Source organism: Hypanus sabinus, chromosome 31, assembly GCF_030144855.1.
Source record: "Hypanus sabinus isolate sHypSab1 chromosome 31, sHypSab1.hap1, whole genome shotgun sequence".
Classification (NCBI taxonomy): Eukaryota; Metazoa; Chordata; class Chondrichthyes; order Myliobatiformes; family Dasyatidae; genus Hypanus; species Hypanus sabinus.
The window spans coordinates 28,326,484-28,448,379 of NC_082736.1; the positions used below are offsets into that span (position 1 = coordinate 28,326,484).

Genomic DNA, 121,896 nt, shown 5'->3' on the forward strand with positions numbered 1-121,896 from the left:
AGGGGTAGGAGGACGGGTGGAGGAGGAGAGGGAGGGGAGAGGATGGGGAGGAGGAGGTGGGAGGATGGGGAGAGATATGCTTAGAAGCCATGCCACCCAGAAATCCTCCAATTTAACCAGTATGCCTTTTGACTGTTTCCTCCCACAGTCCAAAGACGTACAAACGGCTTAGGAACATGCCATGTTGGTGCTGGGAGCGTGGTGACATTTGTGGGATGCCCCACTACAGTCCTTGGCCCATGTTGGTCATTGACATATTTCACTGTATGCTCTGTATGACGTTCACTATGGCAGAGAATAGGACAAGGCAGTTACACCCCCTTTTTCTTTTGGGAACAGCAGCTCCTTCAGACTGACCTTATAAAGCGTCCAGTTAATAATCCAATTAAACAAAAAAAAAAAGACCTTTGTACTGCTTGTCGTCCAAGGTACAGGTCATCAACACTGGCTGCTCTGGTTGAGACAGACCTGCTCATTCCTTGCAGTTGACGTGATGCAGAGGCCAGTTAGATGTGGCTTTATAAGGCATTGGTCAGGCCCTATTTGGAGCAGTTTTGGGCCCCTTCCTGATGAAAGGATGTGCTGGTTTTAGAGAGCAGCCAGAGTACACCCCCCGCCCCTCCATATACATGGAGAGGTAGTGGAAAGTGTGGAAAACCTAAAGTTCCTTGGAGTTATGTTGTCAAAAGAACTGACACGGACCACCAACACCTCGCTGCTTGTAAAAAAGGCACAACAAAGACTCTTCTTCCTCAGAAAGCTGAAACAGGCAAAACTCTCACAAAAGCTGTTGCTTAACTTCTACAGAAGCACAGTTGAAACCATCCTGACCAACAGCGCCACCGTGTGCACAGCCGCTGAGCGACGAGACCCGCATCGCGTGGTGAAGGCGGCCCAGCCAATTGTCAGGATGGAGCTCCCAGGACTGGACAGAGCCATCAATTCCATTATCTAAATCACTGACTATGTGAAAAGTAGCGGTCCCAATACTGACCCCTGAGGAACACCACTAGTCACCGGCAGCCAACCAGAAAAGGCCCTTTTTATTTCCACTTGCTACCTCCTGCCTGTCAGCCATTCCTCTAACCGTGCCAGTATCTTTCCCGTAATGCCACAGGATTTTATCTTGTTAAGCAGCCTCATGTGTCAAGCACCTTTTGAAAACACAATCAAGTGACTCCAATGCCTCTCCTTTGTCCACCTTGCTTGTTCCATCCTCAAAGAACTCTAACAGATTTTTCAAGCCAGATTTTCCTTCACGAAAGTCATGGGGACTTCGGCTTATTTTATCATTAGTTTCCAAGAACCCCAAGCCCTCCTCCTTATTAATGGACTCCAATGTTTTCACAACCACTGGGGTTAACTGGCCTGTAATTTCCTGTCTTTTGCCTTCATCCCTTTTTAAAAGTGTCATTTGCAAATTATCCAGTACTCTGGTACCCTGCCAGAGTCAAATGATTTTTGAAGATCATAACCAATGCATCTGCTATCTCTTCAGCAACCTCTTTCAGCTCCCTAGGACGCAGTCCATCTGGTCCAGGTGACTTATCCACCTTCAGGTTGCCTAGCAGATCTCCTTTGTAATAGCAATGGCACTCACTCTTGTTCCATGATACTCACAGACCTCTGGCACACTGCTAGTGCCTTCCATAGTGAAGAGATTGATGCAAAGTACTTATTAAGTTCATCCACCATTTCTTTGTCCCCCATTACTCCCTCACCAGCATCATTTTCCAGTCAGTGGTTCAATATCAATTCTCACCTTTTTACTCTTTATATAACTAAAAAAAACTTTAGTATCTTGCTTTATATTATTGTCTAGTTTGCCCTCATATTTCATCTTTTGCTTTCTTATGGCTTTTCCTGTTGCCTTTTGTTGGATTTTAAGAACTTCCCACTCACTTTTACTACATTATATGCTCTTTCCTTGGCTTTTATGCAGTCGTTAACTTCCCCTGTCAGCCATGGTTGCCTACCACTGCCAGTTGCGAACTTCTTCCTCTGTGGGACATATCTATCATGGTTCTTGTGAACTATTCCCAGAAACTTCAGCTATCTTCTCTGCTCTGCCATCATCCCTGCCAGAACTGCCCCCCCCACCCACAATCCACTAGGGCAAGCTCCTCTGTCATGCCTCAGCAATTCCCTCACTGATGTATCTGACTTACGCTTCTCCCTCTTAAATTTCAGTATGAATTCTACCATACTATGATCGCCGACCTTAAGTTGCCTAATGTGTGTGACCTCCGTCTGTCGTGGTCGACCATGGGTACTGCACCCCTGGTAGTCACCGGGAGTGGCTTCTTCAGGGCGCAAGCCAGGGCAGAGTTGATATGGAGATCCGTCTGTTGCCCATGCAGTGGGACACCCCTGTCCATGCTGATGACAGGTCCAGGCCGGACATAAGAACTATGCCACACATGAAGGCCAGGAGTTGGACTTGGTTGTCAGAGGCTGTTTGAGACGCACGCCATGAAGAGAATTTGTTCAGCAGTGGGAGCTCGTCTCCACTACCACCCTTCGGCTGTGACTGGCTTTGCAGCCACTACCTAATAAAAAAATCTGATTACACAACACCCAATCTAAGATGACCTTTCCCCAAGCAATCTCAAGCACAAACTGCTCTAAAAAGCCATCTCATAAGTATTCAATGAATTCCCTCTCTTGCGATCCAACACCAGCCTGATTTTCCCAATCCCCTTGCATATTGAAACCCTCCACCCTTTCCATGCCCCATGCCTTTCCATCACCCATGCCCTTTCCAGCTCCCTTTGTGATCTCACCCCACATTGTGGCTACTATTTGGAGGACTATGTATGATTCCTATAATGGTTCTTTTACCCTTCTAGTTAGAAACATGGAAAACCTACAGCACAATACAGGTCCTTCAGCACACAGTGCTGTGCCAAACATGTACTTACTTTAGAAATTACCTAGGGTTACCCATAGCCCTCTATTTTTCTAAGCTCCATGTACATATCCAGGAGTCTTTTAAATGACCTTACTGTATCCTCCTCCACCACCAGTGCCAACAGCCCATTCCATGCACTCACCACTCTGCACACCTGACATCTCCTCTGTACCTACTTCCAAGCACCTTAAAACTGTGCCCTCGTGTGTTAGCCATTTCAGCCGTGAGAAAAAGCCTCTGACTATTCACACGATCAATGCCTCTCATCATCTTGTACACCTCTATCAGGTCACCTCCCATCCTCCGTCACTCAACCTGTTCTCATAAGGCAGGCTCCCCAATCCTAGCAACATCCTTGTAAATCTCCTCTGCACCCTTTCTATGGTTTCCACATCCTTCCTGTAGGGAGGTGACCAGAATTGAGCACAGTACTCCAACTGGGGTCTGACCTGGGTTCCTATATAGATATAACATTACCTCTCAGTTCTTAAACTCAATCCCATGGTTGATGAAGGCCAAATCACCTTCTTAACCAAAGTCAACCTGCGCAGCAGCTTTTAGTGTCCTATGGACTCGGACCCCAATATCCCTCTGATCTCCATTCTGCCGAGTCTTACCATTAATACTTCATTCTGCCATCATATTTGACCTTCCAAAATGAACCACTTCACAATTATCTAGGTTGAACTCCACCTGCCACTTCTCAGCCCAATTTTGCATTCTATCAATGTCCCGCTGTAACCTCTGACAGCCCTCCACACTATCCACAACACCCCCACCCTTTGTGTCATCAGCAAATTTACTAACCCATCCCTCCACTTCTTCATCCAGGTCATTTATAAAATTCACGAAGGGAAGGGGGTCCCAGAACAGATCCCTGAGGCACACCACTAGTCACCAACCTCCATGCAGAATATGATCCGTCTACAACCACTCTTTGCCTTCTGTGAGCAAGCGAATTATGGACCCCCTTGGATCCCATGCCCCTTTACTTTCTCAATAAGCCTTGCATGTGGTACCTTATCAAATGCCTTGCAGAATCCATATACACTACATCTACTGTTCCACCTTCAACGTGTTTAGTCACATCCTCAAAAAAGTTCAAATCAGGCTCATAAGACACAACCTGCCTTTGACAAAGCTATGCTGACTATTCCTAGTCATATTATGCCTCTTTCTAAAGATGTAATTCCATCCCTTATCAACAGAGCCACACCACCGCCTACGCCTTCCAGCCTGCCCTTTTGATTCAAAGTATATCCTTTGATATTAAGGTCCCAACTATGACCTTCTTTCAGCCACGACTCATTGGTGCCCACATCATATCCGACCAATCTCTAATTGCACCATAAATTCATCCACTTTATTCCAAAAGCTACATGCATTTAAATACAGCACCTTCAACCCTGTGTTCCCCAGCCTTTTTGATTTTGCCTCTGTGGTACAATTGAACTCTTTGCACCCAATCATGGATCAGCCCCAATGAAATGGCACAGCAGACTCGATGGGTGAAATGGCCTTATTTTTGCTCCTATATCTTATGGTCTTCCCATAACCGCTGGGTTTCCTCAGTGTGCCTCAGTTTCCTACCGCATTCCTAAAGGTGTACAGATTAGTAGATTAATAAGTCACATGGATGTAACTGGGCAGTGTTGTCTCATGGGGGAAGGGCCTGTACAGCATCTCTAGGAATAAAACGGCAGGACAACTCGGAGGTTGACCCATGGGTTAAGTCTGTAATCCAAGAGCATTTGGGCTGTCTCATCGTTACAGTAATATTTGGTCTTGGGGAGAGGGGCAGGGAATATCTAGTGACATGCGCACACACACATACACGGCTGGAGGAACTCATTAGGCCAGGCAGCATCTATGGACAGGAATAAGCAGTCAATGTTTTGGGCCGAGATCCTTCATCTGCAGAATCTCTTGCTTGTGAAGATCCTGTGATCTGGGCTGCAAAGCTGAAGTATATCAGTGGGTGAATAGCTTAGCTAAACTTGCAGTCTTGCAATGATGGCTAGGCCATTGAGAAGTACAGATCAGAAACTGGCTCTTTGGGCCGCCTAGTCCTACTCCCATCAAACTGCACCGGGACCATAGCCTTCCATATCCCTACTCTCTGTGTACCCATCCAAACTTCTCTTAAAAACATTGAGATCCATGAACTTGTGCTGGCAGCTCAATTCCACACTCTCACGACTCTCTGAGTGAAGAAAAGCTTCCCGTCATGTTCCCCTTAAAACTTCTCACTTTTCACCCTTAACCCATCACCTCTGGCTGCAGTCCAACCCAACCTCAGTGGAAAAAGCCTGCTTGCATTTACCGATGTACCTCTTCAGATAAACACCGACTTAACAAAGTGGAGAGGAACACGTAAAAGCCGGGGAGCATGGGAACTCAATCCATGATTATTAGTTTGAGGTGTAATAACTCCTCCGACCACAGGAGGCGATTGGCGGCAGGTAAGAAAAAACAAGTCATAAAAAGTTCCTTCATTACTAACTACTACTGAAGCTACTTGTATAGCCTTGAGCTATTAGTAGCCTTCACCAGTGATCATCAAGAAGATTCAAAATTAGAATATATTTGGAAAGCAAAGCACCCGGAGGAAACCCAGCAGTCATGGGAGAACGAACAAATTCTTTAAAAACAGTAGTAGGAATTGAACCTGGGTCGCTGGCGCAGTAGTAGCATTAGGCTATCCGCTACACTACTGTTTCATCCAGATAAAACTTGTATTTGAGATTGAGACTATAAAACCGTAAGAGCAGGATTAGGCCATTTGGCCCATCGAGCCTGCTCCGCCATTTCATCTATTTTCCCTCTCAGCCCCAATCTCCTGCCTTCTCCCCGTATCCCTTCATACCCTGACCAGTCAACCTCTGCCATAAATATACCCACAGCCATCTGCTGAGTCAACTTAACAGTTAAAAAAAAACAGGTAGCAGAATGGAGGTGCCACCTGAATCAATTAGGCTCATTTATGTTGAATCTCAGATAAAATTAAGGCAGAGTGGTGTGTTTGCAGTCCGTGCAAGGATTCACTGGACATTGAACCAGGTGTTCAACCAGACCGTGTTCTTCTCGCACCTCAGCTTCGTTCAACAGCGCTCCTCAAAAGGAAGTCAATGGATCAGGTAACAAAAGGCAAAATGGAGGCAGGGTGCGTGATCCCACAGTGGCTGCGGGCAGGTGCTATGACTCAGATGTCTGAAGCAATGAAGACGCAGCTCATCCCGTACAATTCAAAAGGATCAAACATGAACAGCAACACAGAGTCAGAAACTGAACGTGAAATTCCTGGTGTTTATTGTTAAGCTTTTAATACAAGGAAATGCATAACTAAAAAAAGTTTTTTTTTAAACTACTGACAGATGTGCAATATACTTCTAGCTAGCACAGGTAACGTTACCAAAATGGTAAGAAAATACACGCAGCACAAGACCAGACCACAGAAAGATTGGTCTCTGTCAAAATGGAGAAAGTGAGTTCAGATCAGGAACCAAAAGTACAGTTTGACTTTTTTTTAATAAAAAATATTGGGGTATTGCATCACACCAAACAGCTTTTGCTTTACATCCGGGCGATGAACACATCCCTTACAACCCGAAGATTTGCATGTGTATTTGGAAAACCCGACTCTCTTGTCAAGGGATAATTACCACTCCTGCAAGAAATAAAGAAGCACACATGGACATCAGTGTTTTTTTTTAAATTTTCACATAAAAAAGGCACAGGTTTCACCTTGTGTCAGCAGCCCGATTTGACTGCCCTTGAAAACTGGCAGCCATTTCACCCTGTCCTACGTAAGCCATGTGAGAAACAGACTTGAAGATATCCAGTAATTAATGCACAATAAATAAAAAATTGTCCTTGGCAACACAGAGAGGGAAAAAAAAATCAAAACAGTTAAGCTCCTTGGTAATTTTGGCAAAAGCATTTTCTGGTTGAGGTTACAGTAGTACAAATCAACTATAGATCAATAACCAAGAAGGCTACGGGGCACCACTGAACAATATTCTCCACCCCACCTCTCCTGAAGACTTTGACTTCACCATTACGTTCTACAACTGCTTCCAATTGACATCTTCTGCCCCCCTCCCCCCAATTCATGGAAGAAATGTGCGTCAGAAGGTGTTTCAACAACTATGGGAGATCATAACCCGACTGTCATGCCAAGTCACCAGAAACGTCCAATATTTCAAAGGAAGAATGACGCAGTGGTTAGAAGCAGTTATGTCAACTGTTCGACACTCCCGCTATCCCTCCACAGCCCAAAGAGTGCCAAGGTCTGTATTAGCAACCCCGAGATACTGAACAAAAATGGGGGGGATGAAAATAAAAATACGGATGGGACAAGGTTGGTTTGGGAGAAGGGGGCTGACCAGGAGGTGAGGAAACCTCCCAGTCCCTTGAGCATTAGACACTGAATAAGCCAAGTCTGCAATGTCAGACACACATCTGCAGTTGGAAAGTGGGTGGTGCCTCACCTTTGGATCAGAACATAGAGTACTGCATTCGGTCCACGTAGGCATTCCCCGCTGTGCTTGGCACGTCATACGGAGATCTAGTGGACATGGCTGCCGAAGTGACTTGAGAGTACTCAAACCCATATGCAGTGCTCGAGGAGGCCATGGGCATCCGACGCAGAGGGCTCCTATCCCTGCTGTAATAGGAAGGGCGAGGAGGCGGCACAGCGTGCCTCCCATAGGGGTCTAACCCGCCAGGGACGCAATCGCTCATTGGGGTGCCTATGGGTGGAAGCTGAGTTGACCGGCGATCATAGTAGGGATCTCCCATTGGCGCACAGGGCTGTGCCAAATAACTCTCGTAGTGCTCGGCCATCCCATACCGCTCGTCGTACACCGGGCGCTCTCCGTACGCTGACATGGGCCGCACTGGGTAAGGTTGGGGATAGTTGCAAGGGAATCCGCCTTCGAAACCACCGCGATCTTTGGGGCATTCTTTAGACCAGTGGCCCTCTTTACCGCACCGAAAACAGCCGTTTTTGTCGCCCATCCCTGGCTGTGTCCGGAGCCGACTTCTCGACAGCTGGACATGGATCCGTCTGCCTTTAAAAACAAGACGGAAGAGTTTGCTCAATAACATCTTGCTGTGGTTATGTTGAAACCATATGCAAAGCCGGGCAGGACCAAATTAATTATAACTACTACCAAAGACAGTTACGGTGTCTTTAGGGAGTCAAATGATCACCTTTGCTCAGTTGGGGGAAGTGGGACTGTGAAGGATGAAAACGGAACACTACTTGCTTGATTGAACTGACTGAAGATTTCATTGACAGCTCTGAAATATTAGTAACTCAGCACAATGTGAAACACTGTAAAAAGACAAACAGGGAAATAGCTTTTTTTTGATACAGTTAACTCATTTCTACCTCCAATGAATTTAATCATAGCTACACTCCCTATATTCAGAGATGTTAATCAGGCAGAACATGCCCGATTAAAGCTACAGCAGTGGATAAAACTTTCAGATGACTGAGTGTTTACTTGAGATGTAGTATTCAAAGAATCCTCCCTTTCTCCTCAGTTCCACGAAGAACTGAGGACCACATTTCAACAATGGCAACGTATACTGGCCTGGCCGAAGAGGAGAGGCAAAGCTGACAGATCCTTAAGGAAATTACAAGAGTGACCTTCCTTCATTTTCCCCTCCTCCCCCCTCCCCCAATCCTATCACTGAGTTTTAAGACACTCATTCCTTGCTATTCTCGACTAACCTAGAGAAGGACGGAAAAGAAAATTTACTAGAAACACAAGAGCCAGTGTAAACAGATTTACTGATACAACATTCAACTCCCCCACACTACTTGACCTCACCCCCCCCCCCCCCAACAAACTCTGCTTATCAACACAATAACTTGCAAACAAGGACCATGCTGGCCTTCAGTATTCCTGCGGAGAATCCTCCAACAAATTATAAAGAGTCAAGACGTCAAGGCTTTTTGTTGAAAGCTGCTGCAAATCGGCCACTGCACATTGCTGACCGTGACGTCCACTTCAAAGAAACAAATATCAGAAGTGGCGGAACCCACGAGATATTAGCACAGGGGAGCACGATCAACCTGAGTCAAGATTCAAATCTCCATAAACCGATAATCTGAGGACAGAACATTTTATTCCCCCAGGACCTTCACAGTAAGATTGAGCTACCCAACAAGTCAATGGATTTTCAGGACAGAGAACATGGCTTAGACATAATAACCAGGTGTTGAAAAGGCAGTAAGACAGGAGCTGGGGCTTGGCAAAGGAAATAAAACATTTCCTCATTACATTCTTAGAAGCCACACCAAAAAAAACGGTGGCAGCTGTCAAATTCTTATATGATTGAAGATCTGCTAGCCAAAAAAAAGTCTCAAAGGATGGAAAAGCCACCAAATTGTTAGTAACTGGCTTCTTCCAAATTTTGTGGCACATTTTCAGTATGTAATTTCAAAACTGGTTAAGCAATTCACAAAGATTACCTACCAACTGCACAAAGTAGGCAAAATACATAAGTTAGAATTTTAAAACTGGCCAAAATGACATTGTATTGAACACTGCGAAGAGGTTTTCAGTCTCCTTCAGGCTCCATTGCAAGACCAGTCTTCCCCATGTTTTAGTAACAGTAAAACACTGAGTCGAATGAGGTGCCAGTGTTGAAGGGACACTGAGATGAAGAACAATCACACAGCAAACACAGTTGCAAGTGTTATTCTTTTTTGCTATCTGCATCTTCATCTTACAACTTTGCTGCTCTTGTTCTAACTCACAAGGTAAAACGATAAGGAAATGGAACTTGAAAAGTTACAAAGTGATAGGCGAAAAAAAAACTGAAACAGTATTGATGTGACTGAAAATAGAATTCTGTTCTTAACCAAAAGAATCAAAACAAGTGTCATTCAGGAAATACTATACGTGTGATAGCAGCGGAGGGAAGTGGAATGAGACACAAAGTTGACTAGACCTAAAATTTTCTTCCTTTTCGCCCTGCTCCCCTACACATTTTGCTCATTAATTCCTCAAGATTGCCACCCCTTTCTGGGAGCAGTTTATTTCAGCTTATTTATTTACTGGGATACAGTGCAGGATTAGCCCTGCTGGCCCTTCGAGCACGCTGCCCCACAATCCCCCAATTTCACCCTACCCTAATCACGGGACAATTTACAATGAGCAACTAACCTACCAACCCGTAGGTCTTTGGAATGCGGAAGGAAACCAGAGCACCCGGAGGAAACCCATGTGGTCACGGGGAGAACTTACGCACTTTACAGGAAGCGGCAGGAATTGAACCCGGGTTGCCGGCCGACCCCAGTGTTCCCTAGACACCAGTCATCCAACGTTCATCATGCCAAGGTATCACGTTTTTGGCCTAGTCTAGTTATGAGCGGTGGAGGGGATATTTGACTGGATCACAAGGGAGCCATATCCTCTTTACCTTGGATACCCTTGAATAGCCGTAATGTTCAAGGACCCGGGACCATCTTCCAACCCTAAGATAATCATTATGACTTCTGGTGTGGAAAGACTTGTTTTTTTTGGGGGGGGGGGGGGGAGAGAAGAGGGAGTCAATCTTCCTGATCTGTCCCTTCATCCCTCTGTCCTGGCCCAAAAGTACTGACTGTTTATTCCCCTCCACAGATGCTGCCCGACTTGATGAGTTCATCCAGCATTTTGCATGTGGTCCTGATCTGTTGATGCTTTTCAATCCTTACTCAAACCTCCAAAAACATGAAGAAGCAAGTGCACGAATGAAGAACTCTTTGTAATTAAGCACGTGTGTCAGCATGGATTGAAAACATGTTATCACAAAGGTGACGGGGGAGTTGGAATAAACTGATTCAGGTCAGAAAGACTTAACTAGTGGAACGTACCAAGGATCGGTTCATGTAGCGACGAGGATATTGTGGCTGTTTCTACAACATGATATAGTGAACATTCGGCAAATGGTGTTGAGTGTAGCAAAGCACAGGGTCAAACACCTCTGTCAATGATTCAAAAGGCAGTTTATTATGCAAATGGAAGACACTGCAAATAAAGGACATTGAGATCTAGGTGTTCTTTGTGTACAAATCACAAAAAGTTAGCAAACAGGGACAGCAAGTTCTTAAGGCAGATGATATATAGAAAGGGGTTGCTTTTGTAACAATTATTCAAGGCCACCCCTGGAAGAGTGCAACCTTTATCTCAGAGAGCATTGGATGCAGTCCAATGGAGATCCACCACACTAGTCCCCGAGATGGGATTTTTGAGCCATCAAGACGGGCTAATCAGGTTGGATCCACATTCCTTCTGGAGCTTCGAAGAATGAAAAGTGATCTCATTGAAATAAGTGAAATGCCATGAGGATTGATGTTGAGATCTTGCGAAGGGCTGAACCTGGACTGGGGGCAGTGGGGTGGGTGGTTAAAATAGAGTTGCAGGGTTATGGGAACTAGAATGCAAGAACATTTAGTGGAGAGATTACGGAGACAGATGTAGTTAAGACCTCATACAAAGTAAGGAATCAAAAGCATGGTGTGACTAATGTCCTGAGCTGCATATATTTCAGTGTAAGAAATATTGTAGGAAAGACAGATGAGCTCAGGAAGTAAGAGTAAGGGAAAGGCCATTTGGATCAGAGTTGAAGAAAAACTTTTTCACCCAGAGAGTTGTGGATCTGTGGAATGCTCTGTCACAGAAGGCAGTGGAGGCCAATTCTCTGGATGCTTTCAAGAGAGGGTTAGATAGAGCTCTTAAAGATAGGAGAGTCAAGGGATATGGGGAGAAGGCAGGAACAGGATACTGATTGTGGATGATCAGCCATGATCACAGGGAATGGCGGTGCTAGCTCAAAGGGCCGAATGGCCTACTCCTGCCCCTATTGCTTATTGAGGGGCATGACTGGCAGCTCACTATTCCAGGGTTCCGTTGTTTTAGACATGGCAATGTGGGAGGGATGGCATTACTAGTTAAGGAAAATGTCATTTACAGTGCTCAGTCAGAATAGACTGGAGAACTCGTCTGGCAAGGCCTTATGAGTGGAACTAAGGAATAAGAAAAGAATGACCACGTTAATGAGGCTACATTGTAGACCATCCAACAGTCTGAGGAACTCAGAGGAACAAATTTGCAGAGAGATCAGAGACTGCTACAAGAAACACGAAGTTGTTATAACGGGAGATTTTAAACTTTCCACATATTGACTAGGACTTCCATACTCAAAATGGGGCAGAGTTTGTCTAAAGTGTTCAGGGAAGTTTCCTTAATCAGTACATAGAAGTCCCAACAAGAGGATGTGTGATACTTGATCTCCTGTTAGGGAACGAGACAGGGCAGTTGACAGAAGGGGAACACTTTGCATCGAGTGATCATAATGCCATCAACTCCAAAGCAAATATGGACAAAGGTAGGTCTGGTCCACAGAGTGAGATTCTAAACTGGAGAAAGCCCAACTTGAATGGTATCAGAAATGATCTGGCAAGCATGGATTGGGACAGGCTGCTTGCAGGCAAAGGTATACTTCGTAATTGAGAGGCATTCAAAAGTGAAATTTTGAGAGTACAAAGCTTATATATGCCTGTTAGAATAAAAGGCAAAGATAACAGGCTTAGAGAACCTTGGTTTTCAAGAGATATTGAGGGCCCTTTTTTTTCCAGAAGGAAAATGGAGGTGTATAGCAGTTATAGTCAGGTAGGAACAGAACACTTAAGAAAACAGAAGGATTTAAATAGTGTCTATCAGAGAAGGTGAGGGAGAATCCCAAGGTATTCTACAGATATCTTAAGAGCAAAAAATATTTCAAGGGACAAAATTGCTCCTCCGGAATCAGAATGGTAATCCATGTGTGCAGCCGAACAAGGGATGGGGGAGGTCAACATGGTTTTGTGTGTGGTAGAGTTTTATAGGGTTTTGAGGAACTTACAGGGATGTTGATGAAGGGAAGGCAGTGCAAGGCATCTCACAAACTCCTGCATGGGAGGTTGGTCAAGCAGTTTCAGTCGCTCGCATTCAAGATGAGCTAGCAAACTGGATTAGACACTGACTTTGTGGGAGAAGCCAGAGAGTGGAGGTAGATGGTTGCCTCCCAGACTGGAGGCCTGCAACTAGTGGAGTGCTGCAGGATCAGTGCTGGGTATATCGTGGCTTGTCATCTATAAAAATTACATGGATGATAACGTGGTTAACTGGATCAGTAAATACGTGGATGACACCAAGATTGGGGGTGTAGTGGACAGAAAAGAAGACTGTCAGAGCTCGTAGTGGGATCTAGACCAGCTGAAAAAAAAAGTGGGCAGAAAAATGACAGATGGAACTTAAGGCAGACACATGCGAGGTGTTACACTTGGTAGAACTTACACAGTTCTACCAAGTAGTAACCAACTGTTCTACCAAGTTCTACCAGTAGGGCACTGTGGTAGACCAAAAGGATCATAATTCTTTGAAAGTGACAGCACAGGCAGATTGGTTCATAAAGAAAGCTTTTGCTACCTTGGCCTTCCTAAATCAAAATACCAGGTACAGGAGATGGGATGTTTAAGTTGTACAAGATGTTGATAAGGCCTAACCTGGGGTATCATGTGCAGTTTTGGTCACCTGCCTACAGCAAAGATGTAAATAAGGTTGAAAGAGTACAGGGAAAACTTACAAGAATGTTGCTGGGACTGGAAGAGCTGTGGTATAAGGAAAGAATGAATCGGTTAGGTCTTTATTCCTTAGTATGTAAAAGACAGAGGAATACAAAATCATGAGGAGTAAAGTTAGGGTAAATTCAAGCAAGTTTTTTCCAATGAGGTTGGGTGGGACGACAACCAGAGGTCATGGGTTAAGGGTGAAAGGTGTAAAGTTTAAGGGGAAACATGTGGGGAAACTCCTTCACTCAGACTTTTTTTTCTATGACTATTTTCACTAATCTACAACAAGGGAACATAGTTACAAGGGGCCAATTGTATATAAAACTTAGGACATCTTCTTGCAGATGGCAATGGAATTTTATTTTTGGAATTCTGGGGAATTAAGGGAACAGAAAAGGAATTGAGGGTTGGGAATAGATCAGTCATGCATACTGGAGCAAGCACAAGGGACCAGATGGCATTTGTGTATGAAGAGAAATCTCTTAAAGTTGCACAGAGTACAGAGATGGTAGGGCAATGCTCCCAGTGTAGGTTAAATGGTTCAATACAGACTAGATAGGCCAAAGGGTCTATTTCTGTGCTGTACTTTTCTATGACTATCTACAGAAGTTCTATTCTGCACCTTTTTGTCATGTTGCCCTGTGAATAAAGCCATATCTACTGTCCTGTATTCTCCGGGGAAGAGGTGGGGGGGGGGGGGTAAAAAGAGGCAAACTACCTAACAAAAGTAGGCTGGGGAAATCAGATGGAAAGTTGGATGCTCCATAGCTGGGAGCACTGGACTGTGAAGTCAGCTCTTTTAAGTGTACAGATGTTGCAGTCATAAATGAAAACAGCAGTCCCATTCTGCACCCAACAGAACATAGAATAATACAGAACAGTACAGGCTCTTCGGCACACAATGCTGTGCCGTCCCTTAAACCCTGCCTCCCATATAACTCTCCACCTTAAATTCCTCCATATACCTGTCTAGTAGTCTCTTAAATTTCACTAATGTATCTGCCTCCACCACTGACTCAGGCAGTGCATTCCACGCACCAACCACTTTCTGAGTGAAAAACCCTCTACTATCCCCCTTGAACTTCCCTCCCCTTACCTTAAAGCCATGTCCTCTTGTATTGAGCAGTGGTGCCCTGGGGAAGAGGCGCTGGCTGTCCACTCTGTCTATTCCTCTTAATATCTTGTATACCTCTATCACGTCTCCTCTCATCCTCCTTCTCTCCAGAGAGTAAAACCCTAGCTCCCTTAATCTCTGATCATAATGCATACTCTCTAAACCAGGCAGCATCCTGGTAAATCTCCTCTGTACCCTTTCCAATGCTTCCACGTCCTTCCTATAGTGAGGCGACCAGAACTGGACACAGCACTCCAAGCGTGGCCTAACCAGAGTTTTATACAGCTGCATCATTACCCCACGATCCAACTCTCATGGAGGACAGAAAACGGGATACAACCAAGGACATTATCAAAACAAGACGTGGCAAGCGGTCCATGAACTTGTGTAAAAGAAACGACAGTAAGGCAATCTCAACACTTACATTGTTATTAATGCACAATGACATGAACCCTTGTTACCAAAAAAAAACTGCTGAGGTTGCCATATTGAACTCTCCCATAAAGACTCTCCCTAGCCCAGTTATCTCCACATACTACAAACGTTCACGGTCCTGGCTACTGGCCAGCAATTTGAATGTCACCTACCTTGTTTTCCTGTGCCAAGATGCAGCATCTCGCCCAAGCAGGCACTTTTCACTTGTAGTCTAGATGACGGGTGTCAAGGGATTTTGACTGCATAGGGCCACACAAAGCTGTTCACGCTACGTGGGCACAGAGCTGGTCTCTTCTGTCACAAGCCACCAGAGATTAGACACTGGGAATTCTAAATGGTATTTTTTCCTCCCTCCACCCAGCTTTCCCAATAGAGAAGAAACTGAAATTAAAAGTCAATTCTATAATCAACGTACATTTATTTAAACACTAGTTAATTCACATCTAGGACAAAAGGTTTAGGAACCTCACATTCCACAGAATAAGTCATGAATTCTCTTCACGTCTCCTGAAGGCCAGGAATTAATTCCAGATCTGCCAGTTACTACTATGGACAAGTGGTCAGTCCTCCCCTGTGAGCGTGACATGGGAGTTTGACTAATCTATTAAAATTTGGGATTAAAAAATTTCCCAAATTTACTGATAGTCATGAAATCAGGACCACCTAAGCCCAACTAAACTAGGTGAGTCCAGATTAGGAATTTGGACCAAGATGATGCTGTTCGGTCACTTGGGTTATCTTCCTAGAGTACTCCAACAGCACAGGGCAAACACACATCCACTGCTGAGAAGGACAGAGGTGTCAGGTTAAGCAAACACCACCATGGGAGGCTGCCTCCTCCAGACACTCATGGCCCCAGATGAAAAATATAACTGTTGCTTCTTCACAGCCACCTGCACCCAATCCCTAAAAAAACACCTTCACCAAATGGGCCTCAGTAGCACAAAGCCAACAATTCACACCACCCTGTTATGGACAACTAGGCGTGGGATGACTAGGGCTAATCTTGCTTTCGTTTCTATGAAAGAACGTTAGAAGTGTTCAATATTACACTGGCCAGTGGTTCATCGGATGTGCAACAGTGAACTATTTGCTTGGAAAACTCCAAGATGTTCCTTTCTTCGCCTCCTCAAAAGACAATTCTAATTCTTTAAAGGAAAATTAGGAGGGAATGGCTGACGATGCTTTTTTTTCCCTTCAACCATAATGTACAGGGAGAGCTACAGGCGTTAAGTGGAATCTTGCAGATAAAGTCAGCACGGCACCCCTAATCCCCCCCCCCCAAGCTCTTTCACCTTTAAACTCAGTGCCATCAAACCCTCGGATAGCTTCCATGGCATCCTCCTCCCTCTCCATGTGCACAAAGGCGTAGTCCTTGACAATGTCACACTCAATGACAGGTCCATACTCCTCAAACCTGGCCCGGAGCTCCTGGTTAGTGCATTCGCTACTGATATTGCTGATGTGCAGCTTGGTCGAGGTCTTCACTTTGCTCTTGCTGGCCTCGACATTGATGGGAAGCCCATGGAGCTTGTGATGGTGCAGGTTCTTGATCGCCTCATCTGCCGCCTCTTTGTCCTCCATGTGCACAAAGCCATAATTCTAATTGAAAGAAAATAACAGATTTTACTTTTTCAGCTGCTCTGGCCCAGCAACCCTGAAAGAAGACAGGTGACTAAATTCCCCGCCACAGCCTCTGACCAGAGATTACGCTCAAATGCCAATATCCACTTGCTTCATTTTAGGTTTGTTTCTCAGAACTGCAAATTTCAACCCCACTATTAAAAGACCACAAGATACAGGAGCACAATTAGGCCATTTGGGCCATCAAGTCTGCTCTGCCATTTCATCATGGCTGATCTATTTTCCCTCTCAGCCCCAAACCCCTGCCCTCTCCCCATATCCCTTCATGAACCAATCAAGAATCTCTCAATCACTGCCTTAGATATACCCAACGACTAGGCCTGCATAGCTGCCTGTGGCCACGAGCTCCACAGGTTCACCACTCTCTGGCTAAAGAAATCCCTCCCCATCACTATTCTAAAAGGATGCCCCTCTATTCTGAGTCCTCTAGTCTCCTGTCATAGGAAACATCCTCTCCACATCCATTCAATAGGTTTCAATGAGGTCACCCCTCATTCTTCTGAATTCTAGTGAATACAGGCCCAAAGCCATCAAAAGCTCTTCATCTGACAAACCGTTCAATCCTTATTTTCGTGAGCCTCCTTTGAACCCTCTCCAGTGTCAGCACATCCTTCCTTAGAGAGGGGGCCCAAGACTGCTCACAATACTCCAAGTGAGGCATCACCAGTTCTTTATAAAGTCCCAACGTTACATCCTTGCTTTTATATTCTAGTCCATAAGATACAGGCGCAGAAGGCAGCCATTTGGCCCATCGAGTCTGCACCGCAACTTAATCATGGTCTGATCCAATTCTTCCAGTCATCCACACTCCTCTGCTTTCACCCCATACCCTTTGATGCCCTGGCTAATCAAAAACCTATCTCTGCCTTAACTGCACCCAATGACTTGGCTTCCACAGCCACTCGTGGCAACATATTCCACAGATTTACCACCCTCTGACTAAAGTAATTTCTCCGCATCTCTGCTCTAAAAGGACGTCCCTTCAATCCTGAAGTCGTGCCCTCTCGTCCTAGACTCCCCTACCATGAGAAGTAATTTAACCACATCTAAACTGTTCAAGCCTTTTAATATTAGGAATGTTTCTATGAGATACCCCTCATTCTCCTGAACTCCAGGGAATACAGCCCAAGAGCCAGACATTCTTCATACGGTAACCCTTTCATTCCTGGAATCATTCTTGTGAATCTTCTCTGAACCCTCTCCAAAGTCAGTATATTCTTTCTAAAATAAGGAACCCAAAACTGCACACAATAGAGCCTTCAACATCACATCCCTGCTCTTATATTCCATACCTCTAGAAATGAATGCCAACATTGCATTTGCCTTTTTCACCACTGACTCAACTGGGAGGTTAATCTCTGTGGCAAATTAAACACAATGTTGAAAAGTGTATGGTCATGCATTCCTCTAAACTATCTCAGTCTCTCTACAGGCTGTTTCTTCAACACTAACCGCTCCTTCACCTATCTTTGTATCATCGGCACAGTTAGCCACAAATCCATTAATCCCACAGTCCGAATCATTGACATACATCGTAAAAAGCAGCGGTCCCAACACCGACCCCTGTGGAGCTCCACTGGTAACCAGCAGCCAGCCAGAATAGGATCCCTTTAATCCCACACTCTTTTCTACCGATCAGCCAATGCTCCACCCATGCTACTAACTTCCCTGTAACTCCATGGGTTCTTATATTGTTGAGCAGCCTCATGTGCAGCACCCTGTCAAAGGCCAATCAAAGATTATGTGGTCCAAGTACACCACATCTACTGCATTACCTTTGCGTACCCTGCTTTTAGTTTCCTCAAAGAATTGCAGTAGGTTTGTCAGGCAGGATTTTCCTTTCAGGAAACCATGCTGGCTTTGGCCTATCTTGTCATGTTCCTCAAGGTATTCCGTAATCTCATGCCGAACAATCGATCAATTCCAACAGCTTCCCAACCACTGATGTCAGGCTAACCGGTCTATACTTTCCTTTCTGCTGCCTCCCACCCTTCTTAAATAGCAGAGTAACATTTACGATTTTCCAGTTATCTGGTACAATGCCAGAATCTATCACTGTTAATGCCTCTGCAATCTCTCCAGCTACTTCCTTCAGAACCCAAGGGTGCATTCCATCAGGTCCAGGAAATTTATCCACCCTCAGACCATTAAGCTTCCTGAGCACCTTCTCAGTTGTAATTTTCACTGCACAAACTTCACTTCCCTGACACACTTTAAGGTCCGGTAGACTGCAGACATCTTCCACTGTGAAGACTGATGTAAAATACATATTCAGTTCTGAAAATAACAGATAGTCACCCTCTTTAATCTGGATGTTATAAAGTCAAATAGAATGTTGACAAAGTAAACTAAACACTCACATTGACCTGCAAACGATAAAGATTATAGAGCTATAATAATGAAAATATGAGGGAAACAGACTATTTCCAGTAGAGATGAGGGATCAGAAATGAAGGGGCATAGACAAAATATTTAAAATAAGCTTTTAAAGCAGTTACTAAAATGTGGAATTAACGTTCCTATACAGTTTAAAGGCTCTGCAGTTTGAAGTTTAATATTCTGTGTGTTATTCTCTCAGTTTCTGCTGTTTGTGTAACTTGTTTTTTTTGGCACATTGGGTGTTTAATGTTTTTCTTTGAATGGGTCCGTAGTTTTGTTTTGTGGCTATCTGTGGGAAGATGCATCTCAGGGTTGTAAACTGCATATCTACTTCGCTAATAAATGTAGTTGGATATGAATTAGTGATCAACACTCAAACGATTTTGCTGGCTACCTTAAGTACAAAAAAGGCATTAATAAGATATGGGTTCATCAAGGCTGGTGTAGGGACACCAGTGCCTTTGAATGGAAAATCCTTTAAAAGGTAGTGGATTTGGCCCAGTCCATCACAGGCAAAGCCCTCCCAATCATTGAGCACATCTACACGGAACACTGTTGTAGGAAAGCAGCATCCATCATCAGATGGATCCATCATGCTCCTTTCTCACTGCTGCCATCAGGGAGAAGGTACAGGAGCCTCAGGACTCGCACCACTGGGTTCAAGACCAGTTACTACACCTCAACCATCAGGCTCTTCAACAAAAGAGGATAACTACATTCATCTATTATGTTCGCAAAACCAATGATCTCACTTTAAAGACCTGTTACCTTGTTATTATCTGCTCTCTTATTGCTATTCATATATCTTCGATGCTCTTGCAACGATCCTGTTTACAGTTACTACTCTACAGATTGGCTGAGTATGCCCGCAGGAAAATGAATCTCAGGGCTGTATGTGGTGACATGTGCACAATCAGAATTACTTGCTCAAGACAAATATCAACCAGTTGTGCGAAGTTCCTGTACAGCAATGTCTTTCCATGGACATTACAAACTCACAATTTAAGACAGCAGAGAGCACGCCTCTAGAACATACCATTAGAAGCCAGGATATCAGAAAACATCTTAGCTTCCAGCTAAGTGCTCAAGCCGATTACAGGCTCCAGATGATTAACAGCCAAGTTAACTGCAGCAACCACCACCAAGCATCTGGGTTTATGGACTCAATTTAGGTTGAAATGCTGTTGCTTGCTTTATCGCTTGCAGGACTTGTGTTTTCTTTTCCCCTTTTTTGCACACTGGGCGTTTTTTTTAAAAAAATGGGTTCTTTCAGGTTGCTTGCTTTGTGGCTGCCTGTAAAAGCAGACAAATCTCAAGGCTGGTGCTCTTGTTGACATCGCGATTTAAATTTGAGGCGATCTGTATGATTTTTTTGTGTGTGGGGGTGACGGGTTTGAACAACTTCCACGGTCTTCTTTGTTTCACGTCTATCTGGAGAGGGCAAACCTCAGGAGTTGTACACTGCATGCATACTTTGACAGAACAATTACACATCTTTGAGATGAAACTCAAAAGACAAGATCCTGACTAGTGAGTGAACTTCAAAAACTAGAAAATACAACACACAATCTTCCTTTTAAGCCGATACATCTCAATGCCATCCACTGCAGATTTTTTCAAAGGGATTCTCCTCCAATATGCTGCATTTTAATTCAGAAGATACAGGGGAGTAGTACTTTTCCTCAGGGCCATTCCCTGTATGCAGTCCAAACCCAAACACATTGAAATAGACAACTTCCCGCGCCTACACTTTTTTTACATCTACATTTCAAATATTTATTTATCTTCCTCTAAGAGAGTAACGGTACAGGGAAACCTTCTCAATAGATCTAGTGGGTCCATCATCTGATTGTGATGTCCATTGGACCACTGGAGCGGCCGGGGGAAGGATTTTAATGTAACACTTCCACCATCACAGCGGGCCCTCCACAATTTTGTTCCCCTTGACGTTACTTCAGATGTGATTTTTTTAAAAAAGCCTCCCGGTTTTCTGCCTGAAACCCACCAGCCGGGAATAAAACATTAATATTTTGCAAACTGGCTTTATTTATTTCCTCCCCTTGTCACCACCTCACCTTGATGATGTCGCACTCGGTCAATTTACCGTACTTTTCGAACAGCTCCTTGATCTCTTCTTTCGTCGCTATACGAGGCAGGTTCCCGATGAAGATTTTTACCATTTTTTTAAAACAAAAAGAATAAACAACGTGAGAATGCCGATGGTTTAATTTTAAGACAGCTTTTACGTTTATTCCTTCAGTCGCTCCCAACGACTTTTCACAAGATGGCGACAGCACGCAATTAAAGGGAATCAAACGTTCCGCCCATCTACCGCCCCGCGATTGGATCGTCGTGCTCCCCTCTCCTCATTCCGATTGGTCCGCTTCGCGCTCACTCACCGAACTGTCTCGCTGCCGGCTTGCCTGTCGAGTATCCGATTGGCCGGTCCTGCTGCCAATTCAGATTCTACTCCCGCCCGTTATTACTTTGGCCAGATTTGCACCTTTAAGTTTCAGACGTTGGAGCAGTCTCTTGCGATGGGGCAAAAAATTCATTCTCTAAATTATTTAGAAACATTGAAAACCTACAGCACAATACAGGCCCTTCGGCCCACAAAGTTGTGCCGAACATGCCCCTACCTTAGAAATGACTAGGCTTACCCATAGCCCTCTATTTTACTAACCTCCATGTACCCATCCAAAAGTCTCTTAAAAGACCCTATCGTATCCACCTCCACCACCGTTGCCCATTCCACGCACTCATCACTCTCTGCATAAAAAACTGACCCCTGACATCACCTCTGTACCTACACCCCAGCACCTTAAACCCGTGTCCTCTTGTGGCAACCATTTCAGCCCTGGGGAAAAGCCTCTGACTATCCACACGATCAATGCCTCTCATCATCTTGTACACCTCTATCAGGTCACCTCTCATCCTCCGTCGCTCCAAGGAGAAAAGGCCGAGTTCACTCAACCTACCCTCATAAGGCATGCTTCCCAATCCAGGCAACATCCTTGTAAATCTCCTCCCCGCCCTTTCTATGGCTTCCACATCCTTTCTGTAGTGAGGCAACCAGAATTGAGCAAGGTGTAACGACTTGTGTGTATGAATGGTAGACAAGGCGAGCTTTTCACAGTTGATGCACCATCAATAACTCTGAGACCTGAGTTAAGGTAGGCTTTTATTGGCTGGAAGAAAGCACAAGCAGCAAGTGACCACTACACAACATCCTGGAGACAGAGAGGCCGGGCTCAGACCTCAATCGCCTTTATACCGGGGTCTGTGGGAGGAGCCACAGGAGCAGTGGGGGGGGGGGGGGGGCGTGTCCAGACAGGTATATGTAGTTCACCACAACAGTGTCTTGGTACATGTGACAACAATAAACCATTTCTAATTCCAATAACTTTCTCGTTTTATAGAATCTCAGAACTTTACGGCACAGAACCAGGCACTTAGCCAAGTCAAGTCACTTTTTATTGTCATTTTGACCGTAACTGCCAATACATAGTAAAAACGAGACAACGTTTTTCAGGACCATGGTGTTAACATGACACAGTACAAAAACTACACTGAACTACGTAAAAAAACAACACAGAAAAAAAAAACTAGACTACAGACCTACCCAGGACTGCATAAAGTGCACAAAACATCTAGTCAAAATATCTAGACCATCTAGTCAACGCTGAACCATTTATCTGCCTCATCCCATGGACCATATAACTGCTCCACAATCTATATGAAAACACTGAAAAAAAATGCTGGAATCGAACGCGTATCCACAACCTGCACTGGCAGCACCTTCCACACTCTCATGACCCTCTGAGTGAAGAAGTTTCCTCCACATACCCCTTTAACATTTCACCTTACACCTTTCACCTTTTTATATAGGCAACCATGAGTCTTGTGAGACCATGGATTTGCGCCTTGGAAGGTTTTTCCAGGGTGCAGGCCTGGGCAGGGTTGTATGGGAGACCGACAGTTGCCGAAGCTGCAGGCCTTCCCCTCTCCACGCCACCGATGTTGTCCAAGGGAAGGGCACTAGCACCCAAGCAGCTTGGCACCGGTGTCGTCGCAGAGCAACGTGTGGTTAAGTGCCTTGCTCAAGGACACAACACGTTGCCTCAGCTGAGGCTCGAACCAGTGACCTTCAAATCACTAGAACGATGCCTTATCCACTAGGCCACGCGCCGACACTTTCGTGTTTCACCTTTAGAGTATGATTATGTAAAAATGAAATTTAATCATTAAAAAGAGGTGACACCAAGAACATGTTGAGTGATTTGTGGATAAAACTAAGAAACTGCAAGGGTAAATTCTCCCTTGGGGGAGTTACATAAAAACCCCCAAACAGCAGTAAGTGTTTGACCAATAAATTACAATGAGAGATGGAAAATGCATGCCGAAAGGGCAATGATACAACTGCCTAGGGGTCTTCAATACGTCTTATCTGGTGTTTTATAGACACTGCCAGCATTAGTACTTCTCCTATAATTTAGGAAATGAATTTCGTAACCAAACTGCAGAGAACAAATTCTCATAAACTTTGATGGAAGCCAAGATTTATACCCAGCCGTAGTAAATCAAGGCAATTGGACTCGTTGTGTTGTCTAGACAACATTTGGCCACTCATCCGAGGGGCTTCTTCAGTTCCGAGCCATGGTGCGTAGTTTTACCGGCTTACAGTCTCTCAGAGTTGTTTAAAGGTGTAGCCATCACATGAGGGTCGTTAAGTGTCATAGAGGAAATGAATGGGTTATTAGTATTTGCATGAATGGAGGTATGAACTGTTGATGGGTACACCGGGCTAGGGATGTTAGGACCGCATTGTAAGTAGATGGTGTTCAGGGATGGGTTTCCAAGTTTGACAAAGGTGGCTTCTTTAACCCCTCCTCTTTCAAACCACCTGCCCTCCCTGTCCAAAATATGCACATTGTTATCACAATGCACACCACCACATAGAAGATTGTACTGGCGACAACAGGCTGGCAGGACGTGTGATGGAGAGGCCTGCACATTCCAAAGGACCTCAGTCTCCTCAGGAGGTAGTGGCGATTCTGGCCCTTCTTGTGCACGGCCTCTGTGTTGGTTCTCCACTCAAGTTACACCCCCAGACATACCACCCTGCAAAAACTCATTTCAGGGAGGTAGCACCACCACTCCTTCCCCCTGCATCCCTAAATCCCCCCCCCCTCCCCTGGTCGACCAAGGTTGGATGTATACAGGACATTTGATTGTGAAAGAACACAAGAATTTATTTGATCACATATTGAAACTATTTATATATATATATATATTCATATTCCTTGTTGAATATTTTGTTGGCAGTCTAAATGCTAAATGCTAATGCAAATAGCTCTTCTATTTCTTTTGCAAACCTTCCTTGTACTGTGATGTGACTTGCTCGGCACTCCTTAAACTGATTTTGGTCTTCTCTTCATTTGCAACTTTTCTCAAAGTCGTAGTGGACGTCAATGAGCAGTTCTTCAGGTGACGTTGAGAGCTCCTTCGCAGCAGTTTTGGCACAAATGTTGACCAGGTGACATGGACAGCCAGCGCTGTGAATATCAGGGGCTGTGCTTTCACTCTTGATAAGACAGAGTTGCCAATCGTCATACTGCAGTTGTCACTGCTGGATCCTACACAATTAGACCATCCAAGGCCCTTGCCATGCGTGGAGGATGCAATGCAGTTGAACATGCTTTCAGCTTTGGCATCACTGCACACTGGGCCTGTCTACAAATCCAACTGTCACCTTATCCTGTGTTTCATTACAATACCTGGCTAAAATGGCACATTCCTGCTCACACATCTCGTCAACCAAAATACTGCCTGGCCTTTCTTTCTGTCCGGGTGAACTTGTACATATCCTCTCAACGTTCAGGATCCAGTGCCACATCCAGATAGATAGATAGATAGATACTTTATTCATCCCCAAGGGGAAATTCAACACTTTTCCAGTGTACCATACACTTATTGTAGCAAAACTAATTACATACAGTATTTAACTCAGTATAAATATGATATGCATCTAAAATCACCCTCCCAAAAAGCATTAATAAATAGCTTTTTAAAAGTTCTTAAATAGTTTACTATTACAGGCCACAACAGCTGCTGTCTCAGTTGATGAGCAGGCATAGCTTTTTGCCGTTTCTGAATCGGGAAACACGTCTTTTACATTTTAACCCACCGTGGGCAATAGAAAATCAATGTTGGAAACAGCGCAGCGAGCAACACTGTCATTGTTTTTGACCCCTATTAGGCAGGGGTGCACTTTAGTGTAGTCTGGGGCGAAGGACGTTTTATATTTTTCTGGAACACTCTGCCATGGCGCTGCAGGACACTAAACTGAGTTGATGGACAATGAAAGAGAGAGAGAGAGGTCGACTGTAAAGCCCGCCCACAGAGAAAACTGATAAGTCTACTTAACACAAAGAGAGACCAATCAGAAAGCTCTCTCACTATATCTGTCACTTGCTCTGTCTGTCTCTCTCCCTCTTGCTCGCTCGCTCTCAAAAAAAAAATCTATCTCCCGAACAATTTGCAGGCGTCAGGGAGCCGCTATCAATAAGCGGGAGACTCCCGGAACTTCCAGGAGAGGTGGGATGTCTGCTCACCACATCTGAATTCTCACTATCCACAGTAACAGGGAGCAGTGCAGGGTTCGTCTTCCTAAAGTCCATCACCATCTCCTTTGTCTTACTGATGTTGAGCTACAGATGATTCAGCTTGCACCATTTGACAAAGTCTTCCACCGTGGCCCTGTATTCATCCTCCCGTCCTCCCTTTATGCACCCAACCGTTGCTCGGTCATCAGAGAATTTCTGCGGGTGACTCGACTCAGTGTTGTATTCTAAATTCTGAGGTACACAGGGTAAACAGGAAGGGAGCAAATACAGTGCAGCTTCTAGCCACGTCTGAAACCGCACGATCTGTCAGTCAGGTAGTCCATTATCTGGGATACAATGGACAGGGATGCATCCAATCAGGTTTCTGCTCTCCAACCTTGTTTGCAATCCACCGTGCCGTGCCAGTGGCTTTTGGGCCCGTCTGGCGAAGGAAGCCATCGAAATAAAATTAGAGGAGAACAATTTCTCACTCTAAGTCAGAACCAGAATTCCATTGTCAATAAGGTGGGAGAGCGGGAACCTGATTGGATGAGGGCTAACCAATCAGGAGGGACTTATGGGGGGGGGGGGTGTAAATGCCACCGGACTAGACAGGCCCAGGCATCACCCCTGAAGAAAGTGGCAGAGCTTGCCATTGAAACGTCAGTTATAATTAATACCTGTGCCCGGCTGGAAGCCCGAGGAGAGTTGGAAAACACTGGGAAGGCCCTTTTTTATTTATTTATTCATTTATTCATAAGGCCCGTGATGTTGTGGGGGTGGAACTGGACTCTCCGACGGTGGTGTCTGAAAAGAGGATGCTGTCCAAGTTGCATGCCATCTTGGACAATGACTCCCATCCACTCCATAATGTACTGGTTAGGCACAGGGGTACATTCAGCCAGAGACTCATTCCACCGAGATGTAACACTGAGCGTCATAGGAAGTCATTCCTGCCTGTGGCCATCAAACTTTACAACTCCTCCCTCGGAGTGTCAGACACCCTGAGCCAATAGGCTGGTCCTGGACTTATTTCCACTTGGCATGATTAACATTATTATTTAATTATTTGTGGTTTTATATTGCTGTATTTCTTCACTATTCTTGGTTGGTGCAGCTGTAACAAAACCCAATTTCCCTCGGGATCAATAAAGTATGTCCGTCTGTCTGTCTGTCTGCCTGTCTGTCTGTATTAGTTTTTAGTCGAATGTAATATCTATTGTCAATTACCAAGTTGAGGATAATTCAGAGTTTGGTCTCCAAATATGCATCAGTTGTGACTGCGAGGTCAAGACCTCAGAGCTAACGTCGCTGTTCTTATTGTTTGCAACAGTACCATGGAATTCTTTTCATATCCACCTGAGAGAATGGAATGGAGTTTGACTTTCTGTGGCATCTAATTGACAGCAACTTCAACAATGCTTTCTTGGGAGTAGGTACAGAGGAGATGTCGGGGGTAAGTTTTTTACTCAGAGAGTGGTGAGTGTGTGGAATGGGCTGCCGGCGACGGTGGTGGAGGCGGATACGATAGGGTCTTTTAAGAGACTCCTGGATAGGTACATAAGCTTAGAAAAACAGAGGGCCATGGGTAAGCCTAGGTAATTTCTAATGTAAGTCCATGTTCAGCACAGTATTGTGGCCCAAAGGGCCTGTATTGTGCTGTAGGTTTTCCTTGTTTCTAATGCATTTTTCCCCGTCCAAAGAGTACCAGGCAAGAATCCTGCAATCGGTTAGTGTGCACCAGCTGCATATAAGGTCCTATCTGTCAATTGTCCTATTTACAAACAGGTCCATAAGACATAGGAGCAGAATTAGGCCATTCAGCCCATTGAGTCTACTCCGCCATTCCATCATGGCAGATCCCAGATCCCACTCAACCCCATACACCTGCCTTCTCGCCATAGCCTTTGATGCTCTGACCAATTAGGAAACTATCAACTTCCCCTTTAAATATACCCATGGACTTGGCCTCCACCGCTGACTGTGGCAGAGCATTCCAATCTCTGGCTAAAAGAATTCCTGTGTACCTCTGTTCTAAAGGGTGCACCCTCAGCTTTGAGGCTGTGCAATCTAGTTCTGGACCATAGGAACCAATGCCCCCCCTCCCACCCACCATAGGAAACATCCTCTCCACATCCAACCTATCTAGTCCTTTTGGAATTCAATGAATTACAAATTCAACAAATGAATTCAACAGTTGGTTTCAATGAGACACCCCCCGCCTCGTATTCTTCTATATTCCAGTGAGTACAGGCCCAAAGCTGCCAAACGCTCCTCATATGTTGTCCTATTTGTAAATGGTCTTGGATTGAATTGGGGGGATGTGGGCAGCATGGCTCAAAGGGCCCATTCCACACTGTGTCTCAATAAATAGTCCTATATCTATGTTATCCTACTCTGCCTGCCTACAGATGGTTGCCAAGTAATCCCACATGCCTTTTGACTTGATTTCTTCATGGGACGACCATTCATATCACCATAATCGCATATTAACCTAAAAGCAAACTCATGAAAGACTGGGTAGCCTCCAACCTGATGGCACAAACATTGACTTCTCTAACTTCCGTTAATGCCCCTCCTCCCCTTCTTACCCCATCCCTGACATATTTAGTTGTTTGCCTGTTCTCCATCTCCCTCTGGTGCTCACCCCCCTTTCTTTCTCCCGAGGCCTCCCGTCCCATGATCCTTTCTCTTCTCCAGCTCTGTATCACTTTTGCCAATCACCTTTCCAGCTCTTAGCTTCATCCCACCCCCTCCGGTCTTCTCCTATCATTTCGCCTTCCCCCCACTACTTTCAAATCTCCTACTATCTTTCCTTTTGGTTAGTCCTGATGAAGGGTCTCGGTCCGAAACGTCGACAGCACTTCTCCCTGTAGATGCTGCCTGGCCTGCTGTGTTCCACCGGCATTTTGTGTGTGTTGTTGTTTGAATTTCCAGCATCTGCAGGTTTCCTTGTGTTTGCTCATGAAAGACTTCCTTACCCAAAAAAAAACCAGATGGGTTGAAGTGAAGAGCACATTCAAGGTGAAAATTGAGAAGAACATGAAGGGAATATTATAGGACTTTGAATCAAAATCAGAATCAGGTTTGTCACTGGCATGTGACATGAAATTTGTTAACCTAGCAGCAGCAGTTCAACGCAGTGCATAATCTAGAAGCAAAACTAAATAAATAAATCAGTTACAGTATATGCACATTGATTTTAAATCCTTGCAAAAAACAGAAATGTTTTTTTAAAAATGAGGTAATGTTCACAGGTTCAATGTCCATTTAGGAATTGGATGGCAGAGGGGAAGAATCAGGACGTACAAACAGGCAGGAGGAACTCAGCAGGTCGGGCAGCATCCGCGGAAACGAGCAGTCAATGTTCCGGGCCGAGAACCTTCGTCAGGACTGAAGAAGGAGGGGGCAGGGGCCCTATAAAGAAGGTGGGGGGGGAGGGTGGAAAACCAATCAGAGGAAAGATCAAGGGCTGGGGGAGGGGAAGGAGGAATGTAAGGGGAAAGCCCTATGGGTAGTAGAATAAGGCAGAATCATGAGAGAGGTGATAGGGCAGCTGGAAGAGGAGGCAGAGAGAAAGTGGGATGGGGGAAGGGAGAGGGAGGGAATTACCAGAAGTTGGAGAATTCGACGTTCATACCAAGGGGCTGGAGACAACCCAGACGGTATATGAGGTGTTGCTCCTCCAACCGGAGTTCGGCCTCATCACGGCAGTACAGGGGGGCATATCCGAATGGGAATGTGAAGCAGAGTTGAAGTGAGTGGCAACTGGGAGATCCTCTCTGTTGTGGCAGACGGAGCGGAGGTGCTCAACGAAGTGGTCCCCCAATCTATGTCGGGTCTTGCCGATGTAGAGGAGGCTGCACCGGGAGCACAGATGCAATAGGTTACCCCAACAGACTCACAAGTGAAGTGTTGCCTCACCTGGAAGGACTGATTAGGGCTCTGAATTGGGGTAGTAAGAGAGGAGGTGTAGGGACAGGTGTAGCACTTGTGTTTGTAGGTGGGAGATCTGTGGGGAGGGACGTGTGGACCAGGCAGTCACGGAGGAAACGATCCCTGCGAAAAGCAGAGAGGGGTAGAGAGGGAAAGATGTGCTTAGTGGTGGGATTCTGTTGAACGTGGCAGAAGTTGAGGGGGATAATATGCTCGATCCGGAGGTTGGTGCGGTGGTAGGTGAGGACAGGGGAAGAAGCTGTTCCTGGATCGTTGAGTGTGTGCCTTCAGGCCTGATGGTAACAGTGAGAAAAGGGCATGCCCTGGGTGCTGGAGGTCCTTAATGATGGACGCTGCCTTTCTGAGACACCGCTCCCTGAAGATGTCCTGGGTACTTTGTAGGCTAGTACCCAAGATGGAGCCGACTGGATTTACAACCCTCTGCAGCTTCTTCTATAGAAGCTTTTGAATGTTTTTGTTGACGTACCAAATCTCTTCAAACTCCGAATGAAATATAGTTGCTGTCTTGCTTTTATAACTGCGTCGATATGCTGAGGCCAGAGATCTTGGCACCCAGGAACTTGAAACTGCTCACTCTCTCCACTTCTGATCCCTCTATGAGGATTGGTATGTGTTCCTTCGTCTTACCCTTCCTGAAGTCCACAATCAGCTCTTTCGTCTTACTGATGTTGAGTGCCAGGTTGTTGCTGCGGCACCACTCCACTAGCTGGCACATCTCACTCCTGAGATGCCGATTCAGATTCGGAGCTGTGGGAGAGAAGCTCGTGGGGCCTATCTCACGTGGCCCTCTTCAACTCAACGGCTTGTTCCTGCCTACATTTTCAGCAACACTGACGCACATTCTGAGGCATTAACACGCATTCGTGAAGGCACGGAGAATTACAGGTTGATTTCCACAGCCGGCACTAAATTCGGAGAATTATCGGAGAATAGTGTTTGGTTTGGGTCACCTCAAGAGAAGGAGGATGTGCAAGACTTAGAGAGGGCGCAGAGGAGACTTTGAATAGAGAGCTGATATTATGAGGAAACACGGAGCAAGCTAGGATTTTTTTTTGGAGTGAAGGAGGATGAGAGGTGACTTGGTAGAGGGGTACTAGATGATAAGCGGCATAGGCAGAGTGGAAAGCAATGTCTGATATGAAGGAATATAATTTTAAGTTGATTGGAGGAAAGTATAGGGGTGAGGTCAGAGGTAGGTTTTCTTAAACAGTGTGGTGATAGAAACTGGCGGAGGGTGGAAGTAGAGGCTACATTACAGACATTCAAGAGACTCCTAGGTAGGCACATGGATGAAAGGAAAATGGAGGGCTAAAAGGTCGGCACAATGTTATGGGCCGAAGGGCCTGTATTCAATGTTTATCTCTCTGCAACGGCATTGAACAGAAGGCTCTCTGGTCGACGTCCTTTTCCTGCTACGCTCCCGTACCGCTTAGCTAGCTGTCCAGACAAGTTGCTGGCTAACATTCCTAGGACGGTGAACAGTCACTCTCGCCCCCTCGGTAACTCCAGATCAATTGGGTGGGGCACGGTGGGCTGGAGAAGGAGGTGGAAAACAGGCCTTTTAAAGACAAGCCGGCTATCGAAGTGAAACGGCTACTTGTCGGTCAGTATTTTGTAGTCGTCTCTCCAGAAAGAACAGGAACATTTGTAGAGTGTGGTGGGGCGGAGATACGTCTTTACCAAAGGAGGTGCAAGGTGCTCATTCCCTCCGCTAGCCTACAGGTCACCCTGAGGCAAGGTGTATCCCCTGCTTAGCCCCCTGATCAGGGTCACGTGAAGCGGGTGGTGGATGGTGGTATGAGCAGCCGATGCAGATCACAAGTCCTGGTTACGCGACCACCGACACCAGGCAGACAACCTCTGAAGAGTATTGATTATGGCTGGGGGGCACCCATCTTGTAATAAGTAGAACCATAGAACATTACATCACAGAAACAGGCCTTTTGGCCCTTCTTGGCTGTGCCGAACCATTTTTCTACCTAGTCCCACTGACCTGCACCTGGCCCATATCCCTCCATACACCTCTCATCCCCACATACCTGTCCAAGTTTTTCTTAAATGTTAAAAGTGAGCCCATATTTACCAGCTCATTCCACACTCCCACCACTCTCTGTGTAAAGAAGCCCCCTCCCCTAATGTTCCCTTTAAACTTTTCCCCCTTCACCCTTAACCCATGTCCTCTGGTTTTTTTCTCCCCTAACCTCAGTGGAAAAAGCCTGCTTGCCTTCTCTCTATCTATACCCATCATAATTTTATATACCTCTATCAAGTCTCCCCTCATTCTTCTATGCTCCAGGGAATAAAGTCCTAACCTATTCAACCTTTCTCTGTAACTCAGTTTCTCAAGTCCCAGCAACATCTTTGTAAACCTTCTCTGCACTCTTTCAACCTTATTAATATCCTTCCTGTAATTCAGTGACCAAAACTGCACACAATACTCCAAATTTGGCCTCACCAATGCTCTATACAACCTCACCATAACATTCCAACTCTTATACTCAATACTTTGATTTATAAAGGCCAATGTACCAAAAGCTTTCTTTAGGACCCTATCTACCCGTGACTCTGCTTTTAGGGAATTTTGTATCTGTATTCCTAGACCCCTCTGTTCTACTGCTCTCCTCAGTGCCCTACCATTTACCTTATTAGTTCTACCTTGGTTTGACCTTCCAAAGTGCAAGACCTCACACTTGTCTGTATTTTTAAAAAATCTGCCATTTTTCAGCCCATTTTTCCAGCTGGTCCAAATCCCTCTGCAAGCTTTGAAAACCTTCCTCACTGTCCACTACACCTCCAATCTTTGTATCATCAGCAAATTTGCGGATCCAATTTACCACATTATCATCCAGATCATTGATATAGATGCCAAATAACAATGGACCCGGCACTGATCCCTGTGGCACACCACTAGTCACAGGCCTCCACTCAGAGAAGCAATCCTCCACTACCACTCTCTGACTTCTTTCATTGAGCCAATGTACTTCAATTTTTAAAAAATTCTGTTTTTGCACCACTTAATTAACTAATTTATAATATACTTACTGTAATTCACATTTTTTTCTACATTACGATATATTGCATTATACTGCTGCCGCAAAGTTAACTAACTTCATGACACTTGTGCATGGGAGGGTGAAAGGGGCTTTGCGGTTTTACTGTTTTTCTGTCTTTCATTCTTTGGGGGTTTTTTCTGTTTCATGGATGTCTGTGAAGAGTAAGAATTTCACTGGACAACAAAGATTTTGCTTCCTGAATACCTTTAGGTGTACCTTATGAATTTTTGGCTACTGATCATGAAAATCACCATGAAATTTCCCTCTCATGCACCATATTTTAATAAACATGTTTAATATTTCAATTCATAATTCAAGTCAATTAAAATGTTGCCTACAATGTAAGCTGGAAAGTTTCCTATCTTGTCCAGGCATGCTTAGATGGCACGGCTGCTACATGGTAGGACAGGTTTTAGTAATAATTATTGGGTTCAGGACTGTAAGGGTGGAATTTGCTATCACCAGGCACAGAAATTTCTGTGAAGGATTTTGATATTTGAGAGATGATTCCCAGAATAACCGATGCCAAGATTAAGGAAAGCATTTTTGTTGGTCCACAAATCAGACAGGCAATTTGAAGAATTTCTAGTGGGACCGGAGAAAATCACATGAAAGGCATTCAAGGAAGTTGTTGAAATTTTTCTCGGCATCTACAGAGCACTGAACTACACGCAGCTGGTTGAAAGCATGCTTCAAGCATATAAAACCATGAAATGCAACATGTCACTAAAGATTCATTTTCTGCATTCCCATTTAGACTTCTTCCCTGCAAATCTTGGTGCTGTTAGTGACGAGCATGGTGAAAGGTTTCACCAGGACATTGTGGTCACAGAGAAAAGATACCAGGGCAACTGGAATCCACCAATGCTGGCAAATTATTGTTGGACACTTAAACAAGAAGCCTCAGACACTGAGTACAAATGAAAATCATTAACAAAATATTTTTAACTTAGTTGAACTATTGCAAAGCATCAGCACCATTATGCAATTAAACAGATTATATTCAATAAAAGTTAATTTCTTGTTTCTCCAAATTCCTATTCTGGAATTATATTTCTGTTCATCTTCAAGCAGTCTATCATAAACAAAACAGAATTCTGAGGAAGCAACACTTATGAAAAAAATTGTTGTCCAGTGTTTCAGGTCGAACACTGCATGCATTCTCTGACATTAAATGGTACCATTGACTTCTGCCGGTAATATTAAACCTGACTGATCTTATTGATAGGCAAAAGTTCAAATGGCTGTATGACTCACTGCTTCTGTTTTATTCACGGAATTCTTGCACTGGAATTTAAAGCAAGGATGTAATGCTGAGGATTTATTAGGGATTGGTTTGATGACATTTGGAGTATTGTGAGCAGTTTTAGGCCCTGTATCTACGAAAGGAGGTATTGGAATTGGAGAAGGTCCGGAGATTTATTAAAATGACCCCAGGAATGAATGAGGAGTGTTTGACGGCTCTGGGCTTGTACTCGAGTTTAGAAAAATGAGGGGGAGTCTCATTGAGACCTACCGAATATTTAAAGGTCTGGATAGAGTGGACGTGGAGAAGATGGATCCAGTCATGGGGGAGTCTAGGGCAGGAAGCTACGGTTTCCAAACAGAAGAATGTTTCTTTAGAACAGAGATGAGGAGGAATCGCTGAAGGTTAATTTGTAGGTTGAGGCAGTGATGAGGAAGGCAAATGTGATGTTAGCATTCATTTCGAGAGGGCTAGAATATAAAAGCAAGGATGTAATGTTGAGACTTTATAAAGCACCAGTGAGGCCTCACTTGGAGTATTGTGAGCAGTTTTGGGCTCTTTATCAAAGAAAGGTTGTGCTGCCATTGGAGAGAGTTCAAAGGAGGTTCACAAAAAAGATTCTGGGATTGAAAGGCTTGTCATATGAGGAGGGTTTGATGGTTCTGGGTCTCTACTCACTGGGATTCAGAAGAGTGAGCGGTGACCTCATTGAAACCTACCAGACATTGAAAGGTCTGGATAGAGTGGACATGGAGAGGAGGCTTCCTATTGTGGGCGGATCTAGTAGGACCAGAGGGCACAGCCCCAGGATGGAAGGATGTCCCTTCAGAACAGAGATGAGGAGGAATTTCTTTAGCTAGAGAGTGGTGAATATGTGGAACTCATTGTCACAGATGGCAGTGGAAATCAAGTCACTGGATATTTTTGAAGCATAGGTTGATAGATTCTTAATTAGTGAGGGTGCCAAAGGCAGGAGAACAAAAATTAATCACCCATAATGCAATGGTGGAGCAGAATGACGAGCAGATTCTGCTCATGTCTCACAGTCTAAAAAATTATTAAAGCAGAAAGCACTCATTATTTTTAATGATTAAAAAAATACAGAAACAGTGAGTCGTACAGAGCTTTGAGCTTTTGCCAGTCAATAAGATCAGACTCAGGTTTAATATGACCGGCGTACGACAACAGTTCCATTTAATATAAGAGAATGTATACAGTAAACAACCTGAAATTCTTACTCTTTTCAGACATCCGCAAAACAGAAGAGAACCCCAAAGAATGAATGACAAACTTTAGAACTCCAAAGAACCCCGCCACACCCACTCACAAATGCAATACATAATATAGAAAAAATGTGAATTAGTGTTTTTTATATATATATATATGTATATACACACACATATAAACTTAATAACTAATATATATAAATAAAATAGTGTGGCGCGTGGCCAAGTGGTTAAGGCATTGGACTGGAGATCTGAAGGTCATGAAGGTGTGTTGTATCCTTGAGCAAGGCACTTAACCACACATTGTGCCAGTCTACCCAGCTGAAAATGAGTACCAACCAACTGCTGGGGGTTAACCTCATGATAGACTGGCATCCTATCTGGGGGTGGGGGGGGGAGTCTCATACTCTCAGTCACTTCATGCCATGGAAACCAGCATAAGCACTGGCCTGATGAGCCGAGAAGGCTCCGGACAGATGTTAACTTTTAGATATATGTATAAAATAGTTAACTTAAGTAACTAGTGCAAAACCAGAAATTAAAAGAAGTAGTGAGGTTCATGGGTTCAATGTTCATTCAGAAATCAGATGGCAGAGGGGAAGAAGCTGTTCTTGAATCATTGAGTGTGTGCCTTCAGACTCCTGCTCCTCCTCCCTGATGGTGACAGTGAGAAGAGGGCACGTCCTGGGTGGTGGGGGCTCTTTGGTAGAAGAAATAAACGGGCAGACTATTATTTAAATGGGGAGAGAATTTGAAGTTCTGAGATGCAACGGGACTTGGGAGTCCTCATGCAGGATGCCCTTAAGGTTAACCTCCAGACTGAGTTGGTGGTGAAGAAGGCGAATACAAAGTTGGCATTCATTTCTAGAGGAATAGAGTATAGGAGCAGGGATGTGATGTTGAGGCTCTATAAGACCTCACTTGGAGTACTGTGTGCAGTTTTGGGCTCCTTATTTAAGAAAGGATGCGCTGACATTGGAGAGGGTTCAGAGAAGATTCACTAGAATGATTTCGAGAATGAGAGGGTTAACATGTGAGGAACGTTTGACCGCTCTTGGACTATACACCTTGGAGTTTAGAAGAATGAAGGGGAACCTCACAGAAACATTTTGAATGTTGAAAGGCATGGACAGAGTGGATGTGGCAAAGTTGTTTCCCTAGTTGGGGGAGTCTAGTACAAGAGGACATGACTTGAGGATTGCAGGGCGCCCATTCAGAACAGAGATGCGAACAAAACTTTTTTAGCCAGAGGGTGGTGAATCTGTGGAATTTGTTGCCACGGGCGGCAGTGGAGGCCAAGTCATTGGGTGTATTTAAGGCAGAGGTATCTGGCATAGGTATCTGAGTAGCCAGGGCATGAAAGGTTATGGTGAGAAGTCGGGGGAATGGGACTAAATGGGAGAATGGATCGGCTCATGATGAAATGGTGGAGCAGACTCGATGGGCGGAATGGCCAATTTCTGCTCCTTTGTCTTACGGTCTTAATGATGGATGCCACCGTTTTTTTGCGGTATCACTCCCTGAAGATGTCCTAGGGAGGTTAGTGCCTCAGAATAGGACAATAGATGGAGCTTTACAACTCTCTGCAGTTTATTTTGATCTTTTGCAGTGCCTCCCACACCCCATATCCGATGCAGCTAGTTAGAATGATCTCCGTGGTACACCCGTAGAAAGTTTCCAGTGTCTTTGGCGACATATCAAATCTTCTCAAAATTCTTAGTGAGATACAGCCCGTTGTGCTTTCTTTGTAGCTGCATCAATATGTTGGGTGCAAGGTAGATCCCCAGAGATATGGACACCCAGGAACTTGATGTCCTCTTCTGATACCACCCCCCCCCTCCCATGAGAACTGGCTGATCCTCTACCTCCTGTAAGATCCTTGTACTCACAAATCGTCACACACTTGTTCAGAAGATGCATTGCAATTTTATTTCTTTCACAGGTATCAGTGAAGGGCCAGCGTCCGATGAGCTTTAATACAAGGCGGTAACAGTAAGTAATCTGATCAATTAACAGTGGACAATATTTTTTGTAGACATGAAATAGAATCCCTTCTAGAAGCCCCTCAAATAGAATCACTACCAAAGAGTGATTTCTTAAAAATGGAAGATTAAATTCAACAACTCAGCATATTGGACATCTGTATACATAAATGATTGAAAGTGTTGAAATCACGGATAAAAGAAAGCATCAATTCAGAGCTTGTACCTCAGAGGTTGGGAAAGAAAACTCAATTTAAAAGCAGCTCCAAGAGGACGACAACCTTGTCTTTGGGTTTGGAGGCTTGTGTGCCTCAACGACCCGGAGAGATACATTGGTTGGAGTCAGGGCTTTCTGCTTTGGCCCTTGGTAAGGGCCACCCATGCCAAACAGGTCAAAGGGTAGAGGCCAGACTAAGAGTGGTCCACAGGTTCTCCAGGTTCAGGGGTTCAGCTCAGGGCTAACAACCCCGACTGGCAAGAGAAAACTGTTGCAGAAAGAGCAATGAAGAATCCTTCTACATCTGAGTGCAACGGTATTCCTGAGTCTCCACCTGGAACTTTCATGACTGATGATAGGTGAAAACTGAGAGGATACTACAGACATGATGAAGGACGCCCTGAATGCTAGGGATGGAGGACCTTCATTGTTGCCCTAAACACCAGCGGTGTAACGGGCAGTATCTGAGTAAGTAGGTCTCACTGCTTATCCCTAGTATCGGTGCACAGAACTTGCAAAAGCAAACCAGGATGAGCTCAACGCCAACGACAACTAATGTTGAATTAGCACCACCTGTAAGTGCGGTGAAAGGGACGGAGGTCATTGAAAACTATAGTGGCTTGGAGAACATCAAAACCAATCTAGAACTCCAGACATTCATTTGGCCCCAATCTGTCATTGGTAAAGCACCCAGGGTGAATCCAGGGATCCCCCAAGTTAAAATTGCACGAATACATCTCACTCCACAAGAGTGATGAACCTTAGCGTAAGAAATAGCTCTTCCAATTCATGAGCATTCCAATAATTATAGGCACAAGAGGTTACGTAGATGCTGGCAATCTTGAGCAACATACAATTAAGTGTCTCAGCCTTAGAAGTCACCTGTTTGTTCTGCTCCATGGATGCCGCCTGATCTACAGATTCACTTTGTGTGTTCCCCAATAAATATTATGACTGTTGGGTGATATTCAGAGATAATTTGTTGGAAAGACTTTCAGCTGAAGAATGAACACCAGGAAGGAATTTGGAGTTTGAAGAGATTTGGCATGTCAACAAATACACTCAAAAACTTCTACAGCTGTACTGTGGAGAGAATGCTGACAGGCTGCACCACTGTCTGGTATGGAGGGGCTACTGCACAGGACCGAAAGAAGCTGCAGAAGGTTGTAAATCTAGTCAGCTCCATCTTGGGCACTAGCCTACAAAGTACCCAGGTCATCTTTAGGGTGTGGTGTCTCAGAAAGCCAGCGTCCATTATTAAGGACCTCCAGCACCCTGGACATGTCCTTATTTCACTGTTACCGTCAGGTAGGAGGTACAGAAGCCTGAAGGCACACACTCAGCGATTCAGGAATAACTTCTTCCCCTCTGCTGTCAGATTTCTAAATGGGCATTGAATCTTTGGACACTATCTCACTTTTTAAAAATATACAGTATTTCTGTTTTTGCACATTTTAATGATCTATTCAATTTACATAATTGATTTACTTATTTATTATGATTATTTTTTTTCTCAGCTAGATTATGTATTCAATTGAACTGCTGCTGCTAAATTAACACATTTCACATCACATGCCAGTGATAATAAACCTGATTCTGATTGTGAATACACCTTTCCCTCCAGAAAGATGTATTCCTGGCTCTTAGAGAGATTGAGATGGAAAGGCTCTCGTGGTGTCCCCTGCTTTACAATTATTCGCTTTATGCTACTTTGCTTTTACAAAAGACCTACATTAGTAACACGTTTTCGCATTATAAAGAGGATTTTTGCTTTTACGAAAATTTTTCCCCGTATAAATTAATGGTTCTTCGCTTTACACTATTTCGGCTTAAGAAAGGTTTCATAGGAGTGCTCTACCTTTGTAAAGGGGGGAGGAACACCTGTAAACAAAATCATAGTAATATTGGCTCTGTCCTGTATTAATACGGTTCTGTTGTGTTTGAATTACCTTACGAAGCCATGGCAATAAATAGAATGCCTAGGAACAAAGGAAGTTATATGTCCAGATATGTCCAGTTAATTAGAGCGTTTAAAAAAAGGCATTGGATCATCTTTCTTCGATCTGGTTTAACAGGAATTTCTTTAGCCAGAGGGTGGTGAATCTGTGGAATTCATTGTCACAGGCGGATATGGAGTCCAAGTCACTGAGAAGATTTAAAGCAAGGGATGATAGGCTCTTGATCAGTAACGGCATCAAAGTTTACGGGGAGAAGGCAGGAGAATGGGGTCGAGAGGGAAAATAAATCAGCCACGATGCAGAATAATTGTGTCTGAAGTCCTAATTCAGCTCCTATGACTTAAAAATCTTAAAATCAACAATTGGTGGAAAGAATGCTTAATAGCCCTGCCATATCCTGAACTAGCATTTATTTGAAGTGGGAATTATATTATCCAGCACGTAAGTTTTTTTCTGTGTTGTTTTTATGTAGTTCAGTGTAGTTTTTGTACTGTTTCATGTAGCACCATGGTCCTGAAAAATGTCTCGTTTTTACTGTGTACTGTACCAGCAGTTATGGTCGAAATGACAATAAAAAGCGACTTGACGTGGAGTGCAATTACGAAGAAAGCATGGTAACACCTCCACTTCCTTAGAAATTTGTGAAGATTTGGCATGACATCTAAAACTTAAGACAAACCTCTATAGCTGTGTGGTGGAGAGTATATTGGCTGGCCGCATCACAACCCGGTATGGAAACACAAAATCGTACAAAAACTAATTTGATAGGCCGCTGTCCATCATGGGCAAAGCCCTCCCCATCACTAACCACATCTACACGGAGAGGCGTCGCAGGAAAGCAGTGCCCATCATCAGAGACCCCCACCACTCAGGCCGTGCTCTCTTCTCGCTGCTGCCATCAGGTAGAGGGTACAAGAGCCTCAGGACTCGCACCACCATGTTCAGGAACAGTTACCACCCCTCAACCATCAGGCTCTTGAACAAAAGCCTGATTATTAAGACATTCCCACAGCCAATGATCTCATTTTCAAGGACTCTTCATCTTATGTCCTCAATACTTATTGTTTATCTATTGTTTTCTTTCATTTTGTTGTCTTTTGCACATTGCCCGTTGGGCAGGGTCTTTCAGTGATTCTATTAAGATTACTGAGTCTGCCGGCGAGAAAACGAATGTCAGGCTTGGTGGTGTATGGTGGCATACACTGTAGACGTACTTTCTTTGTACAATAAATTCAATTTGAACTTGCACAGATGTTTCAAAGATCCAAAGCACATTTATTATCGAAGAATATATAAATTATACACCTTATTTGTCTGCTTACAAGAAACCCGAATAACCCGATTTAAAAAAAACACTGTGCCGAGAGAGAGAGAGAGAGAGAGAGAGAGAGAGAGAGAGAAAAACACACATTGATGTGAATAGAAGCAAGCCAACAGCATCCTATACCAGACCGAGTCCCAGATCTGCTCCAGGCGTCAGTCCCCAGTTCATCGCACCAACAGGGCAGAAACGAAGGCAGCCGAACCAGTTCACAGCCTCAGCGCCGTGGGGAAAGGACTGAATATCTGCGGGAGAGCCAGCGAGATCAGCCTCGGGCTTCCAGACTATCTGGGCCGGCGTTGGAACTGTCCAAGCTCTGGGCAGTGCCTCGCTGTGCTTAGTCGTGTCTAAACATTTGTGAGTGGCAGACGAAGAGTAACTTCTTATCACGTAAGCAACCAGAGTACATCGCACGCTTACACAGAAGCTGCTAACAATCAAGCAGCATCTGATATCATCAAAAATGACTGTCAAGCCCGAGACTCAACAGGCTGGTTCCTTCAAATTAAGAAGTGAATTATCAATACATGAATACACTGCATTGCACAATGACTATGTTCCCAAGTACAAGAACAACACTGTAATTAGTGTTAACAATTATTACAGAATCCTGAACAAAGTGTTTTTGACAGTACTGCTGCAGCAGCAACCTAGCAAACCCCAATCATGATTCACCCTACTCCTCTGTGTAGAGGTTGCCTAGTATACCACATACTGTACTTTTGGGTGCCAGGGTGGGGATGCGTCTCCACCAAGGGAGGCGTGAGGCACTCTTTCCCCTCCACTGGCCTGCAGGTCACCCCTGGGCAAGGTGTAGAACCTGCTTAGCCCTTCCCCGTGGGGGCAGCCGGTGCATATCACAAGTCACGTACTATGCCACCACTGACACCAGGCAGATAATCTCTGAAGAGTACTGATAATGGCTGGGGTTTACTCCACATTGTAAAGACACACTGCCCACAAGAAGGCACTTTTGTAGAATTTGCCAAGAACAATCATGGCCATAGACCACGATCACCCACATCATATGATGATCTCATATGACATGGCACATAATGATGACCATATAGAGATCGCCAGGCTGGGTTGAGAGGTGTGCAGATCAGGTAAGACAGAGGCAATGGCTCCCGTTACAACTTGAGGCATTGAAACACAAAGAGCAGGTGCACCAGTCTCCAGCGGCGGACCCAAACCTACCCGCTGACTAGGCTGCATACCTGAGGTCCAAGCGACCACACCACTTGCCCTGGCCTGCCTACCCCGACCCCACTGTTTTTGACCACCACCAGAGGAATGGAGTTCAGTGGGGGTATGGAGGAGAGTTACCAGGATGCTGCCTGATCTAGAGAGCGTATGAAGATAGCTCCAAAGAGAAAAGCTCTAACTTGCTCCGTCTGAGGATTATGAGAGGTATGATAGATAAATGGCCAGCCAGACACTCTTTTGCCCGGGGCAGAAATGGCTCATACGAGGGGGCATAATTTTAAGTTGATTGGAGGAGAGTATGTGGGGGGGGGGGATATCAGAGGTAAGCTATTTAACACAAAGAATGGTGAGTGTGTGTAACACCATGCCAGGGGTGTTTGTAAGAGGCAGCTGCATCAGCAGCCCTTAAGAAACTCCCAGATAGGCACATGGACAATAGCTTTGCAAAGTGCAGGTGGGCACTTCCCTCTCAGTATTCGGACTGGAGGACCAAGCATATAGCAGCGATTTATTGATCTAGGAGTATGGTATCCCCATTCAGAATGGGGGAAAATTAACTAGACTGGATATATTACCATTCCAACAATGCTATGATTATAGATCTAGTGTTTACCCAGCGTACCTGACGAATAAACTCTTCTTGGGCTTCCAGCCTTCAAGGAGCACAGGAGGTGTATCCGTTTGGGTTACCTGGAGAAATCGGCGCTAGCAGAACATTGCATTCGCAATGGCCGCAGGATTGACTTCAATGGCACAAAACTACCGTGCCGTGTCAGTGGCTTTTGGGACCGCCTGGTGAAGGAAGCCGCTGAAATAAAACTAGAGGAAAAGGATTTTAGCAAAGATGAAGATCTCGAATTCGATTGTAAACGAGGTGGGAAAGCAGAAACCTGATTGGTTGAGGGCTAACCAATCAGGAGGGATGGACTATGGGGGGTATAAATACCACCGGACTAAACGTACCCAGGCATCATCCCTGATAAAGATGGCCGAGTTTGTCATCAATACATCGGTTATAGTCGATACCTGTACACGGCTGGAAGCCCAAGAACAGCTGATTGAAGATGTGATTATGTTACCACCATAAACTAGATTAATATTCAAGTCTGTGCTGGAGACATCTCCAGGTTGATTCACTCCCCTTTATGGAACAAACTTTATACTGTGGTGAACGGTGACACCTGCTGGTTGCTGGCTCAGACAGAAGTCTGCTTCAGAGTTGGCAGACTTCTTCCAGCTAGGGAATTGTGCAATTCTGGCAATTAATTGGGTCGAAAGAACACAACGGTAATTCAGAATCAAAATCCAACGAACATTACAGCGGGCGATGAATAACCTCTCTCAGCACAAGGGCTGGTACAACCCGAAGCATTAGAAAAAGTGACATCTGTTTCTTTCTTGAGATGGAAGTGCAACATGGTAATTGCATCGCACAACATCTGACTTGCTTCCGGATTTCATCTGTAGGGCTGCTTACCACAAACCTGAAGTGCCAAGTGCAGCATGTGTCCTTTCGAACGTGGTCAGCACAAAGAAAGCAATAATACTTGAGAATAAATTGGCTTTGGCAGATAATACAATACTCCACCCATACAGCAAATAATTTGAATGTAACAAATTTGTATACAATAGCTATCAAAATGATAAGCAGTACAGGTGGTTTCACATTTGACAAAATTCCACATCAAAAGCAATTATTAAATAAAATCTTTCAACAAGATCCCAACACCTATTTTTACAAATAAGAAATGCCACAAAAGGTGGTGGATTTGGCCCACTCCATCACGGGTAAAGCCCTCCCAGCCACTGGGCACATCTACATGAAACACTGTCGTAGGAAAGCAGCATCCATCACCAGAGATCCCCACCACCCAGGCCGTGCTCTCTTCTCGCTGCTGCCATCAAGTAGAAGGTACAGGAGCCTCAGGACTCGCACCACCAGGTTCAGGAACAGTTACCACCCCTCAACCATCAGGAAGGAGGTACAGGAGCCTCAGGATTCACACCATCAGGTTCAGGAACAGTTACTACCCCTCAACCATCAGGCAGAAGGTACAGGAGCCTCAGGACTCACACCACCAGGTTCAGGAACAGTTACCACCCCTCAACCATCAGGAAGGAGGTACAGGAGCCTCAGGACGCGCACCACCAGGTTCAGGAACAGTTACCACCCCTCAACCATCAGGAAGGAGGTACAGGAGCCTCAGGACTCGCACCACCAGGTTCAGGAACAGTTACTACCCCTCAACCATCAGGTAGAAGGTACAGGAGCCTCAGGACACGCACCACCAGGTTCAGGAACAGTTACTACCCCTCAACCATCAGGCTCTTCAACAAAAGGGGATAACTCCACCCATCCATTGAGATGTTCCCTCAACCAATGATCTCAATTTAAGGACTCTTTATCTCGTGTTCTCGTTATTTATTGCTATTTATTTATATTTGCATTTGCACAGTTTGTTGTCTTCTGCACTCTGGCTGATCTTTCACTGATCCTGTTTACAGTGACTATTCTATAGGTTTGCTGAGGATGCCCGCCGGGAAATGAATCTCAGGGTTGTATATGGAGACACATATGTACTTTGATAGTAAAATTTACTTTGAACTTTGGTTTCAACATATGAGGCCTCATAGAATTTAATACTGTAGCCATTTGTCAAAATATAAGGTGGCCTTATTATTGACCAGGAAAACACAATGAATTAATTTAAATGCCTGTAATCAATGTGAATTGGTGAGACTGATTAGAATCTCAATGTAACAACAGTAAAATGCCTTAAAATCAATGAGTGGCTACAGCAGAGGCCATTTGCCCCATCACATCCCTGCTAGCCCTTTACCAATCCCATTTCCATAAACAAACAGTGTGAGGTATGGGGTAATGAGGCTGTGCTCATCGACCAATCAGAAACCTGATGGCAAAGGGGAAAAAAGCCGTTTGGATTTGTTGAGAGTGGGTCTTCAGGCCCCTGTATCTCCTCTGAGATGGTAATAATGAGAAGGGGTTGTGTACTGGATGGCGACAGCCCCTAGGAAGTCGGGCAATCCACAGGCACTTAAGACCAGAAGACGAAGGTGGCCTGCCTTGGCATTAGAGAACTGCGCAATGCACGTGGGTGAGTGCCTGGGTGGGAGGGAGGGACAGGTCTTGTTTTCCCGTTGTTGCCTGGTATGTTGTCTGCACAGCGACCTGGACATGCTAAGCTGGCGCCCAAAAATGTGTCTTGCTGTGACCTTCCACATCTTCTTCATCATATATTTTATCCAATTCTCTCTTCTGGGCCACAGCGGAACCTGCCCCAGGCATATAGGTAGTCAGTGAAATAACATTTAGAGGAAGACAGAGAGGGAAACAGACAGGCAGCAAAGATGTGCCATGTTATTTTCAAAAAGGGAAAGTCTCCTCTCAGTTTCAACTCCATGTGAAGTGCCAGAGGCGGAGGAAGTCTGTTAATAACAATCGGGGTGGAGATGCAATGGGCATTTTGTTATTTTTGGATTTAGGTAGTTTTACAGATGAGGAATACCCGCCTCTTCCCGACGCTTCGCACAGCAGTGCGATCCTGTCAGTTCTTGTAACAACCTCCCATACTGTAGCGACGCTAATAGGCACAGGCACCTCTCTCTGCAAAGGGCTGCACCGAAAAGATTAATTTTCACTAAACATCAAAAAGAAACCTGAAATAAATTAGAAGTTCTCATCACGGATGATCTCACAGCAGTGTCTCCACTTCCTAAGGAGATTAAGGCAAGTGTGGCTACCCCTCACCACCACCCCCCAACTGCATTTTACAGGAGCTCAGTTGAGGTCGTCCTGACAAGTTGCATCTCTATCTGGTCTGGGAGCAGCCAAGCATTGGACTGGAAGTCCCTACATAGGACTGTGAGAACGGCCGAGAGGATCATAGGGGTCTCCCTACCACCCATCGGGTACATTTACCAGGAGCGCTGCGTACACAGGGCCCTTAGTATTATCCAGGATCCCACCCGTCCATCCAGCATCCTCTTTGACTTTCTACCATCGGGCAGGAGACTCCGATGCATAAAGACAAGAACGGTCGGGATGGGAAACAGTTTCTTCCCTCAGGCCATCAGGCTTTTGAACTCCCTGCTGCATCGCATTCGAGTGTCACTGGTTAATCTGTTCTGTACCTGACAATATTTAATATTAATGTACGTTAGTTTGTTATTTATTAGTGATTCATCTGTAGATTTCATGTTATTATATGTTGTGTGTACTACTGTGCTTTACATCTTGGTCCAGAGAAACGTCTCCTTTGACGGTTATACATGTATATAGTTAAATGAAAATAAACTTGACTTAAATATCAGTAACAAAATCCACATTAACCCACATTGTGCAAATTCAATTCTGGTACCTTTGAGAGAAAGAGACCCAGGAACCCGGGCTTCCACTATAAATCATTTACAATTTGTCTTTTACAAGTTACAAATCTATTAATCTTATCCTAATAAGGACCTGTAAACCATAAACACAAGAGATTCTGCAGATACTGGAAACTTGGAGCAACACATGCACAATACTGGAGAATCTCAGCAGGTCAGGCAGCACCTGTGGAGTGAAATAAACTGCTGACGCATCGGCACGAAACGCCGACGGTTTATTACCTTCCGTAGATGCCACCCACCCTGCCGATTTCCTTCAGCGTTTTGTATGTGTTACTCTGTAAACAGGTTCTTATTTTCTGAGAGCCCTCCATTTCCAGCAGACACGGCTCATCATTTTTTTGTACCAATTTTGCTTGCCACCATCGTCGCCTGTCGTCCCCGAAGCTAGTCGCACGGTTCTTTCTCCTGCTGCTGAGGACAAAGTGCGGAGTTCAGAATTCCTCGCCGCAGGACGTGTGGGCAGAAAGACCCAGAAGGGATGTCGGCGAAGCCTGAGAACAGAGCATGTGCACTCAGAATGACACAGAAAAGGCATTAAAAGAGACCCCATCCTAGCCGCAGATTACTCAGGCTGGGTTGAGCCGCTCTCCAGTTCCTGGCAACACACCTGCCAAAGTTTCGTCGCCGCGCGAGGAGACATCGTCACTGAGTTCACTTTGTAACTCAAAATTTAGGATCGAGCTTCCGAGATGCCGTCCGATCAGCCGATTGAGAAGTACCTGGAGGCCGAGCGTTTGGAGGACACGCCACAACCACTGTGCACTGACGACATCTCCTCGCTCGGCGACAAAACGTTAGCAAGCAAATCGCCAGGATCGGAGAAGGATTCAACCCAACCAGCTGAGATACACATCTTCGAATAAATTATTCAATTAGTTAAAAAAACACACACACACGGAAAAGCCACGTTGACAGAGCAAGTTTCAACCTGTGGTATCACCACTATCTGGGACCAACTGGTCAAAATAGGTCACAGAAAATCCTCCAATTTTAAAAGCAGAAGATGTGGAAGATTTTATATTAATAATGGAACGCACTCTTAATTTGTTAACTCAATGAGAACCAGTCTTTGGGAAATAAAATTTGTACACGATTGATCTTCCAACTGCAACCCACTCGAAGTGCTGGGGGAACTCAGAGGGTCAGGCGACACCTATGGAAATGAGTAAACAGTCAACGTTCCAGGCCGAGACCCTTCTTCAGGACCGAGAAGGAAGGGGGAGGATGGCAGAATTAGGTGCGGGGAGGGGAGGGAGAACTAACTGGAAGGTCAAGCCAAGTGGGCGGGAAAGATCAATGGCTGGAGAAGAAGTCATCCAATAGGAGAGGAGGGAGGACCGCAGGAGAAAGGGAGGGAGGAGGGGAGTGATAGGCAGGAGAGAAGAGGTAAAAGGCGAGAGTGGGGAATAGAAGAGGGAAAAGGGGAGGGAAGTTTTTTTTTAAAGGAGAAATCGATGTTCATGCCATCAGGTTGGAGGCTACCCAGACGGAATATAAGGTATTGCTCCTCCACCCTGAGGGCAGCCTCATCATGGCACAAGCGGAGGCTGGCATGTCAATACTTCCAGCTGATACTTTGTAGCTAGTGAAGGGCGTAGGACATTCTGATCTTGTCCCATTGAAACTACACAGGGGAAGACAATCGATGAACATTCCTGCTATTAGGAGTTCTATCCCTGCTACTTAATCAGGACAGGTCAGGACAGATCTATTCGGTCGCCGAACATCCGTGTAGGAGCCCTGCATTGTACTCTGTGATGCGCGTTCATTGTGGTAACGAGTCACGTTAGTTGGGGTGTGGCAAAAGTGAAGGGAATAAGTTCCGTCTTCATGCTTTGTTCATTGCAGTTTGTAGATTGGGGCCGGCGGAGGTCATACCTTTTGCTGACCTCTCAATAATGGTTTATTATGGTTATTATAGTAGTTGGTCACATGAGGGGTGCGTGGCAAAAGCAAAGGGAATAAGCTCCGTCTTCATGCTTTGTTCATTGCAGGTTGTAGATCAGCATATCTTTTGTTGACCACTCTATCACACTTTTGGAGCGATCATTTGAGCTGGGGGGGTGGTGGGGGGGGCGCGCCATGCAAATATAACAGCCCTGTAGCAATCGCAGGCTAGTGGAAATCGTTTGGCCGCCACAATTTGGTTGGTTGTATATTCAAAGCAACATACACTAAACGCTGGAGGAACTCAGCAGGCAGGCAATATCTATGAAAAAGAGTAAACAGTTGATGTTTCGGGCCGAGACCTTTCTTCAGGACTGCAGAAAACAATCCCTCAACACTGTAACAAAAACGGGTATACTTTGGGTTCCTGGGAGGGACAAGAGGCTTTTGGAACAGACACTAGTATTGACTATTTAAAGGGGTCCTGCAAGTTGGGATGGTCTACTATTGCAAATATGTAATTTTGTTAATTTTCCTGGCAATATTCTGAATGTTAAAGGATGTGATTACAGCAAATGAAAGCGTAGTAAATCACAAACAAGAGAAAATCTGCTGGAAATCCGAGCAACGCTTAGAAAATGCTGGAGGAACTCAGCAGGCAGCATCTGTGGGAAAAAAGTACATTTTGGGCCGAGACTCTTCGGCAGGAGTGGAGAGAAAAAAGATGAGGAGTAGATTTAAGAGGGAAGGGGAGAGAGTGACAGTCGGAGGGCAGCAGGCATCACGGGGGGGAGCAGCGAGAGAGGGTTTCACTGAACTCCCATCAAAGGGAAGATTTAAACTCCTCCAGGGTAGGCGTCCCTGGAAGAGACTTCACTGTGGCAAATCTCGTGCTGAATCATGCCAGGAGGATCAGAGTCTCCAGGACTCCCTCTCCTGAAGGTCTGCTGTGTGAAAGGTGTGGTGTGAAGCCCATCGATTTACAGCACCAGCGATCGCCGGATCGGGGTTCAATCCCTGCCGCTGCCTGTAAGGAGTTTGCACGTTCTCACCCTGACCGCGTGGGTCTCCTCCCGCATTCCAGAGACGCACAGTCAGGGGGAGAGTGCGCTATGTTGGCGCCGGAAGCGTGGTGGCACTTGCCAGCTGCCCCCCAGCGCAATCCACGGACTGTGTTGGTTGTTGATGCAAACAACACATTTCATTGTACGGTATGTTTTGACGCACATGTGAAAAGTAACGATAACCTTTAACACTTTTATATTTCCCAGTCGCAGCTTCTGGAAGGCTCCATCAGAAGTCACTGGGGAGGCCTCACCTTGAGTATTGTGAACAGTTTTGGGCTCCTCGTCTGAGAAAAGATGTGCTGGTCCAGAGGAGGTTCACAAGGATGATTCCAGGAATGAAAGGGTTATCATCCGAGGAACGTTTGATGGCTCTGGGTCTGTACTCGCTGGAATTCAGAAAGATGGGGGGGAAATCTCATTGAAACCCTTTCGAATGTTGGTTTCAGAGTAGATGTGGAAAAGATGTCTCCCATGGTGGGGGAGTCTAGGATGAGAGGGCACAGCCTCAGGATGGGGGGGGGGGGGGCGGGGAGTCCATTTAAAAAACTGAGGCGGAGAAATCTCTTTAGCCAAGAGGGCGGTGAATTTGTGGAGTTTGTTACCTGTGGGGGCCAGGTCGTTGGCTGCATTTAAGGCAGAGATTGATAGGCTCTTGATCGGACGTGGCATTGAAGGTTACGGGGAGAAGGCTGGGGAGTGGGGCTGAGAAGGGGAAAAAGGATCAGCCATGATTGAATGGCAGAGCAGACTCGATGGGCTAGATGGCCTAATTCTGCTCCTATGTCTTATGGTCTATTATAGTCAGTTATAACCATGTATCAAGTTGACTTGACTTTTACAAGGGATATTTAATACAATTTCCTAAATCAAAGTAACTTCCCTGGACTAATGTCAGTGTGCAGTATAGTGGGGGGAGTTGAGGACCAGAGGGCACAGCCTCAGAATACAAGGACACCCCTATAGAACAGAGGTGTGGAGGAATTTCTTTAGCCAGTGAATCTGCGGAATTCATTGCCACAGAGGGCTGTGGAGGCCAAGTCACTGGGTACGTTTAAAGCGGAAGATACTTAATTAATAAGGGTATCAAAGGCTACGGGACAAAGGCAGGAGAACTGGTTGATCACCCAAGTTGGTGCGATCTTTCATCGATTCTGTTATGGTTACTATTTTACGGATTCATTGAGCTCACCTGCAAGAAAATGAATCTCAGGGTTGTATACGTACTTGGATAATAAATTTACTTTGATCTTTTGAGAATGGGGTTGAGGGAGAAAATATATCAGCCACGATCGAATGGTAGGGTAGACCCGATGGTCTGAATGGCACAATTCTGTTCCTATCTCTTATGAAGCCTGGACTGTGTTTTTCCTGGGTTACTGGATTTCCAGAAGGTGTTCGATAAGGTGACACATAAAAGACTTATCCATAAGTTAAGGATGCATAGAGTTGGGGGTGACGTATTAGCATGATTAGATGGTTGGCGAACTAATAGAAAGCAGAGAGTTGGGACACATGGGTGTTACTCTGGTTGGCAATTGGTGGTGAGCGGTGTGCCACAGGGGTCGATGCTGGGCCTGCAACTGATCATGGTCTGGAAGAGGGTGCCGAGTGTAGTGTATCTAAGTTTGCTGATTACTCTGAATTGAGTGCAAAAGCAAATTGAGCAGAGGATACGGAGAGTCTGCAGAGGGATATAGATAGGTTAAGTGAGTGGGCAAGGGTCTGTCAGATGGAGTACAATGTTGGTAAATGAGAGGACATCCACTTTGGAAGGAAAAATGAAAGAGCAGATTATTATTTAAATGGTAAAAGATTGCAGCATGCTGCTGTGCAGAGGGACTTGGGAGCGTTTGTGCATGAATGACAAAAGGTTGGTTTGCAGGTGCATCAGGCTATCAAGAAGGCAAATGGAATGTTGGCCTTCATTGCTAGAGGGATTGAAGTTAAGAACAGGGAGGTTATGCTGCAACTGTACAGGGCACTGGTGAGGCCATACCTTGAGTACTCTGTGCAGTTTTAGTCTCCTTACTTGAGGAAGGATATACTGACTTTGGAGGCGGTGCAGAGATGACGGGGGGGTTAGACTATGAGGAAAGATTGAGTCACCTGTGACTATATCTGCTGGAATTCATTAGAATGAGAGGAGATTTTATCAAAACATATAAAATTATAGAGGGATAGATAAGATAGATGCAGGAAAGTTGTTTCCACTGGTAGAAGAGACTGGACTAGGGGTCACAGCCCTAGTCTATGCTAGATTTGGGGGAGTAAATTTAGGATGGAGATGAGGAGGAACCGTTTTTCCAAAAGTGGTGAATCTGTGGAATTCTCTGCCCAGTGAAGCAGTGTAGGCTGCCTCAGTAAATATATTTAAGACAAGGGTGGGTAGATTTTTGCATAGTAGGGGAATTGAGGGTTACGGGCCAGATCAGCCATGATCTTATTGAATGGCGGAGCAGGTTCAACGGGCCAGATGGCTGACTCCTGCTCCTGTTTCTTATGGTCTTATCACTTCATGAGCACTCACCTTTCTGCACGACATCAGGCAGTCCGTATGGCTCATACTCCGTTTCGTCAAACGCCACGGACAGGTGATGCCGGAACTGGCGGCTCCTCCGTATTCTCGCGGCGAGCTCTGCCGGGTTGATCCTCGTTACAAGTTCTCCGCTTTTCGACCTTGCCAAGGAACCCGCGAGCAGGCCGCCATAATCTGACCCCTGGCCGGGGTCAGCCTGGTCCCGTTCAGCTTCCGTGGCTAACCGATCAGCCAAGGGCTCTGGTTCGCAACCCTCAGCCACCCCTCGGTTCTCCGGCTCTGCCCGAGGAGGAGGCGACTCCGCGGTGGCGGGCCCCACTCTCTCGGCTTCTCGATGTCCATTCGGCAAATCCGCGTACGCGAGGAGATTATGGTCAACTTCCTCATTTTTCTTCTGCACAGTTCGTTTCAAAGCCTCCAGGTCTGCCTGCATCTTCCTTGCTGTGATCTGGGCAGCGTCTTAAAAATAAAGAAGTGTTAAAAATGGGTTTTATCTGTCAAATCATGGTATCACTTGGTGCTAAATTCTCACAGAAATGCACTTAATTCAAGGGTTATGTTTTTCACTCCTTCTCTTTACTGTGAGCAGTCTTGGGCCCCGTATCTAAGGAAGGATGTGCTGACATTGGAGAGGGTTCAAAGGAAGCTCACGAATATGATTCTGGGATTGCACGGCTTGTCAATATGAAGACCATTTGATGGCTCTGGGCCTGTACTCACCAGAATTCAGAGGAATGAGGGCTGACCCCATTGAAACCTATCGGATGTTGAAAGGCCTCGATAGAGTGGATGTGGAGAGGATGCTTCCTAAGGTGAGAGAACCAGCCTCACAGCCTCAGAATAGAGGGGTGTCCTTTTAGAACAGAGATGAGGAGGAATTTCTTTAGCCAGAGAGTGGTAAATTTGTGGAATTCTTTGTGACAGGTGGCTGTGGAGGCCAAGTATATCTAAGGCAGAGGTTGACTGATTCTTGACTGGCCAGGGCATGAAGGGAGGAGGCAGGGACGACAGGGAAATTGGATCAGCCATGATGAAATAGTGGAGCAGATTCAATGGGCCAAATTCTATTCCTATATATTATGGTCTTACTTGTTGAAAGGCAAGGCCAGTGTGACAACTTTGCAGGAGTTGATTAAATTACTGGACTGGGACGAGGAAGACTGAGACATCAAGGAGAATGCAGAAGGCAAGTTCACCACTGACTGCCTGGTTTTTGATCACATGTGCCAAGTGACAATGTTTATAGGAACAGAGTGAGGTGGAGGATAAATGTGTGGCTGAGGGATTGGAGCAGGGGGCAGGGATTCAGATTTCTGGATCACTGGGATCTCTTTTGGGGCAGGTGTGACCTGTACAAAAAGGATGGGTTGCACCTGAATCCCAGGGGGACCAATATCCTGGCAGGGAGGTTTGCTGAGGCTACTGGGGAGAGTTTAAACTAGAACTGCTGGGGAGTGGGAACCGAACTGATGGAGGGAAGGGGCAGTTGGCTGGTAAATAGAGAGAGCTTGGAGACAGTGCGGGAGGGAGGATAGGCAGGTGATAGAGAAGGGATACGCTCAGACCGATGGTTTGAGATGTGTCTATTTTAATGCAAGAAGTATCATGAACAAAGCAGATGAGCTTAGAGCATGGATCAGTACTTGGAGCTATGATGTTGTGGCTATTACAGAGATTTGGATCTCTACAGAGAAAGGCCACTTGGAGTGCCAGGCTTTAGATGTTTCAGAAAGGACAGGGAGGGAGGCAGAAAAGGAGGAAGTCATGGAGGGATTGTCTACTGAGTCTCTGTGGGTGGAAGTTAGAAACAGGAAGGGAACAATAACTCTATTGGGTGTTTTTTAAAGACTACCCAATAGTAACAGGGACATCTAGGAGCAGATAAGGAGACAGATTCTGGAAAGGGTTGTCATGGTGGGAGATCCTAATTTCCCAAATACTGATTGGCATCTCCCTAGATCAAGGGGTTTAGATGGGGTGGAGTTTGTTAGGTGTGTTCAGGAAGGTTTCTTGACACAATATGTAGATAAGCTTACAAGAGGAGAGGCTGTACTTGATCTGCTATTAGGAAATGAACCTGGTCAGGAGTCGGATCTCTCAGTGGGAGAGTATTTTGGAGATAGTGAACACAATTCTACCTCCTTTACCATAGCATTGGAGAGGGATGGGAACAGACAAGTTGGGAAAGTGTTTAATTGGAGTAAGGGGAAATATGAAGCTATCAGGCAGGAACTTGGAAGCATAAACTGGGAACAGATGTTCTCAGGGAAATGTACGGCAGAAATGTGGCAAATGTTCAGGGGATACTTGCGTGGCGTTCTGCATAGGTATGTTCCACTGACAGGGAAAGGATGGTAGGGTACAGGAACCATGGTGTACAAATGCTGTTGAAAATCCAGTCAAGAAGAAAAGAAAAGTTTACAAAAGGTTCAAAAAGCTAGTAGGTATGATAGAGATCTAGATTATAAGGCTAGCAGGAAGGAATGAAATTAGGAGAGCCAGAAGGGGCCATGAGAAGGCCTTGGTGATCAGGATTAAGGAATACCCCAAGACATTCGACAAGGATGTGAAGAGCAAGAGGATAAGATGTGAGAGAATAGGACCAATCACGAGTGACAGTGGAAAAGTGTGTATGGAACCTGAGGGGATAGCAGGGATATTTAGGGAGTACTTTGCTTCAGTATTCACTACAGAAAAGGATCTTGGCGATTGTAGGGATGACTTAGCGGAGTAAAAAACTTGAGCATATAGACATTAAGAAAGAGGATGTGCTGGAGCTTTTGGAAACCATCAAGTTGGATAACTCACTGGGACTGAATACTCCAGGCTTGTGTGGGAGGTGAGTGAGGAGATTGCTGAGCCTCTGGCAAAGATCTCTGCATCATCAATGGAGACGGGAGAGGTTCCGGAGGACTGGAGGGTTGTGGATGTTGTTCCTTTATTCGCGAAAGGGAGTAGAGATAGCTCAGGTAATTATAGACAAGTGACTCTTACTTCAGTAGTTGGTAAGATGATGGAGAAGATCGTGAGAGGCAGGATTTATGAACATTTGGAGAGGCATAATATGATTAGGAATAGTCAGCATGGCTTTGTCAAGGGCAGAGCAGTAGATGTAGTGTATATGGATTTCAGCAAGGCATTTGACAAGGTACCCTATGCAAGGCTTATTGAGGAAGTAAGGAGGCATGGGATCCAAGGGGACGTTGCTTTGCCCACAGAAAGCAAAGAGTGGTTGTAGACGGGTCATATTCTGCATGGAGGCCGGTGACCAGTGGTGTGCCTCAGGGATCTGTTCTGGGACCCCTCCTCTTTGTGATTTTTATAAATGACCTGGATGAGGAAGTGGAGGAATGGGTTAGTAAATTTGCTGATGACACAAAGGTTGGGGGTATTGTGGATAGTGTGGAGGGCTGTCAGAGGTTACAGTGGGACATCAATAGGATTCAAAACCGGGTTGAGAAGTGGCAGATGGAGTTCAACCCAGATAAGTGTGAAATGGTTCATTTTGGTAGGTCAAATATGATGGCAGAATATAGTATTAATGGCAAGACTCTTGGCAGTGTGGAGGATCAGAGAGATTTTGGGGGGTCTGAGTCCATAGGACACTCAAAACTGCTGTGCAGGTTGACTCTGTGATTAAGAAGGCATACGGTGCATTGGCCTTCATCAACCGTGGGATAGAGTTTAAGAGCCAAGAGGTAATGTTGCAGCTATATAGGACCCTGGTCAGAGCCCACTTGAAGTACTGTGCTCAGTTCTGGTCACCTCACTACAGGAAGGACGTGGAAGCCATAGAAAGGGTGCAGAGAAGATTTACAAGGATGTTGCCTGGATTGGGGAGCATGCCTTATGAGAATAGGTTGAGTGAACTCAGCCTTTTCTCCTTGGAGCAGCAGAGGATGAGAGGTGACCTGAAAGAGGTATAAAAGATGATGAGAGGCATTGATCGTGTAGATAGTCAGAGGCTTTTTCCCAGGGCTGAAATGGCTAACACAAGAGGGCACAGTTTTAAGGTGCTTGGAAGTAGGTACAGAGAAGATGTCAAGGGTAAATTTTTTATGCAGAGAATGGTGAGTGTGTGGAATGGGCTGCCGGCGACAGTGGTGGAGGTGGATATGACAGGGTCTTTTAAGAGACTCCTAGATAGGTACATGGAGCTTAGAAAAATAGAGGGCTAGCTATAGGTAACCCTAGGTGATTTCTAAAGTAAGTACATGTTCGGCACAGCATTGTGGGCCAAAGGGCCTGTATTGTGCTGTAGGTTTTCTATATTTCTATGTAACATGAGGGGAACTCCTTCACTCAGAGGGTGGTGAGAGTGCGGAACGAGCTGCCAGCAGAATTGGTGCAGGTGAGCTTGATTTGTATGTTTAAAGTAAGTTTGGATAGTTAGGGGCATGGAAGGCTGTGGTCCTGGTACAGGTCAATAAGAGCAGAGAGCTTGAATGTCTTGACTTAGACTAGATGGGCCGAAGGGCTGTACTTTCCAATGACTGTAAAAGCAGATTTGGCTGTGAAACAGGATGTGAGGATTCTCTCACTATTTACATTCCGGACAGAAGGAAAATCTGCATCACAGGCCGCTGGCTTTCTGCCAAGGAACAGGATGTCAACCTAAACACAAAGTACACGGCAGACGCTGTGGTCAAATTGACACGTACAAAGGCTGGATGAACTCAGCAGGCCGGGCAGCATCCGTGGGAACGAGCAGTCGACCCTCCTGGCGAAGGGTCTCGGCCCGAAACGTTGACTGCTCGTTTCAACAGGTGCTGCCCGACCTGCTGAGTTCATCCAGCTTTTGTAAGTGTAGAATGTCAACCTAACAGCCGATGGGTGCCCTTCTACATTGTTGAACTTGACTTGTTGCTGAGCAGAGAGATCCTGGGATCCAAGTTCGTAGCTCCCTGGAAGTGGCTACACAGGTTGATAAGGTGGTTAAGGAGGCTTATGGAAGGTTTGCTTTTTTCAGTCGAGGCACTGAGTTCGAAAGTCAGGAATCTACATTGAAACTTTACAAAACTCTGGTTTGGCCACATCTGGAGTATTGCATACAGTTCTGGTTGCCCCTCAAATGTGTAGGAAGGATGCTGAGGCTTTGAAGAGGGGGCAGGAGAGGTTTACCAGGACGCTGCCTGGTTTAGAGGGCGTGTGCTATCGCGAGAGGCTGGACAAACTTGGGTTGTTTTCTCTGGAGTGCCGGAAGGTGAGAGGAGATCTGATAGAGATTTACAAGATTATGGAGGCACGGATGGAGTGGACAGGGAGCATCGGTTTCCCAGGGTTGAAATGACTAATACCAGAGGGCATGCATTGACGGTGAGAGGAGATAGGTTGAAAGGGTAAGTTTTTTTTAAACTCAGAGAGTGCTGGATGCCTGGTATGGTAGTGGAGGCAAATACATTAGAGGCTTTTAAGAGATGTTTGGACAGGCACATGGGTGTGAGGATGGAGGGATATGAACATGGTGTAGGTAGGAGGGATAAATGTTTGGATGTCTTTTGCTTTTTAGCTGGTACAGCACAACACTGTGGGCTGAATGGCCTGCTCCCGTACTGTACTCTTCTATATGAGAAACGATTTAACAGGAGACACTTCCCCCTGAAATGTTAGCACTGATCTCTGAACGAAGTTTCAATTAAAGGATTTCAGCACCACCTCCCTCCGGCTCATCGTCAATGATTAGTAAAGCTAATTCAGATGATACTGAGCAGCACTTGTGAGAGTACGGGGTTTCTGGTAGGACGCTTTGCAGTGCTGATGAACGAAAAGATCTTGGGGCCCGTACCCATAGATCACTCCAAGTTGCTGCACAAGTTGATAGGGTGATTAAGGAGGCGCCTGGAGTGTTGGCCTTCATTAGATTGGGGGGGGGGGGGGTGAGTTCAAGAACGGCAGGGTAATGTTGCAGCTCCATGCTCCAATTATGGTCTAACCAGAGTTTTGTTGGTCTCGGTTCTGCATGCCTCATCATAGGAAGGATTTGGAAGCTTTAGGGAGGACGCAGAGCAAATTTACCAGCACATTGCCTGGATCGGAGAGCATTTCTCATGAGGATAGGTTGAGTGAGCTGGGGCTTTACTCTTTGGAGCAAAGGAGGATGAGAGGTGACTTGATAGAGGAGTCCAAGATGATAAGAGGCATGGATCGAGTGGACAGCCAGAGACTTTTTCCCAGGGCGGAAATGACCTAATATGAGGGGGCATCATTTTAAAGGCAAGTATAAAGGGGGCGGGGATGTCAGAGGTTTTACAGAGAGTGGTGGGGAATGCCCTGCCAGGAATATAGATATATTGGGGATATTTAAGAGACTCTTAAATCGATGATAGAAAAATGGCAGGCTACGGGGAAGGGAGGGTTTGTTTGATCTTGGAGTAGGTTAAAACGTCGGTTCAATCCCCACCGCTGCCTGTAAGGAGCTTGTACACTCCCCCGCGACCGTGCAGGTTTCCTCCAGGTGCTCCAGTTTCCTCCCACAGTCCAAAGACTGACCGGTCGGTAGGTTAAACAGCCACTGGAAATTGTCCCGTGATTCGGCTAGAGTGAAATCAGGGGATTGCTGGGCAGTGCAGCTTGAAGGGCTGGAAGGACCTGTTGGCGCTGTAGCTCAATAAATAACAACAACACATTGTAGGCCTAATGGCCTGTATTGTGCTGGACTGTTCTATGATACCTTGCTGTTGGATATTTGCGAGGAGATCATCATGAAGGTCTCTTTGCTGTTGACAATCCGTGGGCACCTCTTTATCTGTAGGTGGACTCTGCCACTGCTTCAACTGGCCCTGCAGGTAACTGTTCTCTTTATTCAGCTCCGCTGCTATACTCCGTAGATGCTCCACCTGCAAAAAGCATTTCAGCAAGTGATGAATGTGGACCGTCTTATAGCCTTTCTGACCTACAGTTCTGTGCAAAAATCTCAGGCATGACTTCTGCACATTACTATGATAATTTTATGCATTGCACTGTACTGCTGCCACACAAAAAAAAACAAATTTACAACATACGTGAGTGATGATAAACTTGATTCTGATATGGGTCTCTATCGTGGACTGATTGTGGAAAGGGGGCAGGGAGAGGGGAATCACGGATGGGAAAAGGGGAAGGGAGTGGGAAGCACCAGAGAGACATTCTGTAATGTTCAATAAACCAATTGTTTAGAATCAAATGCCCTTGTCTGATGCCTCAGGGCTTGCATCTACACCACCCCCACCAACCCCTGGCACTCCTTCTCTGCCACCTGTCCCACACCCCTCCGCCAGCGCCCCACCCTTGCCATTCCCAACATCCTTTGTCCCTGCCAGATTTACAAACTCGCTCTCTGCTCCAAGTTGACAAATACAGTACTGTGCAAAAGCCTTAGGCACCCTTGCTATATATAAGACTTTTGCACAGTCCTGTACTTCTCAATGCAACCATCAGGGAGGAGGTACGGGAGCCTGAAGACACACAGTCAGTGATTCAGGAACAGCTTCTTCCCCTCTGCCATCAGGGAGGAGGTACGGGAGCCTGAAGACACACACTCAGCGACTCAGGAACAGCTTCTTCCCCTCTGCCATCAGGGAGGAGGTACAGGAGCCTGAAGACACACACTCAGCGATTCAGGAACAGCTTCTTCCCCTCTGCCATCAGGGAGGAGGTACAGGAGCCTGAAGACACACTCTCAGCGATTCAGCAACAGCCTCTTCCCCTCTGCCATCAGGAAGGGGGTACAGGAGCCTGAAGATACACACTCAGCGATTCAGCAACAGCTTCTTCCCCTCTGCCATCAGGGAGGAGGTACGGGAGCCTGAAGACACACACTCAGCGATTCAGGAACAGCTTCTTCCCCTCTGCCATCAGGGAGGAGGTACAGGAGCCTGAAGACACACACTCATTGATTCAGGAACAGCTTCTTCCCCTCTGCCATCAGGGAGGAGGTACAGGAGCCTGAAGGCACACACTCAGCGATTCAGGAACAGCTTCTTCCCCTCTGCCATCAGGGAGGAGGTACGGGAGCCTGAAGACACACACTCAACGATTCAGGAACAGCTTCTTCCCCTCTGCCATCAGGGAGGAGGTACGGGAGCCTGAAGACACACACTCAGCGATTCAGGAACAGCTTCTTCCCCTCTGCCATCAGGGAGGAGGTACGGGAGCCTGAAGACACACACTCAGCGATTCAGGAACAGCTTCTTCCCCTCTGCTATCCGATTTCTGAATGGACATTGAACCCATGAACAGCTCCTCACTACTTTTAATATTTCTGTTTTTGTATTTTATGTGCATATTCATACTGCAATTCACGTTTCTTCTCTAACATTATGTTCTCTAACATTGCACTGTTTTGCTGCTGCATAGACAATAAATTTCACGACATAGGCCGGTGATCTTAAACCTGACTCTGGTGCTTGCTGTTTGTATAGCAATGCAACAGGAGTGGCTTGAAGCATATGTATTGAAATTCCGAAAACCACTTCTAAAAATGAATTGTTCACTATACCGAGACCCATTCCCAAATGTTGAAAACAAAGGCCCTGATACAGCACAGTCCTCAGAAAGGAAACATGGGTTAAGAGTTTCTGGAAGTTCGTCGGAAGTGGTGTTTATTTGTTTTCAGCCTGTGCTCAGCCAGTTTCCTCGAGAAAGCCCTGATAGTTGTCACCGCTCTTACACACACACACACACACACATTCTTTCTATTCATTGAAAACATTCACAGATTCATATAGGCATCTAAGATGACGGTGTGGGTCCAGTCAAAGGTGCATTTGTTCATCCTGTACCGTCTTTTAATTCTACAACTGCAAGTCACTGCTGGATACTAAGTACATCAAGAACTGCAGGACTATTCCATCAGCGAGTTGCTCGACAGCGACGGAGCTGGACTTATTGCGTACTGTTCTTGTATTGTTGCCTGGACCTGCTGGGTACTTTTAGGACGGTGCACGGTGCAAGTGATTAGCTTGGACATTGTTATAAGACCATAAGACATAGGAGCAGAATCAGGCCATCTGACCCATTGAGCCCACTCCACCATTCAATCATGGCCAATCCTGTTTTTTTTCTCCTCCTCAACCCCAGTTCCCGGCCTTCTCCCCGTAATCTTTAATGCCATGTCCAATCAAGAACCTATCAATCTCTAACTTAAATACACCCGGCCTCCACAGCCGCATGTGGCAACATATCCCACAAATCCACCACCCTCTAGCTAAAGAAGTTTCTCTGTTATTGTGATCACAAGACCCGGCTGGACGTTGGTGATGTCGAACACTGCAAGTCCCGTGCAGTGGCCCGTTGCCGAGACCCACAGTTGGGGAGCTGCGCAGCCTTGGGTGTGGGGAGGATTTGGCCAATCCCACAGGGGTCATCTGTCACATTCGTTTAGGGGAGGAGCTGCCAAGGAAGTGCAGGAGAGGCCTCTGTGGGCATGCCGGAGTCCGTTCAGGTCCCTCCTGGTGCTGCCCTCCGGTGGTCACTCGGTGCTGCTCTCCAGTGCTCGCTCGGTGCTGCCCTCCGGTGCTCACTCGGTGGAAGAACGAGTTGGACATTCAGGGACTTGGGCTACATTTTGTCTTTGTGACTGTACATTTTTCCGAAACTATAACCATATGTGCTACATGCAGTATGCTGGTAGTAACATGTTTTGTACCTTGGTCCTGAAGGAACATTGTTTCATTTGACTATGATCATGTATGTTTGAATGATAATTAAACTTGAGCTTGATACCTCTGTCAAATCTCCTCCTTGCTCCAGGAGAACCATAGAATCATAGAAAGAACCATAGAACATTACAGCACAGAAACAAGCCTTTTGGTCCTTCTTGGCTGAGCCGAACCATTTTTCTGCCTAGTCCCACTGACCTGCACCTGGACCATATCCCTCCATACACCTCTCATGTACCTGTCCAAGTTTTTCTTAAATGTTAAAAGTGAGCCCACATTTACCACTTCATCTGGCAGCTAATTCCACACTCCCACCACTCTCTGCGTAAAGAAGCCCCCTCCCCTAATGTTCCCTTTAAACTTTTCCCCCTTCACCCTTAACCCATGTCCTCTGGTTTTTTTCTCCCCTAACCTCAGTGGAAAAAGCCTGCTTGCCTTCTCTCTATCTATACCCATCATAATTTTATATACCTCTATCAAGTCTCCCCTCATTCTTCTATGCTCCAGGGAATAAAGTCCTAACCAATTCAACCTTCCTCTGTAACTTAGTTTCTCAAATCCTGGCAACATCCTCGTAAACCTTCTCTGCACTCTTTCAACCTTATTAATATCCTTCCTGTAATTCGGAGACCAAGACTGCACACAACAAACTCAAGCTTCTCCAGTTCACTCAGACTATCATCCTTGGAAAGTCCTTGGACCTATTCTTTCAAGGACTTTCATATTCTTCCGAATTAAAAAGTGTTGAATTTGGTGGAACAGGCCAGAAGCAGAATTTTGCATAGGAGAGCAGTGGATCGCTGACAGCAGCTTCTGCCGTCATTTTTAAGTATTTGCCATCGTTAGACGGTAAATTTGGGTTAATCGTGACATTGTTTTCTCTCTCTCTCTCTCTGGGAGTTTAGTGTGCCTAGATTACACACTAACCTTGGACCAATGGTTCCAAGGGTAGTCATAGCTGACGGGTGGTTGTGGAGACGAGCTCCCACTGCTACACAAAAGCTCTTCATGGCGTGCGTCTCAAACAGCCTCTGACAACCAAGTCCGACTCCCGGCCTTCACGTGTGGCATCTTTCATGTGCCCAGCGGAGCTGTTCTCACTGACAAAAGGGGCAAAGGTGGAACAGGGACACCTTAAAACCGGTTATTTTGGGCAGGTGGGCCTCGTTAACCACGGATGGACGGGTATGTGGACGAGAGGGGTATGGAGGGATATGGGCCAGGTGCAGGTCAGCGGGACTAGGCAGGAAAAATGGTTCGGCAGAGCCAAGAAGGGCTGAAGGGCCTGTTTCTGTGCTGTAACGTTCTATGGTTCTATAGACATTGAACTCATAAACACTACCTCACTACTTTTTCTTTAAATTTGTTTTTGCACTATTTACTTAATGTAACTATTGAATATACGTACACATACATACTGCAATTCAGAATTTTTTCTATGCTCATCATGCATTATTATACTGCTGCTGCAAAGTTAACAAATTTCACAATATTAAACCTGATTCTGAAATAATAAGATGCTAAACACTAGACCTACCTGGTTCTGCAGAACAGCCTTTTCAGAAAGGGCTTGCTGCAGTTCCTGCCGAAGGTGCCTTTGCGAATGCCTTGCGTTTTCAGCGGCATCTTTCAAGGACCTGCACTCCCTCGCCAGCGTCTCGGCGTGGTTTTGCAATCCCAGCAGAGAGCCCTGCAGGGAACGCAGCTCCGTCTGCCCGCTCGCTTCCTGAGTTTCCAAGGCAGCAGCACCTTCCAAGACTTGCCGCCTCCACTCCAGCAGCGCCTCCAGCTCCTCCCGGAGACGGCTCTGCTCCTCGGCGCTCACTTTGCACAGGGCCTCGGCGGACTGGATCGCGGCCGTCAAGCGGTCCTTCTCGCGCTGCAAGCCGCTGGCTGACTCCTGCAGCCTTCCAACTTCCAAGCTCAGCTGCTCCTTTTCGTGCTCCAGGGCTCTGCATTTTTCATCCAGACGGCTTAATCGCCCATTCAGAGCGTCAACCGCTCCCCGACTTCTTTCTTCTTTCAATCGGCGATTCGCACCTTCCACTTCTTCAGCAAGCTCTTCCGCTGACTTCTCTTCTTCTAAACCAGGGGCGTTCGTCCGGGCGTCAGCACTTTCTGCGGCCCTCTGTATCAGTGGTTCATTTTCGGACTGGGTCTCCTTGTCACATGGGACTGTCGACCCCTTTCCCCGCAAGCCGTCCGGACATCTGGTCTGTTGGCCGTTCTTCACTGCATCGCCGCTGCCAGACCCTCCACAACCAGGCTGCCTTTGGATCTGAGCGCCCTGCTTCACTTGGGCAACAGAGTTAAGCGGGGAGGTTGTCCCTTGCGCTCCTCGGGGAGTGGAACCTGCCTTTTGCTGGCCTGGTACAAGCGGATTATCAGGAAGCGCACTTTCGAAGTAGGGGGCTTCTTCATCCGGCAGCTGCTTTTCAGCAACCTCACCCGTCCCGGGTACGTTTCGTGCGGCAGGACTATTCGGCAAGGGCACCTTTGCTTCGTCACGCTCGTTACAGCGGGACGGGGCTGCTTCAGTTGCTCGTTCCCGGGGCAGAAGCAGCGGATCATCAAAAGCACTTTCACGGCAACCGGGCTCCAATCGCTGCACCCTTCCTGGCTCCGATTCCCGCGCGTTCTCGTCAGCACCCTGCGCTGAGGAAGCCATCAACAATGGGCTGCTATTTTCATGCGCGCTTTGGTCAGCTTGGGGAACCCGTCCATGGCTCTGTTCCAGCACAGCCTCTTCAGGGGGGCTGGCACGATTTCCCTCGGATGTCTCTGTGACAGTCTTCAAGTTAACCTTCAGGTCTCGGTTTTCCTGGTTAATGCATGCCAAAATTTTTAAGGCACCCTGCAGACGCCTGTTTAGGACCTGAATGATGCCGTCCTTCTCCTCCAGGCTCAGGAGAAGATCCTCAATGTTCTTGCTCTGGGCTTCCAGGGCGACTGTTAACTGCTGGGTCTCACTGTGGATCCTGGACTGTAGGTTATCAAACATGTCCTGGGCCTGTCGCTTGGCTTCCACTGCTTCCTCCTTCTCCCTGGCCAACTCCTCGCACCTTTGCTGCAGTTCAGCAAAGTGCTTCTGATGCTCTTTCAATTCGTTGCTAAACCCAGACTGTTCAAACACTTGGCTCCTCAGGCATTCCAGGAGAAGTTCTCGGCTTTTGTCACCTGCCTTCGTGACACCCGTGAAGCCAAAATTCTCCTCGCCGAGCTTGGGTTCTGCCGTCTCACTTGGATCACCGCTCGAGTGATTTGAGAAGACTGAAGACTCAAGGCTCTGGGCATCTCTCTGCTTGAAAGGCTCCAATGCGTCTCTGTTTTCACCGTTGGCCTTCATGATCTCCTCGATGCAAACCTTTTCACACTTAAGATCTACAATTTCTTGCTGGAGCTGCTGCACCTTCTTGGATGCAGCATTTTGCAGGATCTCAAGTTCGTCACTCGATCCCAGGTGACCACCGCCGGATCGCGACAGTCGGGAGGCTTTACTGCACTCGTCCTCCAACAGCTTAGTGGTCTCCTGCAACTTCCCCACAAGGACCCTCGCTCGCTCCAGCTCCTTCTCCAGCGTGCGAATCCGCTCTGCCTGAAGGGTAGCCAACGCGCTCGAGCGCTCGGCTTCTGCGGCGCTGCTCTTCACGGCCTGCTTTAGCTTCCTTCTCAGCTCTGTCACAGTCTGCCGATCCTTCCGGTCCTCGGCCACTTTGCTTTCAAGCTCTCGCCTTGCGTTGTCCAACTCGCACTGCAGCGCCTGATTTTTCATTTCCACTTCCTCTAGCTTCAGTTCGATCTCTCCGAGACGTGCACACTTGGTATCTGGTTTGTCATGTCCTTCGACCCCCTCGGCCTTCTCTTTAGGTTCATCGCGCACCACCGTGGTTTCTGCTGCCCTGGCCTCCAGTTCCTTCTTTGCTTCGACCTTCAGTGCCGGGAGTCTGGCCTCCGTTTCCTCTTCAGAACTCGGGAGCGCTTTCGCTGTTTTCCCCGAAACTTGGGATTCTTCTGGTTTTCCATACAGTTCAGTCGCCAAGCTCACTGCCCGGCCCGTAGTGTGATCTTCCTCCTCGTCGCCCCCAGGACCTGGGTCCAACTCATCCGCCTGCCCCGCCTTTCCGAGTTGGCAACCTTCCATCAAGTCCAATGCTTCCTCTGCGGCTTCTGGCTGCAATCCCAGTACTGTCTGCGCACCGTCGGGCTTTCCGCCCTCTGACTGACAAGTCTTGGGCTCGTTGTTGTGGTTGGATTTGCCGATCGCGCCCGCATCATTTCTATTCAAGGGTGGGTCCACGCTCTCCGGGTTTGTCCTGCTCTGGTGGCGCAACTTCACTTGCAGGTCTTCAAGCTGGGACATGAGAGCCAGGTTTTCAGCTGAAATACGAAATTAAAATTTGCTGAAGCTGGTAACAGTGAATAACACCTTTCATTTCACAGTGCTGAGTTAGAAAAATGTAATGCCCAGTGTCACATTATACAATGGGAACGTCTTAATGACTGATTTGGTTAGATCCATATTTGGTCTATGCTACACCTGCCCCCACACCTCCTCCCTCATGACCACCCAGGGCAGCAAAATCCTTCCAGGTGAGGTGACACTTCACCTTGAGTCTGTTGGGGTGATATACTGTGTCCAGTGCTCTCGGTGTGGTCCTCTGTATATCACTGAGACCCGATGTAGATTGGGAGACTGCTTCACCGAGCAGCTACGCTCTGTCCGCCAGAATAAGCAGGATCTCCCAGCGGCCACACATTTTAATTCCACTTCCCATTCCCATGCGTCCATCCACGGCCTCCTTCACTGCACTGTCGTGATGAGGCCACATTTAGGTTGGAGGAGCAACATCTTATATTCCCTCTGGGTAGCCTCCAACTTGATGGCATGAACATCGATTTCTCAAACGTCCAGTAATGCCCCCATTTCACCTTTCCCCAACCCCGTTCCCCTCTCTCACCTCATCTCCTTGCCCTCCCATCAATTCTCCCCTTTTCTTTCTTCATGACCTTCTATCCTCACCTGTCAGACTCCCCTTTCTCCAGCCCTGTACCTCTTTCACTAATCCACTTCCCAGCTCTTTACTTCACCCCTCCCCCTCCTGGTTTCACCTTTTTTTCTCTCTCTCTCCCCTGCTCCCTCCACCTTTTAAATCTAGCCCTCAGCTTTTTTTTCTTCCAATCTTGCAGACTGTACTTTTTTTCCCCAAAGATGTGCATTGCTTGGATTTCCAGCACCTGTATCTTTTCTCATTTCCCGCTGGAAGGTTAATTGGTCATCGTAAATAGTCCCGTGATTAGGCTGGGATTAAATGCGGGGCGTGCTTGGCAGCGCGAAGGACTGATTTTGCGCTGTTTCCCTTGTTTTTATTAAGAGATACCAACACAGTGAACTGGCCCTTCTGGCCCACGAGCCTGGACTGCCCAAATACATCCACGAGACTGATTAACCTACTAACCTGAATAGGTCTTTGGACGGTGGGAGGAAACTGGAGCACGTGATCACCGGGAGAACATACAAACTCCTTACAGACAGCGGCAGGGATTGAAACTGGTTCGCCGGCAATGTAAAAGTGTTAAGCTGACCGCTACATTACCTTGCTGCCCTAGTGTAATGCTCTGGGTTCATACCTCTACTGTTGTGCTGTAGGTATTTCACTCAGCAGTTCCTGTAAGAGCCGCTGTTCTGCTTTCAGCCTGTCTGGATTACTGTTGAAGATGAGGGATGATGTGGAATGTGTGCCCTTCAATTAGTGGGAGGTTTCTCTTGGTGAAGGGCATTAAGTTTGGTCTTGGGGAGGTGAAGAGAGAAGACGCTGGGGAGAACTGGGCGTAGCGTACGATCTAGTGGGAGGCCTGCTTGTTCGAGATGGAGCCTGAGCGACATTCGGGAGGTAACGCGTGCCTTCAAGCTGACCGAGGGCCCAGCGCGTGAGTCACAAAGATCCAGCTTGTGCGCATTTGACTGTTTAATTAGAATGGGCCTTTCTCTTTTCGTTATTCAGTTAAGATTCATAGAAACAATTCCTCTAATCGTGTGCCGTGTACTGTCTGCTATTTCGCAGCATTCATTTGTAACAGGGTGGCGAATCACACAGCATCCACACAAACCGGCGTCGGGTGGGATGAGCCGTCTCGATCTCATGAGTTTGAGAGTCTCTTCCCTGGGCTTAGGCAGCCAAGGAAACCAGAAAACACAGCTATCCAACAGCAGGGAAGAACAAAATAACCACCGCTTTTCCACTTTGCCACCAATCCCTCTCATCTGGACGAGAGGCTGGATAAACTTGGGCTGTCCTCTCTGCAGCGCCAGAGATCTGATAGAGCTTTATGAGGTTATGGGAGGCCAGGAAAGCAAAATGCCATTCATAAGATCTCCCTTGACGGAGCACAAAAGAGACTTTACATCAGTGATTCCGGGAATCACTGAGGCTAGGGGAGGAAAAAACCAGAGGACGTGGGTTAAGGGTGAAGGGGGAAAAGTTTAAAGGGAACATTGGGGGGGGGGGGGCTTCTTCACCCAGAGAGTGGTGGGAGTGTGGAATGAGCTGGTAAATGCGGGCTCACTTTTAACATTTAAGAAAAACTTGGACAGGTACATGGATGAGAGGTGTATGGAGGGATATGGTCCAGGTGCAGGTCAGTAGGCAGGAAAAATGGTTCGGCACAGCCAAGAAGGGCCGAAGGGCCTGTTTCTGTGCTGTAATGTTCTATGGTTCTATGAATGAAGGGGTTAACAGATGAGGAGCGTTTGGCAGCTTGGGGCCTGTACTCACTGGAATTTAGAAAAATATGGGGGGGGGGAGAGAGGAGGGGGAATCTCATTGAAACGTATCGAATGTTTAAAGGACTAGAGAGGGTGGATGTGGGGAGAATGTTCCCTATGGTGGGGGTTTCCAGAACTAGCCTCAAAATTGAGAGGCGACCCTTCAGAACAGAGGTAAGGAGGGATTTTTTTTAGCCAGAGTAGTAAATCTGTGGAATGCTCTGCCACAGACTGCGGAAGTTGGTCGTTTTCTGATCAGTCAGGGCATTAAAGGATATGGTGAGAAGGCAGGTATATGGGGTTGAGTGGGATCCGGGATCAGCCATGATGGTATAGTGGAGCAGACTAGATGGGCTGAATGGCCTAATTTAACTCCAGTGTCACCCACAAAACTGGAGGAAGCATCTATGGAAAAGATTACAGTCCATGTTTCGGGCTGAAACCCTTCAATCCTGAAGGGGGAGCTTCGGGCCAAAAAGTTGACTGTACTCTTTTCTATAGATGCTGCCTGGCCTGCTGAGTTCCTCTAGCATTTTGTGTGTGTTGCTCTGGATTTCCAGCATCTGCAGATTCTCTCTTATTTCTGCACCTATGTCTCATGGTCTAACTAATAACTCAAGCTCTATACTATGAAACTATTACACTACTCAATTGAAAGAAAATATTATCCGCCTTTGGAGTTGAGAACACAGTGCTAGACACCTGAAGTAATCCTTACTGACGTTCATCCCCTTTATTGGAGAACATACATCAGGACACAACAACAGCAACGTCCTTCAAATAAAACCGATCCCTACCTTTTATCTCCTCTCTTGACCTCTGACTTCCTGCTAACTGTTGCTCCAGCTTCTTCAGCTGTGCTTCGAGGTGCACGACTCTCTGGGCACTTTGTTCTTGCCAGGCACTGACACATTCCTTCTCCTTCAGCGCACACTAGAGGGCAATTAAAAGCAAAAAAAAAAATACAACCAGATTATTAAGTTACTCTAGTACTTGCTACTGTGCACCCACAATAACTTGAAGGGGGTCACAACAGGGGTGGCTCATGTGGAATTTAAGAAAAAAAGTTCAATAAGGTCCCACCAAACATCAAACTGATGAATAAGCAGTTAATTCATCGACCTTTTTAATTCCATTATTTCTGGAACCTGGGCAGCCCACGGTTATTATCCATCCATAATAGTCCTTGGGTGAGGAGATAGGCAAGATGGTGCCAGCAGATTTTGCAGACTTCTTCCAGTTCGTCCACGAAGCCGCTTGTTCTTCTCCTCTTGTGCCTTCCTAAGTGGTTGGGGTTCTGTCGGAGCCCGTGACCTAATACAAACCGCGGTTCCTCGCAGACGGTGGGCTTGTGGACCAGCCGTGCGGCCTGGCGCTTCGCTATCTCCAGGAAGAGTCTGGAAGGCACGCGCCTTTGGGGGTGGGGCCGGTTCCTTGCCGACGGAGGCGGCACAGCAGACCGTGGCGTGAGCTGCCGTCAGGAAAAGGCCTCCGTGCTCAAGCAATCCCTCCCTCTTTTAATGGAGAGAGCTTCAAGTCGGGGCGGAGGGGCTTAGAGAAGAAGACTGTAACATCAGGATAGAGGGTTGCTGGTCTCCACTCTACTTGTTGCAGGGCCGACCTCTCTCCCCCTCGAAGGAGAGAGAGCCTGTCTGAAATATGAGGAGGATGTTAGGAGAATGCAGGGTGACTTGGACAGGTTAGGTGAGTGGGCAGATGCAGTTTAATGTGGATAAATGTGAGGTTATCCATTTCGTGGCAAGAACAGGAAGGCAAATTACTATCTAAATGGTGTCAAGTTAGGAAAAGGGGAAGTACAACGAGATCTAGGTGTCCTTGTTCATCAGTCACTGAAAGTAAGCATGCAGGTACAGCAGGCAGTGAAGAAAGCTAATGGCATGTTGGCCTTCATAACAAGGGGAGTTGAGTATAGGAGCAAAGAGGTCCTTCTGCAGTTTTGGTGTGCAAATTTGAGGAAGGACAATCTTGCTATTGAGGGAGTGCAGTGTAGGTTCACAAGATTGTTTCCCAGGATGGCGGGACTGTCATAAGTTGAAAGATTGGAGCGACTGGTCTTGTATACACTGGAATTTAGAAGGATGAGAGGGGATCTGATTGAAACATATAAGATTATTAAGGGATTGGACACACTAGAGGCAGGAAACATGTTCCCGATGTTGGGGGGGTGGGGGGGTAGTCCAGAACCCGAGGCCACAGTTTAAGAATAAGGGGTAGGCCATTTAGAACGGAGTTAAGGAAAAACTTTTTCACCCAGAGAGTTGTGGATCTATGGAATGCTCTGCCTCAGAAGGTAGTGGAGGCCAATTCTCTGGATGCTTTCAAGAAAGAGTTAGATAGAGCTCTTAAAGATAGGAGAGTCAAGGGATATGGGGAGAAGGCAGGAACGGGGTACTGATTGTGGATGATCAGCCATGATCACATTGAATGGTGGTGCTGGCTCGAAGGGCCAAATGGCCCACTCCTGCACCTATTGTCTAAATACTGAAGTACTGGGTATGGATTTTTGATGGGATTCTAGATCAAGGTCTTTTTGGGGGGGGGGGCTTTGCTATTGCTTGGCCCCTATTGGTGGGGGGGGTTGGTGCTTTTGCTGGTGGAAATGGGAGGAGGGGGAAGGACAAACTTTCTGCTGCTTGTGTGATGGGGGGGGTCCTGATGTTTCTACCATTCATTCTATGAGGCTTCTTGTTCCGTGGATGTCCGTGAAGAGTAAGATTTGCAGGTTGTATACTTCCTCTAATACTAAATTGAACCATTTGAATCTCATATGGCCTCAAATGGAGCCAGTGATCATTAATGGAGAATGTGTGGAGCCGGTTAAGACCTACAAATATCTGGGAGTGCAGTTAGACGAGAAGCTAGACTGGACTGCCAACACAGATGCCCTGTGCAGGAAAGCACAGAGTCAACTGTACTTCCTCAGAAGGCTGGCGTCGTTCAGTGTTTGTAGTGAGATGCTGAAGATGTTCTATCGGTCAGTTGTGGAGAGCGCCCTCTTCTTTGTGGTGGCGTGCTGGGGAGGCAGCATTAAGAAGAGGGACGCCTCACGTCTTAATAAGCTGGTAAGGAAGGCGGGCTCTGTCGTGGGCACAGAACTGGAGAGTATGACATCGGTGGCAGAGCGGAGGGCGCTGAGTAGGCTACGGTCAATCATGGAAAACCCTGAACATCCTCTGCACAGCACCATCCAGAGACAGAGAAGCAGCTTCAGCGGCAGGTTGCTGTCAATGCAATGCTCCTCAGACAGGATGAAGAGAACATTACTCCCCAACGCCATTCGGCTCTACAATTCAACCACCAGGGGCAAGACATGTTAAAGTGCCGGGGTTAGGACTGAGCTTAAGTTACCACTCAATGCACTTTAGTAAACTATTTAAGAACTTTTTAAAAGCTATTTATTAATGCTTTTTGGGAGGGTGATTTTTAGATGCATATCATATTTATACTGAGTTAAATACTGTATGTAATTAGTTTTGCTACAATAAGTGTATGGGACACTGGAAAAATGTTGAATTTCCCCTTGGGGATGAATAAAGTATCTATCTATCTATCTAAAAGTGGTAGCAAGCTGTCTCCGTGAATTGCTCTAGTGAACATTGTTGGATATGGAGTTCAGGATTTAGATCGAGAGACTATGAATGACCAGTGAGTGTTATTTCCAAGTCAAGATGGGAAGGGAACATGCAAGTGATTGTAATTCCCTGCACCTGTTGCTCTTGCTCTTGGCAGCAGGGACTACACATTTGACAAGCTTGAGGTGGAATGAATACATACAGTTGAGACTGAGTTATGAATTAAATTGCCCGTAATGACTTGATAGATGTCAAATTACTTGCTTTAGTGTTTTGGAACAGCTCTCATCCAGACAAGAGGGTAAGAGTCCATCACCTCACTGACTCATGTCTTGTAGAGAGAGAAGAGATTTGGGTATCGGGGAACACAGGTCCATAATTCGCTGGAAGTGGCGTCACAGGTCGGTAGGGTCGTGAAGAAAGCTTTTGGCACATTGGCCTTGGTAAATCAAAGTACGGCATACAGGAGATGGGATGTTACGCTAAGTTGTATAAGAAGTTAGTACGCCCTAGTTTGGAGTATTGGGTGCAGATTTGGTCACCTACCTACAGGAAAGATGTAAACAAAGTTGAAAGAGTATAGGGAAAATTTACAAGGATGTTGCCGGTCTGAAGGAGCTGAGTGATAAGCAAAGATTGAATAGGTTAGGGCTTTATCCCTTGGAACGTAGAAGATTGAGAGGAGATTTGACAGAGGTATCTGAAATTATGAGGGGTATAGATAGGGTAAATGCAAGCAGGCTTTTTCCACTGAGGATGGGTGGGTCATGGGTTAAGGGTTAAAGGGGAACATGAGGGGAAACATCTTCACTCAGAGGATCTGAGAGAGTGGAACCAGCTGCCAGCACAAGTGGTGCCTGCGAGCCTGATTTCAATGTTTAAGAGAAGTTTGGGTAGGTACGTGGATGGTAATGGTATGGAGGGCTGTGGTCCTGGTGCAGCTCAATGAGAGTAGGCAGTTTGAACGGTTTTGACATGGACTAGATGGGCCAGTTTCTGTGCTATACTTCTCTATGACTTTATCAGGAGTCACCCATTTTAGCACACCCAGCCTCTGACCTGTTCTCATAGTCACGGTTTAATATCACCAGCATGTGATATCATGAAATTTGTTGTCTTTGTGGCAGTGCAATGCAATACATAATAATAAAAAACTTACACAAAATGGTTAAATTAAATAAGCAGTGCAAAAAGAGAAATAAAAAAGTAGTGAGGTAGTGTTCATGGGTTAAATGTCCATTCAAAAATCTGATGGCAGAGGGGAAGAAGCTGTTCCTGAATCGTTGAGTGTGTGTCTTCAGGCTCCTGTACCTCCTCCCTGATGGCAGAGGGGAAGAAGCTGTTCCTGAATCGTTGAGTGTGTGTCTTCAGGCTCCTGTACCTCCTCCCTGATGGCAGAGGGGAAAAAGCTGTTCCTGAATCACTGAGTGTGTGTCTTCAGGCTCCTGTACCTCCTCCCTGATGGCAGAGGGGAAGAAGCTGTTCCTGAATCGTTGAGTGTGTGTCTTCAGGCTCCTCCCTGATGGTAGCAATGAGAAGAGGGCATGTCCTGGATGGTGGGGGTCCTTAGTGATGGATGCCGCCTTTTTGAGGCACCGCTCCTTGATGTTCTATAAGCTACGGAGGCTGGTGCCCACAATGGATCTGAGTTTACAACTCTCTGCAGCTCACTTCGATCCTGTGCAGCAGCTCTCCAACCCCCAGCTCCCCACCATACCAAACGCTGATAAAGCCAGTTAGAATGTTCTCCACCGTAGATCTGTAGAAACTTGTGCACATCTTTGGTGTCAAACCAAATCTCCTCAAACTCCTCATGAAATCTAGCCGCTCGGGAAGCGGAGCCGAGTTAAGATGGCACTAAACGGTGACCTCTTTTGCTTGCAACTTTGGAAACAGCTCTATTTCTATCTTTAATATCTTTATTTTTCCCTTTCAGGGTTCTTTTGAAGACCCTGACCTGGAGTTACATGCTGACTTCGGTTCTTTGTGGGAATGGGAACTGTTCTCGGGGTTTCAGGACTGGCCGTTGTTCAGCATGCCAAGGGTTTGGCCTGAGAGTCTGGCTCAAATTTGGAAGCCTAAGATCTTGGGGGTCTGGAGCCGGGCGGATCAAGGGTCGGTGTCACGGCAGGAGACCCATGTGTCGTCGGGGGCGAGTCGGGATATCTGCTGAGGGCCCAAAGACCCGAGCAAAAGTCTGTGTGTGTGCCTAAGGCTTTTGCACAGTGCTATTTTTTTTATACATTGCAATCCTTAAGGGTGTAACAAGGATGTTAGATGAGGGTAAGCCAGTAGATGTTGTGTACCTAGATTTTCAGAAGGCATTCGATAAGGTGCCACATAGGAGATTGGTGAGTAAAATCAGAGCTCATGGCATTGGGGGCAGGGTTTCAACATGGATAGAAAACTGGTTGGCAGATAGAAAGCAAAGGGTAGCAGTGAATGGGTGTTTCTCAGACTGGCTGGAGGTGACTAGTGGGGTACCACGGGGCTCTGTATTGGGACCACAGCTCTTTACGATTTATGTCAATGATTTAGATGAGGGCATTGAAAACTATATCAGCAAGTTTGCTGACGATACTAAACTGGGTGGCAGTGTGACATGCGAAGAGGACGTTAGGAGAATACAGGGAGACTTGGATAGGCTGAGTGAGTGGGCAGATACTTGGCAGATGTCATTCAATGTGAATAAATGTGAAGTTATCCACTTTGGAAGCTGGAACAAGAGGGCAGAGTATTGTCTGAACGGTGTCGAGTTAGGTAAGGGAGAAATGCAAAGAGACCTAGGAGTCCTAGTTCACCAGTCAATGAAGGTGAATGAGCAAGTGAAACAGGCAGTGAAGAGGGCAAATGGAATGTTGGCCTTTGTTACAAGGGGAATTGAATACAAGAGCAAGGATGTTCTTTTGCATTTGTACAGGGCCCTGGTGAGACCATACCTGGAATATTGTGTACAGTTTTGGTCTCCAGGTTTAAGGAAGGACATTCTGGCAATTGAGGAAGTGCAGCATAGATTCACTAGGTTGATTCCTGGGATGGCAGGGCTGTCTTACGCAGAGAGATTGGAGAGATTGGGCTTGTACACGCTGGAATTGAGGAGATTGAGAGGGGATCTGATTGAAACGTTTAAGATAATTAAAGGATTTGATAGGATTGAGGCAGGAAATATGTTCCAGATGTTGGGAGAGTCCAGTACCAGAGGGCATGGATTGAGAATAAGAGGTCAGTTATTTAAAACAGAGTTGAGGAAGAGCTTCTTCTCCCAGAGAGTTGTGGAGGTGTGGAATGCACTGCCTCAGAAGACGGTGGAGGCCAATTCTCTGGATGCTTTCAAGAAGGAGCTGGATAAATATCTGATGGATAGGGGAATCAAGGGATATGGGGACAAGGCAGGGACTGGGTATTGATAGTGAATGATCAGCCATGATCTCAGAATGGCGGTGCAGACTCGAGGGGCCGAATGGTCTACTTCTGCACCTATTGTCTATTAATTGTGCAAGACAACAAATTTCACAACATATGCTAGTGATATTAAACCCGTTTCTGATCAGGCAGTCAATCCCGATGAAGGCTCTTGGCCTGAAACGCCGATTGTTTACTCCTTTCCACAGATGCTGCCTGGCCTGCTGAGATCCTCCAGCACTTTGTGTTACTTTGATTTCCAGCATCTGCAGATTTCCTCTCGTTTCTGATTCGATAAAACACTGCCGCCTACTCCCAGTGCATTTCATAAAGGAATGGTGAATTGCATGTCCCACTGCTCTCAAATTGTAATGGACAGTTTCTTTATAAAGATTATCTGCGTCCTGCTTCCAGAACAGGGAGGTTCCAATCTTGACATGATCTCATCAACTGCTTAAAAGCAATAGGAGCAGCATGTAGAAATCCAGCAGCAGGTGAAATTTTAGAAGAAAGTTTAGCTTTATTATACATCAAAACATCCAGAGAAATGCATCAAGTTAGTGAGGACTTTGCTTGGGGCAGCCTGCAAGTGCTGCCACACTTCAACGTTGCACGCCCACAACTCACTAACGCTAACCGGCATGTCTTTGGACTGTGGGAGGAAACCAGAGCATCAGGAGGGAACCCATGGGGGAGAATTTACAAACTCCTTACAGGCAGCGGCGGAATTGAACCTGGGTCGCTGGTACCGTAATAGTGCTACGCTAACTGTATTGCCCCAAATGCGTCTAGAGTGCCTGGCGTCTGTTTCTAAACTACACCTCAGGGAAGTTACATCAGCCTTGGAAGGAGTACAGCAAGAACTATATTGATAACAAAAGAAAAACAAGTTAAATTATATCTGTAAGCAAGAGAAAATCTGCAGGCGCTGGAAATCCGAACAACACAGACAAAATGCTGGAGGAGCCAGCAGAACAGGCAGCGCCTACGGAAAGAGCACAGTTGGCGTTTCAGGCTGAGACCCTTCGGCAGGAATTCTATCTTATTTATTTAGAGATACAGCACAGAATAAGCTCTTCTGGCCACTTGAGCTGTGTTGCCTCAGCCAGATTTAATCCTAACCTAATCACGGGACAATTTACAATGACCAATTCTTTCGACTGTGGGAGGAAACCGAAGCACCCGGGAGGGGTGGGGGTGTGTGTGAAGCCCACGCATTCCACAGGGAGGACATACAGAGATGCCGGGATTGAATTCCGATGCCCCGAGCTGTGGATAGCATCGCGCCAACCGAGCTATAATGGTGTCCCGCTGAGGAGAGAGCACAGAAGGTGAGGTGGAGTTCCTTGAAAGTTGAGAGTTAGAAAGAGGGAAAACTGACCCATCTGCAAGAGCTTTTGGGAGCTGTTCAGTGCAAAGGTAAGACAGCTCAATTGTCAAGCTCAGACGTGATAAGTATTTTCTTCGGCAAAGAATGAGGGGAAAAATCCAGCAGGATTGTGGAGATAGAAACACAATGAAAATCCTGAATATCCAGGCTGAATATCCTCCTGCCGTTCTGTGTTCAAACCAACCTAACACTTATTGAGACCCATAAATGGCACAATTATCAACAAGGCAACTTGACCTCATTACAGTGCCATCTACGTCAAACCCACCTGAAGATTTTTCTGAAGGTCGTCCCCATTCTTCTGGTGAGTTGCAAGCTCTTTCTCCGCCCAGCTCAATTTTGCCTTGACGTCTTCCAACTCTTTATCCACCAGCTGCTTCCCTGCCGCCATCTGTCAAAAGACAGCAGCCAGGTAAATTCACAGAGAAAATCTCTATCCCGTCTAGTCCTTTTGCAGTATGGGAGTTCCAATCAGTGTGTGGAAAGTTAAAATCACCTACTATAACAACGTTGTGTTCCTTGCAACAGTCTGCAATCTCTCTACAAATTTGCTCCTCCAAATCCCATAGTCTGTAATACAGCCCCATTGAAGTGGTCTTAATCCTCAGTTCCACTCATCACTACACACATTCTCCAGTCTGTCCTGACTGAGCACTGCTGTGACATTTTCCCAGATGAGTAACGCCTCCATTAATCCCCCCACGCTCTGTCACGTCTAAAACAACAGAACCCCTGACTATTCAGCTGCCAGTCCTGCAGCCAAGTCTCACTGATGGCTACAATATCATAATTCCACACGCTGGTCCGTGCCCTGAGCTCATCCACCTTCCCTGCAATACTTCTTGCACTGAAATATATGCAGCTCAGGACATTAGTCACAGAATGCTCAAACTTTTGATTCCTGATTTTGTCTGAGGTCTTAACAACATCTATTTCCACAACCTCTCCACTAATGATTCTGGCACTCTTGTTCCCATTTCCCTGCAACTCCAATCTAACTCATACTACCAGCCCAACAAGATACTAGTACAGGAGCCTCAGGAGTCGCACCACCAGGTTCAAGAACAGTTACTACCCCTCAACCATCAGGCTCTTGAACAAAAGGGGATAGCTACACTCATCTATTGAGATGTTGCTACAACCAATGATCTCACTTTAAGGACTCTTTTATCTTGTTATTGCATGTTCTTGTTATTTATTGCTATTTATTTACATTTGCGCAGTTTGTTGTCTTCTATTATTTCTCTCATTGTTCTTGTTTAGTTACTGTTCTATAGTTTTGCTGAGGACGCCCGCAGGAGAAAGAATCTCAGGGTTGTATGTGGTGATATGTATGTACTCCGAAAATAAATTTTACTTTGAACTTTGAACAAGTGCATTCTTCTTGGGCCTAGAAAAAAGTTCTGCTGTGGTCAGGATCCCCAGAAGCTGAAACACATTGAAAACTTTTAGACCATTTCACCCAGCACGCTAAATTTGACTTACTACATAGTACATGGAAATAGGAGCGAGTGCAGGCCACTTGGCCCATCGAGCCTTTCCTGCCATTATCCAATCAGTTCCCCTTCCTGCCTGTTCTTCAGAACCTTCAACTTTCCAATAGTTCAGCATTTGTTGTTGAATTTATTGAATGCTTAATGGATTCTTTTTGAATGCAGTATGGCTTTAAATCTGCTCGACACTCCTACATAGGGGACCTCTGCGTCACCCAGGGTCAAGCAAAGGGTTGGTTGCTCATTTGAGATTCAGGCAAGCTCTTTTGCTAAGTGGCCACTTTATTAGGCACACCCTGTACCTCGAGGAGTGGCCACTGAGTGTACGCTCGTGGTCGTCTGCTGCTGTAGCCCATCCACTTCAAGGTTCAATGTGTTGTGTGTCCAGAGATCCTCTGAGTTCTGTAGGCAAAAGTCATCCCTCTGACACGGTGTTGTCAATGTCGCAGAAACAAAGGAGCTGGTTGTGGACGACAGGAGGAATGGAGACAGGCTAACCCGTATTGACATCAATCCAGGGTTGAGAGGGTGAACAGCTTTAAATTCCTCGGCATCCACATCACCGAGAACCTCACGGGGTCTGTACACACCCGCTGTGTGGTGAGAAAGGCACAACAGCGCCTCTTTCACCTCAGACGGTTGAGGAAGTATGGTGTGGGCCCCCAAATCCTAAGAACTTTTTACAAGGTTCAATTGAGAGCATCCTGAATGGCTCCATCACTGCCGGTATGGGAACTGTACCTCCCTCAATCGCAGGACTCTGCAGAGAGTTGTGCGGATAGCCCAGCGCAGCTGTAGTTGTGAACTTCCTATGATTCAGGACATTTACAAAGACAGGTGTGAGAAAAGGGCCCGAAAAATCACTGGGGACCCGAGTTAACCCAACCACAATCTATTCCAGCTGCTACCATCCGGGAAACGGTACCGCAGCATAAAAGCCAGGACCAACAGGCTCCGGGACAGCTTCTCCCACCAGGCCATCAGAATGATTAACTCACACTGATCTGGGTGTATTTCTATGTTACATTGACTGTTCTATATATTATAAATTACTATGGTTGTACATTGCACATTTAAACAGAGATGTAACATGAGATTTTTACTCCTCATGTATGTGAAGGATGTACAAAATAAAGTCAATCCAATTCAAAACACCTTGTTAATGGAGGTCAGGGGAGAATGGCCAGACTGCTTCACGCTGACAGGAAGGCGACAGTAACTCAAATAACCACCCGTTACAACAGTGGTGTGCAGAAGAGCACAACACGTCGAACCCTAAGGGGATGGGTTGTAAAGATTTTGCTTCCTGAATACTTTTGGGTGCATGTTATGGATCTTGGGCTGTTGCTCTCCATCAACGCTGGCTGATTATTGTTGGACACTTAAGCAAGAAACCTCAGGCACCAAGTACAAACGAAAATCATCAACAAAATATCTTTAGCTTAGTTGAACTATTGCAAGGCACGGCACTGTTACACAATTAAAAGCATTATATTCAATAAAAAATAATTTCTTTTTCTCCAAATTCCTACATGATACAGGTCGTCTGAAAGTATCCTTGCATTCAGCTTCAGGTGGCCGATCATAAAAAAAAATTCTGAGGATGCTACTTTCGAAAAAATGGTTGTCCAGTGCTACAGCAACAGCAGACTTGTACTTGGTGAACATTTTTGTTAGATATAGGTATATATGAGCAAAAACCAAAACTATGAGGGCAACAGTCCACAATGGTTACAAAAAGTTTAATTTTGGGCAAATTGACAAAGCTTACTTGATTGATTTTAGCCTGTAAAGCCAGGTGTCCGGCCTTGAGCTGCTGGATCTCCTGATTCAATTGGTTCTTCTCCTGCTTACACTGATGATCAAGGCTTTGATAGGCGTGTTGCTGGTCGGACAGTTCCTAGGGAAACACAGCCACCTTTACATTGCTTGACATCCACCAACATTGTCATCCATGACAGCAGTAATACATTGTGTTGGCACATTACATCAAAGGGAGCAAATTCTAAGTCTGAACTTGGAAAAGACCAAGGAAATCATTGTGGATTTCAGGAAGGTGCAGACGAACCACCTCCCTTCCCTCCCCACCCCCAGCAAATACAGACCTTCTCTGTAAAGAGAGTTTAATGCACCGAGCTCCTGGGAGTTCACAGCATAGATGACCTCCCCTGGTCCCTCAGTATCACCTCCCTGAACAAAAAGGCACAGCCTCTCTCCACACTCTCCACATCCACTCTATCCGTGCCCTCTGGTCCTAGACTCCCCCACTACGGGAAACATCCTCTCCACATCCACTCTATCTGTGTCCTCTGGTCCTAGACTCCCCCACTATAGGAAACATCCTCTCCACATCCACTCTATTGGTGTCCTCTGGTCGTAGACTCCCCCACTATAGGAAACATCCTCTCCGCATCCACTCTATCTGTGTCCTCTGGTCCTAGACTCCCCCTCTATAGGAAACATCCTCTCCACATCCACACTATCTGTGTCCTCTGGTCCTAGACTCCCCCACTATAGGAAACATCCTCTCCACATCCACTCTATTGGTGTCCTCTGGTCGTAGACTCCCCCACTATAGGAAACATCCTCTCCATATCCACTCTATCTGTGTCCTCTGGTCCTAGACTCCCCCACTATGGGAAACATCCTCTCCACGTCCATTCTATTGAGCCCCGGATTACAAAGAGGGAGCATAAACACTGTGCGCATTTGTTACACCATGATATGTGGAAACAGACAGCCTTCCCGGTGATACAATCACTTTCAAAGTTATCTGGAGGAGGCAGACAAATCTTAAATCTCGGTGATGGATGCATCCCATGAAATCCTCCAATCAATAAATTGCTAATCACATATAATATGCTGCAGACTCAAGGTAGTTTGATGATTCACACTAGATTCACACTGAATCTCATCTACCTCTCTCTCTTCCCAGTCCAAACGAGTTAGTCACGACCCACACCGATTAGCGTTGCACCTTGGTAGGGCAAACGCAGGGAGACAGTACACTGTGCTGCTGATCAGAGATATCTTGCTCCTTGAAAGTGGCCACACAGGTTGACAGGTGGTTAAGAAGGTTTAGGGAATGCTAGCTTTCATTAGTCGAGGCACTGAGTTCAAAAGTCAGGAGGTTACGTTGCAACTTTATAAAACTCTGGTTTGGCCACATTTGGAGCACTGCATCCAGTTCTGGTCGCCCCTTTATAGGGAGGATGTTGGGGCTTTGGAGAGGGTGTAGAGGAGGTTTACCAGGATGCTGCCCGGTTTAGAGGGGCTGGATAAATTTGGGTTGTTTTCTCTGGAGCGTCAGAGGCTGGGGGGAGATCTGATGGAGGTTCACAAGATTTTGAGAGGCATCGATAGAGTGGACAAAGAGTGTCTGCTTCCCAGGGTTGGAATGTCTAATACCAGAGGGCATGCATTGAAGGTGAGAGGGGGTAGGTTCAGAGGTTAAGTTTTTTTACTCAGAGAGTGGCAGACCCTTGGAATGCGCTGCATGGTATGGTGCTGGAGGCAAATACATTGGAGGCTTTTAAGGGACATTTTTGGATAGGCGCATGGAAGTGAGGAAGATGGAGGGATGTGGACATGGTGTAGGGAGGAGGGATTAGTGTTTGGGTGTTTCTGATTTGCTTTTTAGCTGGGTCAGCACAATATTGTGGGCTGAATGGCCTATTCCTGTTCTATGTTCCATTGCCTGAAGGCAGTTTGAGAAAATGTACAGAGAACTACGAGCTAAATTTTAAAAAATATAACAAGACTGCAAGGGACTTGTCTGATAAGATCAGAGAGAGAGAGCATGTGGTAAAACTTCACCACTACTTTTTCCAAACCTGCTGGTATTCCTTCTCCCTGCTCTTTGTCTTCTGCTCCATCGTGCGCCGGACACTTTCCGCATTCTGCCTCTGACAGTTCAGCTCCTCGGAGACCTGCTTCAGCTTCTGCTCGAGGACTGCGCACTGAAAAAGCAAAGGAAGTTGTCAGTCAGGATACCAGAATACCATCCCACTTCAGCACAACGCTTTTAAAAAAAAAGCCCTGAGTTTATAAATAATGAATAAAACCAATCTTTGTTATATATAAATCTACATACACATGCAAGGTTGCATCTACCATGTCTTTCACAAAACCAAACTGGGGAGAGAAAGGGAACAGTATGTGGGGGAGAAGGGGAGGGGGAGGGAGGGAGTGTGGGAGGGGGAGGGAGAGGGAGAGGGAGACAGTCTCTACTTGCAGAAATTTTGGGGGAAGTCAGCCCAACCTGCCAGTGAAAGGCAGAACCACTTTGGATATTTTTCCCTGAAGCTTAATCAAGTTTTGGAGAGAGTTTCTCACAAACCAGGCACCGAGCATTGTTATTGGCACTGATTTGTTAAGGTTACCTCTATCTGTCGCATGTATATCGAAACACACAGTGAAATGCATCGTTTTTGCACCAGCAACCAACACAGACCGGGGGCTGTTCTGGGGGCAGCCTGCAAGTGTCGTCACTCCCCCCGGCACGCCCGCAACCTACCAGCCCTAACCCGTACGTCCTTGGACGGTGGGAGGAAACCGGAGCACCCGGAGGAAACCCAGACGGTCGTGGGGAGAACGTACAAACTCCTTACAGACAGCGGCTGGAATTGAACCCTTTAAAGCACTGCTGCCCAGAAAAATACAGAACGCTTCATGAATCCACCTGTCATCCTCGCACCAGGGCCGTCCTCATCTTCTCTGTATCATTGGGATTTTAGATTATTTGCTGCCCTAGAGAGCACACGTACCAAGACGCAAAGAAAAGCTTGAGGCACGGTGAATTCCAGTTGCTTAAATGGAGTGCTGAAACAGCATTCTCCCTGTGCCTCCGAGCCAACAACGTTCTCTCATTTTTTAACTGCATTGTAGTTAGTTGCGGTTTCTAAATGACAATGAACCGAAATTCAATTCAATTTCTCCGCAGGGAAATGAATACTGCCTTTTGCAAACGACTGCTGCTAATGAAAATTACTGCCTCCCCATACAAGGGAGGATTTGCAGAAAGCAGGAATTGCAAAGCAACACACACACAGGGGAGCTCGGCAGGCCAGGCTGCACCTACGGAAAAGAGTAAAACAGTCAATGGTTCGGGCCGAGACGTTTCCACAGATGCCGCCTGGCCTGCTAAGCTCCCCCAGCATTTTGTGTGTGTTATCACCTTCCCACCACTTTGCCTGATCTGTCCATAACTCAGCAATAACTTTATTCTGCACTTTACAGTTCTTCACCCAGAAAGGAATATTGAAGAAGCTTCCCGACCTAGTGTGCACGGACACGCTACTTAATGGTATTGGTCCATGGCATTAAAAAAAAGGTTGGGAAACCCAGATTCTACACTGTCCTGTTGCCTACTCCCGGTAAAGGAATGGCATGAGATGGGTACAGGTGCAGAGAAACAAATCAAATAATATTTAAAAATAAATAATACTGAGAACATGAGTTGTAGAGTCCTTGTGTGCTTCGCCCCCTTCTCCACTCGCTTTACACCGAGGACTGTGCGGCTAAGCACAGGCTCCAACACCCATGTCCAAGTTTGCTGACAACTTCACTGTTGAGGGCAGGATCAATGGTAGTGATGAATCGGCATACAGGAGGGAGACTGAACATTTGGCTGAGTGGTGCCGTAACAACAACCTCTCACACAATGTCAGCAAGAAATGTTTGTAGACTTCAGGAGAAGGAGATCAGAGGTCTATGGGGGCCAGAAGTAGAAGAGGGTTAGCAACTTTAAAATCCTGGGCGTAACTTTTATTGGGACCTGTCCCGGATCCAGCGCGAAAGATGCAATTGCGGAGATTTGACACGTAATCAAAAACTTTGATAAATGTCCATAGATGTTTACAGGTGTCCCCCACTTTCAGAACGTTCACTTTTACAAAAGACCTACATTAGTACCTGTTTTCGCTAACCGAAAGAGGATTTTCGCTTTTACCAGAAAAGGCGCCCGCTTTAAACTTGTGTCTACCCCTAGAAAAAGTACCATGACCATGAAAGCCTTGCACGGGCAGTTGTGTGCGCATGCGTATACATGCCGATTTTTTTCTACAAATCGTTTCTGGCTCAATCTTCCCGATTCTGGTGAGTGAAATTACACTGTACGTACATTATTCCTACTTTATAAAGGCTGTGTATTTATCATATCATTCCTGCTTTTACTATATGTTTGTGTTATTTTAGGTTTTATGTGCTATTTGGTTTGATTTGGTAGGTTATTTTTTGGGTCTGGGAACGCTCAAAAATTTTCCCCATATAAATTAATGGTAATTGCTTCTTCACTTTTCGACATTTCAGCTTACGAACAGTTTCATAGGAACACTCTACTTTCGGATAGCGGAGGTAATCCGTAGTGGAGAGTGTATTGATTGGCTGCATCACAGCCTGGTATGGAAACATTTGAATGGTAAATCATACAAAAGCTGGTGGATTTAACCCAGTACATCACAAATAAAGCCCTCCCCACCATTGAGAACATCTACATGAAACACTGCAATAGGGAAGTAGTATCTATTCTGAGATGCCCACCACCCAGGCCGTGCTCTCTTCTCGCTGCTGCTATCAAGTAGAAGGTACAGGAGCCTCAGGACTCGCACCACCAGGTTCAGGAACAGTTACTACTCCTCAACCATCAGGAAGGAGGTACAGGAGCCTCAGGACTCGCACCACCAGGCTCAGGAACAGTTACTACCCCTCAACCACCAGGCTCCTGAACAAAAGGGGACAACTACATCCATCAATTGAGATGTTCCCACAACCAATGATCTCATTTAAAGGGCTCTTTATCTCGATATCTCATGTTCTCGTTATTTATTGCTAATTATTTACACAGTTTGTTGCCTACTGTACTCCGGTTGATCTTTCATTGATCCTGTTACAGATATTATTCTGTAGATTTGCTGAATATACCCCACAGGAAAACGAACCTAAGATTTGTACGTGGTGACGTGCATGTGCCCTGATAATAGATTTCTACTTTGAACTTTGCACCTTGATACACTGCTAGAACATGTTCCCGTAGCAGCCAGCGAAGAAGGGTGAGAAGGGTGTTGAAAAGGGAGACCCCCCCCCCCCCCAATACCTCCAAAGTGGGTCTGAATTTTAAGCTGAGGAATTGAAAGCCACGGTAGCATAATGCAATTACAGCTGGGCGCGGGGGTGGGGGGGTCAGAGTTCGGAGTTCAAATCCAGTGCCGGCTCTAAGGAGTTGGCACATTCTCCCGGTGACTGGTTTCCTCCCGCAGTCCAAAGACGTACCGGTTGCTTGGTTAATTGGCCTTTGTAAATGGTCCCGTGATTAGGCTAGGGTTAAATAGGTGGACTCGCTGGGCTGGAAAAGCCTGTTCTGCAGTGTGTTGCTAAATCAAAATAAAGTCTTGTATTTACATTTCTACGCATACTGATTTTGTTCGGCGTACACAAGCCACATCGTATGTAGCTGTTGGAACGTAGCGCTGCTCAGCCCGCCAAGAGACGGTCGCACCTTGTTTCTCGCCTGCTCCTGCTGCGCCGCTGCTCGCTCCAGGTCAGCCCTGCTCTTACACAGGGCCGCTTCCTTCGCTGCCAGCTCGCCCCTGCACTTCTCCAGCAGCGACTGCGCTTCCTGCAGCTTGTTCAGGTGGTTTTTGATCTCCTTCTCCTGGGACTGCACCCAGAGTTCCAACTCGGACATCGTACACTGCAGCACTGCGGGAGACGAAAACAAGGAGTCATCGGCGTCCTGACAGAGGTCTCAACGCACTCAAAAAAATAAAGGTGGTTCATATGAACACTGCTTTGCACCATATACTGTACGCCAATTAATAATTCACTTAAAACTGAGGCATTATTGTCCCTTAAGATGCAAGTTATTTCATCAATTCCATAGACCCCACACACTCCTCATACAACTTCCTCCTGCCGTCTGGGAAAAGACACCGAAGCATTCGGGCTCTCACGACCAGACTGTGTAACAGTTTCTTCCTCCAAGCTATCAGACTCCTCAATACCCAGAGCCTGGACTGACACCTTACTGCCCTATTGTCCTTTTTATTATTTATTGTAATGCCTGAACTGTTTTGTGCACTTTACGCAGTCCTGGGTAGGTCTGTAGTCTAGTGTAGTTTTTTTTCTGTGTTGTTTTTTACGTAGTTCAGTCTAGTTTTTGTACTGTGTCATTTAACACCATGGTCCTGAAAAACGTTGTCTCATTTTTACTGTGCACTGTACCAGCAGTTATGGTCGAAATGACAATAAAAGTGACTTGACTTGACTTGAGCAGTTTGCTCAAGACATTCATGGAAATATTACTTACATAATTTAACTCGTCTTGATTCACTGTGAACCAAATCTCGCACAGTTCAACTTGTCAACCTAGAGCATGTGCTCCCAACCTTTTTATATACCTTGGGCCAATACCATTAAGCGAGGACCATATCTTTCTTGTGTACATTAATGAAGGACCATTACAGGAGAAGGAACCCAGAGGCCCATGATCCTGTACTGATCGGAGGATCAGAGGTGGAGAGGGTCACTAACTTTAAAATTCCACAATCTCAGAGGACCTGTTCTGGACTCCTCATAAATATAATTGAAAAGAAAGCATGGCAGTGCCTCTACTTCCTCAGGAGTCTGCGCAGGTTCAGTACATCATCAAAAACATAGAACACAGAAAACCTACAGCACAATACAGGCCCTTCGGCCCACACAGCTGTGCCAAACATATACTTACTCTAGAAATTACCTAGGGTTACACATAGCCCTCTATTTTTCTAAGCTCCATGTACCTATCCAAAAGTCTCTTAAAAGACCCTAACATATCTGCCACCACCACCGTTGCCGGCAGCCCATTCCATGCACTCACCACTCTCTGTGTAAAAAACTTACCCCTGACATCTCCTTTGTACCTACTCCCAAGCCCCTTAAACCTGTGTCCTCTTGTGGCAGCCATTTCAGCCCTGGGAAAAAGCCTCTCATCATCTTATACACCTCTATCAAGTCACCTCTCATCCTCCGTCGCTCCGAGGAGAAAAGGCCAAGTTCACTCAACCTATCCTCATAAGGCATGCACCCCAATCCAGGCAACATCCTTGTAAATCTCCTCTGCACCCTTTCTATGGTCCCACATCCTTCCTGTAATGAGGTGACCAGAACTGAGCACAGTGAGGTTTGACCAGGGTCCTACGTGCATCAGGTCCAGGGGATTTATCCACCTTAATGCATTTTTGACGACCCAGCATTACCTGCTCCTTAACCTCAAAAATTAGCGTGTGCAACGCACACAAAATGCTGGAGGAGCTCAGCAGGTCAGACAGCGTCTATGGAAATGCATATAGATAGTCAATGTTTCAGGCTGAGACCCTTCTTCAGGACTGAGAAGGAAGGGGGAAGACACCAGAATAAAAAGGTGGGGGTGGGGGACGGAGGCCAGCTGGAAGGTGATAGGTGAAGCCAGATGGCTGGGAAAGGTCAAGGGCTGGAAAAAAGGACATAAGAAATAGGAGCAGGAGTCGGCCATCTGGCCTGTCGAGCCTGCCCCGCCATTCAATAAGATCACGGCTGATCTGGCCGTAGACTGATCTCTACCTTTACCCCATAACCCCTTAATTCCCCTAAGGAATCTGATGGGAGAGGTGAGTGGACCATCTTGGACCATGAGCACCGACATGTCGGAATGGGAATGGGAATCATTGTAAAAACACCTAGCCACCGGGAAGTCCCACTTGTAGTGTATGGAGCAGAGGTGCTCTATGAAGCGGCCCCCCTCCCACCCCCCACCCCCAATTTATGATGCATCTCACCAACGTAGAGGAGGTCGCATTAGACATAATAGACGAACCCAGCAGATTAGCAAGTGATGCTTTGCCTGACCTGGTAGGTCTGCCTGGGGCCCTGAACGGAGGTGAGGGAGGAGGTCTATGGACAGGTGTTAGACTGCTTGCAGGGATATGTGGCCGGGAGGGAGATTAGTGGGGAGGAACAAATGGACAAGGGAATCGCAAAGGACGTGCGATCCCTGTGGAAAGGGGTGGGGGTGGGGGAGGTAAAGGTATGTTTAGTGGTAGGATCCTTGGTGGAAATTACAGAGGATAATGTGAAATGCCCTATTTCCAATTTCTTCTCCAAGCGCAAATTCCCGCTTTTATCCTTGACTGGACCCAAATTATCCTCCTTTTCTTAGTATCGTAGATTCAGATTTAACAGGCCCTTCCTGTTATGAGTCCACGCTGCCCAATTACACCCACGTGACCAGTTAACCCATTAACCAGTACATCTTCGGAACGTGGGAGGAAACCGGATCATCTGGAGGAAGCCCACGCAGGCACACGGGGAAAATGCACAACCTCCTTCCAGACCGTAACGCTAACCGCTATGCTACCCAGTACCCCGGGATTATCCTTGACCTTGCTTGCTAAGGTCAAGTTCAACTTCAGAATTTCAGCTTCTTCCAAAAAAAATTATAGCCAGGATGGAAAAGCTACCCTCGTTATTCCACACAACATCTCAGCTCTTTTGAAAAGCAAATGGAAGCAAGTTGCCACTACTAGAAGACCTGTCAAACAGTACCTTGGTTTTCTTTCCTCAATTCCTGGACTTGCACCCTGACCGACTCTTCCAGGTGGTTGTCCTTGGACTCCAATTCAAGGCGACTGGTCTTGTTGTTCTGCTGGGGGCTTCTGGGATTCTGGTACAGGGAAGTCCTTGGCTGTTCCCATGGGAAGACAGAGGAAGAGGATCCGTGTCTGACCGGGCTCTCAGCCACCTGAGCGGGTGCTTTCTCCTGCTGCCAGGAAAACGTGGAGGCCCTGATCTGCTGCGGAGCACTTTCGCGATGGCTCTTGTTGCTGCTGAATTGCAACTGTTGAACCTTGGGCGGGAGAATATTCAATGAACAAACACACCTTGGGCAGCAGCGGTAGACTACGACACCTGCAAAAGACTTGACAGTGTCTCTTCACACCCCCCCTCCACCCCCTGCTCCGTAACCTGAAAGCAGGGTAAGGGGTTGAGTGAAATTAAGTGCATGGTGTTAGAACTGCAGAGCGTCGGCATGCCATACACATCTTAATTCACCGAGACAAGATAAATACTGGAGTCCCACTTCCCAACAGTGTACCTCCAAAACACAAAGTACACTGCAGACAACGTGCGCAAAATACTGGTGGAACGCAGCAGGCCAGGCAGCATTTATATATAGGGAGAAGAACTGTTGACGTTTCGGGCCGAGACCCTTCGTCAGGACTAACTGAAAGGAAAGATAGTAAGAGATTTGAAAGTAGAGGGGGGAGGGGGAAATGCGAAATGATAGGAGAAGACCGGAGGGGGTGGGGTGAAGCTGAGAGCCGGAAAGGTGATTGGCGAAAGTGATACAGAGCTGGAGAAGGGAAAGGATCATGGGACGGGAGGCCTAGGGAGAAAGAAAGGGGGAGGGAAGCACCAGAGGGAGATGGAGAACAGACAAACAACTAAATATGTCAGGGATGGGGTAAGAAGGGGAGGAGGGGCATTAATGGAAGTTAGAGAAGTCAATGTTCATGCCATCAGGTTGGAGGCTACCCAGCCAGTATATAAGGTGTTGTTCCTCCAACCTGAGTTTGGATTCATCTTGACAGTAGAGGAGGCCATGGATAGATATTTCAGAATGGGAATGGGACGTGGAATTAAAACGTGTGGCCACTGGGAGATCTTGCTTTCTCTGGCGGACCGAGCGTTGGTGTTCAGTGAAAGTCTCCCAGTCTGCGTCGGGTCTCACCAATATATAAAAGGCCACACCAGGAGATGCAGATGCTGGGGTTAAAGCAACACGTACAATCCGCTGGAGGAACTGAGCAGGTTGGGAGTCCTGACGAAGGGTCTCGGTCCGAAACGTTAACTGCTCATTTCCACGGATGCTGCCCGATCTGCTCAGTTCCTCCAGTGTGTTGTACGTGTACAGCATGTCCAAAATTGCACAAGGCAAAGAAAGACTAAAACAGGATTATTAATTCTTTCACAGTGCAAAGAAATGCGAAGTTACTGGAGGACTCACAAACACGACAAGATCTGCAGACACTGGAAATCCAAAGCAACACACACAAAACGCTCACGTTGTGTTGGTTCCTAATGCAAAAAAAATCATTTATGCATTTCACTTTAGGTTTTGATGTATGATGGCAGATGAATGAATCTGAATCCAAAGCAAAACACACACACACACACACACACACACACACACACACACACACACACACACACACGCGCACGCACACGCCACGCCAGGCCAGGCCAGGCAGCGTCTATGCAACTGAATAAACAGCCGACATTTTGGGTTGGGACCCTTCATCGGGACTGGAAGTGAAAGGGGATGAAGTCAGAATAAAAGTTGGAGGGAAGGGGGAAGAAAGAAGTACAAGGTGGTAGGTGATAAGTGAAACCGGGAGGTGGGGGGGGGGTGAAGTAAAGAGCTGGGAATTTGATTGGTGAAAGGGATAAAGGGCTGGAGAAGGGGAAATCTGTTAGGAGAGGGTTGAAGGCCAGGGAAGAAAGGGAAGTGGGAGGAGCACCAGAGGGAGGTGGTGGACAGGTAAGGAGATACAGCAAGGGAATGGTGAAGGGGAGGGGGCAATTACCAGAAATTACAGAAATCAATGCTCATGTCATCAGGTTGGAGGCTACCCAGACGGAATATAAGGTGTTGCTCCTCCAACCTGAGTTTGGCCTCATCATGGCAGTAGAGGAGGCCGTGGACTGACATGTCGGAATGGGATTGGGAAGTGGATGAGTTGGCCACAGGGAGATTCCAATTTTTCTAGCGGATGGAGCGTAGGTGCTCGGCAAAGCGGTCTCCCAATCTACGTCAGGTCTCACCGATGTACAGGAGGCAACTTATGACCCCGAACAGATTCACAGATAAAGTGTTGCCTCACCTGCAAGGACTGTTTGGGGCCCTGAGTGGTGGTGAGGGAGGTGGTGTAGGGGCGGGGGTAGCACTTGTTCCGCTTGCAAGGGCAGCGTTGATGGTGGAGGAAGAGAAGCACCTTTCTTTAAAGAAGGGGGACATCCCAGTAATTCTGGAGTAAGTGCCCGGAGGGAGATCAGTGGGGAGGGTCGAGTGGACAAGAGAGCGATCCCTGCAGAAAGCAGGAAGAAGACATGCTTGTTGGTGGGATCCCGTTGAAGATGGCAGAAGTTCCGGAGAATTATGTGCTGGGCACGGAGGCTGGTGGGTGAGGACAAGAGGAACCCTATTCCCTGGTGTGGTGGCGGGAGGATGGGTGAGGGTAGACACGTGCGAAATGGAAGAGATGCGGTTGAGGGCAGCGTTGATGGTGGAGGAAAAGAAGCCCCTTTCTTTAAAGAAGGGGGACATCCCAGTAATTCTGGAATGAGAATACTCAACCTCTGCAGAGACTCAACAGTGGGAAAGAAGGGAAATGGTAAAATTCAACCAGTGGGTAGTAATATAAACCCAAATGGTAGATGCAAGCAGTGAATTGCTAATTGCTGTCCTTTCTAGCTACTCGTGCTGTAGTGACGCTCCCTGTTAGCGGGTTGACACCATGTGCTTTGGTGTTATCAAAACAGGAAAATATAGGCAAACAAAATGGTAACTTTATTATGCAATCAAGTACCAGCACTTATCATCAAGGACGATGCTTTATATGGAATACTCTGTGTTTTGCTAATTTTGGATGCACTAACAAGCCATTCTACTACATTCAAAGTGGTGGATACAGCCCAACCCATCGCAGGAAAGAGCCCTCCCCACCAGTGAGCACACCTACAAGAGGTGCTGACACCAGAAAGCAGCATCGATCATCAAAGATCCCCTCACCACACCATCCGGGCCATGCTCTTTTCTGCTACCACCAGAGAGCCTTGGGTCCCAAACGCCCACCAGGTTCTGGCACAGCTATTACTCCTGAACCAACCTTGACAACCTCACTCGCCTCACCAATGAACTAACTCCACAGCCTGTGGACCCACTGTCAAGAACTCTACAACTCAGGGTGTGGAAAGTTATGGGGGAGAAGGCAAGAGAATGGAGCTGAGAGGGGAGTGGGTCAACCATGATGAAATGGCGGGGCAGACTCGATGGGCCAAAATGGCCTAATTCTGTTCCCATATCTTATGGTCTTAATTCATGTCCTCAATATTATTTATTATTATTTATTTTTGTACTTGCACAAGTCTGTCTTCTTTTGCACATTTGTTGTTAGTCTATGTATGTAGTTTCTCACTGATTTTATTGTGATTCTTTGTACGTACTGTGAATGCCTGCAAGAAAACGAATCGCAGGCTAGTACATGGTGACAGACACGTACTTTGATAATGGATTTATTTTGAACTTTGAATCTCGTTGGGAGGACCGAATAACAGGAAATTCCAGGCTTTAGACCAGCAACCGGAAAAAAAATTTTCCCCCCAAGACCCATGAAAGTCAATAGTTTCTGAAGCCAGAGAGGCAGAGCGTGAGAAACAAAAAAGACTCCTGCTGTGATCTGGTTTAGGAAGGATTCCTGAGAGTGGGCCGTGTTTTTAAAAGCTTCCACTTGAGGAAGACCATAAACTAGATTGAGTCGTAGGCAAAGACACTTTGTGACCTTGCACAAAAATAGATAAAAGAGAACAGTCAACAGATCAAGCGGAGTAGAAAGAAACTATGCCAACGTTCCAATTCTCAGGATCTTAACATTCCTTTCTCCAGAGATGCCATCTCACCAACTCAGTGTTTCTATTCTTGTTATTTAAGATTTCCAACAACTACGATAATCAACGATTGGCTATTTGGAAATGCCAACTGATTACCTATCCCACCCAGTAGCATTTGCTTGTTCAGGCAGAATCCTGGAGTTAGGGTATACGGCAAAATATTAACTTCAGCAGCAAATACTTAGACCCGAACCTGGATTGTAGATTAAATTTAAAATGCAGTCCTGGACAATAAGTTCCAGGAGCTGTGGGCGCCAGTTAATTGAAAACCAGACAATGCTGATTTAACTTTCATTTTGGGTGTCTGGAGTGTGGGTACAAAGAAGAAAGTGCGAAAGTTATATGTAATTCAAAGGAAGCATTGCAGATACATTGTAATTATAGAATTGCCCTCTGATCTTCAGTATATAAAATATCTTGCAATACTGGGTCAACAGGCCTCTTCCTCTGAAAGGGTTTCAATATGATGCCTGCTGCTCTTTTTTTGTTGAATAAAACACTTCTGTATCCACTAGTTTCAGTCTCTCCCTGGTGACTTTTCCCATCTCACCAGGTTCCCGTGATCCCTTCCGACTCGTCCAACTCCGATATCTGCACCCCCTCCCCCCCTTTGAACTCACCTGGTTCGGATTTCTAAGCTCCCCTTCACCGTTCACTGAAACATCTTCCGTGTTACAAGAAATGAATTAAAAATATGTCGCAGTCCAGAAGGTCTGCTGGACTACCAGAAATTTTGCTTTTCAATTCAGACTATACAATTTCTGGGTCTATTAGCCGGTTGCTATTAATATCGTTAGTGCTACTAACATTTTGCCTGCAGTTCAGCCCACTTTGAATCTGCATCAAAGTAAAGGGGCACCGCAGTAACGCAGCTACAAGCACGACGCTTTTACGGACAGGGAATTGAGGAGTTCAATTCCTGCCGCTGTCTGTAACGAGCTTGTATGCTCTCCCCATGAACGTATGGGGTTTCCTCTCACAGTCCAACAACATACTGGTTAGTAGGTTAATTGGTCATTGTAAATTGTCCCGTCATTAGGTCAGGGTTAAATAGACAGAGCTGGGCGGAGTGAGCCATTGTGCAGGAAGGCCCTGTTCTGCATTTTATCTCTAAGTAAATAAACTAAATAAGCTGTAATAATGTCAGACTATTGGGCTTATTCAAACCATTGGATGTTCCCCTTATTAACACACAAAGAAACTTTTTAATCTACTTGTACACAACGGTAGAATACATTTTCCCATTACCCCGTTGAGCGGGCAGGAAATAAACAAGCACTCAAGACCCTGGTTCAAACTGTAAAAATTCGCCCACGTTCCTGACCCCTGGCGTCTTGGACCCCGCACACCCTGCTTGAACTCTGAGCCCTGGAGGTCCGGCTCCCCGGGTATTCGGATGACAGGCTGTTGTGAACAAACACACACACACACACTCTTCTCCTCACCCGCCAATCACCTCTCTCTGAAGCCCCTCCTCCTTCACTTTCTTCCATGGTCCACTCTCCTCACCTATTAGATTCTTTCTTCTTCAGCCCTTTCCTTCTTCCACCTATCACCTCCCAACTTCTTACTTCATCTCCCTCTCAGCTGGTCTCAAGTGTCACCTGTCTCCTTGCACTCCTTCACCTTCCCCCACCTTTTTATTTCTGGCTTCTTTCACCCTCTCCCCCAACACTTCACCTCCCAGCTTCTTAATTCATCCCTCCTCCCCTACCCACCCACCTTCCTCCTCACCAGGCCTCAAGTACCACCTGCCAGCTAGCACTCCTCCTCTCCCCACCCCCACCTTCCTATTCTGGCCCCTTCCCCCCCTTCCTTTCCAGTCCTGACGAAGGGTCTCGGCCCGAAACGTCGACTGGTTATTCCCCTCCACAGATGCCGCCTGACTTGCTGCGTTCCTCCAGCATCTTTTTAGTGCGTTGTCAAGATTTCCAGCATCTGCAGAAGCTCACGTTTCGGAATTGTGGTCTGTTGGTCAGGCTGCCTTATTTGTGACACAAGGAGCCCCCCCCCCTCGTAAAATAAACATGCAAGATCCATATAATTTTAGCTGAACACTGACCTGCAGCTTCAATGCTTTCACTTCAGAACTCAGCCGTTTCTTCTCCTCCACCTCCCGGCAGTATTTTTCTTGCAGTTCAACCCACTTCGGATCTGCGTCAAAATGAAGAAGCCACAAATTGCAGGGGTATTTCATGATTTGCGGCCCCAAACCCTACAAACCCACAACACCTTCCAGCTAGGAAGACGAGCAACAGGCCACGTGGGACTGACATCAAATCACCACCTAACACAATCATTTTTACTCAATCATTTTTTTAAAAATTGAGATACAGCAATGCCTTGATTTAATCCCATCCTAGCCACAAGACAAGTTACAATGACCAATTAACCTACCAACCGGTTCATCTTTGGGCTGTGGGAGGAAACTGGAGCACCCGGAGGAAACCCACGCGGTCACGGGGAGAATGCACAAACTCCTCACAGGCAGCGGCAGGAATTGAACCCGGGTCGCTGGAACGGTAAAGCGTCGTGGTAACCTCTATGCCACCATGCTCCCCTAGTGTCACACACACTCCGGTAAAGTCCTGGAACTCCCAACCCATGACAGTGGAAGCAGCTTTTCCACAAGAGTTGGAGGGAACACTCACCACCTCAAAGGGATAATTAGGAATGGAGAAATAACTCCTGGCTGAGCCAGTGTGTCCATATTCCACAATGTTATAGTTCTTTAAGGGTGTTATAGCTGGGGGTGGTAATGGGGATAATACCCTCAATGGCATACACCTCAAATAGCCTCTGACAACCAAGTCCAGCTCCTGGCCTTCACGTGTGGCTTAGCTACCAAGCTCGGCGGAACTGTTTCTACTGACAGGAAAAGGGGCAAAGGCGGGTTTCCGGCGCCTTAAAACCAGTCACTTCGGGCAGATGGGGCTTGTCAGCTGATGTTGGTAGCTCACCTAGGAGAAGGAAAACTCTGATCTCAAATCTCCTATCTTGCGGATATACCCACTCACGGGGAAGGCTTCGGGAGTAAACTCCCCAAGGGAAAAAAATCCAGAGCTGGACTCCCTAAGGCAGTCTTCTGTTGAGCCCAACGCTGACTGGCAAGGGATCCGTATGCTCCACGACCGCTGGACTAAGTGTGTAAATGTAGGAGAAATAAACGTGCTAGGTTTTCTAAAATTGACTCCTTCTACCTTAGGCCACAAACTTATCAATCACCTCTCGTACTTAGAATGGGAGGGCGGGGGAAAAGTTTTAAGGAGAGGTACAGGGAGAGTTCTTATTTCTCTACCCCACACAGAGAGTGGACTGCTCAGATTGCACAGGGGCGGTAGAGTAACTGGACAGAATAATGACATTTGAAGGCTTATAGATAGGCACATTAACATGCAGGGTATGGAGAAATGAGGGTTATAATCAGGAAGAAGGGATAAGCTTAATTATGCATCATGTTCAGCAATAATTTAATGAGCTGAAGAGTTATTTCTGTGCCGTACATGTCAATTTTAAGAGAGCCACAAAACAAGATGGGATGGGGTGGTCGTGAGACTCTACACCCTCTCCCTCGCCTGCAGAAGCAAATTTCAAATTAACCCAAGGCTCAGAGGATTTAAGGTTCTTCCTTTGACAGACTCTGGAGATAGCTAAACTTGTCAACCCTTCAAACGCCGTCCTCCCGAAACCACAAAACTGCATGGCTGCGTCATTTTATTACAGCCGCTTGGAGACCAGTGACCACAAGGCGGTTACGCAGCTCACACAAGATCTCAAAAGCAGTGGCTAACGCAGTAAGCCTAGTTCCCCATGATTCTGAGCACAGGATTGAAGCTTCAGTAACCCAAATGCTGGAATTTGAAACACTAGTCTCACAGGAGTTGTATTGAAACAGAAATCAATACTAGTCTCACAGGAGTTGTATTGAAACAGAAATCAGATTCATAGTCTCACAGGAATTTAATTGAATTCAGATTCAGAGTCACACAGGAGTTGAACAGAATTCATAGAAACATAGAAAACCTACAGCACAATACAGGCCCTTCGGCCCACAAAGCTGTGCCGAACATGTCCCTACCTTAGAAATTACTTAGCCCTCTAATTTTCTGAGCTCCTTGTACCTGTCTAGGAGCCCCTTAAAAGACCCTATCATATCCGCCTGCAGCCCATTCCATACACTCACCACTCTCTGTGTAAAAAGTATCTCCTCTGTACCTGCTTCCAAGCACCTTAAAACTGTGCCCTCTTGTGTTAGCAATTTCATCCCTGGGGAAAAAGCCTCTGACTATCCACACGATCAATGCCTCTCAACATCTTGTACACTTCTATCAGGTCACCTCTCATTCTCTGTTGCTCCAAGTAAAAAAGGATGAGTTCACTCAACCTATTCTCATAAGACATACTCCCCAATCCAGGCAACATCCTTGTAAATCTCCTCTGCACCCTTTCTATGGCTTCCACATCCTTTCTGTAGTGAGGTGACCAGAACTGAGCACAGTACTCCAAGTGGGGTCTGACCATGGTCCTATATAGCTGCAACATTACCTCTCGGCTCTTAACCTCAATCCCACGATTGATGAAGGCCAATGCACTGTATGTCTTCTTAACCACACAGTCGACCTGTGTAGCAGCTTTGATCATCCTGTGGACTCGGACCCCAAGATCCCTCTGATCCTCCACACAGCCGAGTCTTACCATTAATACTATATTTTGCCACCATACTTGACCTACCAAAATGAATCGCTTCACACTTATCTGGGTTGAACTCCATCTGCCACTTCTCAGTCCAGTTTTACATCCTATCAATGTCCCGCTGTAACCTCTGACAGCCCTCCACACTTTCCACGACACCCCCAACCTTTGTGTCATCAGCAAATTGACGAACCCATACGTCCACTTCCTCATTCAAGAGTAGGGTAGGGGTCCCAGATTATCACGAAGAGTAGGGATCCCAGAACAATTCAGATTCAGTGTCGCACAGAAGTTGAACAGAATTCAGATTCAGAGTAACACAGGAATTTAAGTACAACAGCATTGAGTCAGAGTCTCACAGAAATTGAAATACAGTCTGCCCCCCTTATTCGCGGATTCCGCATGTGCAGACTCAATGAACCGCGGATTGGGGAAACCCGGAAGTTCTTTCTCCAGCACTCATTGTTTGAGCATGTACAGACTATTTTTTCTTGTCATTATTCCATAAACAGTACAGTATAACAACTACTTACATTGCATTAGGTATTATAAGTAATCTAGAGATGATTTAGAAGTACAGGCAGTGCCCGGGTTATGAACGAGTTCCGTTCCTGAGTCCGTCTTTAAGTCGGATTTGAAGTCGGAACAGGTACATCCGGTATTATTTAGCATCAGTTAGTCAAACGTTTGTCTTTGTATATAGTATATATTTTTTATATATATAGTATGTATCTTTTCAAATGACCAATAGCGTTTCTCCTCTTTCCGGTCGCTTTATTACTTGCACTTTATTTTTAATCGTGATTGTGATTATTTTCGTAAACAGAAACACTGCGGATTCAGAGCTACGCCGGGTCCTAAAGTCCACCGCACAGAGACAGGTTAAATAAGGTCCGGGGTTCCACTGGGTCCTAAAGACCACCGCACTGAGACAGGTTAAATAAGGGACTTGAGCATCCGCGTTTTTTGGTATCCATGGGGGGGGGGGGGGTCCCAGAACCGATCGCCTGCGGATAAGGAGGGCCGACTGTACAACAGTATTCAGATTCAGAGTCACACAGGAGTTCAACAGAATTCAGATTCAGAATCAGACAGGAGTTCAACAGAATTCAGATTCAAAATCAGACAGGAGCTGAACAGAATTCAGATTCAGAATCAGAGAGGAGTTCAACAGAATTCAGATTCAGAATCAGACAGGAGCTGAACAGAATTCAGATTCAGAGTCTCACTGGAGATGAACAGTATTGTTATAAATACAGTTTGAAAATGAAGTGAGCTAGCATCCCAGACTGTGAAGGATGCCATCAGGAGCCATCTTGCCTCATAAACACTAGAATAATGAGTTTGCAATTTACCCATCTTAGTCTGTTAGGTTTTCTTCCCCCCATCGTTGCCCTGTGAGAGTTGGTTAAACACTGCCGAGAAACATAGACAGTAATTTTAAAAACGCAAACACAAGGAAATCTGCAGATGCTGGAAATTCAAGCAACACACACAAAATGCCGGTGGAACCCAGCAGGCCAGGCAGCATCTATAGGAAGAAGTACAGTCAACGTTTCGGGCCGAGACCCTTCGTCAGGACTGACAAAGTCATGATGAAGGGTCTCGGCCCGAAACATCGACTGTACTTCTTCTTATAGATGCTGCCTGGCCTGCTGGGTTCCACCGGCATTTTGTGTGTATAGGCAGTAATTTGTATTTTGTTTGTGGGCACCAGGGAGCCAAAGGAAGCAGGCAAGGCTGGACTGGGATCTAAGAGCCGAGATAAAGGGTGAAAAAGCGGTTGAAGCCCGAAAGTGTCAGTCAGACTGAACTGTCAGAGAGTTCTAGCAGCGTGCAGATTAACTTCTGCACCTGACTGACCTACAAACCCTTGACTTTGCACACTGGTATTTAGGGGATGTGCGGTTTGCACTTGCACAACTAAATAAACACTGCAGTATCATCTTGCCACCGAGGATCAATAAGCAGAATTTGAACATACTGCCAATGTCCATCCTTACAGTAATCCCCAGAGCTTTAAACCCCTATTCCTTACCTTTGCACCTGATATCTGCGACCCACAGTGCCTGAGTCACACACAGGGTGCCGACAATTGGTTCAGGTCCAGTATCAACCAGGGATGAGTGACTTTCATTCTGACTGGCTGATATGGAAGATGAGGGGTGGGTGTTACTACACAGGATCGAAGTAAGCTGCAGAGAGTTGTAAACTCAGTCAGCTCCATCATGGGCACCAGCCTCCACAGTATCCAGGACATCAAGGAAAGGCAGCGTCCATCATTAAGGACCCCCATCACCTAGGACATGCCCTCTTCTCATTGCTACCATCAGGGAGGAGGTACAGGAGCCTGAAGACACACACTCAGCTATTCAGGAACAACTTCTTCCCCTCTGCCATCCAATTTCTGAACGGACATTGAACCCATGAACACGACCTCACTACTTTGTTTATTTCTGTTTTTGCACTACTGATTTAACTATTCAATATACATATACTTACTGTAATTCCGCTTTCCCCCCATATTCATGGTACTACTGTCGCAAAACTAACAAATTTCACCACATACACCTGTGATATTAAACCTGATTCTAATTCTGAACCTATCTCTGATCAAAATTAACCGCCTTTGAATGTGCGCCATTGTTAAACTAATGTGATAATGATTTTATGAGATGGCAAGAGGACACTTAACCAAAGATCCCTAATTTGCTGCAACTAATCACTAATTAATCGTGTATTATATTAGAATTGTCAATTAAGGTTCATTCTATAGAAAAAAAATGCCCATTCTTTGAAATGATATCCATTGAATAACAAAAATCACCCTCCACCCAAATGTGGTTGGAACTCCATCTTCTTTATATAAATGCAGAACTGAACTGTAAACATCAAGAGAGCAGCAGATCCCATGAGGTGCCATGCGACGTGGAATATCTGCACAACACTCCCAGTGAGCACGAGTTAGACGATGTGTGGTCGCATCCCAGCAGCAGATACTCCAGCAAGTACACGACGGCAGAAGTGGAGATGGGGGTGAAAGGGTTCAACTCTTCATTACGGAGCTATGGAATAAGCACGCATCATCAAGGAGCCTCATCCTCCAGGCCTTCCTCCTGCCATCGAGGAGGAGGTACAGGTGGACCCCACGCCACCAGGTTCAGGAATGGCGATTACCCCTCAGCTATCAGGCGCCTGAATAACTTCACTCCCCTCAACTCTGAATTGACTCCGCAACCTACAGACTGGCTCTCAAGGACTGTATAAGTCATGTTCTCAGAGTTTGTTAGTTACTATTATTAATTTTTTTTGTATTTTCACAGATTGTCTTCTTTTACACGTTGGTTGTTGTCCGTCTTCGCATGTGGTTTTCCACTGAGTCCTTGTCCTACTGTGAATGCCCGTAAGTAAACATATCTCAATGTAGTATTAGAATCAGGTTTAATACCACCAGCATGCGCTGTGAGATTTGTTAACTTTACGGCAGCAGTACAATGCATACATGACAAATAGAGAAAAAAAACTTAAGTTACAGTAACTCAATTAAACAGCTAAGTTAAAATAAGTAGTGCAAAAAACGCAGTGAGGTACTGTTTGTGGGTTCAGTGTCCATTTAGGAATTGGATGGCAGAGGGGAAGAAGCTGTTCCTGAATCACTGAGTGTGTGCCTTCAGGCTTCTGTACCCCCTCCCTGATGGCAGAGGAGAAGAAGCTGTTCCTGAATCATTGAGTGTGTGTCTTCAGGCTCCTGTACCTCCTCCCTGATGGCAGAGGGGAAGAAGCTGTTCCTGAATCATTGAGTGTGTGTCTTCAGGCTCCTGTACCCCCTCCCTGATGGCAGAGGGGAAGAAGCTGTTCCTGAATCGCTGAGTGTGTGCCTTCAGGCTTCTGTACCTCCTTCCCGATGGTAGCAGTGAGAAGAGGGCAAGCCCTGGGTGATGGGGGTCCTTAATGATGGACGCCGCCTTTAGAGGAACCCCTCCTTGAAGGTGTCTTGGGTACTATGGAGGCTGGTACCTATGATAAAGATAAAGCTGACTAACTTTACAAGTTTCTGCAACTTTACGTACTTTGATCGAAAGCTTATGAACACTGGAATCCTGAAAATACCCCTGCAGACCCAGTGAAGGCAGGATAGTGTCCAGCTGCAGTATTCTGGCCAACATCGGTGGCCTAACTAACGCCGGCCGCTGGAACGAGGCATTGTGTTGTGAAATTTTGCAAGGAAGCAGAACCATCACCCGACAAGTCACGAGGGCGTTTAGTAGAAACTATAGGGGCGGGGAAAGCTTGGCTTGAACAATACAGCAGCTCAGCGTGTCAACAAACAGGACTTTATCTCCTCACTGATAACAATGGAGCTCCTGACCTCAGTCACGCCGTCAGACACATTTTTGAAGTCAAAGTCATAATGTATGTTTGGAAAAAGTACAACTTCTATAGTTAAATTTATATCAGGGCAGAATTGGAACTTGTATATCATTTTCAAACGCTGTTTCTGCATCTCTTGAAAATGAATTCATTCAAAGGGAGGCACTGCTGGTGTTAACAGCTATCACCAGTCCCCAACTGATCAGAATCAGGTTTAAAATCACCAACATTATGTCATGAACTTTGTGGTAGCAGCACAATGCAATATATAATAATAGAGAAAAGACTGTGAATTATGGTTAAGTATGCATACTAAATAGTTAAATAAGTTGAGCGAAAATAGAAATAAAAAGGTAGGGAGGTAGTGTTTATGCATTCAATGTCAATTTAGCAATCAGATGGCAGAGGGGAAGAAGCTGTTCCTGAATCGTTGAGTGTGTGCCTTCAGGCTCTTGACAGTAAGAGGGAGAACAAGACGTGACCTGGGTGGCTTGCTTCACTCTCCCCAAGAACATTCATTCTGGGTGACTGGAGTCACATATTATACAGAAAAAGGATAGCAATTTGTGAAACTATAGGACGGGACAACAATCCAAAAGACAAAAATAGGTTTACTTAATTCAAATTAACACTGGGATTTCAACTCCTCTTCAAATCATCAGCTCAGGTCTCTGGACTAATGGTCTAGCATGATCATGTCCCAGCTCTAGAATTCCAATCTTAATCCAGTTTGGATTGGTAAAACATTTTCTCACTGAGCCATAGCATCCATAAAGAGGGATATTCAGCCCAACTTGTACACGACTATCCTACAGTAACTCTCCAGTTCCATCTACCTCTTGGCCCTTTCTCCTCTACAAAATAATCTAGGGGTTGTGCAAAAGAACCATTCTTGAGTACGCGCGTTGCCCTGAGAAAATCAAAACCAGTTTTACAATAATAAGTGATTCTGCAGATGCTGGAAATCCTGAGCAATATACACAAAATGCCGGAAGAAATGAGCAGGTCAGGCAGCACCTACGGAGGGGAATAAGCAGTCAATGTTTTGGGCTGAGACCCTTCACCAGGACTGGAAAGGAATGGGGAAGATGCCAGAATAAAAAGGTGGAGGGAGGGGAGAGAAAGAGGGGAAGGAGTACAAGCTGACAGGTGAGGGGGAAGGGAGGATGAAGTAAGAAGCTGGGAGGTGATAGGTGGAAGGATTAAAGAAGAAGGAGAGTAGACCAGGGGAGAAAGGGAAAAAGGAGGGGCACCAGAGAGAGGTGATGGGCAGGTGAGAAGTAAGGAGGAAGCCAGAATGTGAAATGAGAAAAGAGAGAGAAGGGGAAATTACTGGAAGTTAGTGAAATTAATTTTTAATGATGTTCAGTTTTACATTGATGGGCCTTTAAGACCATGACTGTTCTTGGTAATTTTTTTTTACAGAAGTGGTTTGCCATTGCCTTCTTCTGGGCTGCGTGCCTTTACAAGTCGGGTGACCCCAGCCAATTTATGGCCACTTCAATGGAAAACGAGTAAACAGGCGACACTTCAGGCCAAGACCCTTCTTCAGGACTGGGGGGGGGGTGGTAGGAGAGGAGGTGAAGGAGATGCTTGAATTAAAAGGTGGGGGGAAGCAAAAGGGCCTATCTGGTAGGTGATAGCTTTTCTGTCCTCTCCTGTCAGATTCCCCTTTCTCCAGCCATTTATCTCTTTCACCAATCAACTCCCCAGCTCTTTACCTCACCTTCTCCCAGTTTCAGATTTCACCTACCACCTTGCACTTCTTCCTCCCCTCCCCGCCCCATCCTTTCCAGTACCGACAAAGGGTCACGGCCCAGAACATCAACTGTTTACTCTTCTCCACAGATGCTGCCTGGCCTGCTGAGCTCCCCCAGATTTGTGTGTGTGTGTGTGTGTGTGTGTGTGGCTTCGGATTCAGATCAATTTATCCGTCACGTGGACATCAAAACATAAAAATGAAATGCATTTTTGCACGAGCGACCAACACAACGCAAGGATGTACAGGGAGTGGGGGTGGGGGGAGGAGCCCGTGAATGTCACCACACATTCCAGTGCCAACATAGCATTCCCACAATATTCAGCGGAACAACACGAGCCACAAGAACAAAACAACAGCAAAACAAGGCCCCTCCCTCCCGCACACTCATCCACTAACACACACACAAGCAGGACTCCACCTTCGGGACAGGTTGCCTCTGGGCCTCTGACCTCTAGCCCCTGGCCCGGACTTGCAGGCATTGGGCCCCTGACCTTCAGATTTCAGACTAACACTATACTTTAATGCTGTATCTAAGTACCAAGATAAGACCATAAAACCGTAAGACACAGAAGCAGAATTAGGCCATTCGACCCATCGTTTCCGGTCCGGCATTTCATCACGGCTGATCCCGGATCCCATTCAACCCCAGACACCTGCCCTCCCCCCATATCCCTTGATGCCCTAGCCGAGCAGGAAACAATCAACTTCCGCTTTGAATGTATCCACGGACTTGGTCTCCACCGCAGTCTGTGGCAGAGCATTCCACAGATCCACTACGCTCTGGCTAAAAAATAAAAAATTCTCCTTACCTCTGTTCTAAAAGGTCGCCCCCTCAGTTTTGAAGCTGTGTTCTGGATATCCCCACCATAGGAAACATCCTCCCCACATCCACCCTATGTAGTCCTTTCAACATTCGGCAGGCTTCAATGAGATCCTTCCCCCCCACCGCCCCTGTGTCCTTCTAAATTCCAGTGAGTAAAGCTGCCAGGCGCTCCTCAAACGTTAACCCCTCCGTTCCCGGAATCATGCCTGTGAACCTGCTCTGGATTCTCTCCAATGACAACACGTCCTTCCTGAGACTGAGGGGCCCAAAGCTGTTGCATCTCAAACTCACACCATTTAACGTCAGACCTCGAAGCTAAAGAGAAAAGTAGGTTTCGGCCTTCAGTGATAAAACTTACCCTCGCCGGCCCCGCTGAGCGCGGTACACCCAGGAAAGTTCTTAGTCGGAGTGGGGAGGAGGTGATGTTCTGTTCCTGCTGAGGCCCTTTGGCTTCGCTCAAGCTCTGCTTCCAGCCTGAAATCATTTCATGGTTTTATGTTGCATTAAAAGGTTCTGCTTTTTTTTTCTAAAATTCTTAAATTATTATCTTGTAGAGACCAAGGAGAGATAGCAAAAGCCATGGTGTAACGGAGGCACCACCGTTAAGTCTGGAAAGTGCGCCGGGCGAAAGCAGGAGGCTGCTTAACTCAAGAAGTTGGGAAAGGTCAAGAAAGGTGAGAAGTTTGTCCGCGGAACAGAACGGGTACAAGACCGAGGTAATGAGAAGGTCTCAAAATGTACAGAACAGGACACTACAGTGCCGTCGACCACACGCACAAGAGAATAAGTATTGAAGCAGTGAAAGAGACATCCTTATTTTTCAAATATGATCGACCACTTTTCAATCTGAGCAATAAACACAAACTTTCACTTAACGCCCCCCACCCAGCCTCACCTATCACCTTTCCCCAACCACCCGGCTTCACCTGTCACCACTCCTCCCCCACCCACCCGGCCTCACCTATCACCTTCCCCCACCCACCCGGCTACACCTGTCACCCCTCCCCCACCCACCCAGCTTCACCTGTCAACTTCCAGCTTGTTCCCCCCGCTCTCCCACCCACCCGACTTCACCTATCACCTTCCAGCTTGTCCTCCTCCCCCACCCATCCCTTCCAGTCCCGAACAAACGTCGACCATTTACTCCTTTCCCTAGATGCTGCCTGACCTGCTGAGTTCCTCCAGCATTTTGTGTGTGTAACTCCACAACAGGTAAGCTCCAAGTAACAAACTGCAAAATTAACTTGCCCCCATTCCTCCCTGCCTCCCCCCACCACCACTCCAGTGCTCGCATCTCACACAAGCACATACTGTGAACACATCTACATGAAATGCTGTTGTAGGAAAGCAGCTTCCATCATCAGAGATCCTCACCACCCAGGCCGTGCTCTCTCCTCACTGCTGATATCAGGTGGAAGGTACACGAGCCTCAGGACTCTCACCACCAGGTTGAAGAACATTTATTATTCCTCAACCACCAGGCTCTTGAATAAAGGGGGAAGGGGGGGTAATCGGGAGGGAAGGGGGGAGTGGGGAGGGGACGGGAGAGGGGAGAAGCGGCGAGTGGGGAGGGAGACACTGTGGCATCTCAAAGAGACTGGGTTATAGACAGTAGTTTTTGATAAACTCTAGATCATAGTCTCTTTGAAGGCATTTCCTATTGCCTACATGGAGGGTAGTGGGGGAGAGGGTTGATGCTCTGCTTCTGCTTTTCTGTCTGTGGGTGGGGGGCCCTGAATTACTAACTTTTTACGATCGTTCATTCTTTGGGGTTTTCTTCTGTTTCGTGGATGTCTGTGAAGAGTAAGAATTTCAGGTTGCATCCTGTATACGTTCTCTGATATTAAATAGAACCAATGAATAATAATAGCTGCAATAATAGCTACACTCACCATCACTGAAATGTTCCTACAACCAATGATCTCACTTTAAGGACTCTTTATCTCTTGTTCTCATTATTTATTGCTATTTATTTATATTTGCATTTGCACAGTTTGTTGTCTTCTGCACTCTGGTTGATCTTTCACTGATCCTGTTTACAGTTACTATTCTATAGATTTGCTGAGTATGCCCGCAGGAAAATGAATCTCAGGGTTGTACCTGGTGATGTATATGTACTCTGATAACAAAATTTACCTGGAACTTTGAACTTTTGAGAAGTGTAGAGAGTCCATGGAATGGAGTCTGGTTTACAATATCTGAATATTTCTGCTCCGTCACCAGCCTATCAAAGACAGCCTGTGATGGGAGGATAGCTCCAGTAACACTGCCTCTACTTCAATCATTTCAGTACACACGTAGACAATACCTTTTTATTTCTTGCTCCTGCTCATCAATCTGCCTCCTGGCTGCCACCAGTTGGCCCTCCAGACTGCACACAAGAGCCTCCTTCACCTGAATTTCGTGACAGAACCTCTGCTGTGCCTTCTCCAGGTTGGTGCACGCCTCCTTCAGACTTTGCGTCTCTCTCTTCAGCGATGCATTTTCATTCTTCTCATCTTCAAGCTGCAAAGACACAACAGCGGCTATATTTCATTAGGAGATTTGGTTAGTCACCAAAGACACTCATAAATTTCTACAGATGTACCCTAGAGAGAATTCTAACCGTTCTGAAGGGACATCCTTATATTCTGAGGCTGGTCCTAGACTCTCCCACTACTGGAGACATTCTCTCTGCAACTACTCTAACTACAGTCGGCCTTCCTTATCCGCGGGTTCCACATGTGCGGATTCAACCAACCACGGATCGAAAAAACTTGGAAGTTCTCTCTCCAGCACTTGTCGTTTGAGCATGTACAGACTTTTTCTGTCATCATTATTCCCTAAAAATACAGTATAACAACTACTTACATAGCATTTACATTGTACTAGGTATTATAAGTAATCTGGAGATTATTTAAAATACAGGCAGTCTTTAAGTCGGATTTGTACATAAGTCGGAACAGGTACATCTGGTATTATTCAGCGTCAGTTAGTCAAACATTTGTCTTAGTATATAGTATATATTTTACCTTTCTATGAATATAAAACACTTAAGAAATGTATGTACTTCAATAATTATACTACTGCGTTACTTAGTAATAATTGTAGCTTTCATCAGGGCAGGGCCTTTCACATTCTCCATTAAAATTTTTCCGATCGTTGACCGACTGTAGCCTAACACTTTTCCAGTGACCGATGGCGTTTCACCTCTTTCCGATTGCTTTATTACTTCCACCTTATTTTCAATTGTGATCGTGATTATTTTCGTGAGCAGAAACACTGCGGATTCAGAGCTGTACCAGGTCCTAAAGTCTACCGCACTAAGACAGGTTAAATAGGATCCGGGGGTTCCGCTGGGTCCTAAAGACCACCGCACATGACACAGGTTAAATAAGGGACTTGAGCATCTGTGTTTTATGGTATCTGCGGGGGGGTCTCGGAACCAATCCCCTGCAGATAAGGAGGGCCGAATGTAGTCCCTTCAATAACCTACAGCACAATACAGGCTCTTCGGCCCACAAAGCTGTGCCGAACATGTCCTTACCTTAGAAATGACTAGGCTTACCTCTAGCCCTCTACATTTCTAAGCTCCATGTACCTATCCAAAAGTCTCTGAAAAGACCCTATCATATCCACCTCCACCACCGTTGCCAGCAGCCCATTCCACACACTCACCACTCTCTGAGTAAAAAACTTACTCCTGACATCTCCTCTGTACCGACTCCCCAGCACCTTAAACCTGTGTCAATAGACAATAGGTGCAGGAGTAGGCCATTCTGCCCTTTGAGCCAGCACTGCCATTCACTGTGATCATGGCTGATCATCCACAATCAATACCCCGTTCCTGCCTTCTCCCCATATCCCTTGACTCCACTATCTTTAAGAGCTCTAACTCTCTCTTGAAAGCATCCAGAGAATTGGCCTCCACTGTCTTCTGAGGCACAGCATTCCACAGATCCACAGCTCTCTGGGTGAAAAAAGTTTTTCCTCAACTCCGTTCCAACTGGGCTATCCCTTAAACCGTGGCTTCAGGTTCTGGACTCCCCCAACATCGGGAACATGTTTCCTGCCTCTAGCGTGTTCAATCCCTTAATAATCTTATATGTTTCAATCAGATCCCCTCACCCTTCTAAATTCCAGTGTATACAAGTCCAGTCGCTCCAATCCTTCAACATATGACAGTCCCACCATCCCGGGAATTAATCTTGTGAACCTACACAGCACTCCCTCAACAGCAAGAATGTCCTTCCTCAAATTTGAAGACCAAAACTGCACACCATACTCCAGGTGTGGTCTCACCAGAGTGGTACAACTCGTTCTGCATGCTCCTATACTCAACTCCCCTTGTTATGAAGGCCAACATGCCATTAGCTTTCTTCACTGCCTGCTGTACTTGCATGCTTACTTTTGGTGACTGATGAACAAGGACACCTAGATCTCGTTGTACTTCCCCTTTTCCTAACTTGACACAGATAGTAATCTGCCTTCCTGTTCTAGCCACCAAAGTGGCTAATTTCACATTTATCCACATTAAACTGCATCTGCCCACTCACCCAACCTGTCCAAGTCACCCTGCTTTCTCATAACATCCTCCTCACATTTCACACTGCCACCCAGCTTTGTATCATCTGCAAATTTGCTAACGTTACTTTTAATCCCTTCATCTAAACTAATGTTACGAATGTGTCCTCTTGTGGCAACCATTTCAGCCCTGGAAAAAAGCCTCTGACTATCCACACGATCAATGCCTCTCATCATTCTGCTCCTATATCTTAATGGTCTTATTTTTAAACATGTAGAAGCTGTTCACTTCAATCATTCTTTCAAAGTTCCGGAACTCAAACAGGTTTTGGGTGAAAAATGCGTTTTCTTGCCTCATTCTGCAGATCGTTCCTTTCCCCCTTTAGGGAGGAGAAAGGGACATGTTGACTGACCAATAAGAACAACGGGTACTGCGATGTCAGAGGAAAAACTGAATCAGCCTTGGCTGGTTACTTGACTGACGATTCCCACTTTCCCTACCTATACAACAAGGAAGATGAGAGGAAGAGTCACCTTTTTATTTTCTTTTTGAAATGCAACCTCTAAACTATCCAGCTGCAGCTGCTTCTGTTGCCGTTCCTTCTTGAATTTCTCCAGTTGGTTCTCGTACTCTGCTATCTTCTGCACGACCCGGCTGGGTAATCCAGATTTCCATTCCTCTAATGCCCAACTCATGACAGCAGGAAGACGTCGACAGATAACCAGACCTAAAAGAAACCAGAACCACTGTTTAAAAAGAAAATCGGAAACGCAATGAGAGGATATGAAATACTGGATGCTTCAGATTAATTTTTCGTACATACATCAAAACATGCAGTGAAACACGTATTTTACGTTAACAACCAACCAAGGCCCACACATTGACACCATCATAGCACGGCCAACATGATTAGCAAACCCCATTCCTCCCTCCCGCCCACGCAGTCCTCCAACCCCAGGACAGACTGTTTTTAGCGCAGTGGACTCATTCTCGTAGATACTGGGTCTTCGACTTACACACTCAGACTTCCAACTGACCTTCGGGCTTTGATCTCCAGTATCAACCCTGAATTCCAAGCTAAAAGCTCCAGATTCAGTGATAGTGGGACCCTGAACACTATGGGCCTCGAACAGCTGGAAAAGAAGAGCATCTCTGACAGCACCTGCGTATCTTTCCCCCTGAACTTTCATCCCTGCTCTCAAGGTGCAGTTTTCTCACAGGACATCATTACAAATGGAGTAACTACTGTACTGGTATGAGCGGCCGGTGCAGATCACAAGCCCTGGTTATGCGACCACTGACACCAGAGAGACAATCTCTGAAGAGTACTGATAATGGCTGGGGGTCACCCGTCTTGTAACGACACTGGTCCAGAAGAAGGCGGCGGCAAACCTCTTGCGTAGAAAAGTTTGCCAAGAACAATCACGGTCATGGAAGGCCCATGATTGCCCATGTCACAGGACATGGCACATAACGAACAGACTGTGGTTACTGTTTGCAATTGAGAAGACCATAAGATATAGGAGCAGAAGCAGGACATTCAGCCCATCGAGTCTGCTCCGCCATCCAATTCATCCAGTCATCTCCACTCCCCTGCCTTCACCCCATACCCTTTGATGCCCTGGCTAATCAAGAATCTATCTATCTCTGCCTTAAATGCACCCAATGACTTGGCCTCCACAGCAGCTCGTGGCAACAAATTCCACAGATTTACCACCCTCTGACTAAAGTAATTTCTCCCCATCTCAGTTCTAAATGAACGTTCTTCAACCCCGAAGTCGTGCCCTCTTGCCCTAGACTCCTCTACCATGGGAAATACTTTGCCATGTCTAATCTGTTCAGGCCTTTTAACATTCGGAATGTACTGCCACCATCGTGGAACATTCACCCACGAATACGTCACCACACAGCTCCATTCTGTTCAAATTCTGCAGCTCTGCTCTCCAATAGGAAGTACAGCCACTGACATTGAAGGTTGTTTGGGCTGCAAATTTCTCCAAATAGAAAGTGTGTGCTTAATTCCTTTCCCCTCTTCCTTGAAGAGCCACAATGCTGCAGCTGGTGCAGGCTGCTGGCTCAGAGATCCTTCCTGATCCCTGGCATCGTCCGTGTGAGGGGCTCCCTATTCTCCCCATTGCACCTTGGGAGGACAAACCAGGGTAGGACTTCAGACAGTGAACTGCAGGAGCGCAGTAGAACCGGCAGACGGTAGAATACAGATCCATAATTCCTTGAAAGTGGTGTCACCAGTAGATGGAGTGGTGAAGTCAGGGAGTACCCTGCAGTTATAGAGTCACCAGAGAAGTACAGCACAGAAACAGGCCTTTCGGCCCATCTAGTCCGTGCCAAAACCACTTAAACTGCCGACTCCCACACCCCGACCATCCACGTACCTATCCAAACTTCTCTCAAACGTTGAAATCTAGCTCGCATTCACCATTTGTGCTGGCAGCTCATTCCACACTCTCACAACCCTCTGAATGAAGAAGTTTCCCCTCCTGTTCCCCTTAAACTTTCTCGCCCTTTCACCCTTAGCCCACGAGCTCTGATTGTGGTCCCACTCCAAGCTCAGTGGAATAAGCCTGCTTGCATTTACCCTATCTGTAACCCTCACACCTCTCTATCAAATCTCCTCTCAATCTTCTGCATTCCAAGGGATAAAGTCTGAAGCTATTCAATCTTTCCTTATGACCCAGGTCCTCCAGACCTGGCAACGTCCTTGTAAGTTTTCAACCCTATTTACATCTTTCCTTTAGGTCGGTGACCAAAACTGTACACAGTGCTCCAAATGAGGCCTCACCATCGTCTTAAACAACTTCAACATAACATCCCATCTCCTGTACTCAATATGAAGAGCTCAATTCTGTTCAATTTCGAAGAAGGCGTATAGTGTGTTGGCGTTCAATAATCAGGGAGGATTGAGTTTAAGAGCTGTGACATAATGTCGCAGTTCTATAAAACTCCAGTCAGACCACACTTGGGATTTGTTGTGTTCTGTTGTGGTGGCCTAATTATAGAAAGGATGTGCAGATCCCTAAAGGTTTTTAAAACTTTAAATAAGATATCTTGAACCATCAGTCAAAAAACATATGGAGAATTGAGACTCTTAAAAAAAAATCATACAAGCACCCGGACCAATGAGAGTGTAATTATAGGCACAAGAGATTCTGCAGATGCTGGATACATTGAAGAGCACAAACAATTTGCCGGAGGAACTCAGCACTTCGTGTGCATTGCTCAGTTTGATCACACTCTAGTTACATCAGTCACGTTGGGGTTTTCCAAAAACAGTCAGTGGCTCAGGAGTACCTGAATGTGAACAGCAGAGAGATATCGGAGAGATCCTTTCCTACTTTCTTTCCTTGTGGACCAAACTCCACCAGGAACGAGGTGCCTCAAGCAAGAATAGTCTTCATTGTAAACTGCAAGCAGTATTTTGAAATTAAACTGGCCCACGGTCTAAGTGGTATGGTTTGCAAAATGATGACCCTGAAACGCTCGTGTATGCATCAAACGACGAGGCGGTGTTGATTCAATCACAAACAAGAGAAAATCTGCAGATGGTAGCGACCTGCCGAAGGGTCTTGGCCCGAAACGATGTCCGTTCCTTTTTTTTCCCCGTAGATGCTGCCTAGCCTGCTGAGTTGCTCCAGCATTTTGTGTGTGTAGTTAGGTGGTGCTAGTTGCCCTGCAGTGATCCGGGCAGGTAAGTAATATGCACCATTCTAAATAAGTTCATGGAAGCTTGCAATTAGCAAAGGTATTTAAACATTCAGAGGTGTCACCCACTGTAGAAGTATAATCCATGGGAAGCATAGTCGGCCCAAAATATTGAAGTAGGCAACGTCATTGTAACTACTGAAATTGTACTGAATGACCTGCTGGTGCCATTGTCCATCATGGGCAAAGCACTCCCCACCACTGAGCGTATCTACATGGAGCACTGACGCAGGAAAGCAGCTCCATCATCAGGGGCCCCCATCACCCCCAACACACACAAGATGCTGGAGGAACTCAGCAGGCCGGGCACCATCTACAGAGAAGAGCAAACCATCGACATTTCAGCTCGAGACGCCGGCTGTTGACTCATCAGCATCGATGTTGAGTTCCTCCAGCATCTTGTCGTGTTGCTCTGGGTTTCCAGCGTCCGCAGATTTTCTCCTGTCTGTCGCTCTCTTCTTGATGGAAGAAGGTACGGGAGACTCAGGTCCCACACCACCAGGTGCATGGACAGTTATTACCCCTCAACCATCAGGCTCTTGAATAGAAGGGGACGACTTCACTCGCCCCCGTCACTGAAATGCTCCCACAGCCCATGGACTCACTTCCAAGGATTCTTCATCTCATGTTCTCGATATTATTTATTTAACATTATTATTTCTTCTTCTCCTACTTGCAGAGTTTGTTGTCTTCTGCACTCTGGTTGTACGCCCAAGCTGGTGCGGTCTTTCAATGATTCTATGAAGGGTTTATTGAGTATGCCCGCAGTAAAATAAATCTCAGGGTTGAATATAGTGACATATATATACTTTGATAATAAATTTACTTTGAACTTTAGGGTATAAAAATGTGATGTACTTTGAGTTCGTGAGCCTCTACGAAGAGTGTTTCCTGAATGATGCCTGCTTGTGACAAACAGACTTCTATATCACCAGTCCTGGTGAAGGGTCTCAGCCCAAAACATCGACTGCTTACTCTTTTCCATAGATGCTGCCTGGCCTTCTGAGTTCCTCCAGCATTTTGTGTGTGGCTGCTCGGATTTCCAGCATCTGCGCAGATTTTCTCTTGCATCACCAGCTTCAGCGTCTCTGTGGCGATTTCGATCACAGAGCTTCTGGCATTGGATTGAGAAGATTAATCAAGTACTGAGTACAATGTTTGGGATGTTTTGTTGATGTTGTCTTAAGACATCGGTGAGGCCAAATTTGGAGCACAGAGTGCAGTTCTGGTCAACTTCCTACAAGAAAGATATCAATTAAGATTGAAAGAGTACAGAGAAAGTTTACAAAGGTGTTGTAGGGACCTGACAACCTGTATTGTTGCGTGAATGAATTCACGGGAGAAAATTGCTAGTAGATACAAAGCTGCTTCTTTATTCGAGAACACAAGTTACAGGAGGCATCATACAAAGATGCTTTCAGTTGAAAGGTCTTGCTGGCCCAATGTGGGGCTTGATATTTTATGTGCTAAACATCAAAGGACAATTCCATTATTTACAAAATATGGTCAATGCTTTATATGAAACCACATACAACGTTCAGACCTCCCTATTCGCATGCACAACACAGATATCTAAGTGGATTTTAACCAGCATCGTCTGGTCTAGGATTCACGGCCTTTAGGAACCTATTGTTCAGAGCTACACTTCCGAATTAAATCCACAAGACATATTCAGGTGTGAAGATCAGTAGCCAAAGTCATTTACTAAATTTAAATGTGATAAACCCAAAACTGTACTAACATCCTGAATTATAGGTAAAGGTTGAATTGATTAGGATTTTATTCCCTGGAGCGTAGGAGGAGCATGGGAGATTTGATAGAGGGAGGGAGGGAAGGGGAAGAGGGGTTACGAGGGGGGAGAAAACACTATCGGGTTTTTTTCTACTGCATTTGAGTGATGTTAGAATTCGAGATCCTGAGTCAAGGATGAAAGCTTTAATATTTAAGGGAAGCCTGAGAGAGAGTGGTGTGAGTGTGGAAAGAGCTACCAGCAGAAGTGGGTGTGGGATTGATTGCAACACTCGAGAAAAGTTTGGATGAGTAGGTGGATGGGAGAGGTAGAGTCCAGCTGCCTGTCGATGAGACAAGGCGGAATAACAGTTGGGCATGGACTAGATGGACTGAAGGGCCTGCTTCTGTGCTGTAGCGTCCTATGACAAGGCAGGATTTTCCGCATCCTAGACATACCTATGATGGTAGGCCGACTCTGTGTCATCATCATTATGTGCCGTGCCATATGATGTGGGCGATCACAGGTCCTATTCAAAGCCATGATTCTCCTTGGCAAATTTTTCTACAGAAGTGGTTTGCATTGCCTTCTTCTGGGCAGGGTCTTTACAAGATGGGTGACCCGCAGCCATTAACAATAGTCTTCAGAGACTGTCTACCTGGAGTCAGTGGTTGCATAACCAGGACTTCTGATCTGCACCGGCTGCTTGTATGACTATCCACCACCTGCTCCCACGGCTTCACGTGACCCTGATCAGGGGGCTAAGCAGATGCTAAACTTTGTCCAAGGCTGACCTGCAGGCTAGTGGAGGGAAGGAGCGCCTTACAGCTCCTTTGGTAGAGACGCATCTCCACCCTGACACCCATAAACCCAGTGGGTTAACTGTCCGTCATAAAATACCCACAAACTGCTGGAGGAACTCAGCAGGCCAGGCAGCATCGATGGAAAAGAGTAAACAGCCGACGTTTCAGGCCAGGACCCTTCAACGGGATTGGGAAGAAAGAGAAGTCGGAGTTCTTTCCAGTCCTGTCAAAGGGTCTCGACCCAAAATATCCAGTTTACTCTCTTCCATTGATGCTGCCTGGCCTGCTGAGTTCCCCCAGCATTTTGTGTGTGTTGGATCTTCAGCAATCAATCTGGTAGGGCTGATACCATAGAGACTCAGTCTGCTGGACTTGACCACAAATTAAATTAAAGTATTTGGAGATTTTCAAGCAACCACTCAGCCTGAAACTAAAATAGAACTGAATTATGATGCAACAATAAGCAGTAATCTGGTGTTTTATCTTACTGGGGGTTTAGGCTATTTCAAGGACAAAGAGACAATTTTGAATGAGGTTGGAGGCAACATCAGATGCATGTCAACTCTGGCAGGGTTTGCAGGACATTATTTCCTACAGAGCGAAACCCAACAGCATGAATGGCAGTGAAGCTTCACTACCAGATGAACCCAACACCTTCTATGCCAGCTTTGAAAGGCAGAACACAACTACAGAGGTTGATGTTAGGCTGACTTTAAAGGGAGTGAACCCTCGCAAGGTGGAAGGTCCTGATGGAGTACATGGTAAGACTCTGAAGATCAGTGGCAACCAACTGGCGGGAGTATTCAAGGACATTTTCAACCTCTCACTGCTATGGGCAGAAGTTCCCACTTGCTTCAAAAAGGCAACAAGTATACAAGTGCCTGAGAAGAATAATGCGAACTACCTAAATGACTATCGCCTGTTAGCACTCACATCTACAATGATGAAATGCTTTGAGAGGTTGGTCATGACTGGACTGAACTGAACTCCTGCCTCAGCAAGGACCTGGACCCATTGCAATTTCCCTATTGCCACAATAGGTCAATGGCAGATGCAATCTCAATGGCTCTCCACATGGCTTTAGACCACCTGAATAACACAAACACCTATGTCAGGATGCTGTTCATCAACTATAGCTCAGCACTTAATGCCATCATTCCCACAATCCTGACTGAGAAGTTGAAGAACCTGGGCCCCTGTACCTCAACTTCCTAACCAGAAGACCACAATCTGTATAGATTGGTGATAACATCTCCTCCTCGCTGACGACCAACACTGATGTACCTCAGGGGGGTGTGGTTAGCTCACTGCTCTACTCTCTGTACACATGACTGGGTGGCTAGGCATTGCTCAAATACCATCTATACATTTGCTGACGATACAACCATTGTTGGTAGAATCTCAGGTGGTGATGAGAAGGCGTACAGGAGTGAGATATGCCAACTAGTGGAGTGGTGCCGCAGCAACAACCTGTCACTCAGCGTCAGTAAGACAAAAGAGCTGATTGTGAACTTCAAGAAGGGTAAGACAAAGGAACATACCAATCCTCAGAGGGATCAGAAGTGGAGAGAGTGAGCAGTTTCAGGTTCCTGGGTGTCAAGATCTCTGAAGATCTAATCTGGTCCCAACATACAGATGTAGTTACAAAATACTTTATTATACTATACTTTATTAGGAGTTTGAAGAGATTTTGCATATCAACAAATACACTCAAAAAGTTCTATAGATGTATCATGGAGAGCATTCTGACAGGCTGCATCACTGTCTGGTATGGAGGGGCTACTGCACAGAACCGAAAGAAGCTGCAGGGTTCTAAACCTAGTCAGCTCCATCTTGGACAATAGCCTACAAAGTACCCAGGACATCTTCAGGGAACGGTGTCTCAGAAAGACAGACATTACTAAGGACCTCCAGCACCCAGGACTTGCCCTTTTCTCACTGTTACCATCAGGTAGGAAGTACAAAAGCCTGAAGGCACACACTCAGCGCTTCAGGAACAGCTTTTTCCCATCTGCCATCCGATTCCTAAATGGACACTAGCTTGGACACTAGCTCACTTTTTTTAATATACAGTATTTCTGATTTTTTGCATACTTATTTATTATTATTTTGTTTTATTTATTTTTCTTTCTATGCTATGTATTGCATTGAACTGCGGCTGCTAAGTTAACAAATTACACGTCACATGCCAGTGATAATAGATGTGATAGATTAGATTAACAAACCAGTAACCACCCATTCAAGCTATAGATGACAAGATTTGAATTCACATCCTCGCCCTGACATCGCGCAACTTAAACTCACATAATTAAACAAGCCTAGAATCAAAACATCACATCAGGAAAAGTGACCTAAACTTTTGTAACTTTGCTATCTGGTTTACTCAAAGGAGGCTTATGAGAATGATCACGAGAATGGAAGAGTTAACATGTGAGAGGTGTATTGGATGACTCTGGGCCTGAACTGGCTGGAGTTCAGAAAAATGAAGTGGGGTTGGGGTGGGGAAGAGACGTAAAGAGAGCTTTTGGCATTGGATTGAGTACAGTAGTCAAGTACTGAGTGCAACAGTTGGGATGTTTTGCTGAAATTGTCTAGGACATTGGTGAGGTGAAATTTGAAGTACAGTTCTGGTCACCTACCTTTAAGATTGACAGGGTGCAGAGAACCCCAAAGTCTCTCTCACGTCCGCTCTAGGCCTTTCTCATTGAAACCCACCAAATGTTAGAAGGCCTAGAGTGGACGTGGAGAGGATGTTTCATATGGTGGGGGAGACTAGGATCAGAGGACACAGATTAAGTGGGTGTGGAGAGGATGTTTCCTATAGTGGGGAGTCTAGGACCAGAGGGCACAGATAGAGTGGATGTGGAGAGGATGTTTCCTATAGTGGGGGAGTCTAGGACCAGAGGGCGCAGATAGTGTGGATGTGGAGAGGATATTTCCTATAGTGGGAGAGTCTAGGACCAGAGGACACAGATAGAGTGGATGTGGAGAGGATGTTTCCTATAGTGGAGGAGTCTAGGACCAGAGGGCACAGATAGAGTGGATGTGGGGAGGATGTTTCCTATAGTGGGGGAGTCTAGGACCAGAGGACACAGCCTCAGAATACAAGGACATCCCTTCAGAACAGAAATGAGGGTGGTGGATCTGTGGGATTAATTGCCACAGGCGACTCTGGAGGCCAAGTCGTTGGATATATTTTAAATGGAGAGGTCCTGACATAGGGTCTCGACCCAAAACTTCATCTGTTTACTCTTTTCCATAGATGCTGCCCGACCTGCCAAGTTCCTCTGGCGTTTTACGTGCATTGCTTTCGACAGGCTCCTGATTAGTAAGGGTGTCAAAGGCTACAGGAAGAAGGCAGGAGAACGGGTTTGAAAATAAATCAGCCATGATGGAATGGTGGAGCAGACTGGGTGGGCTGAATGGCCCTAAGTGTTACAGACCTTCGTGTGACCCCTGACCCACCAACGCAGTTGCTTTGGCTGTGCTTGGAAGTGATCCAAGAGTTCAAAGTTCAAATTTTATTATCACATATATGTCACCATATACAACCCTGAGATTCATTTTCTCATGGGTATACTCAGCAAATCTACAGATTAGTAACCGTTCCACTCACAGGGCAATGAAGCGCGAACACTAAATGCCAAATTTCTCCATAGCATCCAAATATCCTGGATGAATAACTCTACCTACTTCAGTACCATAAGATACAGGAGCAGAATTGAGCCATTTGGCCCATCGAGTCTGCTCTGCCATTTCATTATAGCTGATCCATTTTCCCTCCCCCTGCCTCCCCCCACCCATATCTCTTTATGCCCTGACCAATCAAGAATTGATCAACCTCTGCCTCAAATACACCCAATGACTTGGCCACAGCTGCCAGTGGCAACAAGTTCCACAGACCCACCAGCTTCTGGCTACAGAAATTCCTCCGCATCTCCGTTCTAAATGGACGTCCCTCTATTCTGAGGCTGTGCCCTCTGGTCATAGACTCTGTGGAGAATAACTTCTCCACAACCACGCTGTCGAGGCCTTTCACCATTCGACAGGTTTCAATGTGGTCACCCCCTCATTCCAGTGAGGAGAGGCCCAGAGCCATCAAATGCCCTTCATATAACAAGCCTTTCAATCCCTTGAATAGTTTTTGGACCCTCTCCGAGGTCAGCACATCCCTTCCTAGATGAGGGGCCCAAAACTGGGCATACTCATAAAATCTGTAGACTAGTAACCATTCAGTTCACAGGCCAAAGAAGCCTGAACACTAAATGCCAGATTTATCCGGTGACCTCCATGCTCTGTGGGTGGATCAGCCTAATGTGACCATAATGTTATAAAACAAAAGTACGTATGTCAATATTATCCCCAAACTGATAACTCTTGTGTAAGTCACATATGTGGAAAAGTCTGCAGACGCCGGAAATCCAAAGCTACACACACACAAAATGCTGGAGGAACTCAGCAGGCCAGGCAACATCTGTGGAAAAGAGCAAACAGTCGAGGGAGGAGCTATGATGGTGCTGGGGGCGACTTCTTCGAGCCCATCTGTGAAACAGCGCAAGTTCCTCTTTTTGACGTCTCTCTCTCTCTCTACCCTTCCAAGGTGGTTGGAGTCCCGTCAAGAGTCCGTGATCTTGGACTGCCCTTAAAACCGTGGTTCTACATGACGGTGGGGTTCCCGGTCCCCGAGCGGCCTGGAAGGCGTGCGCCTCTGAGCAGGGCTCGATTCCTCGCCGGCACGCCGCGGAGATTGAAACAGCGGGTGGGGCTTTCGGAGGCCTCTGCAGTCAAAGAGATCGTTCTCTCTCTCGGTGGGGAGAGAAAGAGTCTGCCGGTTCACGAATCGGTTGAGCCTGAATAAGCGTTACTGCAGATTGTAACTTGGAAATGGCGATCTGCTGGTTTCCTGCCCCCCCCACCACCGCGGAGAGGGTGCTACCTCTCTGTCCCTCGTCAGTGTGACAGAAAGCTGTGCTACGGACTGTAGTTGGACTGCGAAACATTGGGGGCTTGCCTGGTGGGTGCTGGGCACCGATGCTTCCCGCTGGAACAAGTAAGGGTGGGTGGGGTAGAGTAGGGTTACAGCGTGGGAGGGGCAGGAGGGTCTTGGGGTTCTGGCGTCTCCCTGTCACTCATTCTTCAGGGTTCTTCTCTGTTTCGCGGGTGTCTGTGGAGAGTAAGAATTTCAGGTTGCGTACTGAATACACCCTCTGATATTAAACTGAATCACGTTTCAGGACTCTGAGTGTGTGTGTGTTGCTCTGGATTTCCAGTATCTGCAGAAGCTCTCGTGTTTTATTTTTCCATTGCGTTGTCAGGAGATGAGCATGCTGGTGTGTGTGTGCGCTCGGCAGCCCCACAGCTGGCTCAGCTGATGTTTATGTGAAGTTCCCGGGTTCGCTGCCAGCTCCGGGACGATCCCAGTTCCCCAACACGTGTGACTGACAGACCGCATGGGCGTGACGTCACCGCACCGACAGGCGGCCGCCTCCGCCAATCCGGCGGCGGCACCCCCCACCCCGCGGCCAATCAGCATCAAATGGGGAACGGGACAACCACGCCCCGCCCCCCGAACGAGATAAAGCTTGACAAAAGTGGGAAAAACAAATAAACGGGAAGCATCTTTTAAACTCACGTACGGGAAGTTATTTATCCCCGCCACCCAGAATGACGCTTTGCAGGACTTAAAGTGAATGCGAAATTTGTTTAGTGAGAAAACCTCGTAAATAAGAAAAATCAAAATTTCGCAAATTTTTTTCAAAAAGGCTCGATTTTAAATATAAGACTCTTACCGAAGAAATGGCTTATGTTTCCTTTACGATTGTTTTAATCAATTGCGCGACTGAACAACTCCGTCCCATTTTCTCTCTGAGCTTTCTCCGCCTGGAATCGCAGCTCGCGCCCCCTCACTGGATTGGGTGACGTCACCACGTCGTCCGGGCGGGACCGTCGCTCGTGGCCACGCCCCTCCTGGTTCCCAAGGCAACCGCCCGAAGGGTTGGGGGGGGTGGAAAGATCGAAAATAAACTTTCAAAGTGCATATTTTAAATACTTTTTCATCACTTCCTCCATTTGGCCATTCAAAATTAGCCAATTTAAACCAGTAATTATATAGGTGCAGTGTAAAATGTGTACAATTACATAACTTTTATTAAAAATTCATATGAAAACATAACCAACAACAGGTCTCTGAATGTGAACAAAACAAAAGAGATAACACGAGGAAATCTGCAGATGCTGGAAATTCAAACAACACACACATAACGCTGGTGGAACACAGCAGGCCAGGCAGCATCTATAGGGAGAAGCGCTGTCGGCGTTTCGGGCCGAGACCCTTCGTCAGAACAAGCTCCTCGGTAGAGATCATTAAGAGCACCAAATTTCTTGGTGTTAACCTGGTGGAGAATCTCACCTGGTCCCTCAATACCAGCTCAACATAGCAAAGAAAGCCCAGAAGCGTATCGACTTCCTGCAAAGGCTGAGGAAAGTCCATCTCCCACCCCCCTATCCTCACCACATTCTACAGGGGTTGTATCGAGAGCATCCCGAGCAGCTGCATCACTGCCTGGTTCGGAAATTGCACCGCCTCGGAACGCAAGACCCTGCAGCGGATAGTGAGGTCAGCTGAGAAGATCATCGGGGTCTCTCTTCCTGCCATCACGGACATTTACACTACACGCTGCATCCGCAAAGCAAACAGCATTATGAAGGACCCCACGCACCCCTCATACAAACTCTTCTCCCTCCTGCCGTCTGGGAAAAGGCACC

At 46.3% G+C, this 121,896-nt stretch overlaps 2 protein-coding genes and 1 non-coding gene across 6 annotated transcripts; all 3 read right to left on the reverse strand.

Annotated features, from left to right (window-relative positions):
- Window positions 1-6,197: 6,197 nt before the first annotated feature.
- On the reverse strand, window positions 6,198-21,396 carry LOC132384014 (RNA-binding protein 4-like). Of its 3 annotated transcripts, XM_059955283.1 has the most exons (4): window positions 21,171-21,396; window positions 16,368-16,674; window positions 7,402-7,983; window positions 6,198-6,578 (listed from the first exon to the last, which is right to left on the reverse strand). In XM_059955283.1, exons 1-3 carry the CDS (start codon window positions 21,273-21,275, stop codon window positions 7,409-7,411), a joined length of 987 nt encoding a protein of 328 aa, XP_059811266.1. In that variant the 5' UTR covers window positions 21,276-21,396; the 3' UTR covers window positions 6,198-6,578; window positions 7,402-7,408. The 3 variants fall into 3 exon arrangements, with proteins under 3 accessions (XP_059811266.1, XP_059811267.1, XP_059811265.1); XM_059955284.1 differs by lacking the exon at window positions 7,402-7,983; XM_059955282.1 differs by having other exon boundaries at window positions 6,198-7,983.
- Window positions 21,397-37,104: 15,708 nt separating this feature from the next.
- LOC132384015 (centromere protein F-like) lies at window positions 37,105-121,022 on the reverse strand. Of its 2 annotated transcripts, XM_059955285.1 has the most exons (15): window positions 120,921-121,022; window positions 109,413-109,606; window positions 106,684-106,880; window positions 104,734-104,849; window positions 94,790-94,881; window positions 88,603-88,903; window positions 85,541-85,743; window positions 81,879-82,004; window positions 79,817-79,945; window positions 76,821-76,943; window positions 68,965-69,100; window positions 62,942-65,781; window positions 58,437-58,602; window positions 51,758-52,225; window positions 37,105-46,767 (listed from the first exon to the last, which is right to left on the reverse strand). In XM_059955285.1, the coding sequence occupies exons 2-15, from the start codon at window positions 109,572-109,574 to the stop codon at window positions 46,661-46,663; spliced, it is 5,166 nt and encodes a 1,721-aa protein (XP_059811268.1). In that variant the 5' UTR covers window positions 109,575-109,606; window positions 120,921-121,022; the 3' UTR covers window positions 37,105-46,660. The 2 variants fall into 2 exon arrangements, with proteins under 2 accessions (XP_059811268.1, XP_059811269.1); XM_059955286.1 differs by lacking the exons at window positions 88,603-88,903; window positions 104,734-104,849; window positions 106,684-106,880; window positions 109,413-109,606; window positions 120,921-121,022 and having other exon boundaries at window positions 94,790-94,872.
- Window positions 82,699-82,805, reverse strand: LOC132384119 (U6 spliceosomal RNA). The gene has a single exon (XR_009508861.1). It is a non-coding gene; the product is annotated as a U6 spliceosomal RNA (small nuclear RNA).
- Window positions 121,023-121,896: the final 874 nt, after the last annotated feature.

Coding starts and splice junctions, on each gene's coding strand:
- LOC132384014 (XM_059955283.1), bottom strand. CDS start 21,275: ATGGTAAAAATCTTCATCGGGAACCTGCCTCGTATAGCGACGAAAGAA. Junction 16,675..21,170: donor CCGAGTGCGACATCATCAAG/GTGAGGTGGTGA, acceptor TCTTTCAATTAG/AATTATGGCTTTGTGCACAT. Junction 7,984..16,367: donor TGATGGCACTGAGTTTAAAG/GTGAAAGAGCTT, acceptor TTGTTTTTAAAG/GCAGACGGATCCATGTCCAG.
- LOC132384015 (XM_059955285.1), bottom strand. CDS start 109,574: ATGAGTTGGGCATTAGAGGAATGGAAATCTGGATTACCCAGCCGGGTC. Junction 79,946..81,878: donor GGGAGAAGGAATACCAGCAG/GTTTGGAAAAAG, acceptor GTGTTTCCCTAG/GAACTGTCCGACCAGCAACA. Junction 46,768..51,757: donor GCCTGATGTCGTGCAGAAAG/GTGAGTGCTCAT, acceptor CTCTGTTCTCAG/GCTTCGCCGACATCCCTTCT.